The following is a 143,272-nucleotide window of genomic DNA, read 5'->3' as shown; positions in this document are numbered from 1 at the left end:
AAACTTCTTTACTTTCAGCCAATGGCTAATGACAAACTGTAAGAAAGTAAAAAGCCAGCTGATGTTGCGGGCTGACTGTCAGCCCCAGCTGACCAGAGCCTGGCCAAGGATCTGCAAACCAAACAGGAATTCAGTCTCTTAAAGGCCCTTTCCTTCTCACAATCAAGCAAGTATGTGATAGCCGCTATTTTTAGATTGCCCCCCCCCTTGTTTCTCTCTCTTTATATCCCTTTTGTTACCTCCCTCTCCGTCTCTTATCCTCTCCCTCCCTCCTTCTCTCTTTCTGTGCTTCCCCGTTTTGTCAACAAAACCTCCTCGGACCTATGATGTTCTGACAACCAGTGCTTGACTTGCACATCACCCCTACCAACTGTACCGAAGCCCAAAACGCCCCACCAAAATCTCATTCTCCCTGCAGAAACAATGTTACACACAGTCTGGCTTGTAAACTGAGCTGGGAGAACAGGAACATTTCTTGCTCACATTGCCATATATGGATCTTGCATAGACCTTTGTGAGAAGAATGGATTTGCTGTTGATAAATTTACATGCAAAACATCGGGGGGAACCTGATCGTTCCCAGATTGCTGGCGAAATGTGTACTTTATATCATACCGCAGCCAGTCTGGTTTGAATCTTTTGAGGGCAGAACGTTCATAGCACTGCATTCCCTCGTTTGTAACTCATTTGGATTGGGTTCTGATGGCAGTAAAATGAAATGGAAATTTGACAGCGCTGTCAATGTGCTGCAGTTTGAAAGATATGGCCGTGTGGAGGGCTAGGGGGGCAGCAGGTGTTTTTTTGTGGCAGTGGTGCAGAGCAAGTATAGAAAAGAAGGATGAGCAAAATCCGCTTTGACAGATTGTTTGTGAGATCTTCTGTCCAGGGTCCAAGATCCTGATTCCTTTGAAGGTCAAGAAAAGCGGATGGTACAGGAGAGTGCAGGAAAGAAAGAAGGAGGCTGGAAAAACATGGCACCACAGGGGAAAAGATTTCTAATTATTTACTTTAGAAACTGAAGTGATAACCTGATCAGCTTTAGCTATCAGAGCAGCTTGATACAGATAGTAGGTGACTTAATCCCATTGTTGGCTAAATCTTGGGTCATCTATGTTGTGCTTTACAAATTAAGTCTGTTACTAACTAATGAACTTGAGGCATTTGGAAAATATGTCTAAACATCAGCCTGCTTTTATCCAATATGCTCCTGTAACTTGCATTTCTCTAGCACTGTCTTCAAAATCCAGTAATTATGGTATTTGATCTCAACACGGGTTGGTTTCAGTTCTTGGCGAGCCTTTCTTCCATAAATGGAACACACTGCAAAGCATTGTGAATGTGAGAACTGCTTGTACCCATTAATGATTTTTAAAGCAATGATATCACACATTTTCTGTGGTGTTTGGCATTGCTTCTTTTTTGTGGACCATTGGACTGATGATTTCTTTTTTCATCCAAAGATCTTCCAAGAAAACAAATCAGTCACAGTGAGACGGCCCCTGAGATAACCTAACAAAAGAAAGAACATTAACAGAAAGGGAGTGGGGAGAGGGCGAAGAAGGAGGGGCGGAGAGGCGAAGGGAGTTGTGATGGAGGGTGGTGGGGCAGGATGGGGTGGAGTGTCGGAGGGGAGGATGAGGAATGAATTACCCTGGTGGGTGGAGAAGTTGGGGAGTGGAGGGAGGCACTGGGTTTCAACTGGTTCCAGTGGAGGAGGAGGAGGAGGAGAAGGAGGAGGTTAGAGTGGAGAGCAAGGGATGCCTGGGCTATGAATCAGCTGTCTAAATATGGTCCCTGCTCTTCATCGCAACACACCCATCCACTCCCTGCACTCAGTGGATGGAGATCTCCCTCTCCCTCAGTTTATCTTTCCCTCATGCTCTCCCACATAACAGCCTGTCCCACCCTCCTCATCTTGAATCAATCGATCACTTCTTTCACTCACATTTCAGCTCCTCACTTCACCGTGTTCTGTCTTTTTCAGTCCCTCTAGCATGTCAGCAACAACCAAAAACATACATAACAATCCACAGACAATATAACAGTGAAGCGATATGAACTGTTAATGACAATTTCTTGCATTTTCTTGCACTAAACCTTTAGAGCAATGATGCACAACTCGTTTTCCATGGGGGCCAGTAGAAGTTTGAAACATGACTCGGGATCCACAGCATGTATGTTTCAAACAGCTTATTTCACAAATGATCTCTCTTTGCACAAATTTTCATAATATGTAAATATAGCATTGTTATAAAACCTTCAATTATCAATTTGCTGGTAATTATACAGAGGAGCACACTGATCATGTAAATTAATTAGCAATTATTATGTTATTGGGCTGGATTTTATGGCACCGGGTCATATGTTTTGCATGCGTGCATAAGAGCATGCAATATTTGTTAAACTAAACAGATGGCTTCTTGATCTACAAACACATCAGTCATTTCAAAGGTTGAGTTGAATCTCTGTGGGTGAGGGGAAGCTAGCTAACTTCGAATGGCAAAAACTTTGGTCAAAATATATACAAAAAATTTAAAAATGAATGCAATAACTAATGTTTTTTTTTTATTATTATGCTAGCCAATTAGCTTACCAGCTATTAGCTATAGCTAAGTTTGACTTTAGAAGTTCAGCTTGGAAAACTAGCTAACCTAGACGGCTAGACTGTATCCATTTAAATGAACAAAGCAGCCTCTCAAGTGTGTGTGTTTTTTTTATGTAATACTTCAATTTGCTAAATTTCTTATTTACATTCTTTTATGTAACAGTTTATCATCCATATTTTTGCCGTGTTCACCTCATATGGGAAGCAACGTAGAGGTCGGGCAGATTCTCATCAGAACAACTTGCAAGAGTTTCCAGTTTGAACGCACGTGAACCGGAACGTAAGGTAACGTTACAGTCCGGCAAAATGTAACCATCAATTAAACCATTAAACCAACAAAATATTCTCAGATTTATGATCATTAGAGTTCGTTTCGGTAACACTTTACAATAATAGTACAACAATTAACGTTAGTTAATGTTAGTTAATGCCGTAATGGTTAATTAACTGTTAGTTAATGATTATTATGGCATTTAATAATGTTAATAATATCTACAATAACCGTTAAATAACATATAAATTAATACCTTAGCATGAACAGCATTAGTACATGATTCTTAGATACATTAGTTAACGGTTAGTTAACTGTTACTTAATGTTTATCACCTGTTACTTAATGTTTATTACCTGTTACTTAATGTTTATTATGGCATTAACTAACGTTAATTGTTGTACTCTTACTGTAAAGTGTTACCTTCGTTTCTTAGTTAAAAAAAATTAGTTACATTAAATTTGTATTTATTTACGTTTAATGGTAGCCATAATCCAGATACTTTGGTATTATTTATCTCTTATTTGAATATATTGGAGCTTAAATAAAATGCAAAAATCCTAGTTGGATGTGCCATATGAGATTCCGAATGTGGAGTTTGGTTTCAAGCATCGTGACAGAACCCAGCAGACATCGTGTCTGTGCTGTTTTATCTACGAACTTTTGTATTGACACAGTGTCAGTGTGTTTGTGCGAAAATCCTGTTTAACCTTCTGTCTCGTAAACACGTGATCTGCACTGATGCACCAAGTGGAAGCTGTTAGTTTAACACTGTCCTGCTGGCAAGTGAACTGGCTGCAAAAAGCAAACGTCGTCTTCACGTTGAGGTCAGCTGAGCCGACTCCCCCTCAAGCTTGAGAGGACAGGACACTTTCCCATGTCACAAAAACCTAAGTTTGAATACAAATCGACCATATCAGACTTCTCACTTTTATGTCACTGACTGATTGTCACACACATCTTTAGTCTCTTCTTTTATGGTTGTTTTATATTGAGCCATTATTTTTCCATGGCCAATTTAAAGACCTCCACGAAGGCGGCAGACGTGGTTGCTAGGAGATTTGTGATGCAACTGCAACGCCTCTATTCCTGGTTTGTTGTTTTTGCAGGGGACTGTCAAACTACCCAGAGGACTTTTGGAGCCTGAACTATTCACATTCATGCCTTTTGCTCTCCCTCTTATTCTTTCTCTCTCTCTGTCACACACACACACACACACACACACCATGGAGTTGTGACATTCCAGGTTGGATCCACTGTAAGTACAGTCACCCCTGCTCTGTGACTGCAGCATTGCACCATATGGACTCAGCTGTCAAAGATCTGAGCTCAGATCTAAGTAAATCTAAGACCTACTCGACATTTGGGCACACACACACACACATACACACACACACACACACACACACTGGACAGCTGCTTGTGCTAACAGAGAGAGAGTCACTTTCAGCTGATGTGTTGACAGAGTCTCCGCAGATTAGGCTCCACTTACTCCCCTGCCACCTCATATCTCTATCTTAAAATACCTTTATGCATATTGTTAGTAATAGTGCAACACTTGCTCTACTGCAGGAGGAAAGCCTGTTGGTTTTGGGTGAGGTCTGCTCACCATGGGATGGCTTTTTGAATGCCGTTACTGATCATTTTTGACAGATGCTGTGGAGGGCGGATGTTTCTGCTAGGATTTAATATCTTTAAGTTTGATCGTTTTGATGCCAAAAAATATAAAGGGAAGCCTGGAGGGAGTGGAGCAGTGAGTGGCAGGTCTACAGCCAATAAAGCGAAGATGAAACACCCCGTGCCTCACTACAAAGCGCTCAAGCTGTGTCTTCTCCCCGTGCGAGCAACCCCTTTTTGACAGTAAACACCAGTGAGTTACAGTATGTTTGGACTATCAGCGGAGAGCCGGGGCAGGGCTTTTCCTCGGGGCACCAGATAGATTCCCTCCTGTAATCAGGAGTGACTGGATCGAAACCATGCATCTGACACCTCACAAAGCCTGCCTTTGATACACTGTCAGATCAAACAGGATTGAATTTGGAGAAGCTCAATGGAGAAATGTCTGCAAGCAATCGGAAAATATTGCGAGGCCACACGGCTCTAATGCATCGGTTTCAAACATTTTCATGTCACAAACCTCAAAGGACAGACACACGTCACCCAGGGAACTCTGCATGGGAATATATTTTAGTGTTAAATTGTAACCTATAGATTTTACATGGATAACAGCTGTGAGAATGAACCCTGCTATTATTACAATAGTCATTCTTATACATTTTCTAAATGTTTGAATCCTAATTGCACATTTAATTCCACAGTAATGTAGCTTTGATACTTCTGGCTATGAGTTGTTTGTCCTTATAAGAATTTATGCTTGCTCTACTTTTGTAATTCATGCCAGTGATTGCCAAAGTGCCCGAAATGTAATGTCATGGCTTCAGTGTCCTTGGGATGACCGTGGTCTCAGTGAAGCACACAAGGACACACTGGGGCCACAAGCCTTTTGAAACCTAAGAGACAAATTGTTTAAATGTTACAAGAAAACGATTTATGATAATTATAAAAATGTATGTAAAAGTAAATTGCAAGACAATTGCCATAAACTACCACAAAATTCCCACCAAAAAATAAAAAGGAAATGAAGTTGGAACAAAACAAAAAGTGAATTTTGTCAAGAGGGTGAAATAAAACCTTTTAACCGAGACGCCCATCTCAGGGGGCTCCTGGGTTTCAAAAGCTCAAAGATGTCACCAAGGCGTGGAAGTGAACCGATCGCCATGAAACCAAGCACCTCACTGGACGCTCTGCCGGGTCAGGGGTCATTTGTTCAACTTCTCATTCACACCCATTAAACTCAAAGGATTAAAAAAACACAACCTTTGACCCACAGTTTTCATGGTTAGACGATACAAATGTCGCTTTAGGCCTGCTGACCTCTGAAAGAACCAAGAGTGAGTGTGTGGAGCTTCTTCACAGCAGCTACTCTGACATGCACAGCAGCTGAACACAGGCGGCACTAATGACATTCATTTAGTCCTAACAGAGGCAGGGGCCTGCTGTGGTTCATGCTGGCTCACTGGAAAGAAATGGAATTGAGTCATAATTAATGTAATTAGTCACCTGTGTTTACCCTGCTATTTTATTTCAAAATGGCTGCTGTGATAAAGGGCTATTGTGTGAGTGCCACATCATCCTGTTTTACTGTATGTATCGTTTTGCACTCATCCAGCATAGTAGGAGAAAAAAGAAACATAAAACTGCAGTGTGGCTTTCAGTTAGTCGTGACACTAAATTGTATATTCATGCATTCAATAATTACCCTTAATCTACCCAGCATGCTAGTGGCTAGTAGCTAACTAGCTAGCAATGCTGTGCTCAATGCAGAGTGGTGGCCAATTAGCTGATAGCACCTTCCTCAAATTATGAAATGCACCTCCTATCATACATGACATGATATCCTTCTTCAAAGAGGAAAGAAACTTCATTGGATGACATCAAATGTGACCTTTTCTCTGTTTATTCTGACTTCCATGTCACAAAAGTCTCCACGTATGTGTCTACGTCTTGGTATTCTGTTGACTCTGCCATCCAGATGTCGTAATTCTGCATTGAAGACATCCTGGGAACTGGGAGAAATCCCAGGTCCCATTTAGGAAAAGTGTCCTCTCACGCCCTTCCCAATGGGACGTCCCACTGAGAAACTTGGGTATGATTTCTGTATCCTCGGTTCGCCTAGCAACACATGACATCAAAACAAGTTCCTGGCTACAACAAAAACCTGTTGGGTGAAAACTGTCAGCAAACATAAACTGTGATACTTTATTTTATTAGGAGTACCACAGTGTGTCATTTCATTTTGTGCACTAATAGAAAAATACTGGGAATTGCTTTGGGGTATAGCAAGCAATGAACATGCTAAAAATTACGGAGTGAAGTTGTCGAACGTGTCCCGATGGGAACTGGGAGGTTCAAACTGGGCTCTTCCCAGCTGCCACAATGATTCAAATGGAGGATCACAGTTTGCTGGTAGGGGTTCATTGTCTTGCCAACTTGAGCACAAGGCAGTTGACTGACATTTATTAGCTGCTGCAGGAATCAAAGCTGCCATTGTCTGATTAGAAGAAGTCTCGCTAACCAAAGTCCATTTACCTCCACGGTGTTTAGTGGTGTTGAGGTGTTGGTACATGGAGGAATAAGCCGACCATACTAATGAATCCTCACAAAGGTCAAGTATTTATGTGTTGACACACAGTCTCAAGCAGCCAAAATAACAGTGCTACAGTTCACAGGGGGGTGTTGGTGGAGTCTTTCGCTGTACTGTGCTGATTTTGAAAGAATCTGACCTTGAAGGGCAACAGAGGAGCACACAGAAAAATTGAAAACAGAAAAACACATTGTGGTTTGTGCTTTTAATGAAGATGAATCTGACCTTATGTCATAGTTGGCAACCATAAACAAAGCCAGTGTTTTGAGTTAGCGAGGGAGCTAGCGATAGGCATTACAGGGGGAGTTTTCTCTTGCCACAGGGCCCAGGCTGTTGGCTAACGCCAGCAAAATCTCAACCCGTTCTGTTTTTCAGCTCGTCATATTTCAAGCAGACTGTATTGGAAACTTGCAGCACTCAGCGCCTCCATTTTAACAGTTGCTAATTAAAATATTGATTTATGAGGCTTTCGGATTGGGAAATTATTCAGTCATCCAGTTCTCTCAAACGCGATCATGGAAATGAGCTTTTTCTAATTGAGAGCTCTGGCCTCTAAGGATTCATCTGCACATCATTATATATAAAATGCAGTGCTGTTATTCCAAGAGGAGCAAGCCAGGTGTGTTGTGTGTGTGTGTGTGTGTACTGCAACAGGGCAATAAAGTATTTTGTACGCCCACCTCATATTTATGTGTGTTAGAGTACCATTACTGCACAGTCATTTAGAGTCAGACAGTCGGGGTTGCCTAAGACATCACTCTCCTTCCACATCTGCCCGACTCTTGGAAAGAGAGAGGGAGCGAGGGAGAGAGAAATGGAGAGAGTGAGGGCTGTCCAAGCCGTGATGTCTGAGTCAAGGGTGGAAACTCTGAATGTTCTCGCGCCACTGTGCAAAAAGCTGCAAGCGATTACACATCACACTGCGGCCTTGCAGGCTAAAAAAAGAAACGGGGCTCCCCTCAACTCCCAGAAAAAAAAAAAAAAAAAAAATCATGCACACTGTCTTTTTTAGTGAAATATCTAGCAGTTAAACCTCTCCCCTCTGTCCTCTGTCTCTCTCCCTTTCCTGCTCCTCTGCCTTAAACAGGACCTTGAGTGTGCTTGTGGTATTTTCCATCTTTGTTTTTTAGAAAAAAAGAGAAAGAGTGAAATGACTTTCCGAATGGATTCCTTATGACTTGGGCAGCCAGGGATCTGGGCTCACGTGTGAAGGCTTGTATTCTGAGGTCTTAAACATTGTGCACTGGGGGAGAAGAGAGTGATGTCAAACCTACATATAGCGGTGTGTACTGAGGTGGTGCATGGGTGCAGGTTGGGCTCATATGACCCATAGCGTGGAACATCTTGGACCATAATAATTAGAAACACACACGCCTGATCACTGGATAGCTGTAGTAGCAGAACTCATACTGAAGCAATGAGTGTGTATTATATGCATTATTTGTATTTTGAAGAGACCAGAAAGACAATGTGGTTGGGAACAAATCTTTTCGATTGTAGAATCTCTCATTTAGAAAGACAGTGTCGCTTGGATCTTGTTAGCATTCCCATAACATTTCATAAAAGTTTGAAAATGATTTCTCAAAATCGGGGAACATGTCATTGATTTCTTGCTGAAATGTGCGTGTGTTTTGCGGCGAGTGCTCTGATAAATAATTAAAATGCAAATATTGTATCTCGTTATTTTTCTCCAGTTCTGGATGTACATCCTCAGAGGAGGTGCAGTTAGATTTGATGTGTATGTGGCTCACAGTTCCACGCAAAATAATTGGATGGTTGAATCTCACTCGGGTCAAAGTGACAGTACCCAGACTAAAGATGTGATGAATATCTCTGTGTACTTTAGGGAATTAGGCTTGATAAAGTAGTGCTTAACTGGTAGCAATGTAAGAGCAAAGCAGAAAAGAGTTCTTCTCTTAAATATCATCTGTCCTTGGAAAAGTTCACATATTCAAATTCCTGAGTGGTTTGTGATTTTGCCAGGGCGATGATGAGAGATAGTACAGCCTGTCACTTAAGCACATGCCTGCACCGCTGTGAGGTAAGCCCTCGCCACTCCCTAAAATCGTCCGACTGAACCTTTTGCACCTCTACAAATTGAGTAACATCTATGGCAAGCCATCAGGCGGTTCTTAAACCACCACTGAGTCATGTTTACCCACAATTTTAGACAGTGAAGACATTCATTCACATTCAAGAGCCCAAGTTTTGGGAGTTTTTTTTTTTTTTTTTATCTTTGCTCACAAACATGCCACACCCATCTTTGTGTTAGTCAGGTGTCATTCAGAACTTCACACAAACAAACCACACACACACACACACACAGTACACATATACACAAGCACACATAAACATTGTTTCTCACCTGGTAGATCATAACTTTAAAGTTGCGCCTCTTGAGCAGCTCGGCCTCGTTGTTCTCCAGCTTCTTGATCTGGCCGCCCTGCCTCTCCAGGTTGGCGCGCACTGTCTTGACATTGATGCTCACCTTGCGCACCTTCTCCATCATTTTGCTGACACTGTTGGATGTGGTGGTGTGGCTCTTGGCCAGTTTGGTCAGCTCGCCCTGGATGCCCGTCACCGAGCGCTCCATCTCCTGCTGCCTGGCCTCCAGCGTGTTCTGGGTCTGCTGGATCTGGTCCACCGCCCCGATGATCTTGTCTAGCAGAGTCAGCACCATCCCCCCGTTCACCTGAAGGTCCACCTTTGCCGCCTCGTCGTCTTCGGCGGGTTGCCCCTCCGTGCCCGTGGCGGCTGCAGCAAGGGCATCCTCTTCATCGTCTGATGGTGGGAGGTTGACCTCATCATCTGAGACCTCAGTGAGGGTTTGTGGCTCCAGCTGGGCACTGGAGAGCTCTGCTTCCATGGCTGCCATGTCAGGGAGTTTGAGAATGTACAGTCAGATAAGTCAGCCTTAACTCTTCACCAGTGGCGCAGCTTCTTCACTTATGTTCTCTCTGGATTGTTTAATTTCTCACCTGCTCTTCCCTTTCTTCTGCTCTCTAGTCCCTCTGCACTTTTCTCCCCTCCTACTTTCACTTATCTCTTTCAAGCATACGTACGCTCCCTTTCCCTCTCCCTTGCTCTGTCTGCCCTCTCTTCTTCTAATCCCTGGAGTCAGGCCAGTGTACAGGGGAAGCTGAGCAGTGCTGGATGTTACCACATGAGCGCCGGGATGTGAATGCCACACCAGGCAGAGAAACCCTCCAGTCAAGCTGCAGCCAGCGGCGTTTTTCCTCTCCAGCCCCCTATTTTTTTTTTTCGCCCTGGACAATCCCCCTCCCTTAAAACCCTCCCCTGTCTCCTCCCCAACAACACCCACAGATCAAGGGGACTCCACCTACAAACGGCTAATCCAGCCCCCTCAGCGCTCGGACAACACACCCCCTCGGTCTGGCCGTGTCCCATCAGCATGGTTTGAATAGTTAGAGCAGGGCTGTGCTGAGCTCCTCGTATACAAGCTCAGGCACAGCAGAAGGAGGAATGTCAGACAGGATCTATTCGTTTTTTCCACTCCCCCCCTTCTGCAGAGCATGTTCAGCATAGAGCGAGGCTGTGTTGCGTGAGGATCAAGAACTCCTTCAAAGGGGGAAAAGGAGTCTGTACACCAGCCAGTTGCAGAAGAAGCTGCGATTGTCAAAACATGTCATTTTAACTTGGCATGATGCAAAAATATCAAAATGAAGAGGAAGGAAAATGAAAGCAAACCTCTATCACATCAGTGCTCCCTCTGCTGATCTGCGCTTACGAACTGACAGCTCACAAAATAATCACCAGTGCCTTGGTCCGCACGGCCACAGCTGTATACGTTTTCTTTCACAGTTCCTGGAGTGTGGTTTATAGAGATGCTTTATATTTGAACAGGGATTCATAAATGAATAGTAGGGGAGGTGTGCCTGAGAAGGTTGTGCTGCTAAAAGCGAGCAAGTGCCTTTACCACTAGCTGTGTCATTTGGAAAAAAAAACTAATCCCCACTCATGAGGCTTATATAACATCTAATTTGATTAGCTGGAGTTATGGCTTTTTTCTCCAGAGAAATATTTTCCTATATTCCTATATGCTATATATATATAAGTGGATTGTTAGCCAGGGGGATGTCCACCTGAATGGCAGGAGGCTAACAGTTAGCATGTGGAGCATCCAGCCAGTTTCCAGCACTCAGTAACAATGAGAGGAAGAGAGCACCACTACTGTCCTACAGAACAGCTGGGGGGGAAGTGAAATAATATCAGATTTTTCAAAACGGTGAAGTATCCCTTTAAGTGTGTAATACAAACTCAAGGCAGGACATTTTCCTACATGACTGTGCATCGCTGTGGCTGTGGTGTACACTCTGTGGTCATTATATTCTGGGTTCTGGGTTCAAATCCAATCCAATTTTTTTTTAATGTCATTTGCCACACTTTATTTGGTGTGTCAGGTATGTCAGGCAGGTGTGTAAATAGGAACACTGTGTAATTTTCAACATGGCCAAATATTCACATAACATACTAATTTCATTTGACAGAATTTGAGTCAACACTGAGACCTGAGGAAAAAGTCATTCTTTACAATTTGACAACTTGTACCTTTAGACAACACTGAAAGCAAAAAGCACCACAGCTGTTTTGATCAGTCAGCACTTAAATGAGCGGGCAGCTCATCTAGTCGACTGCTAGAATCATGGAATGGACTCAGAAAGTACCAGCTTCCATGGCCTCTTGACACAGGAGCTGTAATCAGTTGTAAGCAAACACACAAAATAAATGCATACAATCTATTTTTACAGCCAACATCCTAGAATCAATGTTCAGCAGCGGGTAACATTAACATAATAATTTGGGGATAATACTTGGAAGAGTGAATATCTTTGGAATCCATGGGAACCCCTTTGAACATCTTTTCAATTTAACCTTTGTTTACACACGTAATCTCAGGGTCTCATTCTCAACAGAGACCTGCCCGAGACAAACACGACCATACAACGCTGAGTTGCAGACAAACTGAACACAAAAGTTTAACACAAAATTTTTAATTCATTTCTATATCATATGCACTGTCTTCTCTGCAATCTTCTGCCAGCCACTTTGAAAAATATTCTAAAGCTTGCGAGTTATGAATAGCACATGGCACCCCTCTTTGAAAAGCTGCTTCTTGTAGAAGTCTCCGGCAGTAATTTATGTACATTATGGGAGTTCCACGCTTCCAAAATTGCTGGCTGGCAGCGGGCCAGTGTCCTGGTTTAAACCCTTGCGCCATGTGGAGCTGTGAAGGGGTGAAACTCGACTGAGCCTGTTTGCAAGAGGAAAATTTCTCGAGGATCTTGTTAGCACTGACTCAACACTTGGCCCGAGCTGTGGGCGAATCCACCACATCTGGTAGACCTTATTTTCAGGACATTTTCAAACGGGTTTTCGGTAACATTTCACCTGAGCTGCTGCTCATAAGAATTTACAAGGTGTCATAAGTGTGTTATAAGCACGTTGTGAGTGGATGATCATCATAATAATCGGTACTTGATATAACAAGCATAATTTGCAAAAATGTAGGGTTTTTATACTTTACTGGGCAATTACAGACATTCTCAACATACTGCTCAATTGAATGAAACTTTGGAAAAATGTAACAACATTATACAACTAAAATCTTGAGTTTGATGTGATATATGAATGTAGTTCTCTGTTGTCTAATGATTTTATTGCAAGATAGGCCTTATCGCTGCTTAAAGTAGGCTTATAAGATGTTAGTCATGTAACATAACACATGTCAAGTTACTAAGCTTAAATTAATGTCACTATATTGCATGCATGTCAAGTATACAGTCCTCATTTAATTAGGTATGCTTTGAGATTGATCTAAAATGTTTTGTATGAGCGTATAATAAACACTTACAGGTACAGTAACAAGCTTTTCTTCCTTTCCCTTCCAAATGATGTTTAAAAGCATATTATATACTTTTATTTCGAAGTTTTAAAAAAAATCTCACTTCCGGTGTTGGTTTCCGATTTTATCCTGGCTAACTGTGTGGAGATTGACACAGCTGCCTGGACCGCAGCATCCCGCATCCGCACACAGGAGGTGTGTGACGGTCGGACAAAATCCCAGGATCCTATTGTAAGTATATGAAGAATTTGACTTTTTGATTTAAAAAATGTATTAGATAATGTTCAGATTTGTTTATACGTCAGTGAAGGATTATTAATGTAGGAGAAGGGCGATCATTTTGCGTATGGACGATGATGCTGTGAAATTGACAGCTGCTCGTTTTTCCTTACATCTCAGCGATGCAAAGGATTTATTTTAAAATGATAATGATATGAAATGCTGTGTTTTGTGCTTGCCATATGAACCCATTTAATTATTAATTAATTCATTTCATTGTCAAATCCTGCCGCATCACGTTATAGGCACTATGACCGAGTCAAACCATAGGCCCGTATCCTGGCCTTATCGTGATGTTCGCCTGGTATCAGAGAAAGTAGATATATAGTTGTAAATCATTTGATATTGTGAATATTGTGAATCATGTGTAAAACGGACAGATGATTGCCTGACATTTAAAATGACAGATGCCCCCGATGGCTGCCGGGCCTAGCTCCAGCATCATGGCGTCCTTGAGAATTGAAGGGCAGCTGCAGCGGAGAGGTTAGGGATGCTGCGACACACCGAGCCTCATCCCTCACCTCCTCTGCACTTTATTAATTTCTTTAAGCCCCACTCTGAGGGAAATATGTAGTTATGCCGTATAGTCATTCGCAATGCATAAGAACTGCGTTTAGCAACATGGTGTTTTAAAGGTCTGAAGGGCTCATCCATTGATGGGCTGTAATCCCCTCAGAGATTATCGACGGAAACTCATTCAGAATTTCCGCTGTTTAATCTTGCTTCGTTTACAGGTAGACCTACATGTATTTATTACAAAAAACCCTATAATTTCTTGGATTTTAGGAGCCGCCCTAGATTTCGGCATAGGCTATATAAATAACCGATATATCTTCCAACCAGCCTCTTAACCAGTAAAGCTTCAAACCCTAGGATTGATTTGGCTGTTAATTTTTTCCATCGTGTTGTACCAAAATTCACAGTGAATCACGGGTTAGAGCAGTGTGGCACGAATGTAAAAAGTGTAAAATGATTGAAATAAAGTGCAGTTTGGTCCATCATCTTCATCCGAATTAATTCGACGGCCTTAATGATTTCTAAAATGTATGTAATCTTATTATATCAGCGTCATACTTCTGCCAGTAGGCAAAGTAATTTTAAACTGTAAGATTTTTGAATGGCGTTTGGTGTGACGTGCTCTAAATATGAGAGAGACAGTGCGGGTGCTTGGGCATTGCGTGGATGGCATTATTATGAGAAAATATAATTAAATAACTGTTTTCAGTAGTATTGGACTTTAAGCAAACACTTGTATCATTATAACATATTTATTATTCAGTCCAAATTTGGAGGTTCTTGTGATACAGCTGCAGGTTACCCAAATGTTGCACAGGAACATTATAGCTTCCAGGCCACTAGAAGAGAGAAAAATATATCTCTGGGGAAAATAATCACAACATGTCCTTTTTTTTCTCCTTTCTACCATTATAATGTTCCTGCAATATTCCAAAAATATTCAAATGGGAATTGAAGTTTTGCTTTTATATGTGTATACAGTAGCCTAATAGCATCCTTGTAAAATGTATTAAACAATTGCTATAGTAATCCTCTAATCCTATGATAATACCATTGAAAGACTTGTGAAATAAGTTAAGCAAAGAGTTAAAGAAAATCCTGAGCCTTGTCATCGTGTCCTCCTGTTTCAGGTGTAGTGCTGTGTGGTGGTCATCATGGGGGAGCTGTTCAGGAGCGAGGAGATGACCCTCGCCCAGCTCTTTCTCCAGTCAGAAGCAGCGTACTGCTGCGTCAGTGAACTGGGAGAACTGGGCATGGTCCAGTTCAGAGATGTAAGTATCAATGATTAAATAAGAAAGCAATTCATTTTTCTTCTTGTAGTACTTTGCAGACATGTGCTGCAGGTAGAGCTGCGTTGGAGGCTGAAATAATCTCATTGGTTGAGTTAAGCCTCTAGTGTTTCTGGCTAAGTAAGGCCCAGTGGAAAAAAAAACAGGATATCCAGTATGGCTCTTTCATTTGATTAAGAGCAGTGTCTTTGAAACATGACGCACGTTGAAGCGCTCTGAGCTTCTACACTTGAAGTCATTGTGAACTTCAGCCAAACAGCAAAAACAAAGCCTGACGCATGTGAACATGTTTTTTCTTTCCCACTTCCAGCTGAATCCAGACGTAAATGTGTTCCAGCGCAAGTTTGTTAATGAAGTGAGGAGATGTGAGGAGATGGACAGGAAACTGCGTAAGTCATGTTCCCAGTGTAGTTTGGCTTTGGGATGTGAACAGAGCCGTAGGGCCCACTGGGCAAATCAGGCACAGCGCTTTGGGCCCCGCATCAATGTGGTGCCTCTACAACAAATACCATTCACAAAAAAAAAAAAAAAAACTCAACTGAGCCTTTGAAACCTGACCAAGTTCACTTGATTTCTTTGAAAAACAAAGGGAAAGACAACAAGCTACTTAGAAAAAAACAACAAAAAACAAACAACAAAAAACTAAAGCAAAAAAAAAAAAAGAAAAAATACAAGAGAAATGGCAAAAGTATATTTATAATGAATAAATCATATATTGGTGATGCTGGATTGATGTCAGATTTTTTTGTGAGTAATGCTTGAGAGAGACGTATCAACCCTTTCACAAACATTTATCTTGTTGAAACCTGGGCAAATTCACCTGATTTCTTTCAAAAACATGAGAAAAAAGGTGATGAGCAAATTAGCATTAAATGACCATAGCAAAAAACAAAAACAAAAACAAAAAAAACAAACAAACAAAAACTACAGACAACTAGACTAGACAATTAGAAGAAAAAAAAACTAGAAAAGTATCAAGGCTAGTAAAAGACATAAAACTGTATTTATTATATTTATGTAGTTAAAATTATATTACAAGAAAAAAAAAATTAAATCACCTAAAACATTTTTGATCCTTTGATCCTCCTATTATAACATTGCCACAAAATCACACAAAAAATGTTTAAAAAAATTTACAAGAAAATCTTCCCCAAAAATTCCCCTAAAAATGATAAACAGAAAGAGTGAATTTTTGGTTCAGAGGGTGAAATAAAACCTCCCAACCCAGATGTCTGTGGATGGCACTGCATGTGACTGAGCATTGCATGGTGTCAGATACACAGCAGCAGGTTTACACGCATGCTCGTGTATTCAATGATTAAATAAAAAATTTCCTCTGCATAGGATTTGTGGAGAAGGAGATCAAGAAAGCCAATATCCCAATGGTGGACACCGGAGAAAATCCAGAAGTCCCGTTCCCCAGGGACATGATTGATCTGGAGGTAATCACCCTCCTGTGTTGATGTGGATAAGCTGAAGTTTCAGTGTGTTTTGTGCTGGGCCAAAAGCATCCACCTGAATGCCTTCACACCTGCTGTTTGTGCCTCACAGGCCACTTTTGAGAAGCTGGAGAACGAGCTGAAGGAGATCAACACCAACCAGGAAGCCCTGAAGAAGAACTTCCTGGAGCTGACGGAGCTCAAGCACATCCTGCGCCGCACACAGCAGTTCTTTGACGAGGTTCCATATTTCTTCCCCCTTGATGCATCGTCAGAACTGTTTCAGCATCCAGAAAGCCGCTCTCGCTCCCTTCTTCTACTCTCTTCATGTCCATCTGTTGCTCTGTTTTAGCCTGTAGCTCTAAAGACCATTATATATTATATATCATATAATGACACCACTGTATCATTATATGTTTGTAAGTGGTTGTGTATCTGTACACAATCAAAAAATCGTAATATTCCTAAATCTTACAAAAGATTCCACAATTTTTTGAGTGTTAAAAGCCCATAATGCAGTGCAGGAAACATTCTGCAAGTGACCAGCACAGTTTATGCATGTGAGTTTAACTAAACTGTGGTTTTCCTCATCTCTTTGACAGATGGAGGATCCAAATCTGCTGGAGGAGTCATCGGCCCTGATGGAGGGCAGCGAGGGGGGCCGCGGGGCCCCGCTCAGACTGGGGTAGAGTATTTCAAAATGTAGCCCATATTGAGATAGTTTTGATGAATATTGGGATTGTGATATGGATTGTAACCCACTTTAAAACTGTGGTTACCAAGGTAATTTCAGTGTTTTTAAAATACATTGTATTTCCCAATGAAACATCACTCCTATTGGTTATTGGCCATTGGTTCCAATCCCACTTGTTAATTGAATCTCTATGGGCAAAGCTCTGATCTCCTAAATCCTAATGTTCTGAAGGTTATACTGCATTTGTTTCTCTTTTCTTTTGATTTATTTGCAGATATGTATCTCTTAGCACATGTGTCCTTTGTGCAGGTTTGTAGCTGGTGTGATCAGCAGGGAGAGGATTCCCACCTTTGAGAGGATGCTGTGGAGGGTGTGTCGCGGCAACGTCTTTCTACGCCAGGCAGAAATCGAGGACCCTCTGGAGGATCCCACCACGGTCAGCACAAGCTAAGATGTCGCTTCACTCAGATAGACTGTAGTCAATAATAGATCATGTAAAAAATTGCAGATAGCTAGTTTAGGCAAGCCTAGTTGAAGTCAGACCACTACTGCAGCTTGAAACAATGAACCTAACCAGTTTTTACTCTGCTATTTCTTGTCCCTAGCTTGTGTGTACATGCACTAGCACAAAATTCAACAAGATAGACCTAAAACAGCAGGTAAACACAGGCGTTACTAAAGGCATTCATGAATCTTTGGTTCCGTTCTGGTCTAACAGAGCCAGGGTCCTGCTGTTGGTCCTGCTCACTCACTGGAAAGGCTCTTGCTGCCTTCAGATGGGGTCGTGTTTGCCATTTTCACGAGATGAGTCATATGAACGCCTCCTATTGCAGTATTCACGACTTAAGAAGTGGAAATTTTTCTGGAAGCTCCATGTCATGAGTCATGTGCATGACTTCTCATGAGCTCAGGAGTTTCATTTGGAGGCAGCATCAACCACACTAAAGTGGAACTGAACCTTCATTAATGTCATTAGTAACACCCGTGTTCACCTGTTATTTCAGATCAAAATGGCTGCTACTAAAAAGTTCTATTGTGAGATGACATGTGCACGTCTGTCGGTCTGATAACTTTAGCCCACCAAGCAAGCTCCCTGTAGGGAAGCACAGCCCATCAGAGTCGTGATGTGCAGTCTGGTCACGGGAGCCGGGAGATGACGGCTTCCAGCTTCGAGAATGCTGCCATGTTGTCTTCTTCAGGTTCCCGGGACTGGAGTTTTATACGTATTTTCCAGTTTGGACTTGAGTTACGCTGCTTTTAACGAGTGTTTGTTTGGCTTGGCTCGGCTTTCAACACACCCCAAGTAGCTAACTAGCTAGCCCAGGTAGCTACAAAATAATGCTAGCTCATGATATGTTATAGAACGGTACTATGGTGGTGGTAAATCCTACTGTGGAGTAAGCTATAAATTCTTTCATCCATAACTGAACACGCCCCTACAGATCCAAACATACAGTCAAGTACACCATAATCTAGATGAATTACTACCTCTTGCATATCCAGTTAGCTAGCCATATACAGTTTTTCAGCAACAGATGGACAGAAGAAGAAGCACGAAAAATCTGCAACTCCAGGAAACTGGCTGATTCACATGTGGACATTTCTCACACAAACACATGATCTTCATAGGTAAATGGTATGTTTACATTCTTTTTAGTTATGTTACGGTTATGTTTGTTTTCCAACAGGGTGACCAAGTCCACAAGTCGGTGTTCATCATCTTCTTCCAAGGTGACCAGCTGAAGAACAGGGTGAAGAAGATCTGTGAGGGGTCAGTGTCATACATGTGCCCACTTATCCTCGCCATCAAAGATCCACAATGGAACATCTCTGTGACAAAAACACTGCCATATTTTCCATCCATCCATCCTTGGATGCTACCTGAGACTTCCTGGTTGGGAATGATTAGTAGCAGGAAGTGTTCTCTCTCCACAGGCAAGGAGAAATAGTGAGAATCTTCATGAGTATCTTGCAAAAAAAAGGAAAGATCAAGGCAGATATTTCCACTTCTTGTGGATGACGTTACATTGCATACCTCTCGTTCCTTTGGAATCCTTTGAAATCCCTTGGAATGCTTTGCTGTTTGGTGTTCTGATCTCACCTTACAGGACTTCAGGGTATTTAAAAAAAACCCATTAAAATAGCACAGTGCTGCTTTTGAGACAGCCCCAAAGATGGGAGAAGGAGACTGTTTGCGATTAGAGGCTCTCAGTTTGATCTGTGTCAAAATGTGTTTTGGTGTGTTTGTCCAGGTTTCGTGCGTCTCTCTACCCCTGTCCAGAGACGCCTCAGGAGAGGAAGGAGATGTTAGCTGGGGTCAACACCCGCATCGACGACCTCCAAATGGTAACGTCATCTTTCACCAAGACAGAGCAAGACCCCTCTATACCGTCATCTTTACCACCTGTTAATTTATCTAGAATAAAAAGAAAAATCCAAAAACTAAGATAACAGAGAAGCACAGCTATACATTAACATTGACTATACCAGAGGTTTTCAAAACTTTTTCATGTTCTGGACCCCAAGCAGACCTCCAGTTCAAGTGATTTGCCCTCAGTATTCAGATATGAAAAGAGATTTTGGTTTCTGATAATTAATTGATGATAACTTGTTTATGATAATACTGGGAAAGTAGCAAAAAAGACCAAAAAATTTGTAAAAAAAAAAAAAAAAAAAAAAAAAAAAGTTTTATTAATTATAAGAAATCTGTGTTCATTATTATTAAAATAATATATTTAAACATCAGATCAGTGAGGCTGGATCGACGTCAGATTTCTTTTGTGCTTAAATGCTTTACGCTGTGTTCAAATACCTTTCAAACACTTTTAATTTGTAGTGAAATCAAACTATTCCTTGTTTTGCTGAGGACCAACTGGGACCAAGGACCTCTGGGGGTCCCCACAGCCCACTTTGAAAACCACTGGACTAAACTGGAGAAAAATAGAGAGTGGGAGATTGCACTTTTTAATGAGATCATTGACCTTGGAGTAAAGCCTGCCTATTGTTTATGCCACATTGCCATTTGTCATGCAGGAGTGTTTTTTTTTTTTTTAATAATTCTTTCAAAATGGCTCTTTGAATTCACTGCTACAATGAACACAAAGACCCAAAACAACCCAAACAACAAAGACATTAATCAGAAATTTGGCACAACAGGATGTCTGTTATTCAGGTTGTATTTTTTTCTTGATAAAATTTATTTACAATTACATGTGGGGGTGGGTGTTTTCTTATTCTTTATTTCTTATCTGTGAAAGACTTTTGTCCACTCCCATAATGTTGTGGTTCCACAAAATGTGTCCTTATCAAGTCTGGGAAAAAAAAGTCTTGGTTCTGCTTGAGAGAAGGTCTAATGCTGCCCTAACCTAACCTGGCCTTCCCTGCCCCCCAAGCTACAGCACCGACAGGTTTTTTCTGAACACAGACTTGAGATTGGCAAAGAAAATGAAAACCAAACTGATGCACTCGAAGCCAGAGCTTTTCATACAGATGTCCAGCATCTACACCCCAAATAAATCCCTCCACCATCCAATGTTGGTCCTTTAGGTGCTGAACCAAACCGAGGACCATCGTCAGCGGGTGCTGCAGGCCGCCTCCAAGACGATGAGGGTGTGGTTCATTAAGGTGAGGAAGATGAAGGCCATCTACCACACGCTCAACCTCTGCAACATCGACGTCACCCAGAAGTGTCTGATCGCCGAGGTGTGGTGCCCCGTCTCCGACCTGGACTCCATCCAGTTTGCCCTGCGCCGAGGGACGGTGAGTTTGCGCCTTTCGTCTTTCCATAGCCAGGAGGCAATTTGAGGGGGGATGAGGGTGGGGGCCTTTCCCCTTGTCAGCAAAAAGACCAAAATACATCCTCCTTGTTAGCCTGCCACCTCCTCTGTATCCCCCTAGCAGCAGAGAGAGTGTTATCAGCAGCCTCACTGTGCTGTGTATTGATAAATTCATGGCACTGTCCATGGTGCTGAAGTGGTAAACAGATTTATCTAGCACTTGCCTTTTTTTTCTCAGTCCAGTCCTTCTGTTAGTTTTGTCTTGGGTCTGTAATATTCTCTACATTATATACTACAAATACTCAATTCTTTATCATTAGCATTATTATTATTATTAAAGGAATGGAATGGATCTTAATTGTCATTATACAAAAATGTACAATGAAACTCCGTTGGCTTCTCTCAATATAAAAACAAACAAATAAAAAACATTTAACATCTAAAAAACACACATTCCACCAGTAAAACAATAAACAAGCACAGCTATGAAATATATATTTATATATTATATATGTTATATTATATTGAAGCCTGTATACTCTGTAGAGCAGTGTTCATGATTAAAGTTACAAGTAGTCGTGGAAGAGCAAGAGGATCATAGTGACACACTGCTGCCAGTAGTATTCCTATAATACTCCTTTAATATTTCTATGATTTCTATGAATATCTCTATGATGGTATTTCTATTGGGCATTAATGCAGAACTACGTTTTGTGGAGATATACATAGGTATTTTGTGGTAGAGTGGGAGCAGGGGCGAGCTCTTATTGGACCATCCCCTGGTTAAAAAATAATAAATCACCTAGTGTTTATAACCATGTATAATCTTTAACAAAAATGCAGTTACAAGGAGTGGGCCAAATGCCCTTATAGTACCTTGAAGTTCCATTATGTTTTCTTTTATTTTTCTGTTAAGAAAAGCAAAAAAGTTCAGTTTCATAGTCACCAAATGTTAACCATCCTTACCCAGGTGTGCTGAATGATGAATCCCACTCATTTGTAAATAGGAGGCAGGTGGCTGAGCATTTGTTGTTAGCATAAGTAACACTTCCCAGACACTATATAAGAGCAGTGTGCAGAAAGCAGTGTCTGCAAAAATGCTAAATACTCAAGTGGGTGCTGTAGAGGCTGTAGGAAAGAAGAACTTATTAGGATGAACTCAAAAAGGCAAATGTCATTTTCCAGACTGTCAGTGTTGGTGTTACAGGAAAACCAAAAAGTCAACAATGACAAAAAAAAAAATCAGTAATGCTGTGAATGTCATCTGAGCAGAGGGACGTATAATCACTAAAATACAGTGGAAATGGTTTGACATTAGAATGCAAATAGACAGCACAGTTTCTGAAGCCCCAATATCAAGAGAGATGCAGCTCTACTTTATGAACACTACAAATCTTTTAGGCATATTTTTTTTGACCTGTGCTCTTGACAGCTCTTAAGATTTTTTCTTACCTCTGAGAAAAGCCTAAATAGGAAAATAGAAATCAGTTGTTCCTAACAAAATAAGAAGGAATCTGTGGAAACAAATAAAAATAAGAGGAAATTTGTTTGATCTGGCCCATTACCAGGGATTCATACCTCCTCCTGGTGATTGCATGATTCCTGTTTGTTAATACTTGCTGTTGAGTCATGACACATTTTGTATTGTACTGAGTGTGCTGCAAACAGTGGGAACAGTGCAATACCACCAAACTCAAACGGCAGTGTGATTTTCACATTCTTTGATGGAAACAAAGACAGAATTGTACCAATCCTGCACAACAGTTCACCTAAAGGTCACTGAGGCACTTTGCCTCACCGCTCTCTTACCCAGTGCTTGCTGAAATAACAGGAATAGGCCCTTACTGGAGAAATATTAACATGAAGCCAAACATAATAAGAATCCCTGCCACTAGCATTGCTTAGCTGTGACAAAACCGACCTGATGTCAGAAGTTTCTGATATTTTTATAACTTCACGGTCCTGTGAAGGTCTCTCTTAGTCATCTGCTCCTTTCACCTTTCATTTAATGTTTGTACATGATGTATTGGATATGTCAGTGCTCAGGACCTGATGTAATACTTATTTTTATTAAAGTAGTGTCTGCATTGAATATTCTGACTGCAAGTATAAATATTTTGATGTATTTGCTCTTTATTTCTTTCCACATTACATGTTTATTCCTTTTTATCTGGCTTTCCTTGCAAAAAATTGCTAGGAACCTGCTTGTTAACCCTTTGAAACCTGAAGAAATTCACCTGATTTCAAAAATTAGCAATAAATTAGTGAAAAGTTACAAGAAATTACCAGAAAATTTGCAAAAAATATACTGGAAAAATGGGGGAATTGGTTAAAAAAGGGAGAAAATAACCACAAAATTTTGTTGAAAATCAATTAGAAAAAAAAAATTGAATATGTTAGAAGTAATGCACAGCTGCGACATGCACGAGAAGAGTGATATTGATAATTGGTGTGTTTATCTGACAGGAGAGGAGCGGCTCCACGGTGCCGTCCATCCTCAACAGGATGCAGACCAAGCAGACTCCGCCCACCTTCAACAAGACCAACAAGTTCACCTCAGGCTTCCAGAACATTGTGGACGCCTACGGCATTGGGAACTACAGGGAAATCAATCCAGGTTATATTGGAGTTCATGATTCAGTAACACTGCCATATTTGAATTAATTGCCCATAATTTTAGGCAATTAACCGTAATTCCAGACCTGAACATCTATAATAATCGTCAGCATTTGAATTTAATATCCATTATAGTAGTCTCTAGTCAGATCTTACTGTAATTTCTTAGTCAACAAAAACTGTTTCTGCAGTATGAAAATATCATATGACTTTGCTTTTCCCATTTAACATTTATTTAAATTTTTGACTGTCATTTTGTCAAACTGAGCACTTGCTAAACAGAGTAGAATATATGGCGCTTAGTGGGACTAAATGCTATAAAATGATTGCTACATTTGTTTCCATTTACCAATAACTGGACTATTACTGTCATTGTTACACGACCCAAAATTTAAAGTGAAGACATGAAGCTGAAATCAGTGGGTTTAAAATTATGTGAGTTTCAGAAGATTTCCACTAGCACTGAGGCTACGTGCTGTTGACTGCTTGTATAATCTAATCTAATCGAATTTAACTATTACAGCTCCATACACCATCATCACCTTCCCCTTCCTGTTTGCGGTCATGTTTGGCGACATGGGTCACGGCGTGCTGATGACCGCTGCCGCTCTCTACCTGGTCATCCGGGAGAGTCGCCTCCTCTCCCAGAAGAGTGACAACGAGGTAAAGTAACATAGCAAGACAACAAGGTAGACCAGGCTGTTGCATGTTCTGCTGTTCCAGTCATGATAGGGACATATACATAGTAGAAACAACAGGTATGACATAGGAAACTGTGGTGGACGGACATTTTGCAGGCATCAATTCACAAATTCAGTTGTTGAACCAGTGTGAAACATTTGTCAGACCGATCATGACAATGGTACATCATTACGTCATCAACAAACATGTTTCCAGCTCTATAGATTGCATAAATTGTCTGCTTTTATCAGGCATAACATCTATTTTTTGGTATTTGGGGAAGGCTTTTTTGTAGAGTAATGGCATTTCTTTTGAGCTTTTCTTATTTTATAAACCATAACTCAGTTACACAATTTGGTTGTTGTAACGATAGATTTGTCAAAGGTTTTAAGTTATTTCCTGTCCCTTAAACAGAGCCATATTCTATGTTAATGAGGCGCTGTTCAGTCCCTAGGCCGGGGTATAACATAAATTGGGGGTTCATCCGGGATTTGAACCCAGAAACTCTCGCACCTGAAGTGAGAATCATTCCCCTAGATCCTCCTTTTTACTCCCAAATGGTTGATATGCCATTTTGGATGATGCTCCTCAGATGATTAACTCTGCAACCTGTGAGCCCACAGACAGGCCTTTTTTTTTAAAATGTTTCATTGAACTCTCTTTTGTTCTTTCAAAAATATCTAGAAAAATATAAATTTGCTACTAGGGCCTATAAACATGCATTTTTTTTGTTTGTTTTTAAGTGTAGGGACTTGTCTTAAAAGAAGGCAATAAAAAATGAATCCTAACCATCACTCGTTTGTTTTACTAAGAAAAAAAGTAAGAAAAAGTCAAAGGGAAGTGTGGTTATTTTAATTTTATAAAGGTTTTTTTTTTTTTAAATGAGAATTTACATTTTCCCAAAAAACCCCAACAGTTTTATTACTGGAGCTGATCCTTATCATTAATAGTAGCATTTGTAGTCGTAGGAGGAGGAATTGTAGTATTGGAGCTACTTATGTCAATCCATTTTAATATCATTTCGCTGTAGATGTTCAACATGGTGTTTGCTGGTCGGTACATCATCCTGCTGATGGGAATGTTCTCTATCTACACTGGCATCATCTACAACGACTGTTTCTCCAAATCACTCAACATGTTTGGCTCTGGATGGAGCGTCCGGCCCATGTTTAACGCCAAAGGAGGCAACTGGACGTAAGTCTGCCATTCCTACTTGGCCAAATATTGTCCTGTCCAAATATTGGATATCAAACACCTCATATATAATGCAGGTTCCTTCTTGACCACAAAGACACAAAATAGTCTTTAACTTATGTTATGGATTTTTTTTTAACATTTCATTTATTTCAAAAATTTCAAAAACCTTATTGGTTGAACATAGTTCACACACTGATTTGGACAGTCTTCAAAAGTATGAAAAAGGAGTTTGATCATTTGCTGGACTATGTATGGGAAAGAAAGAAAAAAACACTGAAATATAACTCTATAGAAAGTACTGGTTCTGTCATTCAAATTATTCAGTTGCTATCCAACCAATCTCAGCATTGTTATCTTATACCATATCACTGTAATTTTCTTTTTCCTACTTGGTCATTCATATTGTGCTTTATCCCCCTTGAGTCCTCAGCACCAGTTAAAGCTCACTGTGTAAGAGTAAGATGTGGCTTTCATCAAGAAATTTACTGTCCTTTGATTTATTCCTGAAAAAATATTTTTTTGCAGAAGCATGTTTTATTTCCCCCAATGGCAGTTCATCTAATAACATGTAAATGATTGATATTTCCTGCTGATTTACTGTAGGACAGAGACGCTGGATGGAAATGCAGTGCTACAGTTAGACCCAGCTGTTCCTGGTGTTTTCAACGGGCCTTATCCTCTTGGAATCGACCCGGTAAAAACCTGCATACTTACTAAAACAAGATGGGTGTATGGGTGCACTCTTGTTTTCTTTGTTTTCTTTGGTCCAAACAACAGTGGAAACGTTTCTCTTGGGACTGAAACTCATACCCAAGTTCTAGTGGTATTGTTCTCACCTGGCCAAATAAACCAGACTAAAGGACAGAAAGACCAAAGAGCACAGCCAGAATGTTTGGGTTGGTCTTGAATATTCGGACCTGTTATGATCTCCCTCCAGATCTGGAACATTGCTACCAACAAGCTGACCTTCCTCAACTCGTTCAAGATGAAGATGTCTGTGATCCTGGGTGTCATCCACATGCTGTTTGGAGTGTCTCTGAGTCTCTTCAACCACCTGTAAGTGCCTCACTAACAGCCACTGTTAGATGGCAACTTTTCTAATAATTTGGGGTGAGAATGTTTGGCTTTACAGTGATTTGGGTGCATTCATGATTCACTAGTGGGTGATTCAATTTGAGAACGATTTTAATTTTTTTGTACGATTTGATTCAAGTCTTTATAAAGGAAATCAACAGTAATCGAAACAGACCCCATTGTTGAACAACTTGTCCACCTATCTTTGTACCATAAATCACATTCTTGAAATTGCCTTATGTATGATAAGTAAAGTTGAACTCAACTGAATTTCCAGTGTAAAGCATTGCTTACAATGTGGAGAGCATTAAGTTCGACTGTCCTCTCCTTCATCTCACTGCAGGTACTTCAAGAAGCCGCTGAACATCTTCCTGGGCTTCATCCCAGAGATCGTCTTCATGGCCAGCCTGTTTGGCTACCTCATCCTGCTGGTCTTCTACAAGTGGACGGCCTATGACGCCAGTACATCCAAGGATGCGCCCAGCCTGCTCATCCACTTTATCAACATGTGTCTCTTCAACTACAACGACCCCACCAACAAGCCCCTGTACCGGGGACAGGTGCTCCCTCAACCTATCCACCCCTCTGTCTATCCTGGCTTCCTGCCCCTCCTTCATGTCCTTAAGAAGAGGAAGATAGCTTATTGATCCCCATGATTCTGTCTTAGCTTGCAAGCAGAGGTCAGGGTTTAGCTTCAGAATAGCACTCCTGAAAACAAGGATTTAGTAGGATGTCAAAGTCTTACAAACCTGTAAATTTTCAATTCAAGTAAAAAAAAAAAAAAAGACCAAGACCAAAATTTGCTGCTATGTGGCTCGTCTGAAGCAGTAGTGACAGGGAGCGGGCAGGAGAATGATTCGGGCCACAGCCAGGAATTGTGCAGAGAATTAGCAGCTTGTGATGAGCGCTCCACACCTCCAACGCCTTGTTAACCTCTCTCTGTTTGAATCTGTAGATGGGGATCCAGGTTTTGTTGGTGCTGATTGCCCTTGCATGTGTACCCTGTATGCTGATTGTGAAAACTATGGTGCTTCGGCGTCAGCACCTGTGGAAAAAGCACCTGGTATGTCGTTCTGACCCCCGCCTATAACCTTATTATTACTTTTGGTTCTATATAATCTATTTTATAACCTTTGATATAACCATTTGTTTTTCTTTCATTCCTATTCTGCCATTCATTTCAATGTACATTGTGTAATGTTGTGGTTGGTTGTGTTGCCATGAAACAATGCTTAAAGCATGCCTTGGAGAAGCTATGATATTTTCATAGGAAATTTGCTCAGCTATAGCTGTAGTACAATCTGAGGGCACCCTAATAGTCACTGATCTGCCACCAGTTCATTTCCAAATGTCCGTATATCCATTTTTTTTTTAAATGAAACATTACCAAGCCCTCCAAAATGTGACACATTGGAGTTTTAGTCTAGGTGACCAAACATCCCTGTTTTCAGGGGACAGTTCCCTGATGTGATGCTTCGTCCCTGGCTGGAGCTGTCCATGGAAATGTCCCCAGATCCCAGCACTCCAGACGGCACTGATATTACCTGGAGATGTCTTGTGATTTGTATTTTTTATCTCAAGACCACAAGAATTATATACTGCTTGTAAATGTGGGTATATCACTCTAGAGGCTTCTCTCAAATAAATTCTTCAAAAGTAGAAGTCGAACATCATATCAGTGATGCTGGCTCAACATCGGATTTCTTTTGTTTAAATGCTTGTGAAAGTTTTGTGTCTTGATTCACGAAAAAAAAAAAAGCCCTGTAGGTGCATTTCATGTGTCTTAGTCACCTGAGCCACCAGGAAATCCCAACCACTTTTATTTTGTTCCATCTTTGTCATTTAAGTTTGCCACTTTCTGAACTTTCTTAAACTCCCACTGACGTTTACCTCAACCAAGTAGCCCTTCAAATTAGCTCTGTCTCCAAAAATGTTTGTAGCCTAAAACTAAAACTCCAGTATGAGAAAACATAGAGGATCCAGTCTGTCAAAGTGTTACTGTTTTGGTAGCTAAGGACTCACTAGCTTACTGTCCTTAGGAAAGTACCATAATTTTTTTTTTTTTTTATTGTTTGCTACCTGTCCTGCTACTTGAGTGGTGGATATATCTCATTTTGAAATGAACCTTTCACTTAGTGGGTGCCCTCTTCCCCTGTAAAGTTGGCAAAAAAAAAAAAAAAAAAAGAAGAACAAAGCATACACCCCAAGGCCTGCTTTAAGCTAGACACAGCTCTTGTGGCTTTTGTATCTAGTCCCAGAAGAGGGAAGAAACCCCTGCAGAGAATCTAGAGCAGTCTTTAGAGCAAACAGGCGTGTCCTCATCATGCACCGGACTCACCCAACAGGGCACGCAGAAGTTTGGAGGGGTGCGGGTGGGCAACGGGCCCACGGAGGACGAGGCTGGCATCATGGACCACGACCAGCTCTCCCAGCACTCAGAGGAGGGTGATGAGGTAAGCCCACAAAACATCGTTTAAATTTGAAAATGCTGCACCTTACTGCCTTACTAACAAAATGCCATGCCTCCTTCTAAAAATGCTGTATCACTAAAAATATGCGAGATAGTAAAACAATATGGGAGCTGAAATGTCTGCTGGTCAAGTGCAAAGTTATGACTGCAAGTTGTCTTTTCTGTTCAAGAGAAGTCTTATTTATATCTTACACGCCAAACTGTCTACAAACCATGCACCTTTATGTCTGAAAACAACCCTATTTCTTTCTCATTCACCCCATTTCTCAAACGAGTCATGTCTTGTCCTTCATGTCTTCTTATCTATTTGACCTGTTGCCTGCCTGGCCTTTTCCTGCTAAAATTAATGTCACTGCATTATATAATCATGCAGTCTCGCACCAAACCTGTCCACCCACTTGTCTGACTTAGTGGAAAATATTGCAAATTCCTCCCTAAATCAGTCTCCCTAGACCCTTTAGTGTTTCTCCTTAATTAGGCAACAAAAAAATACTGTAGGAGAGAGAGCAAGGGAGACCCAGGTTCCAGAAAAGGGCGATCCCCATTAGGGTACTGCTGATAATTGTGAAGGCCAATACCAGTATTTTTGGATTGAAGCAGTTGATATTTTACATCTTTAAATTTGCACATTTTCATCACAAAATTTCCAAAATAGTTTGCAGTGTCATTCCCAGATTTTTATGTTTGGCAGGGAAATGTCTCCGAAGCAGCATTTACATGTTAGTATTGATCAATTATACATGTAAATTCACAAAATGCATCATACCTCTATCAGCATTAGATTATACTAGCAGGCCCATATCTGATTTTAGTTCAGTTTAGTTTCATCACAGCAGTTTCAGCTCCAGCCTGTTAAAAGCTGCAAAACCTGTATCTTTTATCGCTTATTCACTAACACCATGCTTCACTCCTTCTTGGACCTGTGTATGAAAAAGCAGTCTTTTTTATGGGTGTTACCCAGGGATAGAGGTAATGTGGGCACAACTGAGTGGACGAAAGGAGGGAGGGATCGGATGGGATGGAATGAAATAGATAAGAGTTGGATTTTTCCATTTCAGAAACATAAACACTGAGGTGGTTTACATGAGAACCAGCCCCATCAAGCCCTTACGGCAGCGAGTGGAATTTCTGAAAATCCCCCCCTTTTTCCTCTCTCTCTCTCTCTCTCTCTGACTCAGAGCTCTGGTGTCTCCCGTGTCTCCTGCATCGTAAATCTTACAGTGTTTATGTTATGATAGCACGTTGCCCTGCTGTTGTCTTAAAGATTTGCATTATATGATGACCATTTCACAGTTTGGGCACTCACCGAAGAAGCCATGACTTAACAGGCTGTGGAATTTGATATTGCATAATGTTGGGAGTAGCATTTTTTTTTTAAGTACTGCAAGAAGAATACCAGACTGGACAACCTGTCCAGCACTTTGAGCAGAAAGTGTTGGACTTGGGAAGAGAAGAGAGGAAAAAAGTAGTTGCGTCTGTACACTTACTTCATGCTCCCACATAGGTCTAGGTTAAAACCTAGAGTATGGCTGGACTGCAACTAAATTTAAAGAATGGCTGTTTTGACTTCGGTGAACAGCGGGTGTTTTCAAACCCTGATTATTTATACAGTTTAATAACACCAATTTATTTATCATATGAAATAATAATAAGCTTTTCCTCTGCATTGTATGGCTTATCTCATCTTGACACAACTTGCCTGTTTTGGTTTTCCATTGAGCGAAGGTTGTAGATAATAGCTGGTACTTGTTTTGGTATCACCTCCGCTCTGGTTACAAGTGAGCTGAACCCATACTAAAGGGTGAAAGAGGTGAAAACACTGCAGACTATTGCAGCCAAATAGGCTATTTAGTTGTGTATTTCTATTGAAAATGTTTGAAAAATCTACATCTCTGGTGTGTCACTGCACGCACACACCGGCTTGCCCTGCCCCACCTTGTCCCGTCTCTTTCTCTCTGTATGTGTCTGCTCTGTTGATTTTCCTCGTGTTTTATAAACTCGTCCACACAACTCACGTCTTGAAGTTTTTCCACCCACGATTCCATTTACATGACAGCAGGTGAGCTGTGTGTGGCAGCGGGTTGCAGCAGCTCTGTATATAACCAGGAAATGACAAAGCTAATCTAAACTTGTATCATAGTTGATAATCTATGTAATGTATTTTTTTTTTTTACATGCAACGTCACGCCGATTCATTCTGAAATAAATGAATGAAATTCATTCTGACATACTCTACTTTTGCCCTTATTTTAAGTTGCACTGCATAAGATCATCAACTAAATCCCCCAAAATCTAAATGCAGTTTAATCTTGCTCATCCAAATGCTGCCCCTTAATTCTGAAACAACATTCACAGTGGGAGTATGAAATAAGTGAGCTGATTTTGGTTTTTTTTACTGTGACAAAACTGCAAAAATAAACTGGGTTAGCCTTTATTTAGCCTTTTGCATCTCCCTTTGTCTTGCCTCAGCTTTTAAGTTGACAAAACTGATAAAAAAGCAGCGGGCATTCTGCTGGACACATAATTTGTTTTGTTCATCTCACTTTCACCTATGGACTCCTGAGTGGTGCCACTAACCTCTGACCTTTGCTTACTTTCAAGCACTCAGAGGAAGAGCCGGTAAGAGCCCAAGTTTGGTGTTCTCAGCATGTCTGGATGCTGTCTGCCTGCCTGTCTATCTGTGTTTGTATCTAGTCCAGCTCTTTATTTGAGCTCTGGTTGATTTGTCTCAACCTCCTGTACTCCTCTTCTCAACTATCCACCTCCTAGTACAAGGCATGCATATGTGGGTGATAAAAAGTTAAATTGTGTGTGTGTGTGTGTGTGTGTGTGTGTGTGTGTGTGTGTGTGTGTGTGTGTGTGTGTGTGTGTGGGAGAGCGATGGACATTGTGTACAAGCCACATTGCAAAAAAATTGCATCTTAACAAGTAATTCAGCCACGTTTTTATTCTCTGAATTGTATTTTTTTTCTTCAAACTAGTGAAAAAAAGTACCAATGAGAGGAGGCCGCTCCGGTTGTTTCTGATGGAGTCTGATCTCTAGAAGCGAAAGCTGAATAAAGCACATTAGTCCACAATCATCAATGGCACTATTTTAAGGAAAACAAGTTGATTTGAAATGGACACAAGTGAAATTATCGCATGCCAGCAACTATTTTAGAGAAAGGGCTGGTAAACTAAAACATGCATTTTTTCATTAAAATGGTTTTAACGGTCATCACTGGGTGTAGAAATCATCATGAAACTGTTTCACTTGGAATTAAAAAGTTACTTTCACATGTAAGAGTGCGGATGATCCAGTCAAAAATTCTCCAATGAGGAAAGCTATTGTTGAAAATTCTGCCATTTAAACTCAGTTTTGCTGCAGGTAGTGACTCTCAGGAACTCTCAAATCTCAAGAATAATATTAAATAATAAAATCCTTGTTTTAAGTGGTTTTACTGTCCCTTTAAAAAAAATTAAAAACAAGTTCAGACTTCATCGCCCATCGAATGGCTTGTTAAGATGGTTTTTCTGCAGCAGCCTCACAATGGGAGTCCCACTGTGAACACTGACTGGAGATCAACACCTGGGTTTCTTGTGACTCAGATTAGTCAGAGGCAGTTTGCTGATGCTCACAACTCTCTTTTGACTGAACTGTTGATGTAGCCACTCCATCGTGCTCACTTCCTCCATCACGGATCCTGAGTTTTCCTTCTTGTACGTTATAAATTCGCATGACTTCGCTCAGCTGGAATGTTCGGTGACAACATTTATCATCCGAGCCACTCCTTGCATTTTGCCATCACGGCATGTTGGCCGCTGTTGTTTTCATTAGCCACTTGCGTCTGAGATCCTTTGAATGGGAACAATGAGTCCTGGTTCCATGAACTCTTTTGCACGGATCCAAGGACAAAAGAGAAGCATGGAAAGAGGAAGCAGGGCCAGCGCCAAGCCAAACCCAAGTGAGAGCGACGTACAGCCATTGAGTCCCATGTTTCCCCTCCCGGCCCGCTCTGTACAGGAAGGGCTACCCTCGCTCCAGGACGGAGAGAGTGGAGGAACTTTGTCGGCCTTACAATACACAAACAAGGTCCTGCGCTGTGATCCTGCAGAGGGAAGGAGGAAAAAAAAAAAGAAGAAACGAACCCAAACAAACCAGATGTCTTCGCTCTTTGTGTTTTTCCTGATTAGAGCTCAGGCCGTGGCGGGGTCAGAGGTCAAATCAGCCTGCTATGAACAACACTCATTAAGAGGAGAACAGAATTTCCATGCCAAGCCGTTTGCACTGTTACTACCATGCTGGCACTCAGGTTGTTATGATTGGACAGCAGGGTGATAATGATCTGCTGGTGTCAAGTATTCAGTTGAATTTTGTTATAATGGCTCATTTGAGAGGCTGAGATGACCAGGTTCTTAGATGAATGTAATCACACACACCAGCCTGAAGTCACGCTGGAGAACCAGCACCATAAAAGCTTAAGAAAGTAAGCATGAACCATGCAGAGGACAGAAAAATATGTAAATGTAGCCATAGCTTGCCAGTTTGTGTATCAAGCATCTCGTCTCTTCACTCCAGTTTGACTTTGGTGATGTAGCCGTGCACCAAGCCATCCACACCATAGAGTATTGTCTGGGCTGCATCTCCAACACCGCCTCCTACCTGCGCCTCTGGGCCCTCAGTCTGGCTCATGCACGTAAGTATCACATGCACTATATGCAATATAACAGATCAAAAAGGTTATGGGTAAAAGGCTTTTTTGAAAAGTTGGTGCTTGTACACCATCGAAATGATCACTACCCAGTCCCCGAAAAATGCAATTCTTACAGAACTCTCCAAATTTCAAAGGTTTTGGCCGCCATCTTAAAGAATTAATTTGTCAATGGTGTTCCTCAAGGTCTTGGTGTCCTGATGTGGTCATTTGGAGGGATATTTGACCATTTTATTAATTCTCCAGTGGTCAAAAATGGTTAAATTTTGCACCAAATCTGTGTACCAAATGGTACCAGCCCAAAAACTGCTGCAACAACTAATGAGGCATAATTGAACATGGGAATGGCGGCATATACTAACATCATAGTGTTCTAATCCTTAGGCACTCTAAATAAATAAAAAGTTGCATAACCCAAACACATTGTTTATTACACATATATGACTATAAATCTTCAGGTTTACAGCTTTCAGATGATGTTTACCACTTCTATTTGGCATTTACTGTTGACTTTTATTTCCCCCTGAAGATCCCTTGTCCCCTTGCTAAAATGGGTCTAAGACAGGGCTGGAATAAAATGTAAAAAAAACCCAAAACAAAACAAAAAAAAAACAATAGTATGGGCTATTAAGAAATAGCCAATATATTATGCTGATACTCAGTCTGTGGGTTTTCATTTACAAGGATTCAGTGTTTCCCCCCCGAATGTTATTCTTGTTATGGTGGAAAAACCTGAAACAGCACCTAGACCACCACATGACACCAAAACTCTCACTGAGACCTGGACCAATTAAATTCTTTTAAGTGAGTTAGCAGCTCCTTAAGGGATCATACCAGTGAAAAGTACCGGCTGCTTTTGTAAACGGTCTCTCTGCGGGAAGATAGTCCCCGGGGAAACATTTGCTTTACACAGCCAATTATCAGTGGTGACGACTTTGTTCGCTGCAGAAGCAGATCATTATAAGGCGGCTGTTTCAACAAAATATTGAAATTTTGATTAAATGTTGTGAAATCTTTAGTACCGCCTGATTTGCAAAAGGGTTTGTTGCGATGTAAAATGTGGCTAAACTGTACTAAATAAGCCAAATGTTAAAAATCACTGGCATGCTCCTTTAAGGCAGGGTGAGGCACTTTCACTGCAGGTTTTATAAACTGTTGAGTAAAATCCTCCCACACCACATTGGAATGAGTCTTCAGATTGTAATAATAATAATTAAAAAAAAAAAAAAAAAACATTTCCCAGCTGTGGTCACTTAATCATATTATCATATTATCAAACACTGATTTAAGGACTTTATCAGCCCGCATTCTAATTTTTCACCGTCTGTGTTTCCAGAGCTGTCGGAGGTGCTCTGGTCCATGGTGATGCACTTGGGTCTGTCTTCCCGCAGCGGGGGCGGCTTCTTTGGCCTGTCAATCATCTTCTCGGCCTTCGCCACCCTCACTGTCTGCATCCTGCTCATCATGGAGGGCCTGTCAGCCTTCCTGCATGCCCTCCGCCTTCACTGGTGAGACACACACACATACGAAAATGCTTTTACGTGCACAAATTACACCTTAACGCAATATATTTGCATATATATAAATATATATGTAAGACATGTAAAAGTTTACGCTTCTCAGGAGAGCAAAAATGCACATACACACTAGTATCCCACACTAATACAACACACACCAAGCTATGACCTGTCACCTCTTAGTCACAACAACTGCCCTTCAGGCTTTCAGGCATGGGAGGAACGTTAGCATCATTTTTGCTCTAAAATACTTCACCATAATGCATGTGTGTAGGACTCCAGATAACCCAAACACACTCCAGTTCCATCGCCTCCTAGCACCACCTCCGCCCTGCTGGTCCAGCAGACGCTGGTGTGAAACTCACCAGAGCACGGTGAAGTCAAACATTCAGAGCAATTACGAGAATCAGTAATACAATAATAAACTTAGAATTCTGAGATAATTGTCTCATTCAGAAAAACAATGCACTTCCTTACACTCCCCTTATACCTCCCTAAAATAAATACATATTACATGAATAAATACTCAATTACTTGTTAATTTTTTTAAAAGAAAAAGTGTTTGAAGGAAATCGATTGTAGAATGAAAGTGCCACAGCATGAAAGAGAGTTTGATGCCAGTTGAGCATGAGGATGAAGACAGTGTTCAGTTTCCAGCCTGCAGTGTAGATAGTGGAGTTTAGTTTGACAGATGATGCGGTTCAGGGCTCCTCTCGTCTGTCTTCACTGTCTGGCATGGAGCCATTTCTGTCTTTTCTTAATGAATATCCATTCTTTTATTGACTCATTTATCCTCCCACTTGTGTGCGCTCAGGAAAAATGATCATATGGGAAATCAGAGTTTAAAAAAGCAAACATAGTTTTATCTTTGAGATTAACAGGTACGCTCTGCGGCATCCTGCACTTATGCACCGCGGGGCCTTTCCGTTTGAGCGCGGTAACTGAAAGAAGTGCGTTTATTTTCTTTAATCCGTGTCTGGTTCAAGCTATTAGGGCAGTGCCTTACCTCATGGTTTTGAAATGACTTGAGAAAAGGAGGGGGAGAATATCGTGTGTGTTTTTGTTGGAGCGGGGCATGGTGTTAATGCTTTCGAACCGCTACTCTCAGGGCTGATTGGTGTATACAGGTTGAAGTGGAAGCTGCTTCTGTCAAACACCAGCTCATGTCTGTCGCTCTTGAAACCAGTGAAAAGTGAGCCGACCACCTCAGGCTGTGAGAGCTCAAAATGTGTGTGTGTGTGTGTGTGTGTGCATCCCTGCCTGCCAGCCTCCCAGCACATGGCCAGGCAGCGTGGTCGAGTGTTTGCACAGGTTTAATCCCCTTATCAGCCAAAAGCAATCACTGCAGAAATGTTTTATACTAAATGCATGAGCAGTTAAAAAAAATAAATAAATACAGGTGGAGATGCAGATCTAGGCAAAAGTGTATCCTGTGCTGTTGTATTTACATCATAGTGGAAGAAGCGGAAGAACCAAATGAGCACCAGACATGTTCAACTGTCGTTAATGTTCAAATCAACAAAATTGAAGTGCTGCAGAAATCGTTGAGTAGTGTTAATGGTATTCATGTGAATTGATCATTTTGATTTTTAGGATTTTGAAATACTGCCATCAGTGTGCCCCTGAAGAAAAAAAATGTACATGACTACTTTTGCATTCTCCAGCAAAATGTGTGTGTTCTCCTGAGAAACTTTTGCATTCTCTCCCGAAGCTTTTGTGTTCTCTTGAGACTGTTTCTCGTTCCCCCGAGAAACGTTTGAGGAAGGTGTCGGGTCAAATGTCAAAAGTCAAAATGGCTTTATATCTTAAGCTAAGCTCTCAGTAAAACTTTTACAGGTCGGTGCATGGTTTACGTTAAGTGGCCTACGTGCAGTGACCCGGAGGAACTTTGACATTTCTGCCCACGTCTGCAAAAACGTGGGGAAAGAAATCCACACTCTGTGTTTCTCAGGAGAATGCAAAAGTTTTTGTGAGAACATAGCAGTATTTTATTTGTATTTCTTTCCTTTAGGGGCTCCATAGGTGGGAGATATCAGAGCCTACAAAAAAAACCTACTTACAGTCACCACCAGGGGGCATACAAGAGCATTTTTTTATTCTGGTCAACAGCTTGTATTAATCATGTCCAGTTGAGAATGGCATTCTAAATGGCTAAGCATTTCCACGGTCCAAATGTACTAATATAGGAAAGCAGATTTTTTTTTTTTTTTTTTTTTTTTTTACTGCTGATACAAAAATTCTGAATTGTTATAAATTCAGGAAGCACCAAAACAAAAGTTGGCATTTTGCTCATGAGTGACAGAAAGTGATGCCGTCGTCCATTTGCTGTAGCTTTCCGAATCACAAAGAAATGAATTTGCCTACCATGTGTAGCTTAGCTACGCATACAGAGAGAAAATTCAGGTTGTTTTGTTTGTGTGTAGCCCGATAGGTCAATTATGATGTCGCTTTTAAGCTGAATGGGCTGATTTTTTCACTTGGGCTTAATGAAGCTAGCTGGAAAAAAAAAAAAAAAAAAAAAAAAACCTTAACATGGCATCAACTCTCCATGGGCAACATCAAAGGTGCATGCAGGTCTTTATTTACATGGTAAATAAAAAGTCCATCAAAAACAAAAAGCAGTTGTTTTTTTGCCATCGTTGTATGCTCTGATGTCACTTAAATTGAAATCGAAGATGTCGGTGTTCCTCCAGCGCGTGACAAGTGGCAGCCTGTTTTTAATGATCTCTTAGTCAAAACCAGCGCAGCGTGAAACTCAAGTCGATCCGTCATCGGGGGGAGCACGCACAGTAGCATCTGCGCTCAGATCAAAAAACAGCATATTGCAGGCACTCACTTATTATTTGTCATAGAGAACAAAGGAGAGAGCCAGTCAACAAAGCAGGGTTTGGATGCAATCGCTTCTTTTCTTGGCAGTGCCGCTCCAAATTATCCCCAGTTGTTAAGTAAATAAAGCTTGGGGAAAGTTTGGAAGCTCGGGTGGAAAATGATATTAGATGCAGGGGTTTTGCTATAGTTAAGGGTTTAGTGAACTGACGCCTCTGTACTGAACCCCCAACTGCTCTGTGGCACTGCACTGCGAACTCTCAGGTTTCGATGCACATTTCTGCCTGATGGTAAGAAGATAGTCGCTGAACAACAACACCGCTCAACAAGCCTTCCCTCGTTCGATAAAGACTAAAAAGAGTAACGGAGCATTTCTCACGATGGTGAGTGAGTGGAAATAGTTCAAAACAAGCAGCGGTCAACCTGGAATCTCTGCTGTGGAGTCCACTGTTCACACGCAGATGCTGATGAGTTGTCTGTAGAAACCCACACACGTACGCACACACCAGAGTAAGTTAGCTGTGGTGTGTGTTGGTTTACCAGCATTTTTTCCATCCCCGCAGCTGTGTGGAGAAGCAGATGAGCGGATCTCTCATTTCTTCCCTCTCTTTAAGCGTTGCCCTCTCACAGCTTTGGCAGGCCAATATTTGCCACGGCTGGGAGACATTCCTGGGCGCTCCCCTCGCCTGCTGAGGCCAGGAACCAGTGGGAATCGAAAACCCACTCCTTGTGTGTGTGTGTTTTTTGGTGTGTTTTTTTTCCCCTGATAAATGAAGACATCAGAGGTTGTCGAGATTTGAGAATTACAGGATTCTGCTAACCATGTCCCGAGGAAAACATCTTCAGTGGCGGTATACAGCATAACATTCACAGATTAAAATGACTAATCCGGTCAGTTTGGTAATCAGGATATACTGACTTTACTTATTATGGTATGTAGCTTTTATCCAAAATGAATGTTTTGTAATGAAATCTCGAGAGTGAGTGTCATCCATGGTCCAAAGTGTTCCTGTTTGACATCACATGGCCCAGAAACATGACAGAGCTCAATTTCACTGACCGAAATATGAAGAAAAGTTTCACTGACATATTGGTCTGGCTCTGAATGGTCTTTGGTCATCACAGCCATATTTGGCCACATACCAATCTGAGCTTATGCAAACTGCTTTCCTCATAAATGTCCCCTCCACTCACTCTCACAGGTCATTTATACATAGCTCTGGCATCTCTGTTGGGATGCGTGAATGTTTTAAACGCAAACAGCGACATCCTGAATGCAAGATAGTTGTAAGGAGTTGAAAAGGCAACGGTTCCCGCTGGCTGCTGCCAAGCATCTGGCATCATAACTGTGGAGCGTGGGGCTTGTTAAAGGCAGAAATGTGGGCTAATGGGCAGAACGGGTTACTGAATATGGAAATCAAAGAGTTCCACTCGGATTTCCACGCTCCACACTGCAGCTACAGAAGTTTATTTGAGGTTTTTTCAACCCGTGTTCAGGAAGCAGTGGCACGAGAGGTTTGCCTTTTTACCATATATTTATTGAACTTTCCTTATTGCGGATGTACACTAGAAGGCACTGATACAACAACCAAAATGAACTTCCTGGATTGCCAACGCAGCAAGCTGGATCAGAGCCACTTTGCCCTGACAACATAAGGAAATATTTGCGAGAGATAGAAGTGTGCTGCATCATGTAAGTTGGAAAATCAGCTATCAGCCTGTCATTGTGATGGTCAAAAGTTGGTCAAAGTCCCATTACAGCCACTGATCTCTTTCCTCTTGGTCTTTCCTTGTGCAGGGTGGAGTTCCAAAACAAGTTCTATTCTGGCCAGGGCTTCAAGTTTGTCCCGTTCTCTTTCGAGAGCATCCTGGAGGGACGGTTTGATGAGTGATCGGGCCTCAACCCCTCCATCGTGATCAAGCAGAATCCCCGGGCTTCCCTCCTCTCCTCTCTGTGTGTGTGTGCATGATCCCAGCTGCAGCCCTCTGTCACCCTCTAGTGGCAATCTGTGAAGTGTTGTCGTGTATGAGTTGTACTTGTACCCTTGTGAAGAGTTTTTCCATTGCAGACGTGCCATGCTGTATCCATACTGTGTATCAGCGCTGTACTCAGCAGTTGTTCATGTTGACCTTTGTGTTAACATCCTCTGTCCCAACTCTCCTTGAAACTTGGCCATTATCAAATATTACATGCCAGGATTTTATTATTTTGTGTGTAGCTGTACTGAAACAGAACCTAAATGCCACCCTGTGTGTATTCTTTGTCTGAATCATAGCAGAAACATTTATTGAATTTCTCCTGTTCCTGTTTCATACTGTCCACAAAGCAAACCAGGGATTTTAAACAAACATGATAGGACTCAGAAATACATTGTTTATTGCACAGAGTTTTGGCAACCTGTCACCTTGCCAATTTAGAGATTCTGGCAGTGAGAGGGGTCAAAATTGAAAGAAAGAAAGAAAGAAAGGAAAGAAAATCTGATTTCTTGTCTGTGCTCTTTACCTTATCTGGAGAGAGAACCATGACCTTGTACCCATGAAGTCGTTTTACAAGATGTTGATTTCCTGTGGTTGGTGGGGTTATGTTCTCAGTCCAAATGACCTGCACCACACTTCTCTTAGGAGAGGATGGAGACACAATTAAATCAGCAACTCTTAACATTCTGGGTGGAACACTTTTACGTTTACATACCATGTAGTACAATTACGCAGTGAAAAACAAAGATTCATTCTGTGCAAAAAAATAAAGACCAACTGTTTTCTATTGCCTGTGCAATCATGGGATCTACAGATGCAACCACTGTAGAAGTTCCACTATAAATCACTGCTGTTGCAAAGTGGAAATGTTTAATTTTCGGAAAAGTGCAAATAATAATCTGGTGATGACATCGATAGGGAAAGGATTTGAGCTGCAATATGGTGAACTTGTATAAAGAAAGAATAAAGGCTACACAGGCAGTCGGTATTAGTGCATTAAACATGAAAGTAAGGGGTCTTCTGCTATTGTTACCACTGTAGCCATAAACCAGTGTTACATTTAGAAGATTTTCAACTGTAAGGCTAACACATCCTGTCAGTGTTTTCCCAGACTGCCCTCCGTGCTGTGATTTGTGACTCCCCCGCAGCCTTTTTGTGTGTGAACTGTGACATGCTTTTCAAATGTCAAGTCTCTTGGTCAAGTTAAACTGCACTGATGAAAGAAAGTTAAGCACTGAAAGCATATTGTCCATCGTGGATTAGTGAAACTTCCATTTATTTGTCTGCATATCTTGTTAAAACTGTTAACATTATTCGATCATGATAGCATAGCCATAAAAAAAAAATGAATTCACCTCCGATAAATCAATATTGATGGCCTGCTGAAATAGCTCCACAGTGAAACATATCCGTTTAAAGAACATCCAAAGCGAGGCAGAGTAGCTGTCACCTGCTAATCAAAACAATGATTGTGAAGTTGATCTTTATTTATTATTTTATGATAGTTTGTTATTTTATTGCAGTGAAATCATATTTTTATAAGTGGTGAGATGAAATGTGATCAACTTGTGCATGTATTTGGATGTACAAAAGCCTGCAGAACGAGATGCCGTCTAAACTAGAAAATGCAGTTGTCGTTGGTGAGTTACTGATGGTATTAAACATTGAAACTGGTGACATGGACGTCAATGTGTTTGTGATCGATATTAAATGAAGACTTGGGGATTCATTTTGTGTCCTGTCTTATGTTTTTGTTTGATTTTTAACTGCCCTTCTCCCCTTGTATTACATATTGTTGGGTTCTCTACTGCAGTGGTTTTCAAAGTGGGGTGCAGGGACCCCCAGGGGTCTTTGAGAGTCTTCAGGGGGCCCTCAGCAAAATGAGGAATAGTTTAATTTCACTGCAATTTAATTCACTACAAATTGTTACAATGCATGGAATGTATGAGGGATTATATCCTTTCTAGTGTAATCTCACCATTTTTTTCAGTGTTTAAATATCACATTGAAACTATTTAACTGTTTGAAACCTGGGCAAATTTATTTGGTTTCTTCCACAACATGGGAAAAAGGCAATAGTAGATTAGCAATAAGGTAAGGAAAACAGTCAAAAAATTAGCAAGGAAATTAGGGGATGCATGATATTATTGTCATGTCATTGGTTTTGGCTGATATCAGCTTTAAAATGAAATATTGGTATCATCCCAAAATGAAAATTTCTTATGATATGCTGATATTTGAAATAGGCCAAATTTGAAAAAAAATATGCGCATAAATCACAATCAGCATCAGAGCAAATGAGCAAAAAATCCAATACCGTACATCCCTACAATTATCATACAATTATCAGAAAAAAGCTTGAAAATTGATGATTTATTTAAAGGTCAGATCAGCAATGCCAGATCAGACTTCCTGTGTGTAAATGCATATGAAAGGTGTCTGAACCCAATCTGAGCCTATGGTCAGACACCCTCCACAACAGTAATACTGACTACAAACTAAAATATCTCTTGATGTAACGGTCTCCATAGGACACAATCACATCAAGTGGGGGTCCGCAGCTTATTGAAAGTCAATTTGGGGGTCCTGAACATGAAAACGTTTGAAAACCCCTGTTGTACTGTAGTAATTGATTCCTTAGAGGAATTTCAGGATGCTATTGTGTTGTGCAGAGGGAACAGTGTGACCTCTGGAAAACAGGGCAGAAATGAAAGCTGTGCTGCCAAGCCACTCCACCTACTTCCCAATCTCCCCTTCCCATATGGTCGAGTTGGTTGCCGCTGAAAAAACAACAACTGGAAAGACATGTGACATTTGAAGAGATTTGCAGACCACCTCCTGCCTCTTGATGTGCCGTGATGAAAGTATACCTGAGAATTCACTCACTTCAGGGCTCACTGAGCTGTCGTACGCGCCACTTGAAATAAGATCACCGAAATGTGTCTGAAATGTGTCTCTGAAAACATTTGATGCAAGAAATAAACCATGCAGCTGCTGAATCCTTCTTCACTGTAGACCGACGATGGTTAGTTAAAAAGTCTCTCGGGAGTTTCCAGATACTGTGACTCATGCTGGACTAATTTCCATAAAGTAGGCCAGACCTCAACTTAAATCAAATGAGGAAACGCCAATGTGACACCCCAACTCTCAAAATGCCATGCAAATGCTACCAGAGTGCATTGCATTGTCGATCAGTCGCTATATCCTTATGTTCAACACTTTACTCCAAGACAATATGTCTTGAAATCTACTGGGGCCAATTGCCATGAAATTTGGTGAGCACCTTCATGCTCCCCAGAGGATGAAACCTCTCAATTTTGGTGAATCCATTACTCTTCCCTCTAGCACCACCATCTGGTAAAAACTTTGTCTTGCGCACAATCTGCTTGAGAGATTACTTTGAAATTTGCTGAGCGCATTGCTACTCCTCAGAGGATAAAGCCTCTCAATTTTGGTGCCCTTACCTTACCACTCTGCACCACTCTGAAGAAAAAATGTCAAATCTTTGCAAAAGATATCACAAAATTCAATTAGTGGACTGCCATAACATTTGATGAGTGCATTCATAATCCCAAATGAAGATGAAGAAATGTTAAATTGTTATCTCAAAATCTTTTGGGCAGATTGCTATGAAAGCAAAAATGACGTTGGGTCTATCGCTGCCATTACACTTTTTCTTGATTGTTAAGACACATAACATATTAATTCATAATATTGTACATAATATAATGCATGCGGTCCCTTTTTGTACTTATTCATATTGTGACTACATACACATGTATCTGAATAAAATAACCAATGCCAGTGAAAAATAATAAAACAAGTGGAGTAAAAACCCATTTCAAACTAATTAAAGAGTAACTAAATCCAAATCTGTATAAAGCCTGACCTCTAGTGGTGAAAAGTAGGCTGCCTGTTCTTGGGTGGCAGCTGATGCCACCATCCATAGAGTACAACAGGTGGTGACATCACCTGCCACCAGGCACCCGACTCTTCATTCTTACAGTTTCTTCACCTGCGTAGTACAGTTCAGAGTCACTGGGTGCTGGAAGCTTTCCTTGCAGCTATTAATGAAATGTAACTGTTCCTGAAACTAGTTGCATTCATTACATTAGCAGATCAAAAGAGTGAGCGCCTATGTAAAAGCTGGCTTGGATGTTGGACCGAAAAGGATAGGTGAGAGTCGGTATGTCATCTCAGTATGTTTTTTTAAAAGCTGATGCCGACATTTATTGAATCGAACATACTAATAGCTGATATTTTGTGCTGAATATTTAGGAATGTGACCATTTTTATTCCAAAAACACAAAGATGTAGTGTTTCCACAGAATTTGTCTTTGTGTGGCTGGGAAAACCTTGGAAGCATTTAGACCATGAAGGGTCTCTCAAGCTGTTATCTGAAACCCAGTATCATCATCATCATCATCATCATCATCATCATCATGAAGTTTTAGAATATGCATGGAATCCAATAAAGTGGGTCATTCAAATCATCTCAAATTAAGGATTTTCAGTGTAACACTGATGAATTCTGCAGGAAACATGGAACTAAACTGCACTGGACCTGTGGTCAGAGAAGTGGAGCAGCCAGTCTCCATGTTCACCTGAGGAGGTAACTGAGACATTTGGGTTGGCCTTTGTTACATCCACATGGTGGCGCCCTAACTCCATAATATGTAATAAAGCATCCCTCAGCAGATAAGCTGTTATGGATAACAGTAAAGAGACTACATTCATTTTGTCTAGAGTTCAACCCCAACTGTTGTACTCCAATGGCACCCTGCTAATGGGAAATGTTAATAATGTATAACTGTACTGTTGAAAAAAGTGTTATTGTATAATGCATATTGTACAATTCAAATCAAGTTACAGTCACAGCTGTCATGTATTTGTTGTTTATTGTATTGTTATTGTTATTCCATTTGGTTTTGTGCCCCAGCTGTACAGTCATAAATTTAGTGATATTTATTTGAACAGACAATAGAAAGTGGTAGAAACATGGTCAGACATGGCTGAAGTTGTCAGCTACATCAAACTGACCTGACTGGAGAGATGTCTGTCCATTTTTGTTTGCTTTGCTTTACAGATCTCATAGATCAAAACTGATTTTGATTCAAGAATTTCCTTGAGAAACTATTACAACGAATATTGTGTCACTGAAATCAAGAAATTCTGGAAGTAAGTTATGTCTAAGACAAGCAAAAGTGTCTTACAAAGCTGGTGGATTTTATTTAGTTGGTTTATGGAAAAATTCTCTTTTTTTCATTTTTGAAGATTTAAGATAAAATTTCAACATGACCTTATTGTTTATGGTGACTGACATATGTCATATTATACAAACCAAAGAAAATGAAGACATTGTTTACAGGTTTTTCTTCACAGGTTTTTCTTTATATTGTTTGAAGGTATCTCTCTCATCTATTAATTTTGTGTGTGTCTGAAATAGTCTCTAAAAAATGTGACAAAAAAGAGGTTTAATCTAATCATAGTTCTCTTTTAATTTCATTTTTCCATAGTAATTTTCAGGTTTAAAGGTTATGAATATCAGCACAAAATATCAGTTCTATCAGAATCATTATCGACCTTGAAAAAAAAAAAACATATCAGTGGAATCCTCATGTTATGTTTTATGAATGCATGTTTGACTCTTGCTATGTAAAAGGCTCAGGTCGGAGCATGAACACTAGAACACTGAACACTAGAGGGCGCCAGTCTTCACGAGTTGGTGAAGTATAGAGGTTCTCCATGCACTGCACTGCAAATTAGCTCCATGCAAATTAGCGCTGTATGATAACCAGTTAAGTTCAAACAAGTGGCAGCGACTAGGCGCAATAAACATGCTGAGCAATCACATGAGAGCAGGCTGGAAATAGGGCGTATGAGGTGGTTTTTGCGGAGGATTGTGGCGGTGGTATGAGGTGATATGCTTCCAACTAACTACACAGAAACAGGTGGAGAACGTTTCAGAAACACTTCAACACAACTAACTCAGTGCAGTAAGGAAAATATTGATTGGAGGATGCGGGCATCGATCCCGCTACCTCTCGCATGCTAAGCGAGCGCTCTACCATTTGAGCTAATCCCCCTTCACATTGTAAACATCACATCTCAAAACAAATAAAACAAATATAACATGATTACAATACAAATAAACATTTCATGTAGTTGTAATTTTCAGTACATGATTCACGCAAAACATCGAATATGTAACCAAAGTAAACAGGCAACAAACTGCTACATTTACTGAATAACTTTCGATAGGCAGCGTGTCTGTCATGTGTCGTTTCTCCGCCAATTAGAGCCTCCCACCGCGGTTAAACGCCACACTACCAGGAAGTGAATCACCTGACAAAAATGAAACATTGCAACCTTTTTGCATGTAGCTGTCATTTGTAGCTATTTATTTCCGCCTCAATTCCCGACACGATTTTGAGACAAATCTGGCACTTCGGTAGTCATACAGTAATTTGTGTGTTTGCGCCGTCGTTTTGGAGTTTGTACCACGTTGTTTATCCGGAGTCAATGGCCAGTGGAATCCCAGATGTGTCCGAGCTGGTGGCTGAGGCTCGGCGCACGTACGAGGAGGTTTTCGGGGGAGAGGCAGCCAAGGTGGCGGTGTGCGCCCCTGGAAGAGTCAATCTGATAGGCGAGCACACCGACTACAACCATGGATTCGTACTGCCGATGGTAATATTACAGCACTGGGAGTTTGGGTGTCATAGCAAACGCACAGTGTGTCTTGGCTGAAACATGGATTGCTTGGTTATTGCTTATAATTCAAATTGAGATGATAATATACACTGGAAATGTGCGTGAGCGTCTCTCAGGCTCTTTGGTATTCCAGCAAGGAAGCATAGGTACCTGAGAGTGGCTCCCCACTATGAGTGACCCATCATACTAAATCACTTCAATAATCTGCCAGTTTAATGGTCCCCTGCTCAATGACAAATGTATACTCCTCATGTAATATAACCAAGTATCTTTTATAACTCTTAACAATCCACTTATCAAGTTGCCTCTAATGTGCTAAAAAGCAAATAAAAGTAAATAAACATTTTATTGTCTAAGAATAGGTTTTAGTCTCCTTATTAGTCTCCTTGCACCAGACTACACCCTCTTGTGGGCACTGTGAGCAGTTCAAAGACCAAAACTGACATTTTGTTGGAATATAGTGCTGCTGTGGTGGATCTCCTGCTTTTGGCATGCTCAGAAATTGGGTCAGCCACTTAGCTGTATGTTTTGGTCTGCTCTGTGTGCCAGGCGCTGCCCCTGGTGACGGTGGTGGTGGGGAGTCCAGCCTCCGGCCAGAGTGTCACCGTGGTAACAACAGCGAAGGATGTTGAGGAGCCCAGGAGAGTGGACTTCAACCTGCCCAGCTATGGCTCACCTCTGTCTCCAGGGTCACCCGGCTGGGCAAACTATGTGAAGGGCGTTGTGCAGCATTACAGGGGTAAACACATGAGTAATGAAAGACCTGATCTGTTATGTGTAAAACAAATATTACCTGAAGTGAACTGAAGACCTCTACAATGTAGCCGTTTTGTAGAATTTTGTAAAATTTGTCAAAATCAGAAATACTTGATATTGATCCCTGAGGAGAAATTGAGTCAGTTGCAGTTGATCAAATTCTCAAGAGAAGAATATGTTGTAAGCATAAGTGAAGTTATGAGAAATAGAAATAGAAAAAGTAATAAGATATAAAAAAAAAATGCATGCATTAGAAATTTGAAAGAAGTATGTGCATTATGTATAAATATGTGCACAAATCCTACTTGTGCATTAATCCTAGTTGGTAAGAAAGTGTGTGCATTATGTATAAATATTGCATTAATTCTACAAAAATGTTACAACAATAACTACAGAAAAGAAACTGAGCATATGTAAAAAGTCAACCAGTGATTTATTTTAGTATCCATTTAAAAGTCACATTTATTTTTTTAGCTAGGAATCTATTTGTAATCAAAGGTATTGCTTTTGTTGAATGGCTGATGTCTCAGTTGTTCATTGGCTACGTTTTTGGTTACACAGTGAATCGTAACACACTGCTGTAAAAGTGCATGAAAACATACAGCATACATTTGTTGATCTTACTGATGCATAATATGCATTATCTGTCCCTCCGATCCTTGCAGCTCCCCCTGTCCCAGGCTTCAGGGCAGTGATAGCTACCAGTGTCCCGCTGGGAGGAGGTCTGTCCAGCTCAGCCTCTCTCGAGGTGGCTTTCTACACTTCCTGCAGCAGCTCAACCCAGGTCAGAGTCTGATTTGGTTAGACTATTGTGGGTTCACTAGTCCCTAGCTGTGGTACTGGAGGTGGACTACAGCGACTGGAAGATGCAGCATTTTCAGTAAAAGGCCAATATGAAGCTGACGTATTGGCAAACTGATATACTGGTTTAATTGTTACCATTGTCAAACTTCATGTGAAAACTGTTTTCTCTTGAAAGTTATTTCATAGCACTTTATATGAGATCAAACGTGGACCTACCTCTTTGTTACCTTCTTCTACAGATGATGGGGACAATGTGGCAAAGGCATTAGCATGTCAGCTGGCAGAACACACCCATGCAAGTGTGCCCTGTGGCATTATGGACCAGTTTGTGTCTGTTTTGGGCAGGGAGGCTCATGCTTTGCTCATTGACTGCAGGTAATGTAAGTGTCTTTGAGCGATCAGTAAACTAAAGAATGTTCAGTAGCTGTGAGAAGATTGAGTCTCGTGTCAAGTCTTTTTTGTTTGCATGTTGTCCCATGTGAGAGACACCGAAGAAACCCTACAACTTTTGTTTCTACCACTGTCATCATGTACTTCTTTGTTGTTTGCTTAGGTCCCTGGTGGTGACCCCGGTTCCACTGGCAGATCCAGGCCTGGTCATCCTCATTACCAACTCCAACGTCAAACACTCTCTTACTGGCAGTGAATACCCAACCAGACGCAGACAGTGCGAGGAGGCGGCTTCCATCTTGAGGAAAGCCAGCCTTAGGGATGCTACCTTGAAGGATCTGGAGGGTACGAAGTGATCATGTCCCGTCCATTCCATTGCCCTGCCCCGTTGTATCCTATCTTGTCCTGTCCTGTCCATCCCCTCTGTTCTATTCTGTTAAGGGCTGACATAACTAAAAGCAAGCTAACTTTGGTTTTACCTCCTCTGTCCTTTCAGAGGGTAGAAATCAAATGGACGATGTGACGTATCGTAGAGCTCGTCATGTGATTGAGGAGATAGAAAGAACTGTCCAAGCTGCCGAAGCGCTGAAGAGAGGGGCTTACAGAGAGTTTGGCAAACTTATGGTGGAGAGCCATAACTCCCTCAGGTAGGGCTAAAGCAACTGCAGCGAACTTGTTTATTCCGTTGACCCTCTTCAACAAGAAATCCTCTGATGCTGATGGTGTGCAGTAACTGTACAACAACATGGCTTTCTGTCTGTTTGTCAGAGATTTGTATGAGGTGAGCTGCAGGGAGCTGGATGAGCTGGTCTCTGCAGCCATGGAGGTTGAGGGGGTGTTTGGTAGCCGGATGACAGGTGGAGGATTTGGTGGATGCACTGTGACTTTGCTGCAGGCCCATGCCATCGACAGGGCCATACTCCACATACAGGTGAGTATCCACATGTTCACTTGCACATACCATAAATGGAGCATGTTTACATAGCATTTTTGGATGAATTGAATACAGAAAAACTCAGTCCAGATAGTATGAAACCAAAACCTGCTGCCACTAAGCATTTAATGAAGGGTGCACACACAGTCATGGTGTTTTTAGGTGTTTGTGCATTTCTAATACATTGTCAGAAGTGGTAGTCATTTGTTTTTACTGTGCTTGTGATAGTTACTATAGCAAAGTAAAAGTGAAATAGACTATTTTATGGGTTTGGTATAGTTTTCAGCCCTTAAGGCAGTATAGACTAAACAATTTGAAAGGGTGTGTAGGTTTGCGATATCCGTTGTGCACTCATAAAATATTGCTCCAGTCTGAGCTATTCTCATCCTCCTCTGTTGTGGTGGAACATGATACAGCATGTGCAAGAAAGTCTGTTTTGCTGTTATTTAGTCTGGAAATTTTCTGTTTGTATTTTTTTATCGACGGGAAAATATTTGCTGTCTGAGGGGTAATTCGATCGGCCATTGTTCATTTGTTCACTGAGGATAAAAAGCACTTTTCACGGGTATGGCTGTCACTTTAAGGGGGGCATTTCAGACAAATTGCCCAGTCCCCCGTGTCTTGCCCAGACAGCCCCAGAGTGTGTGTGTTTGTGTGTGTGTGAGAGAGAGAGAGAGAGAGCGAGATCAGGGGGTATGAGCTGAGAATAAAAGCGAGCTCCGTAGAGACGGAGCCAGAAGTGTCCCGTTATTAGCATGCTGGTCTGGTCACTGTGGCCCTCGCTGCCTTTCTGCTTTAACACAGTCAGACTGGGCTTACGCAAGAGGCCTTCTGTTGGCTGGCTCCACTGACAACATCCACAATCCTATGGAAGAGCAATCAACAAGGACGTAAATTTAATCACAGAAAATCATGGGAAGCTGCAACTGAAATCCAAAGGAACTGCGAAGATGATGAGTTTGCTTTTACCCAATAGATGGGAGCAAAAGAACAAAGGCCTTTGTAGGTTTGGGACCCAGGTTTTATAAATCTTAAGCTTTGGAAACAGACTTGGCAGATTTCCTTGCATCTTTCCAAACTCAGCCGTATCCCGGCTACTGCTTTGCCTCGCCGACTGTCAAAGGGAAAGAGTCTCTCTTGGAGACAAAAGACACACTTGAAACTTCCACATCCCTCAGTCTGCGGCATTCCGGACCAGAGCAGAAGGATCCTTATTCTCACTTCAACAACATCCACAGCACAGACGAAGTACAAAGGCCAACAAACCCAGAGGTGAAAAAGCATCGTAAAGATCATAAAAATCTCTCTCACCTCCAAGATGCTGAACCTCAACTCGCCGGACAGCAACAGCAACAGTAACTCTCTCCAGGACCCTGTGTCGTTGAATGTAGGGGGAGAAATCTACACCACAACACTAGACACTCTGACGCGTTGCCGTGACTCGATGCTAGGCGCAATGTTTACCGGACAGATCCCCGCGCTCAGGGACAAGCGAGGGAACGTTTTCATAGATCGCGATGGCAAAGTGTTCAGGCACATTTTGAATTACCTGCGTTCCAGCTCCCTGGATTTGCCGGATGGTTTTTCAGAGCTTGCATTGTTGCGGAGAGAGGCGGATTACTTCCAAATACGCCCCCTGCTGGAAGAGATCCGCCGCTGTGAGGCATCTCTGCCCCTTAGCCTAAGAGGAGGGCCGCTAGGAGCTATGCTGATGGTGGACGTTGACTGCAAGGTGTGTGCATTAGGATTACACCAACACATCAGATTAATGATTTTCCAGGCCAATATTAGTCTTTCATTTAAAACCGGATTTTAGCCAGTCATTGTTGTCAACCTCTGATGTGGCTTGTCGGATTACGTAGTTACTATAGAATTCACTAATATCACATTGCTTTTTTCAATTGGAAGAACTTCACCTAAATTGATTCTATTGGGACATTTTGATTGGATTCCTTTTAAGAAAGCATAAATGTGTAATGTTTATCCATATATGCATTATTAGTATCCTGGATTTCAGTAGAGATATTTAGTGTTCCATTTTCTAAATGCTGTTTTAGAGGCTTTTAACCTAACAAGACAACAATTCTTGAATTTTTCTAGACTATTTGAGCTTGATAATATAATACTGATATTGGATATTGAGTATTAACACAAAGTATTTCCTGTTGACATCTTCAGTTTTAATATATCAGCATTGGTATAAGCTTTCAAAAACTTTGTGCATATCATTTGAGATAGTGTTTATGTTAGCAGAAAACAAAGTGTGTGCATTTGTGTGCACGTTCAAGGACATGGAAGGACCAGTTCTTTGTTTGTGTACACTTTGCAGAACATGTCTTCAGCATGTTGTACCATCTCATTCCAGGTCCGCGTTCTCCACTTTAACTTGCGTCGTGGGCCAGAGAATTATGAGCTTCGCACGTGCTCTGTGCGTGTCTTCACTGTTGACCTCTTTTGTACCTGGAGGGCTTTCTTGGCTCTGCTTTGTGAGCGATTCTCCTATCGGACGTCCCAGGGTCTCACCACCCCCCATCCATGCAACCCGAGGCAAAACAGGCTGAAACTAGAGTGGGTGCCCAGGCCTGACGAACTACCTCAGGACCAGTATGACAAGCAGCGCTACCGTGGTCTAACCGTCTCCGACCCCGAGGTCATGCAGGCTCACTGTGATGACCTCATCAGCCCACAGCGGAGCCCCTGCGAAGTCACAGATATGCAGCGTTTTGTGGAAGAGCTGCTGACAGTGTCTCTGGCTGAAGGGTTCAAAGTTGATTTGGTGACTCCTGACCCTGCGGACATTCTTAACTGCACCTCGCTTCGTCTTGTCAAGTGCTGAAGATGGTCAAGAGAACAAAGGAAACCTCTAGAACACAACAAGTTGACAATAACAGAGAGTTGCTAATAGCCACAAGTTAACCTGTTACCCGTAGGACTTGAAGTCTTTAACTCATATCTCATTCTTAACAAAGAACATATTGCTCAATAACTCACTCTGTGATATGGAAATGAAAGGGATTACAGAAGATGACCAGTAAATATCTGAGGCATCTTTTCCAGCCTCAGTCTGATCATCTATCTTAGATTTAGAAAAACTATTACCAATAGTAAACTTGTAATTTAGTAAAGCTATGTGAAGTAATTTTTCTAAGTGCCAACCAGTCTTACAATGGACATTTAGAAGTAACTTTGAAGTTCTTAATCATTCCTTGTCTTGTTTGTCCAAAGTTTCAGAAATAAGTTCAATATCAGATAGACTGGTCCAGTTGGTCCAGTAGCTTCAGTGCCAAATAAATGAATCCTATAAATACCATTCCTTTTTCCACCATCTTTACCCATCTGCCCTTTAAGTGAGATAATCATCCAGGGGAAGTTAGATGAGTTATGGATTGAGTATGTATTTTTAGCAAGGAGGAAGCAGTATTAAAGGAAGTATGCAGGAGGAAAAGATGTGCATCAGTTGGAGAGGAAAGGTGGCTGTTTGGGAAAACGACCCCCGCAACTCTTTCCTCTTGACGGCTCCTCAAACCTCCTTCCTGGGCTGTGAAGAAATTAGATGAGCATGAATGACTCTGCAACATGCATGCATGTATGGCTGTAAAATGGTTGTGCATATAATGCAAAAGAAGCTTCAGTACAGTCAGTAAAAGCTATGAGACTTAGCAACCAGATCATTAAGTATATAAATATTTTATGCATTCATAGTCAAAATCATGTTTATTTTTCATTAACAGGAGCGATACAGCGGAAGCCCAACTTTCTACATCACTGTTCCTTCAGAGGGAGCCCGGGTTCTCAGTCTTTCCTGACCTGAAATACTGTCCCAGTACATCTCTGCTGAATGCCATTCGTTCAAAAGATGCATTCCTCTTGTATCGTTTACAATTTGATGAAGTTGTTTTCTCAGACAGCTTTGATTTAATTATTACTGTTATAATAAGGTAGAATGAGCACAAATGAGCTATGAAGGAGACTTGGCTGCTCAGCTGACATACTGTGTGAAGGGAAAAAGTGCCTTGATAATAAAAACGCTGTGTGAGTGCTGTGTCTGGCAACAAATGAATCAAACTCTACCCCTCCGCCTCCCTTCTATTACTTATATGTGTGCCTGAAGTATCTAATGTTTAATGTCTTAATTATTTATACCAACTATGTGCAATTAAGACGATAATGTAACATGGTAGGCCAAATTCTGTTTATTTGCATTGTGCCTTAAACAAAACTCTTGATTAAATATTTTTATTTTTACGTTTGTAACAAATTCCCTTTGAAGACGAATGATATTTTGCTCAATAAAGCTTTTGTTTAACTTCATTTTGGATTTCAAGTTTGCTATGTTGCACAGAGGATGTTCATCCTGCCAGCGTGCTGCCTTCAATTACTGTAGGAAATGCCGCTATCATAAATTTACCGCCCATGAATTATCAAATAAAGTTATGCACACGGCGTTTGTAGTGGAACGGGATTGTGGTTATAGTATGCAATCCAATTATAAAGTCTGAAATGTATTGAAATGTTGTTATGCTGGATCATATGGATGCAGAGTTTACCAGTGTGTGCGCTCACGACTGTAAACAGTATTATGTTTTACGAGGTGTGTGTGTTTACCAACTCAGCCCACTTTCCCCAGTGTTGAATGGAGTTTGGTGCAATGCTGTCTCTATACAGCATTGCTGTGAAGTACATGATGTTTGTTTCTATTCTCACCGTGTTAACATTCATTTTCTAATCATTATACAGCGGTGGCTGCACAAACTCGCTTTGTCGGTTTGATTTCTAAAATAAAACAACCACTTCTAATGGCATACTTTGCTAATTTCGAGCCAAAATTGCGATTTCTTTTTTTGTTTGTTTTTTGTACTTTTAAGCACATACACATACGTATATCCTTCACAGTCTGTAACCATGTGCACGCATGGATATAATTGGTTAGGTTATTTTCCACTGCTGTTTAACTGTTATTAGTTAGGTTATTTTCCACTGCTGTTTAACTGTTATTCACATTGACCTACCTCTATGCACATTTTATACACCCATGCACACGGTTTTTTCTGTTTTTTTGTTGCACATTGCTTTTTGCACACTGGGTTGTACTTAGGTTATTCTGTTGTTCTGTTGTTAGGTTATTCTTATTCTGTTATACTTAGATCTTATTCTTTATTTCTATTTTTTTTTATTTTTTTTATTTTTTTTATTTACTTAATCTGTAATCTGTGGATACTGCTGAAGAAAATGTGAATTTCCTGCGGGATGAATAAAGTATCTACCTACCTACCTACCTACACGTGAAGGCAACACAAGGGAGGAGTTAACAAAGCAGTCAAGTTTAGCCTAGTAGCAGGAAACAGCGAGCCGCCGCAGCTGAGGATTCAGGAGAACTGCAGACCTACTTTTAGGTTTTAAACCGGTCCTTAGACGGGACATTTGATCGGAAAATACGTGGTGAACGACACCCTGAGACTCTGTGTTTTCTGCTCGGCCTCCTTTTATTTGGGTTTGGAGTAGCAGGGCGTTACTAGCCAAGTAAAACACCGGACACTGACCGGAGGTTTAAACCTAACCAGTGGCTGTAACCGTCGGACATCGGCGAAGCAACGGCCGTTTGGAGTCAGGTGAGTGGGGAGGAGGGCCCACATTTCAAGTTACCGAAAGCTGTCGCCCACAGGTGTTTTGTTGTGAACCAGTTAGCAAACAGCTGAACTAGCAGTTAACGTAGCCTGTTCACCAGAGCCGCCTATGTTGAGAGTGTGTGTGTATGTGTGTGTGTGTGTGTGTGTGTGTTGATCACCCAAACAGTTTGTTGATTAGCCACGAATTCATATACTTGGGAATGCTCCTCGCGGGCTAGCAGCTAACGTCTTTCACCGATGCCATTTAAAATCTGGTAATCTAACGTTTTCAGTCATATCGGCAGACATGCACACTTCAGGCAACGTGACTTAAAACATTAGAAATATGTATGATCTCCTCTTTAACCCGGCGTGAATTTTGTCCGTCAGTAAACATCTATTTCATTAAAATTTCCAACTTCTACAGTGGGCTCGCTTGGTAGCTAAGGTTCTCCACAGTGTTTTCCCCAAGAAAAGCTACATCGTGGTGAGGTGGGAATCTATTGTCAGCAAAAAATTTGATTGGAAGAAATGTTGCCTTGTAGATAACTTGCATGCCGAATCTATCACAACACCCACAACACCCCGGTGATTCATAAACAGTTGTACCCCATGTTGTGCTGTGTGTCCTGTAGCTGATAACGAAATCAACTTGAAAAATCAGCGTTTGTAATAATACGATGTCTGGCGTGATTTTGTCACCAGTAAGGATAGAACCTAACCTAATGCTAGCGAGCCGCTGGTTAGCTTAACCTTTACTAGTATATCATTAGTGAGTAAGGCGCCCAGTGAAATTGAGCTAACCCAAACTAGCTTGAGCTTATCTCGCTTCCTAGTCCTAGCTTGCTTTGGCTAACGTGGAAAATGGTTAATAGCATTCATTTAGACTGAGCTTAAGAGAACAAAAGCTGTAAATAAAGTAATTTGGAATCTAACTGGTGGTTATGCTAACGAAACCATGGCGGCTCCAGTCAACCCAAACCTGCTATTGCATAATTACAGAAGCGTTTTACTTCAGTAAGGTGTGTCTCCTGTGCCCGTGTGTTGGTGAGCCTACTGAGTCACTACGGTCTGGTTTCAGCCGTGAGTAATTGTGTGTTTGGGGAGGGGGCGTGGGTAGGGTATACTTTGTGTGTGTGTGTGTGTGTGTGTGTGTGTGTGTGTGTGTGTGTGTTCTGAAAATCTGTCACACCGGTTTGTCCAGTTCTCAGTGAACCGGATGACAACAGTCTGACCTCTACAACCTTCATCATACAACAATAATATGACGGCGTGTTTCCACTTCTGTTCCACAGCACAGGTTTCTTCTTTCTACCAAAGCTACCTGTTAGTTTACCACTGAACACAGAAGTGAGTCAGCTGATTGTCACCTTCTGTGTAACATATGCTGTTATCGTATCAGCCTGTGCAAATATGAGTTCCTCTCTTTCCTACAGCATAAGCATTGAGAGACAAAACTTTCCCAAGTTGCCAGCAGACTGTTTAGGACAAGCGGAGCAGATTTTCAGAATCTTGACAGAATACTGTTGAAGGACAGGCGGGCAGTGTCCTTCCAGCTCCCACCTGCATCAGAACAAGGCTAGCCAAACAAAAAGCCTTTGTTCTCAGTGCACCTAGTGCTATTCCACCTGCATGGTAAAGTCAAACTGAAACTACTATGCAGGCATAATAAATGCCCCTCCTGATTGTAGGCAAGCCACACAGATTTTACCTGCTGAGTTTACAGTGTGTCTGAGATGTGTACCCTTGAACGAGAGGATAATGTTACTTGTTTGTTTTAGTTGTGCAAATGATGCAACTCTACAGGCAAACTCTCTTTTGAATAAGAGTTTGTTTTCCAAGATTTTGCAATGTGTCTGTGTGTCCAGAAGCTCTAAAGGCTGTCCCGCATGGCGGCTTTCACTTTGAACAGGAAAGTTAATTTATCCAACCTTGCAACATGTGATGTGATGTCCAAGAGGCACGCCTCGCTTGTAAACATTTAAAACAGAACGCTTGTGCTCAGACTGTCATGCTGTTTAGCGCTGTTAACTGTTAACTTGATTCCTGTTTCACCTCTGCCAATGTGGAACATATTATTGAGCTTTGTCTGTGGTTTACTAATGAGGCTAAGTAGGAAGTGGAGGTGCTGTAAAACAACCTCCCTCCCTAAACTCTTCGAGGATTCTGCAGACAGCATATCAGAAGTCAGGACATTACCTAATTTATGTAATTTTGCCAGGGGATCACTCAAAAATTATTTCATAGCAACGTCTGTGCCATCGCACATATTTTCATTTCACATTTTTCAGTGCAGTGTCTGCAGCTGGAAAGTCTTCATGTCACTCTTACTATTTTCCTTATTTACAAAATTTAAATGATATACCTTAACAAGAAATTTATATACATATATATATATATATATATATGTGTGTGTGTGTGTGTATATATATATATGTGTGTGTGCGTGTGTGTGTATATATATATATATATATATATATATATATATATATATACACACACACATACATACATATGTATGTATATGTGTGTGTGTATATATATATATATATATATATATATACACATACATACATATATGTGTGTGTGTGTGTATGTGTGTGTGTATGTATGTATGTGTATATGTATATATACACATACATATATACATACATATATATATGCACAACCATTAATAAGCCACTGTATTTTTATTCAGTAAATGAAATAAAATGAATACAGCAGAAGAATGTAATAAAATTAAGAAGTACAGCTACATGCAAACTTTGCCCAGAATCTGTCCTGCCCTCCAGCATTCAGCAGATTTGTTCTTTTTCAGTTTGCTCATTGCTACATTTTCCCCAAAAATGGTGAAACGGTTTTGTGCCTGCTTCTCCATCTCAGCCATTGTTTTGGTCATGTGTGCATGTTGTGCAAAGGTTCAAAGGTTGTGAGGTTGTGTCCTGGAAGTGATTGTGCTGCACTATCTTGTCATAGCTTCTTTTTGATAGTATTGTCAAGTCTGTAACTAGTGAGGTGGCAATATGACATTTGTCAATAATGATTATAATGGCAATGCCAGTGAAGTGCACTGAGGCTAAGGAAAAACATAGCCCTATTTGAACACTGTCAGTAAGGAGCTGAATTGTAAATGTTGTGCTCCTCGACCTCACCACTTCCAAGCTCTCTCTGGTTCTGATTACAGGAAAGAGGGGCTGAGTTGGTGGGGGACATGACATCCTGCTAGCCACACCCTTAACTGACAAGATCTCATTTCTGTTGTATACAGGACAGTGGAGAAGAAGAGCTGTGGTAGGAGGCATCTCTTTTGTGTTGGTTTTGGTAACAATAAAGACATCCTCCTTCTGGTCTTTCTAATTAGCTGCATTTTTGTATCTGAAAACACATACCCTGCTACTTGGTCTCAGCCAAGTGTCAGCTTTGTTTTAAACAGAACTGGAGTGTTCTGCTTCAGGCTCTCCCTCTCCTCTCAGTGTACTGATATGACACTAGCCACACCACATCATTTGATGCTGAGTGTGAGAGGAGTCATCATCATCACCACCACCAAGAATAACCCAGTGCTGTCCAATTGAGGATCACAGGGAGGTGTCACAGGCTGTACCCATCCCCTTTTTCTTGCTGCCTTGTCAACAACCTGTTCCCAGAGTGTGAAAGGAAACTTTTCTCACGTGATTGTCAGACACTTTCATGGTTAGATGGAAGAACAGTGATATAATGGGTTAAGTGTTTTTTTGATCACCCTAATACAGACCATGTGGGTAAGCCAGCACTCTCAGGCTGCAGTGTCCTATTGTATCCATCAAAGAAGGTCTTCTTGTGAATATGGTGATTTTATTATTTTTTAGTTTAACACTGTGAACATTAACTTTTTTTTTTTCACTGACTAGTTTATCATGATTTTTGCCAGACGTTTATGGGAGGGGCTGATTAGTATTGAGTTTTTTTTTTTTTTTTTTGGCTCTCGCAGCAAGTGCTGACATAGCTGCCGATTGCATAAGTCCATAAGTAAAATATTTTGCATGCCAGGCATTTCCGGGCCACTCATTCTGACTCTAACGGAGTATGTTAGCTATGTTGTTCAGAGACACAATTCTCTTTGCAGCTCTGTTAGTCTAGTTTCCTCCTCCTGTGATTGTTGTTCCCGTGTCCAGGCATGTTTATGCAGATTTTCTTTTCCTCCATTGACTCATTCTCAACTTAGATGGCTTGGTTGATACGCTGGGAATGTGATGACATCAGTGAATTGTGGCAGAAAAGTCAACACATAGCGTCTTGATAGATGGGAGCTCATGATTTCAAATGAGGGAAATTTGGCATTAAATATTGGACAACAGATGCTTCACACAGGGACAGCTCTTAAGTAAGACTTCTTATAGTGGTTGTATGAGTATTGTGAATGAAACTGCTGCATTTGGTATCAAAGGTGAATATATTGCCTTACTTTGCTGGGATGTGAGCTCACTCCTGGCAGTTCAAACAATACCACCAGAGTACTGACAAAGGGCGTGTCAACCGGTCCAGTGTCATTTAGCGTAACCTGTTTCCCAACTCAAGTTCATTGCACTTCTCTGGCCAACTGAAATTCCTGGGAAAATCCATAGCTTTTGTAGTGTACAACTAGGCCATCTACACTTTCAGTTTTTCACTCATCTCTGATATGCTTTTGTTTTGCTTAGCTTTAAAATTTTGAGTTAATTTCTGTAGGGAATTCCCTGTACAGCATCGTCCACAGGCTTGAAAATGCAAATGAAGCTTGCACTGAGACACGCTATCCACATAATTCCCTGCCAAACCTGTCTGTCTGTGGAAATTTTAATCGTTGACAATTTTGCTGTTTTTTCCCTACAATATGGCTAACCTCAAAAATGCCGCTCAGTGACAATATCCATGAATGACTCATCATTTTCTTATTCCAAAATAAGCTATCAAGCATTTCAAAAACTCACACCAGCCAGTAGAAGAGGATTTTTGTCAGGAAAGCAAAGGACAGTATAAGTTATTATTTAAGTCACAAGTCTTCTCATAATTTTGCCTTAGGAGCAGAAAAGGCTATTTTGTGTGTGTGTATAGAAATGTCAGATAGCAAAAAGTTTCTAAAATATGTGTGGCATTTCAGAAAGGAACCCTTCACAGACTGTTTCATATAAGCGGCTTTCCAGTGTGTTTGTGTAGCTTGACATATCAATAGGCCCTTAAAAACAGACCAAACGCTTGATATGGTGGCTGCTCCAGGGTTGTTGTTCAGGTCTCCTCCTGTGCACTGTATGGTGTTAAGAGTGCTCTAAATATCCTCAACTTTCTGAAATTGTTACCCTGTCGTTTGGTTATCTCATTTTTGTTTAACATCCCACCATTTTGTCACCCACAGCTGCAGTTCACCTTGCAGCAACTGGGCGCTTGTGGAGAGAGGGCACAAACAGAGGAGGCTGATCCAGCTGTCACAACTGCCAGCATTTAAACATGACTCCAGTCCAGCTAATTGTGATGTTCACTCGCAGGCAGGCACTTGATAAGTAGCTGGGCTGGGAATACCACTTAAGTGTATTTAATGACTGGTTAAACTATCCGCTAATGTCTGTCAAGTTATTTGAAAGCCTGCGATTAATCTCCTTGGGGAGAAATGGCTGTAGGCTTGGGGTGTCGGAAGACCCCAGAAAGAAACTCGCACCTGACATGAAGCAGTGCCACATGGGCACTAAGAGGTGTTTTGTTGTTGTACTAGATGAAAGCAAGGTTTCCATGCTGGCTGCTGACCTGCATGCGTATGTGTTTGCTATTTCTCACTTTCTATCAGCAGATTTTTCTCGTGGCCCTACGAAGCCATAGAAGCCATTCTGTTTATGAAGCAGACCTCCCACCCTGCCATTGTTAGCAGGGCTTATGGCTTTGAGCACCTCTTTCTGCTCCGCTGGCTGTCGTGGGATACACACAGACACACACACACGTCTACAAGGACTACAAGCGGGGAACCTAATGCAACAACCATGGCAGTTTTGAGAACTCTGAGAGAACTTAATGAGAACTTTGGGGTCCATAACATGAAAAGTTTGAAAACCCTTGTCCTAGACTGTAGCCTGGCCCCTCTGCTCTACTGTTGTTCTTGGTGGAAAGCTGAACTATGTAAATGGGTGCACCAGCCTGGCAGTGAATAAAGGCAGCTCTGCTGATACAAGGGTAATAACAGAACTATGTCTCGATTTGGACTGAGACAAATGACCAGCTTCAGACGGAAAATGGTGACTCATGGCGGAGGGTTTTGTCATCGACTTGTGACATTACGGATCAGATTTCTAACTATAGTAATGATTTATGTGCTTTTCTGCCTGTGTCCCTGTGAAACTTTCCCCTTGTAGCTGTATTTTTTTGATACACATTCTCTGGTGTCACTCAGGAAGGGAGCCAGCTAGCTTTGAGGACCTGCACTGAGCGAGCAGACGGAGAGCAGAGACAATGAAGCTTAGAGGCCTTTCTGTCGCTCTGTGGTTGAACCTTTCCTTCACGTGATAGAGCTTAGCGAGCCCATTTCTCTCAGAGACCGAAAGCCTCTAGCTGTTTGGTATCCTCACACATAGGAGGGTGGTAAATGTTGTCTTTTCAAATTGTCCTTGAATGTTAAGGGTCACAATTTATTTCCTTTTGTTGACTTCCTAGGCCCAATTGATAAACGAAAGAATGCAAGGAAGACATTTTCCTTTTCTATACCCCCCTCCCCTTCCCTCGCCTTTCTTCTTTCCCTCTGAAGTGGCATCTATGGAAACTGCCTTGTTGTGTGACAGGTGTTTTCATCAGCTGGTGTGTGCAGTCCTTGGAGTGTTGACCCTGACTGTGTGTGTGTGTGTGGTAGCAAAACAATGGTCTCTCAGTTGTGCCCTGACTGACCTCTGACCCTGATCTCTTGTCTGAAGGGGGAATGCTGCCCACTCAGAGTGTGTGTGTGTGTGTGTGTGTGTGTGTGTGTGTGTGTGTGTGTGTGTGTGTGTGTGTGTGTGTGTGTGTGCGCATGTGTACGTGCGCGCACATGTTCACAGATAACAAGGGACGAAGGGCCCGACTCCGCCTGTAGAATTCCTTTCTCTCATCATCAGTCTTGTCTGTGAAAACATGCGTGTGCACACACACATGGAGTAAGCTACCTGAGTTGTTTCCATGGATTCTAGGGTTTGATCCTTCTTTCTACTGCAGCTTTTTGGGCCACTTGGCAGATTAGGCACACGTCCCAGGGCCCTACCTTTCTCAATAAAGGGCCCAAATTCAGATTTTTTTTTTTTCCAAAGCTAAATTTACCCTTTGAGACCTGCGAAATTGATCTTGATTTCTTTCAAAAATCAAGAAGATTATAGAACATTAGCCAAGAAACCCCACCACCACCACACACGCACACACACACACACACACGCACACACACACACACACACACACACACACAAAATCCCGGGGGAAAAACAAACTATATTTATATATTTATGATTAATTAGAATGGTGTTTTAAAATCTCCCTCCCAAAAATATTACAAATTACAAGAAATACCTCACCCTCCTCTCTCCCTATCTGAGGGTGAAATAAAAACTGGACATACTGCCCACAGCCTGGTTTTCAAAGCTAGACAAAATGGAATGAGATTTTGTTCATACTGATGCAAAGATACATTAAAATGTTTCAGAAAAAAATGCCACAAAATCTTATGGGCTTGTGTCATCTTTGGACCTACAGTGATTCATGGTAAAATACATGGGCCTCAAAATGATTTTTTTTTTTTTTTTTTTTTGCCTAGGATGCCCCAATGTCAAGGGATGACATTGTCCTACAGATAATTGTTTGACTTTGTAGTAAATTGTTGTTCCAGCAATTTGGTATTTAGGTTTTTGAGTCCCATGGTCTGTCATCCTCTGTTCTTTTCCACTATAAGTTGTAACAGAAAACTAATGAAGAAGGAATGACTATATGTACATTAAAAAAAATGTCTTAATTCCACTTCCTTTACCTCAAGGTAAAAACCAGCAACATCAAACGAATAACTAATGACTGAAACTAAACCCAGTGCATAAAGCTCTTACATTTGTTGTTGTTGTCAGGTAGATTATTTTAAGGGAGAAACAACTGGATAGTTTGCATCAGCAGCCATAGCTGCCATGGCTAAACAAAGACAAGGGTGGAACCGCACAAGCTCAGACCTTCAGCAGAAAAACTCAGGAAAAAGACAACACTGAACCGCCCACATAGTGTAATTGTTTGACAAGTGATCCCTGCAATGCAGAAACACCACAGCAATGAACACACAGCCTCAAAATTTCAAAAATTAGGAAGTAGAGGATTACCACTAAATTTTCTCTTCCCTCCCATTCTTCTCCCCTATTGCCCTGTGTCTTCTCCCTCCGTCTCCTCTCCCCTTTCCTCTTGGCAGTGCGTAGTCTGTGGGCCTGCAGGCTCTAGGAGGGTGGTGAGAGGATGAAAAGGTTCAGGCGACATGGCCAGGAGTCCCAGAGAGACCGACTGAAACAGGAACTTTTCCAGTTCAGCAAGGTAAGGAACACGGAACATGTACACTTACTTCAGGGTCAAATTTCAATAGCTGACAGCAAAGGTAGAGGTGAATGAATATAAAGAGGGGCTAAGCAGAAACCATATAAGGAGACTTTTTCTTCTGTCTCTTCCTACTGACGCATTTCTTGGCCCTGTCTAATTATTTCATTAAAAAGAATGCTTAACCATTAAAATCCTCGCCTCCCAGACTGTTTTTGAACAGTTTAATGTATTTGTACTGCAGACAGGTGCACAGTAACTTTTTCAACTGCGAGAACTATCTGGTTAATATGATCTTATCACCTATTGCTTTGTATTGTTGAGGTTACAGCTGTGGAGCATAATTCCTGCCCTTACATGCCTTTCCATTTCCAGTAGATAAACTACTGCAGTGGTCTCTTCTCATACCCTTCAAAAAAAGCTCTTTGGCAACTACAACTTATTTGAAACACTGCTGCCAGAGTTCTTACAAAAACTAAGAAATATAACCACATTACAGCAGTCCTGAAAACATTTTTGTGCTATATGTCCCAAGGACCCTTAGGTCATCTGGGACTGGCCCTCTATGGCTGTAACAAAAGTCTCACTATTTAAAAAATACAAGCTTTTATGTTTTGCACTGTCTGTTTTGCCTTGTAATGAAAGTTCCATGCCTTTGCACTTTCTAAAAAAATTCAGATCTTTTTAAACTTTACTGTATTCTTCATTATTCTGTAAAGCAATTTGAGTTGCTTCTGTGTATGAAATATGCAATACACTGTAAATAAAGCTCCCTTGCCTCAAATATCTTGTAAGACAGCACTTGAATTATGCTACAGATTTTATTGAAACTCAAAATGACAGACTGAAATAGTGGAGCCAGAAAGTGTGCTTGAGACAATAAGATCCATATTTCTTTATCTATACGCCTTCCCCCATTTCTTGTCGACTTTTATCTGTCTCCGGTTTGGCTCCTATCTCATGTCTCTGTCCTATCCTGTCATTGTCTCTCTTCCCATGGCTTGATGTCACCCACCACCCTGCCATTCAGACAGTGGAGCATGGATTCCCCCATCAGCCCAGCGCTCTGGGCTTCAGTCCCTCCCTGCAGCTCCTGGCCATTGGCACTCGCTCTGGGGCCATCAAACTGTATCCTTAAATGTTCTGCGTGTGTGAGTCCTACGCAGGTTTTAAATAGTATTGAGGCAAGAATTTGAGTGTCATGTTTGAACTTGAGGGGTGCCGCACTAATGAGCGGCTCTGACTCGGCTAAATCCTTGTCTTCAGTTCACATGGGCACCTGGTTAAGGTATTTCATTTTCCCACGCTGTTGCTCAACGCCGCCTGGCACTCTCAGACACTGTAGTCTGTCTGTGTCTCCGTAGCCTTTCACACAATTATGCTCATTGACAGTGCAGCGGAGCCAGTCAGTACACTCTCCCCATTCACACAAGATAACACACACTGGTTTTGATAACCCCACTGCTTTCTCTCCATCGGACTAATCCACTCATACAATGAAGGAGATTGTTCCAGGATAAAACAGCGCAAAGGCCCAAATGAAAGAAAAGTATGAATGAACATAGTATGAGCAAAAATGCAAGATGCTTCAGGCTAAATTAAAAGAATAGACTGGCTTGTGTGCTTTTTATATATAGCAGAGATCACTTGATAATCTGAAGCCTTATAAAATTGTGTGTTCTCTTGACCTTGCCCTTCTTTCCTGACAGTTGAAGTTATAGGATAAATATTTTGTTTAATACAGTGTAGTCAGTGAATACTTTGCTTTCATTTCAGGGAGAGGGAGGCACAGCTACTAGCATCCTAGCAAAGTATGAGCATGTGTGCTTATAGAATGAGTACCAGTTCACCAGGGATGGGATTACGACAATTGGATGCCGACTCAATATGTATTGCGAGTCGATATTACAATATTAAGCGACTTGAATACTTTTTTTTTTTTTTTTTTTTTTTTAAATAACAGAATCATTACTTCCAAAGACAATTATCAACATATTTTCCACCTTGAATAAAATAAAAACCTCCAAAATAAGCATCCAAGATATCTATTATAAGGTTGACTAATTGGCTGTGGCAGCAGTGGGACGGCAGTTGATTATGAATTCATTGTCTTCACCACCAATAATAACATCAGCAATGTGTCCAGTGAAAATTAACACTTAAACTGTCTGTTTGCTGGGCAGTTTCTGAAAAGGTAAATTTTCCCCCAACCCTATAGCCGACATTTGTCTTGTGTTCTTTTCATGTGTGCTGGTCCAATATGAATATGATCCCATCATAAATCCGGTTATTCCTTGACCATCGGTCAGGTATGGAGCTCCAGGTGTGGAGTTCATGGGTCTCCATGAGGAGAATGCTGCTGTGACACAGGTGCACTTCCTCCCACACCAGGTGAGAGAAGACACACACACACACAGACAATAACGTGGCGGAATTGTATTCAGTGGTATCTACTGTCAAATGTTTTTGTGAATGAAGTTCAGGACTTGTCATTGCTTTTTGGACAACACTCATTGGTATTTCCATTAGTAATTCTTTATCACGGTCTCTATCTGATGCTTAGGTTGAACTGGTGACTCTTCTAGATGACAACAGTCTTCACATGTGGACGCTGAGAGCTCACAAGGGACTTTCTGAACTATTAGAGATAGGACGCTTCACACTCACCGGACCACCAGGGTAAAATACAAACTTAAGCTCACACACTTTTTTCACTTTTGGTCAAAGTACAGTGTACTTAACCCCGTTTTGTAAATGCATCACAGCAGAGAGTTAACAAAGTGCAAACAGCAGCTCTGTATCGTTTCCTGTATATGTGGCTGAGTGACCTCCTCCTCCCTCCTGTTGTCCTCGCCAGCGCCCCCCCAAGTGTGACCAGAGTAACCGCAGTGCTGGCCCACTCCTCAGGAGAGCTGCTGCTGCTGGGGACAGAGGGCGGTCATGTCTTTGTAGTCGAGGTCCCTGGCTTCAGAGAGCTGGAGGAGAGAAACATCAGCCTCGATCAAGTCTCCAGCAGGTGGGTATCAAGATGACACTACCATACCGACAATGTTCTTAGCTAGGATTTTGCATCATAAGACAGACAGATAAAAAAATGTAAGGGTTCTGGACTTTAAGAATGATGGCCGGGGGGGGGGAGTCTACCTCAATGGCCGGAGGCTAACAGTTAGCATTTGGAGCATCCAGCCAGTATCCAGCACTCAGTAACAATGAGAGGAAGATAATCCCACCACATAACATTTAGGGAGTAAGTGAAATAACATACATTTTTTTCTAAATTGGTGAACTGTCCCTATTTATTTACATATTCAAAAAAAATGGGGTATTAAATATATAAAAGATGTAAAGGAGATGTATTTCTGTTACCAGTGTTAATATATGAAATGGTCTCAGTGATGAATTAAAAATGTCCATTTAGGAAAATTTACAAAAATATTCAAACACAGTGTCATTGAGGCATCTAAAGCTATGGCCTTATTTCTTTATTAAATATTGCATTCTTTTTGTTCTTGTAATCCTGTGCATTTTTGAAATTGATGTTTAATTTTTTCCATTTTACTACCTGTAAATGTTAAAAAGTGCTGGCGTAATAAGAACAGGCTTCAGCCCATACCTTTTGGTCACTGATGGAAATTTTGTGCTTTATGGTGTCTTATGTTATTTATGTGAATGTGGAGACCAAAATAAAATTGAAATGAATATTGAATAGAATTTCTTTCCTCCATAGTTTGTATTTAGCCAGTGTTACGGTTTGAGTTGAGCAAAAGAGGAAAAAAATGGAAGAGTGGAAGGAAAAAATCTTACACCTCCATGTTCATATTGGTTAAGTGTTGGAGTTGTGTGAGAGCTCATGTTTTTGGAAAGGTGTGGCACGAGAAAACTGGTAATATTTGATCCCTATATCCAACTTGTCAAATGTGTACCTCTAAAGTGCATGACAAAAAAAATCGTTAAATGCAAGTCAGGTGTGTGATATTCAGACATTTCACAGCTGATTCAGTTGTGTTTTACGGCGCTAACCTTTGACATGTGCAAAAATGTGTGAGGCGGTTCACTGGATTTGAAATGGATGGTTCAGGCACATAAATCTATAAAACACCTGTGTATTGACTATTCTCTGAATAAGCCACTTTCCCACTCACAATACATCAGTACGGATCACTAACAAGGTTGATGCTCCTTCTCCACCTTTTCTGTTCTCCCTGGCTCCCTCATGTATTCCCCTGTTGATAGTTTTTCTTGCTCTCACCTCCAGTGTACCAGATGATTATATAGGCCGTAGGAACCTGGAGCATGTGGAGGCTTTACAGGAGAATCCAGTCAACCCAAACCAGGTTGTTATTGGCTACGGCAGAGGCCTCATGGTCATCTGGGATCTAGAAACACAGCGTGCCGTCCAGCACATCCCTGCTACTCAGGTCTGCCTCTCAGCAGTATTATTGACAAGTCTGATATGCAACTTCTACATGACTTACCAACACAAGGGTTTTGTAACTCAAAGACAAGGCTTGTGACTTGGTGGCCAAGTGTGAAAGAACACCAGCCAGTCCTGTATAAACAGGTTGTGTGCCGCTCTGGATACAGCTTGCTTAATCTTGATGTTTATATATTTTCCCTGTGTCCTGATGTTTCCATAGCAACTGGAAAGTGTCTGGTGGACAGAGGATGGCAGCCATATTCTCAGTTCACATAGTGATGGCAGCTACTGTCGATGGTCAGTGGGTGGGGAAGACTCAAAGGATGAGGAGGAGAAATCTGATATTCCTTATGGTGAGGATGAAAAGCTGTATGATGTACATAATCCTTTCCTGTCTGGCTTTATTTTTAAATTTTGTACATGAGGCTGATAATGAATTACCTTTGTTCTTCGCAGGACATTTCCCGTGCAAGGCCATTTCTAAAATTGTTCAGCTACCTACAGCCAATGGGTACATTCTCTTTATTCACCCATCTCTCTCTTTCCTTCTCTCATTTCTCTTACATTGGTTAATTTATTTTGTGACATTGATGTGTTCTACTTGTCTTTTCTCAGTGAAAGTGATAAGTGAGCTTATCTGCTGTGCCACAAAGCTCACCTTTCTAATTTTTAACTGTTTCCCAGACATTCGTGTCCTACTGTTACACATTAATCTCTGAGCAAATACAGCTGAACTTGAACTTCTGTGTGTATGTATGTGCAGGCCTCCGTTCCTGGTGTTCAGTGGTGGTATGCCCAGGGCCAGCTATGGGGACAGACACTGTATCAGTGTGATCCACAGTAAAACACACGTGGCCCTGGACTTTACATCGAGGATCATTGACTTCTTTGTCATTAGAGACGGACCACAGCACACAGGTAGGCACCACATGTCAAACCAAACAGTCAGTCAAACTGCATCATATCCTTTGGGATAAGGCCTCTGGGATAAGGCGGCAACATTACGTTTTCAGGTGGAGTGTCCCTCCCCTTCTGCTCACTGTTTGCTGCTCTTTTCATTTTTGTCTAGGGGGGCTCAGCATTAAATTCTGGTGGCAGCATACTTCAGCAACATGGACTTAAAGGGATAGTTGACCCATTTTGAAAAGTGATATTATTTCACTCAGGGAGGCTTTGAGGACTGTGTGGAGAACCATTGCCCTAATCTGTTCATACTGTATACTGTACCATCCGCTTCCAGGTGATCCCAGTGCACTGGTTGTCCTAGTAGAGGAGGAGCTAGTGGTGATAGATCTTCAGACAGAGGGCTGGCCAGTCATCCAGACACCTTATCTAGTTCCCCTCCACAGCTCGGCCATCACCTGCTCCCACCACGTCTCTTCCATCCCCCTCAAATTGTGGGAGAGGGTCATCGCTGCCGGAGAGCTACAGCTCACACACTACTCCAAAAAGGTAGAACTCTGAACACAGTTTCCCACAACTTTGTAGATGACTGTGACAAGGAAGGGCAGATGACTGTGGGGTCCAAGTCAATTTTTTATTTTTTTATTTTTTTTAATTTTTTTTTAAAGATTATTTTTTCGGCATTTCTGCTTTATTTGACAGTCACAGTGGAGATAGACAGGAAAGGCAGGGGAGAGAGGGGGGATGACATGCAGCAAAGGACCTGAGGTTGGATTCGAACCCCGGTCGCTGCGATCGGGACTGAGGGCAATTTAAAAAATCTACAACTTGAATTTAAAAATCTACTACTTGAATTTCTCAGTGGGGTGGTCCTGTTGGGTCCTGTAGGGGAAACACTGTAATGTTATTTTTTTTCTTGAAGTGTGTTCATGACAAGGTAAAATTTATATTACACTGCCCATATTTCATATGGCAAATAATTCAGTTTTTTCATTCATTATTCCTTAAATGTTGCTAAATGCTAATGAGGTAAGCACTGGCTAACTTAATACTGCAAACTGCCCTTTCCTAGTACTGTCATCTCATTACTAGTCACTTTTTGAGGCAAATATGTAACATTCAGCCTACTATGAATGGATTATCTCCTCAAACTATCAAATGTGTCAAACTTTGCCTCTCTATTCAGCACTATTTGACACCATGATTTTATATTTTACTGACATGCATCTTGTGCTTGACCTTGTTTTTTTGAGAACTAAATCAAGTAGAAACACTGTCTGAGCACAATTGGAGTGCATCACAGCACCTGAAATAAACACAAACCTAGGGGGCCCCCTGACTGTAATCACTATATGGAAAAACTGTTGATCTGTGCACTTGAAATCATATTCTCAGACATCTGCACAGACATTTAAAAACATAAAACAACTTGTACATGACTGCAAGAGTACAAAGTCTTAAGCTGTTCATCATATGTGGTATGTCATATCCTAAACATAGACACATTCTTTTGATTCTTGTCGATCAGATGGCGTTAAGGTGGTATTATTGTTAGACTTTCATTTCCCTTCTGCCCTTCTCTGTCTCCCTGCAGCCATGGCCAATCACAGGAGGCCAGAACCTGGCCCCAGACCCTCCACAGAGAGACCTGCTTCTCACAGGGTCAGTTCAGTTAAACCCTTTGTCATTCCTCACAGGACTTTGTACCGTGAATACAGCATCCACTGCAGCATGTTTCCTCAGTGTCAGCCATTTTACAACATTCTAACTGTTTGTGTCTACAGGCATGAAGATGGCACAGTGCGTTTCTGGGATGCATCGGGAGTATGTCTGTATCCTATGTATAAGCTAAGCACCGCTGGTGTGTTCCACACAGACACCGATCCCAATGACAACATGAACCAAGGCACTGAAGGAGAGTGGCCTCCATTCAGAAAGGTGTGTGTTGCCATACACAGACAACCTTCAGAAAAGGGCATGTTTGCCCAGTAACACAGAAAAGGGCACTGAGGAGGAACACCTTCCTTGAAGCATTGTTGCTCACAACTAAACTGACCTTACTCAGTTATGATAAATATAATGATATGTATTATTATATTCCGCCTGTCCTCCAGGTTGGCTGTTTTGATCCTTACAGTGACGATCCAAGGCTGGGCATTCAGAAGATCCACCTATGTAAATATAGTGGCTATCTGATTGTGGCAGGCACTGCTGGACAGGTGAGATGGTGGTTAAACTTTATTTAACTTTAGCCTCTCTTATCTGATAGCACAATTTACTGTAGTTGAAAGCCCCAATGCCTGCCAGTTTCATTGGGTATGCAAATATTTGCTGTCAAACTATTGTTGGCCATCTGGACAGGTAAGCAAGCGTGAATTGTGGTGTTGATTTGACATTGATGCCTAGCATATTTAGCATGTCAGTGCTGCATTTAGAATTTCAGGCTTTACTTACAATGCGTTTGATCTCTGTAGCGTTTTCTTTATATGTTATTCTGCTTCCTTACTTCTTTCCAAGTGATCTTATTGTTCCATCCCTACAGATCCTGGTGCTTGAGCTGAATGACGAGGAAGCCGAGCAGACAGTGGAGGCTAAAGTCGTTGACTTGCTGCAGGGCCAGGAGGGATTCCGCTGGAAGGTAATGGCCATTGTTGGGCTGGTTACTCACAACAAAAGTTAGATATCACACATTACTTGGTACTGACTTCAAAAAACATATTCATATTTTATTAATTTATTAATTAATATTTAAATTGGAACTCCTTGGGAGTAGTAATTCTTTACTCTTATTATTGCTGTTCCACATAACATTGTCAAAACTGATTGATCTCTTACTCTCTCTCTTAATCAGTTTAAGTCGGTTTAACTGTGTGTTTGTTTCTTGATAAAAATCAAAGCAGTGGGAAGGGTTGGTGTTTCCTGCCATTATACTAGCACACCATGACAGGATGATAACTAATGATGAAATTGAATTAATGGTGGAATCTAGTTTTTGGACAATTCAAATTCAATCTGATATTGGAGAGGGGTTGTAATAAAAGCAGCAGCTTATTTGTAGCGTGGTAACTCATCACTGAAATCAAAATAGTTTTACTCGTTTTACTAACCATTAGTAGAAAAATGTGGCCAAGTAAAGCTGAGACTGACAAAAACAATCCCTGAGCAGATAAATGTTACACTGCTACTTAGGGCCCACTCACATTGGCAAGTTTGAGCCCGTATCGTGCTAAAGCCAAAATCCCCCCCTCCCCAGTCCCCGGCTGGCCTGCACTCACATTACCTAAAGCCCAAACGCGCCCAAGCACGATTGCCCCCGGTGTGCACGTCATCACGTTGAAATACGACAACAGGCATGGCCCGACGTCATTATAAATCAATGTAGTTCAAATACATTCATCATGTCTTCCTTTTAACTAAAAAACGTTTTTGGTCCTTTTAATCAGACATGGGATGTTTATTTACCTTGACAGTTTCGGAGGTAACTTCCTCCTTCTTCAGAAAGGTCCAACTGACAGCCGGAGCGGCACCTGGCAGATCCGGCAGACCGGGTGACCGGGTGGCCGCACCCCGCGCGGTGCCGCGGCCAGTGCCGGCCAGTGCCGGCCGGTGCCGACGCGGTGCCGGCCAGCACCAGGTCTGCCGGATCTCCGCACACAGACTGCTGTACTTTCATTATAAACCCACTTTGGTTTATACGCGGTTGCAGCAGCACAACGGACAATGACACAGACAACATGGTTGATTATTGATTGCGCAACGCGGTCATTCGCCGGTAATCAAGCCGCGCACATTAAACAATATCCACATAGCATGCCATGTGAGCCAGCAGAAAGCCAAATAACTCAAAAAAATTTCAATACAGGCTATCAGTTTAACTGGGTTTGTCTAGACTGACAACAAAGAGATTGGATGTTGTAGCTCTGGGCCCAAATAACATTTGCCTTGTTTCTATTTCAACAATATTATGCTGGAGCATCCTTCCCAGGTCCCGGCTACTGATTGGTGGCTCAGATTTTATCATGGAGATATCTTCAGATATCAAGATAGGTATACAATGCAACATTGCCTTGTATGAATGAGGTGTCAATAATTGCTACGATGTTTTTGCCTGGTCAGGGACACACTCGTCTGGATGTGCGAGAAGAGCCAGTGCTGTTTCCTCCAGGCTTCCAGCCTTTTGCCCTGGTCCAGTGCCAGCCTCCTGCTGTGGTCACTGCCCTCACCCTGCACTCGGAGTGGAAGCTGGTGGCCTTTGGCACCAGCCATGGCTTTGGGCTATATGACTATCAACAGAAGAACAATGTCTTTGTCAAGTAAGAGGATTAATTTGAACAAGAAATTTTACTTAAGATAACTTGTTTTAGAAAAAAAAAATACATTGAGCTTTTGAACTCCTTTCTTGCACAGCTCCATACATCTACACCTAGGAGTTTACCAGTACAGCCATAGTCTTCTGGTCCAGCAGTATCCATATTCACATTTCCCCAGCCAGTCCGTGTTTTCAAGTTCCCACAAGCTTGCTTCTCTAATCTTTGGTTATTGCTTCTGCAAGTTACATTTGAGTCCCTAAGAGAGTGCAGGGTCAAAACCAGATGGTGCTTCACATGGAAAAGGAAACAAGTGAGTAAATGAGGTCAAACTATAATTTGGCCAGACTGACTGTGCACATTGCAGTTGTGCATGAAGCTGTGCACAACCTAAAACTTGGAACCATGTTGGCCAGAGCACCTCAGTTAAGTACCTGGTAGGCAAATAGGAACCAGAACTGAGACTTCTGTTTTTTTCTTGTTTGGGTTTAATTTTCCTGCAGTGCTACAAAATTGCTGAAGTTTTCAGGCACGTGGTCAACATGAAAAGCGCAAGAAACTTGTTTATGAAGATTTGGATTGTCCAGTAAGCCAAACTTGAAAAATCTACAATCTGAAAAGGATGCACTTGGATATTCACTTGGACTTGTCTTCCGTGGTGACTGCTCCATAGTGTTGGTCATCAGAAAGAAAACCGATTCCACCAGCTAACTGAAAAATGTTCCACAGAATCATTTGACACTGGAACAGCTTTGCAATGCTCCACACAGTTTCAGCACACAATTGATAATTCTAATTGGTTTAACAACTAAAAACAAACCAAAACTGCCCCCCTCTTATGTGGTATTGTTTGACCTCAAATTGTAAATTCTTTCTTGTTGTAACTCTCCACAGGAAGGTCAGAGTACAAAACTGTACTCCTGTGGTGGCAGTGATTCAGTGTCTTGCTCAAGGACTACAAGAGGGTGCACACAATTATAGGGGCCTGAATCCAGGCCTTCCAGCTAAATGACTTGATTTCTCTGCATGATGAAGATAACCCTTTAGTTGTAAATGGACCATAAATTCAGTGTATCTATGCATTTGTGATTTTGTACTACTCACTATTACCCCCATCTTTTCCCCTGATCTGTAGATGCACTCTAAACCCCAGTGACCAGCTGGCCATGGAGGGTCCTCTGTCCAGGGTAAAGAGCATTAAGAAATCCCTCCGACAGTCCTTCAGGAGGATTCGACGCAGCCGAGTCTCGCTCAGGAAACATCATGTCAACAATGCTGCCAAGGTAACACACTGACTTAACTATCCTGTCTACAACTTTCAACATTGTTTCTTGCCATCTGTCATTTTTATTACATTACACATTTCATTTTGAGTCAAAAGTAACAGAGTGAATCAGAGGTGTCAAGAAGTGGGTGTCTAAAACTTACTGGCAACAGTAACTCTTTCCCCGTGGGTTGCAACGATGCTGTTACATTGTATTTCCTCTTGTAAAACTTTATTTCCCCTAAACCCCTGTCATTCTCTTCTTCTGTGAGTAGCTCCAGGAGGCAAATGCCCGTCTGGAGGCTGAGCTAGCAGAGATGGAGCTGGCACCTGTCCAGAGGAAGATCGAGGCTCGCTCCTCGGATGACTCCTTCACCGGTCTCGTACGGACACTCTACTTCGCTGACACCTTCCTTTCAGACAGTGAGTTGCATCTTTATATACTCATTTACTAAATAAAAATAGATGTTGCAAATCGAAATATTCTAAACTTAGAGCTCTATTTGTCATGTTTAATTCAATATCAGTTCAGATTTTTAGACTATACACTAGACATGCTCTCTCTCCATTTGTCTTTTAGGTTCCCATAACACACCCTCCCTATGGGCAGGGACTAATGGTGGCTCTGTATTTGCATACATGCTCCGCCTTCCTCCTGTGGAGCACAGAACAGACGAACCCATCACTGCACACCCTGGTGAGGGAGACACAAGTACACATGCAGTTTCATAAGATGTTTTATTAGCTCAGTGTGTATGTTCCCTGACCAAACAATGGACCACTGAAGGAACACATTGACTTCCATATCCTGAATCTTAGTTTCACACCTTTTCCCCTTGCTTCCTGTGCTTTTCTTCTCATTTCCCCTTCTCTCCATCTTTCCCTCCATTTGTCAGCCAAGGAAATCCAGCTCATGCACAGAGCCCCGGTGGTTGGTATAGTGGTGCTGGATGGCCATGGGGCTCCCCTTCCTGAACCCCTGGAGGTGGCTCATGACCTGTCTCGCTCACCTGACATGCAGGGCTCTCACCACCTCCTGGTTGTATCAGAGGAACAGTTCAAGGTCAGCATCACAAAATGAGAATGTTCTCACACCCAACTAATATATCAGTTTTTTGATGTATGGAATCACTATATGAGTAGAATTATGGGGGAAAACAGTAAATACCTGTAATTTTTGGCAGGGATATAGTCGGATAAGACGATCTTAAATATTGGCACAAAATATCATCAATCAGCATCTTAAATTTAAACATATCAGCCTAAAAAAACAGGTTGGTTGTACCCTTCTTGTGCATATATCCTGCAATTTCATATAGTAATATCATAATCTGCAGGTGTGTGTATCACACCAAGATTTTCAAGATTTGTATTTTTGATTTGTTAAAAATTATTATTTATTATTATTTATTTTATTGTATTCAAAGACAATTTTAGGCCTTGAAATCATATCATATTAATTAAGGCTTTTGCAGGATGTGCAGACACCCTGTATTTGAACGTGATCTCAGTTCTCTGGCTCCTTGTTGATTTGCTGCCTTTATCTTGTCAGTGCAGACTAGATTAAACTCAGCCTCGTATTACAGACCTGAATAGAAGCACTTCTTATACAACATTGTGATTTATGTTTAAATGTCAAATGCATGTATGCTGTCTTAAAATGATAAAAAGATTCAGCTATGTAAAAGCAGTAGTAGTAGCAGTGCACAATGCACACTGCAGTGTGTTCATAGCTCGTAAACAAGCCGTATTCCTTTGTGTGTGTGCAGGTGTTCACACTGCCAAAGGTGAGCGCCAAGATGAAGCTGAAGCTGACGGCTATAGACGGTTCCCGGGTACGGCGGGTGGGCGTGGCCTGGTTTGGCAGCAGCCGGTCGGAGGACTACGGCGAGAGTGGCCTGGTGGTTCTGACCAACCAGGGCGACGTCCACGTGGTGTCGCTGCCCTCCGTCAAGATGCAGGTTCAGTACCCCTGTATCCGCCGAGAGGATGTCAGTGGCATTGCTTCCTGTGTCTTCACCAAACATGGGCAGGGTAAGAGTGGCCTCTATGAATACACACACATACACATTTTTTTTTTTTATCTTTTCACATCTGTGCTGTCCACTCCTTATACAGGTGCATTAATTGTAGGTTTTAGAACCAGAAGGAGTAAAGAGTCTTCTTTCTTTCTTAGGGGAATTTTCTGTTGCGTAGTATCTGCTGTACTTGCTTTTGGTATCAGTTACTTTTCTGGATTGCTTTTCTATTGCTTAGTAGTACCTGCTTATGGTGAAGACCAGTTCGAACCAACTGTTTTACTGTTCTGCATGAACAATGTTACTGTAACTAGACATTTGCTGTTTTTTTAAACATGGCTTAATTATCAGCTTAATTATCAGCTCCGCTACCATCTGGGCTTCGCTGTTCTGGCCAGTCAGGGGTCTACAGCGTTTCACGTCATATTTAGTATCTGCTCAGCTCACTTGAAACCTCAGGAGAGGTGGTTCCGAAAAACAATATCCAGCACCAGATACAGTACTATCCCAAAATTTTGCCCAATGGAACACCAAAAACAGCTGGTAGAGCCAAGGCGAGTAGAGTAGATACCATGTAATGGAAAAGGGCCATCAAGCCAGAATGGCTGATATGAGTACCACTCAATTTACATTCATCTTTGTTGCCGAGCATTAGCCTATTATAAAACATATGGACCATAGATCAGTTATATTTAACCGTTTGAAACCCAGGAGCCTTTTATTTATTTATTTATTTTAGGGAATTTGATAGGAATTTCATGGTAATTTTCTTGTAATTTATAACAATAATATATATATATAGATATATATATATATCTATATATATGTATATATATATATATGTATATATCTATATATATATATATATATATATTTAAAATAAATAGTTTTCTTGTAATTTATTTTTTTCTCTAATTTTCTGAGCATTTGTCTGACCGTTTATTTATTTATTTATTTATTTAAACCAAATTTTTGGTATTCTCTTTACTAATTTCTTGCTTGTTTTCGGGTCATTTGCCAAAATAAAAATAAGCAACTTATGTAATAATGGAAAATATAGAAAAGTCTATATGACATAGACTAGAGGATAAAACTTTCATTTTTCACACTGGTCAAGCAGCTGATTGTCAGACTCTGACTGACTTTAAAAAGCTACATATTCAGAACAGACAGTGGAAAGTGTGATATGTTGAGCCTAATTAAACATAATGACCTGCAGAGCCAAGGCTTGTCATAGGTGTCATAGTGATGAAAATGAGAAGTTGATTTTTTTTTCTCCCTAATGTCAGTTAGTTTCCAATATCCGGGCGACACCTTCATTTGCTAATACAAGTACTTGCTAGTTGGATCAGCGCCAGTCCTGACATTACAGATACTGCTGAGGCATCGTCACATCTGTTCCTGTCCTCTTCCCTCAGGCTTCTACCTGATCTCTCCATCTGAATTTGAGCGTTTCTCTCTATCCACCCGCTGCCTGGTGGAGCCTCGGTGTCTAGTGGAGCTTCCTGCTCATTCAGCCTCCCCCACCCAACACAGACCACAGCCTGATGGAGCTACCTCAGCTCACAGGTATACACACTTCACTGTTATTTCTCATATTAACTCTAAGTATTCATGAGCTTCATAAATTCCTGTCTTCCCTGTCCTTCCAGAAATTCCAGAAGAGATAGTGAAGATGCAGGTAAAATATCTTTCCTGAGGCCCTGAAAAGATACTAAAAGCAAAAAATGTCAGCATACTCAGACATGCATGTGCCATTGCCTAATGGAATACTACATTTCCAAATGCTGTGCTTTGTTTTTATGTCACCGAGCTGTGTGCTTGTGCTAATGTGCTGTCTATCTGTTTGTTTATACACGTAAACACACACCTTGTTTGTGCCTGACCGTACTGACGTGTCCTTGCCTGCTGCCTGTGTGTTCCAGAAAGCGCTGCTAGACGTGTTATGGAGCATGCTTTGCTGAATGATGAGAGTGAGTACACGAGGGAGGAGGACAGAGCAGAGTTCATATTAATCTTCCAGTTAAAAAATAATACGCGAGGGCAGCTCATTAACTCAAACCTTGAAAGGCTTACTGGACTTCCAGTATGTCAGCTCTCTGCACCCATTGTTACAGCAGACACACCTACATCAGCTATTGTGCAAGCTGAAAACTTGTCCTGTGTTTGTCACATGGCAGTGTTTACCAAGCAGTCATCCCCTGGCATGATTTTTATAACCTCCATTTGAACTCACTACAAGCTGTTTCATATTGTGATGAAGCTGATGCAATGTGTCATAGGAAATGTGTAGCCTTTTTTAAATAAAGTCAAGCCAATTGCAATCATGTTTTGTTTCCTCAGCGGTACTTCAGGAGATCCAGAAGTCACTAGAAGTAGATCAGACGTAAGTATCACTCACTTTTCTAGAAGCAGATGTTGGCAACAATATTTCAGCTTTAGTTTTAGATATGAAGTGGTGTTAGATGAACATGCTGGTTTGGTAATACAGTACAGTGGGTTGATACCTGCCTTTATATTATATTATGTACATTGACAAATCAATGATGTCAACTTTGGATATATTTGAATCATGTATTTACTCAAGAGTATTAAGAGTGGTGGTTCATAAGAGGCCATTAAAGTTTGTATAAGCAACTTTGGCAAGCCAACTCTCTTTTACCATTGTATTGCTATGGTTAGCTAAGATAAAGTACTGTAACTATGCTAGGCTTAGCTAAGTTTGTTTGGGCAGGGAGGCCAGTGTGCATGGTGTATGTGCACAAGACTTTATTGGATGCACTCCAAAACCCAGCCAGCACAGTGCCCATTTGTGCTCTATGGGTGTGGTTTCCACTCCCATTTCAATCCTGAACCCAGAAACCAGCACACGCTGTTGTGCCAACCTGATGCAACAGCAAAAGTGGCAAATACCACATGCACTGCAGCATAACAAAACAGTGATGACCAAAAGAAACAATTATTTAATGTGAAATCACACTTACACTGATTTGAATATGCTAAAAACTAAATGAAGGTCTGTCATCTTTATGGATGCTTGCAAAATTAATTGGAGGTTTGGCATAAATGATAATTGCATAGGCATAGCTTCATAAACACTGTTTACACAGCCTCTTCAGTGTTTGCCAATTGGGATTCATGTGTAAGACATGCTGCCTACTTTTGAGCAGTTTTCTGCTCCCTTGCCGCTAAGTAATAAGTGACACAACAGCACATTCAAATGGAGTGCAGCCATTAGCCCTGAGGTAGCAGCACTTCTTTGATGTGATTGGTTGGCTGATTTGCACAGAAAGGATTTTAACAAATGTGATTGCAGCCCCAGAATTAGCCTGGAAGATGACCTGTGTGTAACAGTGATTTATCGAAATTATGAGGGGAAAAAAGTTAGCTGCACAACCTTTAATCTTGCATAAATTCTAATCTAAAGCTGAACATGGCATTTAGTTAAGTTGGCTGGTAGCTGTAGCCATGCTGATGCTGGTGTGGTCTGTCTGCCACAGATTGTTCCTGGAGAATAATGTGAAGAGTGCTGTGGCTGGAGAAACGGTGCTGAGCAATGGAGGTGAGGCTGATGGGGCAACAAGTTGCACATATCTCTTCCCGATATCAAAGCACTTTCTATTTCTGCACAGTTCTGAAACCATCAGCATTTTTACACCTTGGTAAATAATAATTAACTGAAATAGTTTTTGTCTCTCCAGACTGAGTTGCTGTCCCATGTGCCTGAGGGCTGCCGCCATCTAGCAGCACACCCACAGACGACGCCAACACTACTACCACTACTGACCCCTGACCCCTTGCCTCAGAGACTGACCTCCTGGTTCAATCCCAGCTCGCCTTGGCTCCCTCCTGGTGAACTACCAAAGGGCTCTCATCAGTAGCTCACTACACCGAGCGAGGAGGCTGTTAAAAGACTTGCCAACCGGCCCAGACAGAGAGGGCAGGGAGGGATCACCGCCTGTGCCTCTGCAGCATGGTCACATGCCATTCAACCCCAAGCCGCTTGGCAAACATTCCTAACACGTGACCTACGCGACAAGTTCATCACACAAAATCTTGGCGCCAATTCCCATCCACACCAGCATCTCCAGTATACCATAGACATCACTTCTTTAAGCTCTGACTAAAATAGCACCCAATTTTCAGTCTTGAAAGCCTTTTTTTTTTTTTTTTTTTTTTTTTTTTTTACCAGCAGCCTTTTCACTTCAGCCTTCAGCCTGCTGAAGTGGTTTGTCTATTCGCCGCTTCCCTCTGCTGCACAGTCTTGCTGGCCTTCAATTCCTTCCACATGGACATAAGTGCAGTAAATAAGGGGAAGGAATACATTTTATTTTTATGTTGATGGATAATGTTTTGTATCTTGATCTCGACATGTGACTTGTGCCTGTTTCTCTATTTTTATATTCAATCAGTCCTTACAAAACCTCAAATCAACACAGAGGACTGTTTAAGGGAAAAGAAATGTTTTCAGAGCAAAAAAAAAAGATTGTATGCTGCACATGATGCAGAATTTGTTTTATATATTTTGGAGCCACATTTTGCCAGCATTTTTTTTTTCTTTTCAGTTGCCACATTCAAAGTTAATGATGGATTAATTTAGCATCACCATGCTGGTACATTACTGTATATTGCTAACACATCCCTCCTCCCCTCCCGTCCACTCTGTCACCTGATGAATAGTTTGTAACCTGCCGTAGGTACTTCTCTGCTACTGTGGAGCACACAATGCTGTACTTTTTAGGGGGACAAGTTTGTATGGGGTTTGGTTTTGAATTTTTTTTTTTTTTTAATGTAAATCTTTTTTTTATGCCAGCAATGAAAAATGTAATTTAGGAATGTAATTTTAAGATAATGTAGTCAAATGTTTTAATATATATGTATATGAATCTGTACCTGTGTTTAACAGTGGGTCTATTTTAACAGGGGTTGGCTGCTATTTAGTCTGATCTTACAAGGAAATATTTTGGTACTGTCTCAAAATGCTGGGTATTTTAGCATTTGTGGCTTAGAATATATTTTTGTAGTTAATGATTTAAATCTGAGAACTCTAATTTTTTTGATTTGTAACTTCACACTAAAGTATAATTATTATTACATGTTTTTCACAAGAATTCATGAGTCTGTCGTCATTTTTTTTTTTTTTTTTTTTAAAGGTATTGACATGTCCATATTGTAACTGGTTTTTAAAAATGCATTGATCGACTGTTGTGGACTATTCCGATCCTTGATACATTGCATGTTATGCTTCAGAGTTCCCTCTAAATAGCCCATTGAAATCTGAAAAAAAGCCATAATATTTAGACTTGCAACCTATCATTTCGGCCTGTCTGATTACATTGTGAAATGCAGCGCTGGCTTTCAATTTGGGGTTTTACTCTACAAGGCCAGCTAGCCTATAATCGTGGTCTGTGTAAGCGGCGACTGGGTCGTCTTCGGTGAAGTGGATAAAAGAGGGATCGGTTGTCATACATGCACAGCCAAGAGTTTTGATCATCCATTATGGAATGAGGCGCTTTGTCCACTAATTGCCTTGGGCCATGGTGGCTTTGCTGCAACCTGAGCTCTCAGGACCTGTGAGGCTCGGCCAGATAACAGTAGTGACTCTGTTAGACAACAACATAGCAAGAAGATTCATTTTCATTCCTGACCTGAAGATAGTGACTCATCTTTGTAATAGTGGCTCGAGTCACTGCTGCTGTCATCATGTATGACAATTGATGCCCAGAAGTTAGGGTGTGCTTGCATACCATTTGAGTATTTAGCTCATTGCTATGCACAGTACTGAATAAAAAAAAAAAAAAAAAAAGAGTGCACACTGCAAATTGATTCAAAAGTGAAACAACTTATTAGCATATCGTTTATACAAGGGTTACTCCCGTTTTACATTGTTTTATGTTTCTTTTATGGTAAAATTTGATTGTCACTTATCATTTCAATTTCAAATACCCCTTTACCCCCTTGTTTACTTCCTCTTTAAAAATGTTCAGTTTTAGTTGAGTTTCTACTTTGATGGTCATTCCTGTGTGGAGTGTGTTTGTGGTGGGTATTTTGGGTGCTTGTGAAAGAAAGTGGGCATCAAGTGGGCATGTATTGATGAAGATACTGATAGGGCCTCTATCATAATGATTGGCCTCTTTGTCCACTTATATGGAAAAAGACAGAAAGAGGAGCCTGTCTCTTTTCTTTTTTAGCTTAATTTTTTCCACATGGTTTAGTTTTGTTTTTTCAAAGATTTCAGTTTACTTTTTTCATGCCTCGGTTTAGTGGAGCAACTTGCTTTGTCTGAGTCTACTTTTGCACTCTTATATACCTCATTAACATGGAGATGTGTGTTTGTGTGTGTGTGTGTCTTTGTATTGCAATGGACATGTATGACATTGTTTGTCAGTTGCATACAATAGAAATGAGAAACTGCTCCAGCATTCCAGCACACACTGATGGAATCTCCCAGTCCTGGAAGAAAAGGCACGGAAATGAGTTCTCTCTCTCAGTCTGTCCCTCCCTCTCTCTCCCTCAGTCCCTCTCTCTCCCTCCTATCAACACCTATTCTCGATCACCCCACACTGCACCTCTCACCTTTCCTCCGCGCATTCACCAGATGGCCATATGAAAGGCTGCAGAGCTGTATGACCTGCCAAATAGAGTTAAATTATTCAAAAGGCACTTTGTGTTTGTGCGCACACGTGTGTATGTGCGTGCAGACTCACCTTTATTGACTTTTGTGTACGCGCATAAACCACAGAAGCCTTTGTTGGGTGGGCATTGTGTGTATCTACCTGTATAAAGTTAGTGGGTGGGATACTAGCGAGCAGCTGCCCCAGTCCTCATCCTAAGCATGTGTCTATGTATGTATCAGTGACACCAGCCCTTGAGGACAAGCAGGAGCACTTTGCAGACCCCCAGCCATGCCTGGGTTTCACCTGAGAAGCCAGGTAAGCTATATTACACTCAATTGAGCTCTCACTGCTTTTCCCCCAGGGTGCACAGGCTATACAACAACATTTAGGTGGACCTAAATATAGCCTTTCACTGCCACTTAGACCTGTAGTCAATTAGTTGCTGTTAAAAAGGAGCAGGAAGAGTCATTGTTTTAAGCCACTTTGACTATTTGAATGTTGCTTCCTAGCATTTCCTGCTTAGTTTAACCATATTGATTCACTGTAAATTTTAACTTGATGGACAGAAACTGCAGCTAGCTGGCGTATTGTGGCATTAAGAGATTGGATTTACAATTGTCGGTGGAAAATTAGGTCAGTAGTGACAAAACTAGGTCTGACCTGGGTGTCCTTAGACTGAGAACACTGATCAGGGTCTTAATGTGTGAAACCTAGTCTGAATGTTGACGGATTAAGCCAAGGACCTGGTTTCACTGGGTTTGACAGGCATGTTATTTGATCTCCTGCCCTTAATTGTTCATTTTATTGAGTGGTAAATGTATCTGTTACAGTGTATAATGCATACATTGAAATGTTATGATGCCTGAGGTCTACACACTTTGTCCTTCCAAGTTGTTAGTCAATATGATCTGAGATCATAAAACCAAAATAATGTATATGTTTTTGTTATTTTATAGGTAATAACACAGTTTGCAGCATATTTTCAGCACTGAAGATCAGCCATGTCACCGGTCAAGTCCCAAGGTAGAACAAGTGACAGAAAGCAGAGGGCAGCAAAAAGAGAAATTAAACTGAAAAATGGATGTAGGAATGGTTCCAGGGCATCTCCGGCTCGCTCCAACACGTCCAATGGTAAACAAAAGCGTAGTGGGAACTCACCAACCTTGGAGAAAGGACAGAAAGATGAGGTGAATAGTAAAGGAAGGAATAAAAAAGATGAACGTAAAAAGCGAAGCGCAGAACAGAAGGAACCACAGAAAGAAAAAGGGAAGAAACTCATAAATGGTCGAACCACCGGTGGTAGATTACAACCTCAAAGTGAGAATGTCAGTGAAAGTAAACTGGGCATAAATAAAGCTGCTAAACTCCAACCAGCCCCCAAGACACCCACGACAAAAACAGGAAGGATCAACAACAAGCCCTCTGCCAAGACTGGAAACAGAAGAAGTGGCAGAGTGACAGAAAGTGAGGAAGAGGAGGAGGATGAAGAGGAGGAGAAATCCGAGAGTGATGCAGGAAGCTCAGTGGAGGACAGGGAAGAGGAAGATGATAAAGATGATACGGAGGAGGAGCTGAGGAGTAATGAAGAGCCAGTTGAGACGCAGGGGAGTGAGGAAAGCAGTGAAGAAGAGGGTGAAGTGTCAGACACTCAGAAAGATACAGAAAAAGCAGCAGCAGACAAGGCATCAGACAAAGATCTCTCAGAGGACACCAAAACCAGAAGTGACCCAGAGAAAGAATCAGTCACCACCAGTGAAGAGGAAGAGGAAAGCCAGAGGGAAGTTGAGGAGTCTGAGGCTATCACCAGTGACGGAGGTGGAGACGAGCTGATAACCCAGGAGGACACGTCTGAAAAGCCAGCGACTGATAAAGCCGGCAGACGGCACAGACAAACGCCACGTCCCTCGGAGCCTGCACGGGTGCAGAAACACAAGATGTTTAAGAAAACAAAGGCAGATAAGCAGGCTGAGAAGGCAGAGAAACAGAAGGCCAAGGCAGAAAAGCAGCGGGCAGAAAAGGAAGCCAAACAAAAAGCCAAGGAAGACAAAAAGAACAAAAAGAAACCACAAAAAGAGGAGAAACCCAGCCCTGCACAGGAGAGTCAACCACTGAAAGGTATTTCACTCAACAAGATTGACACAGCAAAAGGCAAGGCCCAGCTACTTCAGTTAGCCAGCAAAACAAAGAATATCAAAGAGAAAATTGTTCTAGCAGAAACGGATCCGGATGAGGAGGAGGAAGAAGAGGCTGGACCAACATTGTCCAGTGCCATTAAAGGCCAGAATCGGCTAATGCTTCTCAAAGCCAAAGGTAAAGACCTCAAAGCCAGTTTGGATCCTGAGCCAGCAAAAGAGGTGCAACAACAGGCTGGAGGTGATGTCAAAGACCGGCCAAGTGTGCTCTTTGGGAAGGTCAAGATGGCATCCGTTCGACATAGAACCAATAAGATGTTAGCAAAGCCAGATGAGGAAATATCAGAGAATGACGCTGTGGATGGAGGGTCCAGCAAACCCAAAGAATGTTTAATAGCACGAAGAAAAGGTGTGACAACTCTTCGCCGGGTGTCTGGCTGGATTCAGAAGAAAATGCCAAGGGGGATAAATGTGAAAAAAAAAGTTTCTGCTTGGTCTAAAGTCATTGAGGTTTCCCGCTGGCTCTCCCATCGGGCTTTGAAAGCAAAAGAGGGAACCAGAAAGTCTAAGGGAAATTTTCTCAAAAACAGGATGGCCATGAGAGTTGCCACTAAAACCAGTATGGCCAGTAAGAAGAGCAGAAACTCCTCTGAAGAGAAAAGAGCCAAAGAGAAAGCTGGACCCCAGGGAAAGGTAGGGGAGGGAGGGGAAGAGGGAGCTACAGCTGGGGAGAAAGAGGCAGAGGCCAAATACGCTGTGGTGCTCCCTAGGATGAACAAACTGGGCCTGGCGAAGACAGCTCAGGTGCCCCAGGCAGGCTCTGCAGCATCTACCCCAGCGACTAACACTGGACCATCAGGGGGCACTGCCACCTCTGAGCCCAAACCCCCTAAACCAGGCGCCAGGCTCGTCCTGCCCGTCAAACCAGACCTCAGCCTCCTGAAGTCCATCAACAAACACTTGCCAGGCGAATTAACAACAGGTGGAGATACAGCTGATAGAAATGCTGGGTCCAGTGTTGGACCAGCAGCACCAGAGGGAACATCAGACACTGAGGACAGGAACAGAAAAGCTGCCCTGGACAGTCAAGATGGTGTCAGTGTGCTCCAGGCTGCTAAAGGGAAGCTGGGCTCGTCCCCAGTCAACCTGACCAAGATATCCCTCTCAGGAGGAGTGATAGGTGCTGGGCCAGCTCGGGCCAGGGCACTGGATCCAGAGAGGGAGGCAGCATCTGGGATACCCAGGACCACCACTGAGCCCCTTCAGACTGGGGAGGCAGGCAGGGTGGTGCCAGGGGTCGCATCTCTCTATGAGGAGGAGGTAGACAGGGAAGTGGCTCAGCTGATGGACGATGGGGGGCCATATACTGTCAGCCCAGCAGAGGTGCACTGGGTAGGGAACACACGGATGAGTGGAGATCCTCAGGTATGTATCAAACTATGACACTGACTGTTGACAGCTTTAGTACAAAAATATCAATACTAATATCAAATACTGAGATATTACCAGGACAACCTGAAATGTAATGTACTTCATTGACTTTATTTACCCCAGTATTCTTTCTTGTCTGTTGCTCAGGACTGGTTGCGTACAGAGAACTTGCTACCTCATCAGACGGTTGAGAAGCTAACCAAGTGGACTGTCTACGAAGATGAGGGCCAGACCAGGACAGTCCCAGTCCACAATGGCAGGGGCCCCTGGGAGTCAGAAGACCCCACCCAGGAAATGCTTGAGAGTCGACTCAGCTGCACACAGGTACCAATGCTGTATTTCGGTAATGTTTGCCTTACACACTGGCCGTCATCCATGCTGCTATGCCACGGCAGAAGTGCTGTGTCATGACATGGACTGTCCTTGTTGTGCCATCTTATTAAATTTCCTGCAAAGCCATGTCTTGTGCTTTGTATTTGAGGTTGCATTTTCTCTGAGCTATGTTGGATCCAGGCAGGCCTGCTGCAGCTCAGACATCAAAATAAATGTTTGGAGTGTCAGCATATCGGCTCTACCTCACCAGTTTTAGTTTGTGTTTATGGAAGACGAGGACATACAAAACTTGCTGCTGGTTTATTTATTCCCTAGTCTGTGTTGGCTCAATAGAGCATACAACACTCTAGCATACTGCTATGAGATTGCAGTATATCAGCTATCACACTGCTCCACCACTGCAGGTGGATTGGTTACCTGCTGTGGAAGGGGTTATGAGTGGACCGTTAGAATTAATAGGGTTTTAAACGGTGCAGAAACAGCACACATCTTAAACCACAAACAACCTAGAACTCAAGCAAAGCTTCATTTGCATTTTGGAAAGATAATTCAATGTTTGCTTGGCATAAAGATGGCAGTGGAGAGAAGGTAAGGTCATTAAGTCAAAGCTATTTAAAATCCATGGTGTTGAGTGGCAGTGTACTTGAAAGGGGTCTTGTTCATGAACTCATGCCTTCTTGTCTCCTCTCTCTCTCTCTCAGGTGTTGATGCCAGGTAACAAAACAGTTGTAGAGGTCGATGAAGTGGAGGATCTCTCTCAGCTGGAGTGAGTTCACACACACACACACACGCACATACCTACATGCACACAGAGTATCTATAATCATGCATACAGTTAACCTGTTGGTTCAATGATGTGGCCTGTCCTTAGAGAGGTTTGCGAGAGCTCAGTGCTTCTGAATCTGAAGAAGAGGTTTCAGCGGGACTGTATTTACGTATGTTACAGTACTGTCTTCTCCTTTTCTTACATCAAAGTCTCAATGATATCTGGTTATATGTGGAACAGTGCTGGACAAATCTGTGTCTTTCTTTTTACACTTCAAAAAGCGTCCACCATAACAAGTAATCTGTCTATTTTATCAAGTGAATGGCTGTGTTATATTCCCATTTCTCAGACGTACATAGGAAACATGCTACTGTCAGTTAACCCCTTCAAGCCCCTTAATATCTACTCAGAGGACCTGAGGCAACAATACCAGGGCAGAGAGCTGCAGAGGAACCCACCGTGAGCATACATTTCTCAAACCACTACCCGAACAATATAACCCAAGATAAACTTCCAAAAATGGATTCGTTTTTCAGGAACTATTGGAACTAAACTGTTCCTACACTCTCAGGCTTTATTCCATCTTGGGCTGCTGAACTGACATTTCAGCGTCACAAGGCATCTTCCTTAGAGTTGATGAACTCTGAGGAAGACATCACAGGAGGATGCTGTAGATGGAGCAAAGCCTGAGCATGGAAGATCAGTTTGCCCTGTGCACCAGACCATGAGTGCTCCAGTTCTTCCCCCAAGCTGGTCCATTTTTGGATGTTTTTCCTAGATGTTTTGCATGTACTTTATTTTGCACTTCCCCTAACCGGTTGTTTGCTGTTGCATGAAGGCACATTTGAACAGTTCTCAAACCACTATACAATACCGTGCATTCCTCTGTTTTCTATTATAGTTGGCAGTGTGCATCCCAAAAGTTGTTGTCCCCTCTAACTTTGTCTCTTTTCTTTGTGTTTCCACTGTGGGTGGCTGACTGTATGTTGGTGTCTGCTGCAGCCATGTGTATGCCATAGCCGACAGTGCCTTCAGCGAGTCCCAGACCTCTACACAGGAGCAGTGCATCATCATAAGGTACCGAAAGGAACACCTTTTTGCCTATTTCATTATATTTGTCTGAGAAACATGGACCAACCCCAAGATTCTGCTTTTACCAAAAGCCTTGATCTTTTCCTTCATCTGTGATTTGCACTGATGTATTGTGTCTTTGTGAAGTACTATTGTGGGTCTCTAAACTAAGACTGATAAAGAAAATATTTCCCCTGCAGTGGTCAGAGTGGTTCAGGAAAAACCGAAGCCACCAAACTGATAGTCCACTACCTCAGCTCCATGTATCAAGGCAGAAATGACAACCTCCGACAGGTAGGGTATTGTGCAATTCACTGTGAAAGATGTGAGCTAACATCTTGATTACCATATAATTTTATCCACAAGCAGCATGTTTTTAAGCCATTCATGGTTTCCCATGGTTTCATGCATTTAACCCTTTCTTTATCTTCCTCTATCAGCCCATGGAGGTCTTCCCCATCCTGGAGAGCTTTGGGAATGCCAAGACCATCCTCAACAACAACTCCAGCCGCTTCGGCAAGTACCTCCACGTTCACATTCTTCAGTGAGTCCACTTTCTGTATAAAGCTCAATTTCCTTGTTGCTTCCCCTACTGAAACTGGCTATAGCTTCAGTTGTCCTCAAGGACTGAGTGTCTCCTGTTTTGTCATTGGTTGACAGTGGGGTTGTTGTAGGGACCTCATTATCCAAATATCTCCTTGAGAAGTCCAGGGTTGTCTTTCAGGTGAGGACATTGCGTGAGGTGTGCTGTGTGCCCAAAATAATCATTCACAGATTAGCTACAGGTTTGCAAGAGTGGACAACTTAAGGCCATGCTATACTTGCTGCAGAAGCAAATTTTGATAGGTTCATGTGGACACCAGGGGACATTTGAAAAAACCATTGCACTGCATTGGTTTTGGGTGCTGTAAGGCAAATGGGATTGCAAGCAGAACTAGTCTAACTCTTCACACACAAGTCCTCACTGCATGACCATCATCAGCTGGCCCAAAATATGACTTGATTGGTTGTATCTCCATTGTATTTGCCAGTTTCCATTTCTATGTGGATATCTCATGGACAACACCTCAAAATTAATCATTTTGGGGGTCAGTTTGTGGAGCTTGTTAGAGGATTTCTGTATGTCAGTCAATCAAACAACTTCTAGACCTACAGATTATGCTGCTGCTGTTGTAGATAATAGTTACCTGTTTAATCTTCATTCTCCTAAAGTCTAAAGTCCTCTAAAGTCCATTCTCCTAAAGTCTAAAGGAGTCTAAATAAGAGAACAATAAAAAAAACTGTAGCAAGTATGCATAAATATATATGCAGTGATGTGTTTGACTATGTTTCTATTTTGGGCAGGTTTGACTTTGTTGTAAGTATACCGCCGCCTTACTTGTCTATCAAGTGAGGCATACAGTCTGTAATGAATTCAGCTGATGTTGCTGTTTAGACCTTGTTTCTTTTGTTGCCTGTAGGCCAATGAGGAGAGGAACTACCATATATTCTATGAGCTGCTGGCTGGCATGAATGACTGGGACAAACAGCAGCTCTATCTGCAGGGATCTGAGACCTACTACTACCTCAATCAAGTACAGCCCACCTGAGCAGAAACAAGAAATGCACCACTGCCTTGATGGTTGCCTTCCTTCTCCCTTCTCTTTCGCTCATCGTACGTCTTGTGCACCCTCTCTCTCTTTATTTCGTCTATTCTCCATCTCTCTCTCTTTCTCTTTCTCTCTCTCTCTCTCTCTGTCTCTCTCCCTCCTAGGGTGGTGCCTGTGATTTGAAGGGGAAGCAGGACAAGCAGGACTTTCAGCTTTTGGTCCAGTGCTTTGAGACCATCGGTCTTCATGCTGACCAGATCTCCACCATCTGGGCTATCCTCTCCTCTATCCTACAGCTCGGCAACATCTGCTTCAGCTCTTATGAGGTGTGTGTGTGTGTGTGTGTGTGTGTGTGTGTGTGTGTGGTCTAGGTATTGCTAATGTTGTGGGGACATAAATCTGTTTACACAGTCATGTTGTGGGGACTCGCCTCCCTTATGGGGACAAAAAGCAAGTCCCCTTAGTGAAAATCATTAATTTTAGGGTGAAGACTTGATTTAAAGGTAAGATAACTTTAGGGTTAGGTTAAGGTTAAGGTTAGGGTTAGGGTTAGGCAGGTAGTGGTTAGGGTTAAGGTTAGGATAAATCTCCAGGAAATGAATGTAAGTCAATGTAATGTCCGCTGAAGTGATGGAAACATGGCTGTGTATGTGTGTGTGCGCGCACGTGCAAATGCATGCATGTGTGAAGGAGAAAGACTTTCAACTAATATCCCAAAGATGGTTCAAAGTGACCATGTTTATTGTTTTGTTTTTTGGGGGGGTTTTTTGTTTTGTTTTTTTTTATTTAGCTGATTTTGTGCTTGTTGTCCTTGATGCAACTGGTATCAAAATGTATAAAATGAACTACTTATAGTTGTTTTTGTTGATTCAGAGTGAGTCGTTTGAGGTGGCTCGTATCTTCAGCGAGGCGGAGGCCAGGAGAATCGGCTCCCTGCTGCAGGTTTCCTCAGAGGCTCTGCAGACAGTTATCACACACCGAGTCACTGTCAGTACCTTTCTCATGTAGCCACCCTGCTTGCTGAGTTATCTTCTATATTTGTGTATACCTGCACACTGAATGGTGCTCTTATCCTCAGGAGACGACCTATGACAGGATCTACTGCCCTCTGTCTGTGGAAAGTGCCATAGAATCCAGGTAGTAATAACCAGGCAGCACCATTCTAACAGCCATTATTTCCTGATATACTGATGGAGACTAGTTGCAAAGAGACTCTGCGGGTTTTCTATTAAATACAGGTTCAACAAAACATATGTAACTGAACCATTGCTTACTTGGATAAAACCAACTTTCTCTTAGTGCTCACACTCACAAATGGCAGACAAAAGATACTTACTTGTAAAATTTGAACTTTATTCTGTATCCGACAGACAGTGGTATGTTCTCAACTGCTAAAAGCTGTTTCAGCTTCAGTTTACTTTTTTCTCTTCCATTAAGAAAAATTAATGTTTGTTTTTTGATTTTTTTTTCTTTACTGAACCTGTTTTATAACGAAGTAGAACCAACACATTTTTTGGCTTCATATCAACTAGACTAATAAAGATAAAATTAATAAAAAATATTCTAAGCATCTGACTCACATGTCTCACTCACATGACTCACATCTTAATCCAATAGGATAGACATGTTTCATACACTGAAACATGTGAACCACTCAAATGAACCACAATATGGATTCATTTTGTGCTACTCGTCTTCGTCTGTGTTGTAGAGATGCGATTGCCAAGGCCCTGTATTCAGTGCTGTTTGACTGGCTGTTGGAGCAGATCAATGATTGGCTGAGCCCTGCAGAGATGGACAGCACAGTGGGCATAGTGGATATCTATGGGTTTGAGGTCAGTATTTACCCGGCCTGGTTTAATCGGCTGCACAGACACGTGAGCCACTGGATGTGACTGCACAGTTTCTCTGTTGTGCTGCAGGACCTGGGGGTGAACAGTTTTGAGCAGCTGTGTATCAACTTTGCCAATGAGCAGCTGCAGCACTTTGTCAACAAGGCAGTGGTCTCTCAGGAGCAGGTCAGTGGCATGAAGTCAACATGTGAACTGACCAACAGGATTGGAATACACCAAAAACATGAACCCGTTTCTATTAAAAGATCCACTAGTGGTCATGTACTCTGTGTGTGTGTGTGTGTGTGTGTGTGTCGTAGGAGGAGTACAGTGCAGAGCAGATCCAGTGGTACCCAGTACCACTCACTAACTACCACTCCTGTCTGGAGCTGATCTCCTCCAGGCCACATGGCATCCTGCGCATACTGGACGACCAGACCTGCCTCCCCCAGGTACACACACACACACACACACACACACACACACAGAGTTGTGCAGGTCATTCGGTTTATTTTAACTCAAGCTTTAAGTTAATATTTAGTATAGATTGGGGCTATGCAGTGTCAGGAAGTGAACTTTCTTGAACATACTCTAATAAAGGTTTGTGCACACATTAGCAGGTAGCTCATCACATGTCAGTGTTTATATCTTTTGCAAAAGAATTACTTTGCAAATTAACTGGTTCATAAAAAATATCAATTTACCTCCACACGCACCAAGAGTGTTGTACATTAAAGCCATGTGTTAAAATAATTAAATATTAAACCAGGGGCATGGCTTGGCACATAGGCCTTGTGGAAAAACAGCATATCTCAAGAACACAGTTTTGCTAGACTGTAAGAAAGATAATGGGCTCACCAAAATCAGCAGGGATCTTCCTCCAGATGTCATGAATATGCTCAGTGAATTTGAAAAGATTCAAATAAATGATACATGAGTGATTGCATTTAGAGAGCTAATAATATTCACACATGTATAAAAATAGATCTGTATTTATAATGAACATAATTATGTTTTAAAAAGTACAAGAAAAGTACCACAACATTAGGAGAAAAATGTGTGCAAAATTACTAGGACATTACAAACCCCACCCCCACCCCACAAACAAACAAACAAATAAATAAACAAACTGAATTCTGTCCAATGGGTAAATAAAACTTTTCCAAATTAAATTATATTGTTGTACTCTTGGCATCCTATAAACTGTAAACACCTTGATCAATTTCAAGTACAGTGGATGTTCTGAGTTAAATAAAATAAAATAAATTCAACTAAATTTAATTAGATTAAATGAAATGCTGGTGACATTGCAGCATTATACAAAAAAACAAACAAACAAACAAACAAAAAAACATCTCACACAGAAATGTCAGGATGCAAAAATTCCATCATATTTTATATAAAAAAATCCATCTGAATATAATTTTTAATATCGTTCCTGTCTGTGTTTTCTCCTGAGGCCACTGACCACACTTTCCTCCAGAAGTGCCACTATCACCATGGGAACAACCCCTACTATGCCAAGCCTAAGATCCCGCTGCCAGTCTTCACTGTTTATCACTACGCTGGAGCCGTCACCTACCAGGTATCACACCTCAGTGAGTCAGAGCAAAACACCCAAACAGCAGCGAAAGCAACCAGGGTTTTTTTTGTATTCAGCAATATTCCTCTGTCCTTTGTCAGGTCCATAATTTTCTAAATAAGAACCACGATCACTTCCGGACAGAAGTGGTGGAGCTTTTTGCCAGGAGCCGACTGAAGGTGAACAAACACAGATTAGATCAATATATGGGGCCCTTATTGTCCATCATTATGAATATGACACCGGTCATTTATGGGAAGTATCAACAACATTTATTATTATGACTAGTAATAGTAGTAACAGGGAGTATTTTAATATCCCATGATGGTTTCAGTGCTGTATCAAAAGCTTTTCCACCATGACAAGAATAAAATTTTGTGTAAAATGATGAACACTTGGAATTTTTTTTTGCTATGAACACCCATCATTTTTAGAATTAATGTGTATCTGCACAAAGTACTGGTTAATAAAATATCAGAATTAGATTATGAGTAGACCCATATCGGTCAAGCCCTAAAGGACATGCACACACATTCAGAGAGAAATTATTGTCCTTTATTTGACTATCATCATCATCATCATCATCATCATCATCATCATCCTTGGTTTTCAAAGACACTGCACACATATTGTAGAGGCTGTTGGGACTGTTGGTGCCAGTTCTAGCTCCTTGCTTTGGTTGTTACTGAATGAATAAACAAATGAATTAGATTGGACTGTGTTTCCCAGATGGTGTCGGAGCTGTTTTGTAAAGTTCAGGATGGTTACATCCAGCAGAGAGAGCTGGGTTGGAGAGGGAAGGGCCTCCGCCAGCAGCCCTCGACTGTTGCTGCACATTTCCAGCAATCCCTGAGTGAACTCACAACCCGCCTGGAGAGGTACGAGTGAGATCCCTGTACTGTACTGCATGTTGTCATTGCTTTGGAGTTCACCTGGTTGCATTAAAGCTGGAAAGCCAAATATATTCTTGGGGAGATTTGAACTCTCCTTTGAGTGCCGTCCTGTCACCACAATGCTGGATCTTTTTTTCATTCTCACAGCAGGATTAACGTACATACGTGTTTCTTTTTTCTGTTTTTGTCGCCCTAGATGTAAAACCACGTTTATCCGTTGTCTTAAGCCAAACTATGTCAAGGTACATTGTAGCTTTTTTTTCATGTTGAAATCAAACAGTAACATGACATCAGGCAAACAATATAAGATTCATAAATCCAGGACCATAAATGACCTGAAATCCTGTGTGTGTTCCATCAGCTTCCTGGTATCTTTGACGTGGAATATGTGTTGGCCCAGCTGAGGCATGCTGGGATGCTGGAGACAATCCAAATCAGGAAGAGGGGCTTCCCCGTTCGGATCCTGTACTCCTACTTCATGGAGAGGTGCTGACCAACACACAGCATCACATCTCAGTTAGAGCACAGGTTTTGGGCTGGTAGCTGAAGCATCACCACAAACAGTTTTGGCTTGGTTACTGCAAAACATAGCAATATCACAAAGTACTAGATACTCATTTTGGAAGTAATATCATGACTTGATAATTGATTACATTAACCAACATCATACAAAAAATCACTCATTAGATCCCTGTCAGGATCTAACGTAAGAAATGAAGGCTACATTTTGTCATATTTTCCTCACACGCACCTACACTAAGATAACTTAAGTGTTTTTTTTTTTTTTACTAAAGGGAAGGAACATTTCACTAAAAAATGTAATTAGGAGCCGAGTGCACCAAGTGAATGACCCAAAGGACTCGAAAAATGGAAAATTTCTATCAAACTTGCCAGGATGGGGCATGTAGCTGGCAGGCAGTCAGTAGGAAGCCAGTCCTCATGTGATGAACAGTTTTTTCTGGCTAATTAAATGATTTAAAGGACTATACCAGTGATTCTGCATCCTATAAACATCAATTTCTTACCAGATGCCCTTCGTCCTTTCTCTGGCTGCTACACAATGTATCTTGGTTGTTATTTTGTTTTTGTTTTTAGTAAGCCAGAACCAGTAAAAAAAAAATCAACTTTAGTTATAGGCTTCATCTAGTCATTTCTGCACCTGAAGGCAGCGTCGTCTTTGTGTTTGTCAGGTATGGGGTGCTGCTGAACCAGCGGTCTAACCACCTTTCCGACAGGGAGCAGACTGTGGCTCTGCTGGAGATGCTTGATGCAGAGGAGGGGCAGTATCAGCTGGGACTCACCAAGGTGCTCAAATGCACACACAAACACACACACACACACACACAGCATTCATTTTAACTGTGTGCAGTATATTCGGGTTTGTATATGTGTCTGTATGTGTGTGTCCCAGGTGTTCTTGAAGGAGCTTCTGTACCAGCGGGTGGAGGACAAGTGGAGCAGCACCCAGACCTGGGCTGCCATCACCATCCAGAGGAACATCAGGGGTTTCATCTGCAGGAGGAACTTCAGGTTCTTCAAACAGAAAGCCATTGTCATCCAGAGCCACATTCGAGGACACCAGGCCAGGTGGGGAAGTGATGAAATGAGGGCAAAAGGGAGAGATGGAGGGAGGGGAAAAAGACAAAAGCTGTGGTGTCAATTCACAAAACCCTAAACTATGGCAAAATCTCTGCATCTGATGTTATTTGTTACCAAAACTTCCTAACTTTCTGCTGTCCACTACATTTCTGAAGAAAACGTGAGGGAATGACTTTGTCTGACAAGATATTATTATTTGGTCATTAATTACTAGATGCAGATCACCAAACTATCATTTTACAAGGATCCTGCTAATTAACCAAAAGTGCCCAGAAGTACCCTGAAAGTACTAAAAGTGCTCAGTTAACCATATTCACCCAAAAGCACTCCGAAGTGCTCAAACAGTTCCACAGATGTACACAGAATTACCCAAAAGTTACCACAATGTGTCCCAGAGTACCCCAAAATACCCAACAGTTACCCAAATGTACCTAAAAAAGTACTACAGAATACCCACTTTAAGGTACTTTTGGCTAAATGTTTTAGGACTTTTGGGTAACTGGGCACTTTGAGGTACTTTTGGGTAACTGTTTGAAGCCTCTGAGGTACTTTTGGGTAACTGAACACTTTAAGGTACTTTTGTGTACTTTTTGGTAAGTGTTTGAAGCCTCTGAGGCACTTTTGGGTAACTGAATTCAACACTTACCAAAAAGTACACAAAAGTACCTATAAGTTAGGTACTTTTGTGTACTTTTTGGTACGTGTTTGAAGCCTCTGGGTTACTTTTTGGTACTCTGTAAGTGAACATATTGAGGTACTTTTGGGTACTTTTAGGTAACTGTTTGAAGCCTCGAGGGTATCCTTGGGTACTTTGGGTAACGAAGCATTTTGAGGTACTTTTGGGTGACCGTTTGAAGCTGCTGGGGTGCTTTTGTGGTACTTTGTGTACATTTGGGCACTTGAGCTTGAATGCTTCCTGTCTGACTTATTTGTTTTTGTTGATATGGCTTTCAAATAGATTTCTTGGGATTTTTGTGTCTCATATTTAGCCGTCAATATTAAAAACTAGTTCAGATTTGGACTAACTGAGGCTAAGTTATGGCACGTCTCCACATTTTGCCATACCTAATTGAAAACCATGGGAATAACAGAGTTGGATGAAGGAATAAAACTGTACCTGTATTTAAGAGGTGGATTGGAGATGAACGGCAAAGGAATTGGATAAAAATGGAAAGAGAGCTGAACTCATATCAAATCAGATTTCACCTTTAGGCTTTAGTTAGGTCAGCAATAAAGTGTGATGAAATGCACATGTTTGTGAGTGAGTAATCGCTCTCCCCTGTCTTTCCCTAGAAAGTACTACAAGCGTCTTAAGCACTCTTTCACCCAGTTTTGGGCGTTGATGATGATAACTCGGAACACCATCAAAAGACGCCAGTGGAGGAAGGTAAGAAATGGACACACGCATCCACCCCACTTCATAGTCCCTTGCTTGGTTTCCTGGCAACCCTGTGTTTACTGAGTTTATAGCGCTATAAAACCTTATTATGGTCTCTTTTCTTATGTAAAAACAGCAACTCGAGCAAGACCACTGTCTCCATCTCTTCCCATTGACACCACCCCAAAGATCTATGTACTCTCGAATCTCATGTCCCTTTCATTTCTCCTCACTTGCCTTCTCTTATTGTGTTGATTGCATTGTCACTGTGTAACTTTCAATTTCAGATTACTGGCAGTCCTTAATTTATGATGCAGATTGTCATGAGTGAGTTCTGAGTCAAGACCACGTCAGTGCTGTTCCCTTTTATGCCGTACAGACTTTGGACTTTGTTGGCTCTTTGAAGGGATTTAAGTATTCCAGCCTTGGTGGTCAGTTGGTTAAGATACTCTGTGTTAGAATTCATAACCTCTGTTGGTGTGACGGCCACGTATACATTTTTTTCTGTAAATCAGGCGATATATACCCTTCATTTAGAGAGGCAGAAAGGATTCTCTTTTTGAGGTCTGCAGACACGATGCTGCTTTCTGAGCTGCCATTTTCACCCATTCACCAATAATAAACCCTTATGCTATTGATTCTTTTGGCTAAGACAGATGAATGAAACCTGTGTGTGTGAGGTGTATTTTTATATGCTGTGCTCTTAAGTCACAGCAAATGAATGGCCTACACTTGGTGTGTTCATTCTTGTAAATATTTCAGCCAACGCGATATCCTCCTGGATATTATTACCGCCACTTTCTAAATCTCATTCCTTTCCACTAACTATCCTTCTTATCTTGCCTTAATCATGCCACTCAGGCACACACACACACACACACACACTCTCACAGTCACACGCACACACAGATGAACACACCCCTGCGCACACCTCAAGCCACACTCCAGTCTCGGACTTCAACCCCTCTGGCTGAAATTAGAGGCTGCAAGTGCATCTCTCCTTCCGCCTGCTGAAACCTTTCCTCTCCGACTCTGTTCCAGCTCAGGAGCACTAACAGGTTGGCCTGTTGTTTTATCCTAATTCTTTACTCTTTGCATCTAATCAGGGGGAAAAAAAACAATTAGCTTATCTCTGAAGTCTCATTTTACTTGCGATATTGCTGTGCTCGAGCATAACGGAGAACTTGGGGCTTGGAAGAGAGGGAGCTGTCTGTTTAAGGGTCAGGTTTCAAAATAAGCTGAGGGCAGGCTGCTTCTCTCTGCCTTTTCTGTGTGTCATCCTCAATTCCTGTTTTTGCTCTTTGCGTCTTGTACTGGCTGTAAACTGAGCAGCAAATACTGATCTTTTTCTTACTCTTTTTTGTCCACATTGCATGATTGGTTGCTTTATTAGGTTTGGACTATGAACAGTGTAGCTGTCATTTCTGCTCACAGGCTGCCTCTGTCAGCTGTTAAGGCTTAGTAAAACTGCTCACCTCCTTTGCCTTGATTGTTCACTAATAAAAACAGGATTTGGATTAGAGCTAAGCAGATATATTTGTTTGGTATTACATCAGGCTGATACTGGCCCCAAAAAACAGATCTCAGTCAGTGTGATCCATCTCTGATTTGATGGATACGATGCAGTTTGCTTGTTTTAATAATAGCTATAGAACTGATTATTATTAGACTGGTGGTCATTCAGAACTGACTCTAATGTGACATAATGATCTGATTCAGCCAAAGAGTGCATACATATTCTTATTCTGTTCTTATCCTTACTCTTATAGTTTTGTTTCAGTGCAGCCTTTTAGTGTCTCTTGTCTAATTTGTCTGATTCTTCTAATTTGCAGACTTCTTCAGCATTGCTTTGGTCAAAGTTAACAATATTCCACAAAATATCAGCTCTTGAAAAATTCACAGTAATGTACAGTATCAGTCTTCCAAATTGCGTAATAGTGGGACCTTTAGTTGGATGTTTACTTTCATGGGCAAATATCAGGTATGAGGAAAAGGGGTGTGATTTGATTCCTGTCATGGTTTGAGTTTCACTTGTTTGGTTTAGGCACATATTGATAGTGAGGTCACTCATTGTAAATCCTCTTATTTATTGGTAGGGTTGGGCAGCCGGTCCATTTATACAGACCCATTCTCTCATAAGTCATTTGATAGCTGTGTCAGTATCAGGTGAGGCTTTGCTGAAAGAAATAATTGTATGACTATATGAATATATATGAATATAATGCGTGAATATGCTCTCAGTGGCCACTTAAATAGGTCCACCTGTACAATCTAATCCAATCCAATCCAACTGTTGTGCCATAAAGTTTCCTTTTCTGCTGCCTATAATGCTCAGGTTTTCTCTGCAAACTACAACCTCAATAATGAACACAGAATTAAATGTACACATTCTCCACAATGTCAACACAAACTGCACATGATAAACTTTGTTAAAAGGTAGAATTTATGGCAGAGCTGCTGCACTGAACTGCATTAGACTGTGCAGGTGGACCTGATGAAGTGGACTCTGAGTCTATGTGCACACCTAATGTTTGTGTATCCTGCAGGGCACGCGTCACATTTGATTACATTTTCCATTGACATTTTAGGCATTTAGCTGACACCCTTACTTTGAGGGCAACAGCAGAGTGAGTTTTAATCCCTAGGTAATCAGAAATCACAAGCGGGATCTCTTTGCCCTTTTAAATACTCCAGTGACTCTGAAATGTTAATACAAAAATAGATAGGATAATAGCTAAGGAGACACGTGATTACAGCATATCTATCTAACACTGTACTCATGCAATAAGCTAACACCTCTCTGCAAGCTGTAAACCTCCCGATAAAGCTCAGGCTTCCTGGACTTTAGTAATGGCGTGGCCAGATGTAGGAGGTGGGGCGAGGACAAGGTGGGTGTTGCAGGAGTATATAACAGCAGGTGTATCTAAGAATAGCTGTGATTGAGCACATTCCTGCGGGAGAAATGAAGGATAAGGCAAGAGACTACCTCATCTAAAAGGCTATTCAGTGGATTAGCAACAAGCGTCTCTGCTGGGACTTCAGGTGAAGGATGGAAAACCGTGTCCCGTATTGAAATCTGTTTTGCCTCTGTTTGTGAGGCCGTGTTGTTTGTGTTACATTTGCTGAGCTAAACAGCTGCTGGTGAGATTTCTGTTTTGTTAATAGGCAGCAGGAAAATGATGATGATGACGATGATGAACGTGACATTTGAGCACAGTGAGCTACACAGTGGACTGACTGGATTGCTTTTGCATATTTGTATGTGTTCACTTTCAGGAACATAGCGAGAGGAACAAATTAAAAGCAGTCGCCAAGACTAAGTCTGTCTCTCCAGGGATGGTAAGGCTTCCTGATCAATCGGACACTGACTGATCCACCATCATAGAAATAGATTGTGATATTTCCTCAAAGGTGCTCCAATAATTTCATTTGAAGGGGTGACCTTAGTGCTCTCCCTCCTGTAATCCCTCCCTGTGATAACCATGGTCATTGTTTTTTTGCTACACGTGTTTTCCCCTGGTAGGATGTGGGGATGCTGGAGATCCCGGCTGAGCTCTCAGCCAGACTACGCAGTGGAACAGGTGAGCACACACACCTCAAGACAGAAAGTTGGTTTGGATGAGACTGTAGTTGACACACACAGGGCAAACAAGGCCATTTACAGAACACACAGAAATATGCCATCAACTCACCATGGTGTGTCAGCCTGTGATTGTAGCTCCCTGTCTGTCCACCAGGGCGGCAGCACACGTCAGGGGTCACAGAGGTTGCACTTCCACAGGTGAAAGCAGAGCACAACCTCGCCTTGCCTACGGATATAGACAAATACCCATTTTCTCGATATGCCAAGTCAGTGTTACGGGTGAGTAAAGACACACACTCATAATCCAAAGTATGTGGTATAGTGTAAATCTCCCTGAGCAGATGGTTGTCCCCACAGGTTTTTGGGAGATTGGCTTGTTGTTCAGGTTAGCTGTCATGCCAGTAATGAGAACATATAGACCCAAAAATAAAGCATTTGTCCTCTGTAGATGATTAGATTCAGTGCCCTTTGCTATCACTGCAGCAAATGAGAGCTTGTACGTGCTCTAATGCTAAATAGATAAGCAAACTAAATTGGTAAAAGCAGCACAGAAAATATGATACAAAAATATATCATTGTTTTGAACTGGCAGAGGCTATTTTCCTTGTTTCTACAGGAAGTGAACATGTTAATGAGAACTTGAGCTAAAAGTGAAAATCACAAAATAGCTTCACAGATAAGCCTGGCTACATTATCAAGCTGCTGTGTCATTTTTTTTTTTATTTATTTTTTTTTTTGAAAACATGTTCATCTACTGGCCAAATACAAAACACTGACAATTATTTATTACGACAAGGTCAGTCTTCCGTAATGGCCAGTGTCCCAAAAAGTACATCCCTGTGAAACAAGTTCAATATCTGATCCAAAGCAGAAAAACAGATTATTTCACTGGTGTCAAGAAATTGATATTTTCTTTAAAAAATCAAATTTTCCTTTTTGTCCCTCTCTGTTCCATAGGATTCCTGGTGCCAGCCACAGGGATATTCCCTCCAGAGATCCCTAACCGCTCTAGAGCCCGAGGATGCCAGAGTCGCCCTGGAAATTTACAAACTGGTAAAAAGGGCCGCAGCTAACACAGAACAACATATACCTCTTTTGTCCTTGTTTGGCTCTCTGATATAAGATGACTTTGTGGAAATACTAAACAGTATAGATTTACATAATTTTGAGTGATTAGATTAGATTAAATAACTGCAGTCACATGTAATAAGATATGACAGCAGTTGAACATAGAAGATAAAGAGACAAAGACAATGAAGGGAGATTTCGACAAATATGTTCACATGAAAATTTGATCTTATACACAGCATGGAAATATGAAATATGATATAAACAGATAAGCAAATGTTAGAACATGAAAAAATATTAATTCATAAGATTGGTAGCATTTACCAGCCTCTATAATGAAGTTTATATTATACAAAACGGGGCTGAAGTGAAAAGCCAATGGAAAATCACTTCTAACATGTTAGTATTAAAATGATTATAGTTATTATAATTGTTATCATTGTTATTAATCCTTTAGGAAGACACATTGAGGACAGATGCACTCTTTTACAAGTGTGCTGAAAAATATATACCTTTTACAGATAAAGAGCAATAACAATAGAATATATGGATAAAAAAGATAAAATTCAGATTAAAGAAAAAAGATAAAATAATACACATCATATAAATACATGAATAAAAAACAAGAATAAAATAGAAATATTCACTATTAGACATAAATAGATATGAGATAGGGAGTACAAATCATCTCGTCTCATTTGTTTTGGTAAAGAAACTAATGATTTGACATTGATATATTAAATATAGTTAAATATGGTTATATAAAAATATAATCTGTAGCAGCTTTAAAGAATCTTAGTCCATTCCTATTCCTTTATCTCTTTGCTCTTCATGGTTTTTCTCCTCAGATCTTACGGTTTACAGGTGAGTCGGACCTCAGCAGCTGGCAGGAGCAGACGCTGGGGAACTACATCGTGGAGAAGGGCCAGAGTCGGCCAGCCCTGAGGGATGAGATCCTGGTCCAGTTAGTCTACCATATCTGGGGCATGACGGAGGAGCAGGACAGCCTGAGGGGCTGGCTGCTGCTGGCCTGCTGCCTCAGTGCCTTCACGCCCTCCCCGACACTGGACAAACCCCTGCTGAAGTATGTGGTCGCCCCAGTCTGCCCGGGCTCCTCTGGGCTCATTCATGTCCTCATATCATCATGCATGTATTTCTCAGAGTGGAGGTTTTGACTGTGAAACATTCACTTTGAGATGAATGGCTACATTAGTGTTGAGTCACACCTTCATGCATTTCCAGCAGGGATCCAACAGAGAGTAAAGCCAGCTAAAGCCTCAGTTTGCCCACTTTTTATTTTCATTCATTCATTCATTCATTCATTGTTATTTATTCCGTTCATGAAAATGCACAGTAATGAAATTAGTACAAAAAAAATTCACATCACATATTTCAGATTGATGCTTTTCATGATTAGAAAGGAGCAGAGAGAAGAATATAATTCTTATTTTTGTCTGCCCCTTACTTGAACACAAGAAATCCTAGATGGGCCGTCGTCTCCAGTTACCTACCCTTTGCTCATCATAGATTGCACCCTTGATTACAACAACTTAAAGCAAAATAACCCATTAAGTAAAAATGTACAATCTCAAAACAATAAAGATGGACATCCAATTAAATTTCAGAAGCATATTTCCTAATTTGTCTGTCTTTATACATTTTTTTAAACTGCACAATATCTGTACAACCCTTTAAGTCATTCTGTTGAGAGTTCCAAAGTTTTACACCGGCAACGGAAATACACATTTGTTTTAAAGTGGTCCGAGTAGCTTGATGCTTAAAATCAAATCTCCTTCTGTGATTTTCATCTTCTGAGGTAAACACAAAAAGATTTTGCATGTTCTCTGGCAATACTCTGTTTTTGGCTTTAAACATAACTAATAATGTCTGCAGTTCTATTATCTCGTTAAGTTTCAATAACCCTGACTTAGCAAATAATCTATTGGTATGTTCTCTAGATTCAGCTTTGTGAATTGTTCTAACAGCTCTTTTCTGTACTAAAAATAGTGGCATTATATTACTTGTATACGTGTTTCCCCATACTTCTACACAGTAACTAAAATAAGGCAGTATAAGTGCACAATACAGTATTCTCATTGTGTTACAATCCAAAACATACTTAGCTTTGTTCAAAATAAAAATATTCTTAGACACCTTTGATTTAACATATGATATATGAGATTTCCATGTCAACTTTTCATCTATTATGACGCCCAAAAATCTAAACTCAGATACTTTCTCAATATTAACTCCATCAATAGATAATGTGACATCATCCTTTCTTTTATTAGCAAAAACCATAAACTTAGTTTTTTTCAAATTTAATGATAACTTATTTTCATCAAACCAAGATTTAAGCTTAACCATTTCATTTTCAATGTTTTCTGATAAAGTTTTACAGGGTGTACTTTTTTGGCTGTCAATTTTTTGAAATTAGTTCATTAAAGTTAAACGTTAAAGCCAAGGACAGGCAAGGCAAAGTGCACTATAGACTTTAATTTACCTTGGTAATGACAATTTTAAAATTGTGACAAAACCTCTGTTTTGTCGTGTGCTTGCGTCTCCGTCCACGTCCCATCCAGGTATGTGTCTGACCACGGTCCAGGGGAATATCGCTCTCTGTGCCAACACAAGCTGCTGACCTCACTGCAGCTACCAGCCCCTGTCGCCCGCCTCTACCCCCCCACCCAGCTAGAGTGGACCACCAACCAGAGGAGGGGCAAGATGGTGCTAGACGTACACACATTCAACGGTGAGACTGCTGCTGGCTGCAGCTGATCTCCTCTCTCTGAGCTCTGTGCCAGTAAACCAAGTCAAGTCAGCATGCTATTATAATGCGCACTACCATAATATTTTATGGTATTGTGTTTTTTTGTAAATTGATCATTTAAAGATAGAAATGGATCCCAGACTTTCACCTAAAATAACTAATTACATCTTTCTGAAATAGATGTAATTGCTGAGGTACTTTTTAGAAAATCAGAGCATTGTTAGATATGGTCTTTTCCATGTAATCCAAAAAGGAGATGACAAGGCTAGAATTCATTTTTTTACTGGAAAAATGCCTACACAGTTTGCACTTTGAGAGCACTGATGAAAACAATGCAGCTGCAACGTCTGCTCTCCTTTTTGTAAATCTGTAGAAGTTGGACACTTAATAATAAATCAGAATAAATCAGTTTAGTTTCATTTTTTTGTCCTGGCCTTCAATTCTGCCGTTGTGTCTTTTATTATTTTTTTCATTTAAACCGGTCCAGTTTCTAATGCTTATGGAGAGCCAGAAAATCCGTAATGGATTTGATTTAAAATGTGGCAACACCAGCACAATACTTTTGCAGAAAACATACCGAGGTTGAAGTAAAACTGATTCAAAAAAGCACAAGGTACACATTTTCATTAGTCAGTTTCAGTGGAGCTTTTTATTGTCCCATGATGGTCTCAGTGCTGTTTCAGAGTCTGTTCCACCCTGACAAGGAACACTGTGGGAAACACTGACACTGAATATATTGAATGTCAGCTATCAGTTACTGGTGCACTGGCCTTCACAAGCCCATATCAGTCAAACCCTGGTATCCTCTCCTGTTTTCTCTCAGATGAGAAGCTGACAGCTGAAGTGGAGTCTTGGACCACAGGAGAGCAGCTGGCCTCGTGGCTGCTCCTCTTCAGGTAGTGATCCTCTCCCTCACATAGGCATTTGAGGATTTCTAAGTGTAATCACCTCTCTTTTCTGTCTCTGTATTCATTTCACTCAATAATTTTTCATGTGTTGGTATGTGTTTTCTAAAATCCTGTTTTGTTTGGGCGTGTGTGTGTGTGTGTGTGTGTGTGTGTGTGTTACAGAGGCGTTTCGGAGGCTGTGCAGGGCTGGTCAGTGTCTCTTCTGGCCGACGAGGGCTGGTCAGACCTGGCTGGCACCGACTTCGTCATGGATCTGCTGGCCGGGGCCGAAACTGAAGTTCTGCCACCACCAGGGACTCCCTCCTCCACAAACAGCGACTACCTGTTCAGCAGCCACGGCAACGGGTACTGCCGAGTCTCCGCACGCATACACACACAACAACAACAAGGCCACTTAGGCCACCTCACTGATCAATGACTGAAAAAATTCAACATTTTTTTCCACTGTGACTGAGCTCCATGTTCTTTCCAACTGCTACAAATGTATCCAAAGTTTGTCTGTGTACATTAGATCTATTTATAATGTTTAAGTAGTACCTCAAAATTTGTACTCTTTAATGGATGTGTTCCCCTGGGCTGCCCACCTCCAAAATGAACACTTTTAGCACATAAATGAATGTGAACAAAATGGATTCTGCCAACATAAAAATCAACAGGTCCCAGTATCCATTTTTGTGTAAAAGTAGGGTCAGGTCATTTCTTCCTGGTGCAAGGTTACGATACAGAGTTTTCCTGCAGACGCTATCTACCGGATCTACTTTCCAATTCAAATAGGAAAATAACAATAAGAGATGCATTTAATTTCCTAAAAAAAAAAAAAAAAAAAAAAAAAAAAGAAAATTTGGAGAGAGACAAATTCAGTATTGTGGATTCATAGCTATTAGAGCAAGGAGCATCTAATGAGGGTATTTGGAACCTGGGTAATACAGAAGCCAGCACTTTACCAAAGTTCAATTTCACTTTAAGTGTTTTTTTTCTGAAAGCTGGGGTAGACAGAAATATCCTCCCTTCATATCCTCCCTCTCTTTGTTTTTTCTCCAGGACAACTACTGCAGACCTGGACGGCTTCATCCCCCCAGCCCCCTCCATACAGGCTCCTGGGCTGCCTGCTTTTGAAGGAAACCGCTGGGGAAGAGATTATCCACAGGAGGGTAGGGTTCTCACCACGTTCACTCTCAGCTACAGGCCTCTCGGTTGTTCAGTGTTTACTTTCACTCGGTTGTGTTCCAAGCGAATGTGCCCTGAGTGGCTGACCTTCAAGGTCAAGCAGCTGAGACTTGGCTGCTGGTCTTTTGAATTCTGCCACCAACCAACTCACATTTTCCTCAAAAAATCCTGTTTGTTTTCTCTCCTTTTTCATGGCTGCCTGTGTTCTCAGGCCGTGGGCGACAGATAGATGCCTTTGTTGATGACCTGTTCGACCCCGTGCTGGATCAAGGACCTCCCGTCAGTGTTTTTATTTATTTCATTTCAACTCTAATTCGTAAGCTCTAACTATTGCACGGTCTGGGTTGCCTGTTCATCAAAAGTGTTATTTTCAGAGGATGCTGTGTGGCTGCAGGAACTGTCCTTTCATTGTGTATGGGTGCTCAGTCGGCACTGATGGATTGTGTATCTCTGGCTGTATCTTATTACTGAGAGCATGTAGTAACTGGCTTGTGTTTCCTGCCCTCTTTCCAGTAACTGCACTCCTGTTTGTGCTTGTTATGCCACTCACAATGTCATGTATTTCTCACTCACTGTGTTGCTTGCCTCTCTGTGTGTATGTGTATGTGTTTAGGACTTGGAAAGAATAGCCATGTTGAACCGGAGGCTGAGGGGAGGAGGAGGGATTGGACCCATGCAGCCTGGCATGTATGGAGCTGGTAGGAAGACTGGATTTCCTGTTCAAGATCCTTATAATAATCTAGTGGATAGTTGTGGTATTTCAATAAAAAATGTTATGTTATATGGTTATTAATACATTTTTTGCTGATTGTCAAGCATCAGTCAGTATTTGAAAAACTTAAATTACATTCTACATGTGTCAAACATGGTTTTAATCATCATATTTTGTAAATGTTTTATACATCATGTGTGTTAATTTCTTCAACAGTCACTTTGTGAGAGAATGCTTCACCTTTTTTTCAGTGTTATTCTGGAATAAAATGCTTCAGTAATTGTTTGGTTCTACTATCAGACACAGTAATTATATTCTGTATTTCAGGTATGCCTATGACAATGCCAGGCTATGCAATGGGTAAGTGAGAGGAGTCAGGTGGTTTCATCAACATTATTTTTATATATCATATCATATCATTTTTTGGGGCAAATTTTCCAGGCTGTTAATCCTCGTCACATTCACTACAAGGGGACAAAGGGGAGCTGTGCTTTCATTTTTATGATCGTCATGTTCCTGTGTGGCCTTTGTCTAGGAATGCCAGCCGCCCCTGCCATGCCTGCCTACAGTGCCACTCCTATGATGCCAACCATGCCACGTAATTCTTTTTCATAAACCTTATAAAGCACTTAAGGAGTTGTGTTTTATTGGCTCGTGTCAATGGTCAAGCAGATTGGAATTTTAGTGATAAAAACAGCTCATTGGTTGAGTAACACCTCAAAGGGCTGAGCCAGTTTTCCTGGCTATGTAATGGTAGGCTGAGGTTCCTTTTTAACCAGTTAACTAACTCGCGCAGTGGAAAAAATTGAGCTCTTCCTCTCTGCTGATAAGGATTTAACTTTCTGCCCAAGAAACTAAAACTCTTGCAATATGCACTGTTCTTTTCCATCACAGCCATGATGATACCCCAGCCTGCTATGCCTCCTCCGCCTGCTGTTGATCCCATGCAGATGGCTGCAACACAGCAGGCCCTTATCAACCAACAGGCCTTTCTCATGGTGAGGGCGAGTCTCTCAATAAGAAACATGTGAACATGCTAAATCTTTCAGTCTTCAAAGAACCTCAAACCTCAAAGAACTTTAGTCAAAAGCTGCTCAGAGTGCAAAGGCTCCTGCTTATTACAAACTTCATATTCATTTATTGCTAGGTCTTTTGCTGACCTCCTGTATTTCTTCCATCACCTCTTTCTCCCCCCTCTATCCCATCTTAACGATCCTCTTCGTCCCTCTTCCTCCTCTCCAGGCCCAGCAGATGACCCTCCAGGCGATGACTCTGTCCCAGCAGCAGACCCAGGAGCAGCAGAGACAGGAGAGGGAACAGAGACGTCAGTCCGACCGACGCCCCAGGCAACGCACCCGCTCACCCTCCCCGCGAAGCCCCTCACCCCCACCCGCTCGACCCAAAACAACCACACCCGCCCGACCCAAAACACCCACACCCAAACACACCCCCACCTACCAGCACAATGAACCAGAGGTGTGTTTGTGTGTATATTGAATGATGGTCTTTCTGTGATTATTTCCTTCAAATTGTGATATATTCTCCTCAAAGCTCACCATTTACTTCATACTTATGTGTATTTTGTTTGTCTTTGCTATCGCCTGTTACTGTTTTGCTGTTAACAACCCAATGTCCTCACTGCAGTCATTGTGCTTATCTTATCTTCTCTTCTCTTATCCATGTGCTCAGGGTGTATGTTTATTTCACTGTTGTATATTAGTATCACTAAGTTGCCTTTTTTCTGCATTTGTGGTGGCTTATTGTGTACTGATGTCTGTTTCCTTCACAGCCAGAGAGAACAGTGGATATGCCTGATCCCGATCAGCTGGAGTCTTTCAGAGACAAGAGAAACTACTTCCAGAAGATCGGTGAGTGGATCTGAGCAACAGCACGGAGCATTGATCAGTAGTTGCACTGCTTCATTGTGCTTGCCCTTATCGCTATTAATGCACAACTGAACTTTAGGAGAGTGTTGGCTTGTATATTTAACTGGATGTAATTTGAGTCCACATGGTGGTGAAATATCATTAGTTGTTATAAAAGTCCTGCTATCCATTTCTTTTTTTTGTAATTACTGTTTGTAATTGTGAAAGTCTGTCAGATTGTTTCTTCCAGGCATTCATGCTGCCTCTTTACGTTTCTGGTTTCATAAAACAAAAAATAAAAATGCAACCAATTTTGGTTCATGCTTCTTTGCTTATAGCCAAACAAAAAGGTGAGTTGAGTCAATTTTGCTGCAGCAGAATCAAATATCAAATGACTTAAGGTCCACTGGATGAAAATGTAAAATCAAGGAAGGATCTTTTCTTTTTTGCTTTAAAGGTACAATGTATTGCATTTTTAAAAATGAATACGCCATTGTGAAATGAATTATAAAACCTTGGTAGAATCATGGACTTTTTATAGGCCACACTTGAAAAATGTACTTTTCACCTTAAGGTGGAGTCAGCAGTTCTGGACATAAATTGTTGATATTTGAAATCAACATCCACCTTTACTGTCCCGTTACAAATGAGACTGTGGTGGAGTTGATTGGTAGCCTCTACCTCATGCCAGCGATATTCTGTTCATTATGACTGTCACTCTTGTCCACTCATCTCCAGGCTCTCAAACTCAAATTGCACCCAAAGCCCCAAAGCCCCAGCCGTCTCAAAACAGTCCGCCCAGACAGCAGCGCTCCCCTCCCTCAAGGCAAAAATCTCCCCCACCAACAGCTCCAAAACCTGAGGGTAAGAACATAAAGCAAGGTTAAGGAATTAGAGACTATCTAGAACATCGAGTTAATGGACATGACTTGAGCTCCAACTGTAAATGGCAAGGATCCTGTTCTGCATTGGCTCATTACTGAATATTATATCCTTAAAACTGGTAATGCCATCTTCCCCTCCTCTTACAATCTGCATTACTCTGTTTCCTCTTTTGCAAATGATCAGGAAGTTGAACAGATGTGATGTCTAGTCTTCTTGTTTTTGTTTTTTACTGGATAATATGAAAGCAGTCAGAATACTTACACCAAGAAAAAGCCAACCTTTCTACCATTTCTCTTTTGAAGTGGACTAGAGATGGCAATTTTGAAGACAATGAACTGGAGGGTGAGGATGGGATATTGTTTTTAGGTAATCCAATTATATTCTCATATTCAGAGATATTGTATGAGAGTAACTACTTATTTTTTGACTGGTAAGTGCAATGATATTACTGTACCATGTTGCCAAGAAGTGTGTTGCTACCCCACACTGTGAAGGGCAATGTTAGTCGTCACATTTTCTTATTCTTCTCCACCCTCTGTTCTCCTCTGGCCCTGTCTCTGCCTGTCATCTCCCACAGTGAAACGTCCAGCATCCCCCCCTGCTCGACAGGCTGACTCCCCAAAACCAAGACCACTCTCCCACTCCCAGCCTGAACCCTCTTCCAACATCCGGGAAATCATCAAACAGTACAACAGTCGGCCTGCCCCGGAGCCCAAAGCCTTTGAGCCAGTCAGGTCAGTTTCAAAGCTCCTTCCTGTCCGGGCCAGAGTCACATGCCAATAAAGCCTCAAGTTTCATTTAATCCAATCTAATGTTGAATCCTGCTTGCATCTTCTCTCCTACTCTTGTTCCCTCAAAGACCAGCTCTCAGTTTTTTTTTTTTTTTTTTTTAATGAACGGGAGTCAGCATCATGCTGTGGTTATAAGAATATTATAAATAGATTGCATTTCTTACTATTTGTTAAAAAAGCTAATAATAATAGTACTGGGACAGTAGATCCATATTGTGTCCTGGGGATAGTCCTCCTTGAGCCTTAAAAACTAACAGTAAGATCTTAAATTCACTTCTAAATTTAACAGGAGGCCATTGCTGGGAAGCCAGAATGGTGCCAATATGGCTCTGTTCTGTGGTCCTTGTTGTGCAGCAATTGCAGATAGTTGGGGGAATTTTAGACTATGATAGATTGAGTTACTGTTGTCAAGACATAATGGATTAAAGACATAAATTACCTTTGCCAGATCAGCTGAGGAAAGCTCTGATCTGGAATTGCCTTTTTTTTTCTTTGAAGCAATCATGACTGAAGTCAAAACTAAGTCCTGAATTATATACTACTACTTTCTAGCTGTAGGCTGATGGTACCAAGGCTGAACAACATTGAGTTGATGTCTCTTACCTATAGATATGCAGATGGAGAAGGTTTTGGGACATCCAACACTTATAGACTAAATACACTTGATTGTATTTAGCCTATTCAAGTTGCCTGGTTTCTAGGTTTCATTAACTTGTATGTCATCAGCATAGCGTTGAAAATGTTTATCATATTTACAAATGATTCACTAAGACTAAGCATATAAATGGAAAACAGCAAGGGGCCCAGGAGTGATCCTTGGAGAACACCATAACTGAGATGTGTGGGAGCATATTTCTGCTGTATTTGATAGTCACAGTGGAGAGAATTGTGAAAGGCAGGGGAGAGAGAGGGGATGACATGCAGCAAATGGCCTGAGGACGCTGCAATCAGGACTTGAACAAACTCTATGCGCTCTTACTGGTTAGCTACTGGGGCACCCAGTGAGCATTTTTCTATCAGAAAGATAATAATTTAAAGTAGGGCTGCCAAAACTAACGTACTGAACCAAACAGTTAATTTGAGGTCCTTAACATGTTATTAAAATTGACCCACTTTTGACCCTTAACCCCATGTAGTTTTACGCATGCTGCCAGCAGGAAGCTATTGTACAGACAAAAGGAATGACAAGACAACCTGTAACCCACTGCATGACAAGTTTTCTGTCAAGAATCTTGTTCAGTCAGAGTACAACAATTTAGAAATATAATCCAAATGCCAAACATGTTTCTGGTAGTTTTTCCAATGGTAGTAGTCCCATTAGTAAAACAAGCAGCAGTGCTATCAAACCATACTTGTGGAGTGTGGAAGAGGCAACGTTGTTGAAGAAAATAGCCCAAAAAAACACAGATTGTGTCAGGGAATCCATCATATAAACTCACTAACATGTTTCCAAAACACACTATATAGTAGTGAGCAAACAAGTCAATAAATACATTATCAATATGTGATTAATCTATGAATGACCTTGTGATTGACGCCATTTTAAAAATTAACTGTTTGTATTAACGAGCCTGATGCAACTCTACAATTGATGAAAATGCTTTTGTATTAATATAGTAGAGACAGTAAAGCCAGTCCCCCACTTTCAGTATCAAAATGTCTAACTGAATTGGGACAGTTGCCCACATCACTGAGGTCATCTGACACCCATAGTAGAGCAGTCTCCACTGTGATGGAAAAGCCTGGAAACCAGAGAAATTTGCCAACCACTAAAATATGTTATGTCCCTGAGATTCTTATCACAGTGTGATGATGTGGCTCACCTCATTATTGTGTCCATGTGTCTAAGGTATCTCTTTGGCGATTTGAGACATGATGCCGCTGAAAACCTATCAAGGAATTGGAGTGTATTTTATTTTTGCATTATGTTTCTTTGGATAAGATTCTGAGATAAATGCCTAAAATGTAAAAAAAAGAACAAGTTCATGTTCTTTCCTTATTGTTGAGGCTAAATCGTAAAGGGACTACTTTTCCATAACGCTTTTATTGTCTGCTGACCACTCAAGGTGCTTTACAATGTTTGCCTCACACTCACCCATTCACACACTGATGGCAGAGGCTACCTCAGCTGCCTAGCTGCCCAGTGGTTAGCAGGTAGGGGTTCAGTGTCGTGCTCAAGGATGAGCTGGGGATCAAACCAGGAACCATTCAATTACCTGATGACTGCTCTACCTCCTGAGCTGCACCACCCCTATTTTTTCTCAAAATGGCCTAATATATATACTTTGATAAATGGCGTTCACTCACCTATGAGGGGTGGGTTTTGCTATATTATAATTCTGTACTTTATGTGTATATATTTTTTACCTACTTCACAGAGTTCCTGGCAGGCATTTTGTAAAGAAGAGTGACCCCAAAGAGGAAGCTCTAGCCATACTCAAAAGCAAAGGACCAGTCCCACAACAGAAGGTAAGGATTACAGATGCAATGAAATTACATAAGATTACATAAGAATTTGTAAAAGTGGACATAAATATGAACAGGGAGTATTTTTAAAATGTTCAAAAGTTTAAAAATTTTTTTATAAATAAATAAATAAATAAAAAAATACTTTTTGCATAATGTTGAGCTGTCACAAACCATGGATTCTTCAACATGAGTAAATTGCAATCACCAGTATGGTGGACTGGGAATGTCAGGAAAAAGAGCCAGGGTTTTCACAGCCAACAGGTTTCTCCCCTCCTGACATTGTGAAGGTTTTTGGATTGCAGATTGTGATATGATGGGAGAGGTGCAGTGGAAAATAATTCAAAAATATATTATGTTATTATTCTATGTAAGTAAAACTGACATAATTTTTATATTAAAATATTTTTTTTTGTAATTCTTTGGCTTTTTCTTGAATTGGTTTATGTTATGTAATAGATAATTAGTTAATAATGTAAAATCACTTTTTTTATCCACAGTGTCTTTAAAAAAAATCCAGCCTCTAGGTAGTCCTCATCAAAACTCAGACAGCCTACATGCTTATATCTGTATCATGACCCCCACTGAACTTCATTTCATCTCCTCCTGTTCCTCCCCATCCTCATGCTAATAAGAGGTGGGTGCCTCCACCACCAGTGAAGCCTCAGAGAGAGCAGCCTCCTCCTCCCCCTCACCCTCCCCCTAAGGCACCCTCTCCGCAGCGCTCCCCTCCGTCCACCAGGGGTCCTCGCTCCATCTCCAACAGCATGAGGCAGAAGCAGCGCTCCCTGGCCGACCTCTTCGGCTCCCAGCGTTCCCAGCACCCTCCGCCCGTTCCAGCCCCGGACGCCCCACCGCCCCCTCCACCCCCAGAACCCATCTATCAGACCATCCCAGACCCACCGCCCATGGCTGCCCCCACCCTCAGTGAGTGCTCCTCTATTATACAATAGTGCACTATTTTACACATACAAACTTTAACACATCTCATGCATCACTGTAATCTTAAGTTCTTGTCATAGCTAAAAACTGCAAGTGGATAGACTGACTGAATGTTTAAACCAAATGTGGAAAAACTTGTTAATTAATGTGAACAGTATTCACCTCATTCACTTTCTGCTTGCTGACCTGTTGTGTAGATGTGATGCCAGAGGAGGAGAATGCTCGCTCCAAGCTCCACCGATTCTCTGCTAGCATCACTTTCTCATACTCCGCCATGCCAGGAAAACTGTTCCTACGCAAAGAGGTCTCACACACACACACACACACACACACACGCCTGTTCATTCTCCCCTTCAACATATTCCCAACAAATCAGGTAACGTGGTATTATTTATTTGTGTCTGCAGGTGTTTTACCCCAAAGAGATGTTCAACCGGCCATACATCCTCAATCTTTTATGTGAGCAGGTTAGTGTATTTACCAGTACAATCATGAACCCAGTGGCCTTATTCTATTTTTATTTATTTTCTAATGTGGCAATAATGAAGTTAATCTCTTTTCAGCAGCAGTAAACATCAAAATCTTGCAATTGTCATTTTCCGGTGTTGTAGATTATGAGAGACACCTACTCTGATAGCTGTGTCAGGATCAGCAGAGAGGAGAGGAGGAAGATGAAGGATCTCCTAGGTGAGAATTATAGCAAAGTTGATCACATTTCTAATTAATATATAATTAATCACATTTGCCAAATAATATGTAGTCAGTCATCAGAGATTTAGTGAATATCAGTGGGTTTTACATCTTGAAGGTAAATGGATCTGTTACCAAAGACACGCATAATATCTTGTCTCTTTCTGTTTTTTCACCCCTTGTCCTGTGCAGCAAGTTTCCATGTGGGCACGACTATAAGCACCATCCAGGACGACAACATGAAAAAGAGGATTGTCATTGCCGCTCGAGACAACTGGGAGAACTACTTTACTCGCCTGTTCCCTGTGAATGTAAGCTGCTACACACACACACACGCTGACCTATGCAGGGTTTCTCCTGGTTGTTGAGGAATTTCTAGCATATTATGGAAATGGGATTCAGGAGAAGTTAAAGAAAAACCAAGGATTTTATTATTTTGGGGAGGAAGTCATGGAACATCAAGAAATTTGCAGTCGGAGCTCAGGTAACAAGCATGTCAGTTGCTGAAGTACTGTAATAGTTTGAGAGTTTTTAGATGGCTGCATTATGCAAAGTTTTAATGTCAAAACACACTCATTCTATCAACCTAAATACCAAATACCACTGCAATAGATAGTGAGTTGTAGCCAGTATTCATTAAAAACAGAACTGCTCACCCAGTTAGAGCAACTTTCAAACACAATCAATTATCATGATGGCAAAAAACAACCAGAATTATCCTCAAACAAACCAGGGAGGACCTAGTTACTGACCTAGTTACTGAAAGTCAAAGAAAAGTCATGGACTTTTTTTTATATGGGCCACAGTGGAAACTCTGCATGCGTGCACACCAAAACAGTATCTTTCATATGCATCTCCTTGTTGCAGGCCAACAGTGGCGATGCTCAGGTTCTGGGTGTGTCTCACCGCGGCATTCGTCTGCTGAAGGTGGTCAGAGCGTCAGGCATCAACCCCAAACACCTCCGTTTGCTCAAGAGCTACAGGTAGCCTATGGACACACACACATTTAGCCAGTTCCAGTATATATGTATATCAGGGCAGAAACTTAAGCAAAGTCACTTCCCATTTAGGTTGCATACACTACAAAAATACCTATCACCTGTTGTTATACTCAGCGTTACAGACACTGGCCTTCCTTAACCTTTGAACTGCAAAAAATACAGTATACATTTTTCACCTCCTGCATGTTTACTGCAAAGTCACATATTTGTATTCATATTTAGATTTCCTCTCATCCATCATAATTATATATATTTTTATAATTCTCTTTTTTTTTTCCACTTTTGCACTTACTGTCATGCTGTAATGTATTTCAAATTTTCATTTTTTTCCCATGTAACTCAGTTTTTGTATTTGTCTCAGTATGCTCTACTGCTGTTACTTTGCTCATCCTGGACATACACCGTTATTATTATTATTACGTGATTGAAGTTGTGCTTAATACACTATGATAGAAGTAGTGTTTAAAATTTGTATCTAGTGCTGATATTGTTATTTTTTTATGTTTAATCCCTCTCATTAGCTCTATTTTAGCATTTTATTTTTGTTGTATTGTATGCTGTTGCTATTTGCCGCTGTATGACATGCACACAGAGTGTAAACGTGATTTGCTGCGTCTCCAGCTTTGCAGAGCTGCTGTCAGTCGAGCTCCAGGACGCAGACACCGTGAAGGTGGAGCTGAAGAATGAACTGATCGTGCTGCAGTCCTCCAGAGCCCCTCAGATCGCTGCCATGATCCGACTCTTCCTCCGGGAGCTCATTAAGGTAGTTTCCCTCTCCTTCATCATCATCACTCTATTCATAGTGCCTTCCCTTGAGGTTGTACATACTATCTTGAGACCGTGGGATTGCACGCGCGTTGTGAGAGAAGTGCTGTGTTTGTGACTGTCAGCCCCTTTATCATCTGCAGGCCTTGTTCTTCTTGGTCTGGTGGATGTGTTGGTTAGGGTTTCATTCTTCCAGCATCTCAAAGGAAATAAAAACACTTGAAACTGTCCATTTGGTTGTTGGTGTTTTATTTTAACTGGATAAATGTAGCTGTTTGATAGATTTTTTTTTTTTTTTTCAATTACAGCAATCCAAAACATCAGTCGTTATTGTCAACCTAAATGCATCAGTCCCTCTTAGACCCACCACTTTGCACAGTGTTTATCAGTCACACAGAGAGCAAATCATTGTAGAGGAGCAACAGAATGGTAGCCTTAATGGAACAGAATGCCATGCAGCTCGATGTAAAACTCAGATAGATGCAACAAGTCCAGGCAGTTCTCCTCAAGCAAAGTTGAACTTTGGTAGAGTGTTGGGTTGTATAGTTACCAGGGTGTGATATGAGCCCACATGGTGGTGAAATATTATCCCCATTAGTTGCTCTGCTGCTTCCTTGGGCAGCTAATTCACAATACTTAATTAGCAAAACAGCGTCCAAAAATAACAGTTTTAGGGCATAAACATGAACAAAGCGGATTATTCCAAAACTACAAGTCTTTTTACCCATTTTTTGAAGAAATGAAACAGCTCTTTTCTTGTTATTTTCCTATTTGAACTGGAAAGTAGATCCGGCAGTTGCAGGAAACTTGTAAACTTGCGCCAGAAATGACCTGATAGTATTTTTTTAAAAAAGCATTTTAATTACACAGAAAAAATGGGTAAAGGGATTTGTTCTTTTTTATTTTGGCATAATTCACTTTGTTCATATTTCTTTATAAGCTAAAAGTGTGATTTTGGAACTGTTTTGTCATGGAAGTGAATGGAGAGATACAAATACAGCATTCTGGATTAGCATCCCAGGTGGGAATATGAGGATATCTCACCACCATGTGGACTTACATCACAACCAGGGAACTATACCACTCAGTACCCATAATTTTGCTCTCAGGTAGGGAAAAGTCATTCTGGGAAACGCGGGAAATTGCAAAATGAAACAGGAGTAGATGACACAGGCTGAGGGAAAAGGTATTCAACAGTAAATGACAGCATTTCATGACAAAATATGTCCCAGCCTGCACTGGGCATCAGACATTAATGATCTCGAACTGTGTACGATAATGTAGGAATTCACCTTTAAGATATCTGTCCATCTGCTCTCCAGGACTCAGGCCATGTAGTTGCCCTGAAGAGTTACGTGACAGATGACAAGAGCCTGCTCAGCTTCAGCAGGGGTGACGTCATCAGATTGCTGCCAATGGAAGGACTTCAGCCAGGTGAGGTCATCATCACACTCCCAGACTTTGAAGTGTAGATTACAAGATGTGGATTAAAAAAAAAAAAAAAAAGTTTCCACATTTTATTGGAGTCTGATATCTAATGTTACTATTTGATATTTATCTAAACCAGCTTTCCCGAAAATATTTTAACTCAACTCAAGGTACAACATTTGTATTTACCATTATGATTATTATTAGTAGTAGTAATAGTAGTTGTAGTAGTGAAAAATAAAACAAGGCCTTGAAAGCTGCTGAAAGGTCTTGATATAAAGTAGAAGTAGGATTTCCTGGCTTGATAAGATCACAAGTGTGATTTATAATTTTGACAAATACCGTCTTTTATCCAAAAATATACTCATTTCGAGTCGTTGAATTTCACCAAACAAGACCTTGAAAGTAATTAAAAAGTCAATGAATGCTGATGTCTGTGCTGTGGTTTTCACAGATTTCTTTGATGAATGCTCATCTCTTTCCATAGATTATCGTGAATGGCAACCTTGCCACACGCTATACCTCAGTACTGATTTTTAGTGTCTTCCATCAGGCTGGTGTTTTGGCACCATCGGAGGGCGCTCTGGTCTTTTCCCAGATGAGCTCACCCAGCCATCTGCTGCCCCAGACTACCACGGTGTCCACCTTGACCGGAGAGATGAGAGGAGGAAAAGCATGAGGGCCAACAAACCTGCCAGTGCACCCAAGGACCTTCAATCAGACCCCATCACCAGACCCATGAACAGTGTTTCTCCAGGCCAGACCAGCAGGGAGGGCTCAGTCCAGGGCTCAGAGTCAGAGATCCTCCCCAACTCCATGGCTGAGTTTGCCATGAAATACTTCAGGTACGATGTTCGAGCAAGATCGGAAAGAGTGTTGGACTGCGTAAAAAGTCATGTAGCCTGTTACTCATTACTTATAACTCAATTTAGAAGGAATGTTATAACTTGTCCAATTACTTCTGATAGCAGTATTTTTTTTTTTTTTTTACACAACTCATTATATCCATTTTATATCTCCAAATTTGGTGATTGCATCCTCTTTTACCCTCATTTGATAACATAGTTCCCTGTCCTGCGGTAGATCAGGAAACCAAACAGCCTTAAACCTTTACTTGATAAAATTAAAGTTTTCATTTTGGTCCTAGGGGACAAGGCTATGGTAAGTAGTCAGTATCTCCAGTTCTGATGGCATGGTTTTTGCCCATTGAGAAGTAAACAACTTTCCTAAGTACTGTTCGGTCCTTTGGCTTGCAGTAATGTAGGCAGAAAAGCGGATTGTGGTGATGAAAAGAGCTCTAGTTTTAAAAGTCAGTCTTTGTTCTGACCCTGATCTGTTGCCATAAGCTGTATGTTGTGGATACAAGTGGACGGAAAGACGTTCCTCTGAAGGGTGGCTCCTCAAGACAGGGTGAGGAGCTTAGTGATCTACAGGGTCCGTAGAGTTGATTGAGTCAGTTGAGGTGGTCTGGGCACCTGGTAAGGATGCCATCTCAGCATCTTCCCATGGAGATGTACAGAGAGCCTATGAATAGCTAGATGATGGATGGATGGATGGATGGATGGATGGATGGATAATGAGACATTTAGTTTTTGGACAAATCAACTTCAATCTGATATTTAGATGGATTAATTACAAAAGAACTCAGAGCCAAACAGTGTTGATCTTCTTGATGATTCGCTCGAAACTGTTAGGCATTCCTCTAATCAAAGAATGGACGTATTCTTTCCATTTTTCCACTATAGCATACTGACAAGTTTTAATGACCAGGACCTGTCAGAGGATAGGAATACAGTAGGATCAACTTTTTGGATAGTTCAACTTCATTCTGACATTCAGAGGTAGTAATAAAGAAAGTAACACCAGTGTTACTGATGCGGCTGTCCAGTTCTGTAACATGTTACCTAAAACTCATCACCATGGAGGTGATTTTGACTCCAGTATAAGATGCTTGGTTTGTGCGCTCAACATAATTATGTCATTGCTAATTTTATACTGTTTTTGTGCATCAAAGAGTGGAGAGTTCAGGTCTACCGCCAAGTGGAAGGGATTTTTCAAAGAAGGTTCAACACACAGAGGTATGTAAGACAGTAGAAACCTCCTGACACCATAGACCAGGCGTTATTATTCCTCAGAATACATTTACATCTGTGTTGTGTGTTTTATTTCATCTAGGTCCCAATACAGGAGTCTCTCATCCTCTACAGTGACCCTGAAATAAATGATGTGGCGGTCCAGTGCTTTATGAGTAAGTGGTTCACCGCTAACCAAGACCTTCACTGAACCATTGTTTTTCTTTCAGGCTCCGCTTATTTCCTCATGTATTCCCCCTTTGTGCCTCCCATCCCTTTATCCCTCTAGGCTTGATGCAGTATATGGGTGACATGCCAATGAGGAAGAATCACACCCACGGAGACTGCTTGAGCCACATCTTACTGGTCAGTGCCCATTTTAATATAACATCAGTGAGTTGCATAGGCATCAAAAAATGAATTTGATGGGATTTGAAGGATGTTTTGTGTGTCATGTTCAGCTCGGGAAGGAGAAGGAGCTGCTGAGGGATGAGATCTACTGCCAGATCATCAAGCAGACCACCAACAACCCAGTCAAGTGAGTGTGCATCATTTATTTGTGGTTTTGTTTTATAGCTCAAACAATAGGGGTTTTTACAGAGCACCTAAATGGACATGGGAAGAAAAAATTAGATGCGGGAGAAACAAAGAAGAAATTAAATACTTGGTGTTATCTCACAAAACTTTGTGTTCTTCTGACAAATTTTTGCATTCACTTGCACACTTTTGCACTCTCCTAAGAAACGTTTAATGTGGAGAATGCAAAAGTTTAGCGAGACTACGCAAAAGTATTTAAGATTTCAGTTTTTCTTCCATTCATTTTTTTTCATCTCCCAAGAACGCAAAAGTTTTGCAAGAGAATACAAATGTTTCTCAGGAGAGCACGAAACCTTTGCAAGATAATGCTGAAGTATTTAAAATTGTATTTTTTCTTCCATTTATTATGTAATCACCTGTATGATTTTTGTTTTATCTGCAGGTTTTTGAGCCCAAATATAATGTTGATTTTTTTTTATTTAAACTTACAATAGATGAGGTGTTGTGACAATATTACATTTTCTCTTTTACACACAGAGTTGAATCGAGGACAACTGGGCTTGTTTGTAGATTCTTGAGGACATCTCACTTCTCATCCAAAGAACTTCTTGAAGACATTTCACATCATCAAGAATCTACAAACAAGTCCAACTGACCTCGATTCAACTCTATGTGGATAATTTGACCTGGATGACTGAGAATCTCCACAGACATTTTATATTTTCATACCAAACACTAAAAAAATCCATGCATTAGTTTTCGCCAACAACTTGCAGGCTAGAAAAGCCTCTGAACCCACATTTAGACTATTATATGACACTAAAACCCTCAGCTGAAACCCACAGTAATGAAATTCTCTCCGGTTGGTTGAGTAAATTCCTTCCCCATCACACTGGAAAGATTTCTCTGGACATGTAGGTGATAGAGAATTCAACCAAGTCCCTTCCCACATGTAAATGAGTCACGTCTGTGTGTCCTCTACACAGAGACAGCTGCACTCTTGGCTGGCGGCTGCTCAACCTGGTGACCGGGGTCTTCCCCTGCTCCGGGACCCTGCAGCCCTACGTCACTCACTACCTACAGGACATCATTCAGGACCAGGCACACCTATACCAAGGTAGAGGACACACCTGAGTTGCATGAAGACACATTCATGCCACAAAAATGTTGATAGCACTCTCACAGTCTCTGGAAAGATTCTTTCGTTTTGCAGGAATTTTCCAGTGTCATATCTTGAAATAAGGCAGAGTGAGGCAGATCCTTCAATTTCTATTAGGAAAATGACTGATTTTAGACAATTCTTGAAACAAATTGATGTGCACTAACAAGTATAGCTGTTGCAGCCTTTTCAAGTTCAAGTTTAAGTTCAAGTTTATTGTCAGTGTCCCCGTAGGGCAATTGGTTTTGCAAGCAAGCAAACAAAAACACACAGGTATGTACAAACAAGGTCCGAGAGGGGAGGGGGGAACACAGTGTGCCGAAGCAACAGTAGACACTGAGACATAGCCAATAATAAGAGGGGGAAAAAAAGCTGATATGCCCAAGTGCATAGCAAATAGCCTAGTATCTAAAATAGCCTACACAGAGTAGGAAAAGTGCGTAATGTCAGTATGAACATCATCATCATCATCAATAACAATACCATCAATAATAATAGCAGCACCATCATCATATCATTTTTAAAAATAAAGATATGAAAATCATAATCATCATAATCATAGTCAGCAACAAGTGAGCCAAGTGAGGGGCCACAGAATATAAGTCAAGTATGACTCCTCCCCGGATCCGCATTCAAAGGGGAAATGGCTGTAGGGAAGAGTTTTTGGCAGATCTGTTTTCTTCATTTGTTTTAAGAAAGGACAAGATTTTAAGACTAAGATTGCAGACTAAATGTTACGCCCTTTTGGTTTCTTGTAATGTGCGAGATATAGGAATTCAAGCTTATTCCACTGTTGCTGTCACACTGTGAGTCATTTTAAATAGGCAGCTAAATAGGTCACTCGTCACACACTCTTTATCTTGGTCTCACACACACAAATACACAGATGCACATGCTAATATGTGACATATCTGTCCTCAGAGCTTGCTGCTGTGTGTCAGGATAACCTGTGGCGCTCTCTGAGTTATAGCGGTCGTCGTAACATCCCCTCACAAGTAGAGATGGACGCCATTCTGGTAGGCGACCCTACACACTCGTTCAGTCGTAAACACCACTGTCAAGGTCGTATTTACCTGCTGCACTAGATCAACATGATTGTTTTTGTGCTTTCTGCAGGCTGGCAAAACATCTCGACGAATTCCTATTCAGCTCCCAGGAGGGGTGGACTTCCCTGTTAAGATACACAGCTTCATTGTAAGATTTATTTATTATTTATGAGAGTAATTGTTCACTAACCCACCTACACTGAGTGCTCCTATCTTTGCAAACAGTGTACAGGCTGATTGTTTTTTTTAATGAAATACATTTCTAGTAAAAATCATCGTACGTTATTTGTGGAGAGGGACTTTAAAGGGAAATGTGGACTTTTGTTATTGCTGAGGGTTGTTTGGCTGACCCAGAAGACATCATTTACACTCCTTTTTATTTCCCACTACATGACTGATTATATCTATATCCCTTTATCTGTATCTCTCTCTAGGTGGCAGCAGAGGTGGTGACACAGTTCTGTAAAGAGATGGGCATCTCAGATCCTGCAGAACTGAAAGAGTTCTCCCTCCATGCCAACCGACCCCAATGTAAAATAGACTAGATTCTATTTTTTCTTCTACTCATACACAAAACATAGTGAAAATGATACAAGGGTTTGTCTATATGTGCTGCAGTGCTGAAGGTCTACTCAGTCCATCAGTGTTGTGCACCTCTGATTGATGGATCCAATTTGTAGAATGTATTGACACACTGGTTGTTTAGTCACTTTTAACCCTCAGATGCATGAATTATGAAAGCCTGAGTCAAGATTTTTTTTTTGTGTGTGTGTGTGTTTTTACTCTTCTTAGGGCATAAACACTTTTGTGAGTCTCCATACTTCTTTAAGGATGCAGGACTGGTATTACCATGTCATGATACTAGCATTAATATGTTTTCAGCAACAAGATCTGACAGTCTCTGCATAAACCTCGATGGAGGGGAGCAGCAGAAAGCACTCTAACAGCTGATATGCAATTTCACCATAGAAACCATTGCATTTAGGAGAAAATGACTTTTACACAGCTGTCCACTGTAGTGACCGCTATGCGCTAAAGGGTTAAAGAAACTGAATATTGCAAAATGACACTCGTAACAACCAAACCAATATGATCCTTCAAAAACCCGTACGGACCAAACCCTTATGTGGCACAGTGTTTAAACACCGAAACCACAGTACATTTCATCAATCTGCTGCTTTTTCTGCTGAGTCCTCTCTGTCCTCCCTCCCGTCCTCCTCTGCCAGACGGTGTGGTTCGCCCCCTCCATGCTGAGGAGTATCTCTTTGACTTCCTGCTGGACGATGGCTCCGTGTCCCTGTCTCTGAGCCGAGTCATCTGGAGAAACCCTCTCTCCTTCAACAACAACCTCTATGTGGATTTCCACTACCAACAGGTGACAAGAGTACTTTGCATCACTGAGGACTTTGAGAAATTTTTAGCCACTGGTATTAATATGATATTAATGTGTTACTGTGTCCAGTTGCTGGGTGACTATCTGGACGGGAAGTTGAAGCTTCCCTCTGCTGGTGGTTCCTCGTCGATCCAGCAGATGGCAGAGCTGTCGGCCCTGCAGCACCTAGCTCAGGGACTGACCAGCCAGCCTTCACTGTAAGTCACACACATTGGTAATTAAAAGAAAAGAGTGAGTTTTGATGAGGCCTGTTGGTCAACACAGCTGTTAACTGATGAGAATATGCACACAGGAATCATTCACGTGTCCCTGGTAGATCATGTCACCAACTCCAGGAAACACAGGGCCAACATGCAAACTCCATATAGAAAGGAATCAAAAGGTAACAGTGCTAACCACTGTTGCACCGCTCTGAACTGAAACCGGGCTTATTTTTAGAACCCGAGCACTTCAGGTGAGCGATAATGTATTCATACATTATGCAATGATATTCAGCTGTACACAGTGACGGCTCATGATGTGCTCCTCCCGTGGAAACATAACAAGCAACACTCTAAGGCAGGGAAACTCAAGTAGTTCAGGCCAGGAGCCAGTTTTTTGGAAAATGAAAGAGGGCCAGGAGCTGCTGGATAAAACAACCCATTATTGTCTTTTTTTTCAAAATGCATATATCTCAAATTTGTCCTGATGTAACTAACATGCGAAACATAGCATATGTGCCACAATAGCAATAGCTTATTTCCTTTTTATCACACTTAAACCATTTCCAAACTATTTAAAATTAAATTGCAAAAATACTAGAAAATTGTCTGATAATTAGTGGGAAAAAACAACAACAGAAAATAACCAGGAACTTTGTTTCAAAATAAAATAAAAATAAAAATAAAAATAAAAACAGTGACTGTAAAACTAAAAACCAGAAAAAAACCAACATTTGTTATGATTATGATTGTATATCTAAAATTAAATTACCTGAAAATTATCATCAAATTACAAGAAAAATACAAAATAATTCCTCCCCAAAAATGAAAACTAAAAAGGAGAAAATCAGCCCATGTGGGGATTTTTGGCTCCATGTTTTTAAATCCTCACAGAGGCAGCAAGCAAAACTGCAAATTCACTGATGGTGGTCTCTGTCGCTGTGTGTGATCTTTCAGAAGATGGTAACAAATCACACAAAAACCTCGTGATAACAGGAAGGAGCCCAACAACACTTGGCCTCTTTATTGGAATTTTAGATGTGGTCTTTCCAATAACTTATGAATGAACGTATGAATATCTGGTACTGTGTGTCATTGGGGTCTTCCGCCTCTTTTGATATGGGAATACATGAAAATATCATCACTTTGAACTGCATGTGATGCCGGGGCAGTTCCATGTGGCGCATTGAGAGCTCACTCTTGGCTTCTCTCCTCTCCCTGAAAGGCCGGAGGTCAGGGAGTACCTGCCCAGACAGGATGGGATCAGCAGTAAAATTGAGGAGATCCACTCCTTCTGCTTGGGCCAGCTGGCTGCCATGCAGTCCCTCAGCCCTGACGACGCCAAAATCCGATTCATTGGTGGGCAGTAGTTTGTCTTTTACTCAGATTATAAATGTTCTCTCGGTGTGGATTATGAGTAAGCGTCTTCTCTTCCTCCTTCTCTCTGTCCTCTAGAGTTTCTGAGCACCCTGCCTCTGTTTGGCTCCAACATCTTCCTGGCCCAGAAGGTCAGCCAGCGTGGCTGCCCCTCACCCTGCCTGGTCACCATCGGCCAGCAGGGGGTGCTGTTCATTCACCCCAAAACACAGGTACTCAGTCTAGGCAACTGTCTCCAGGATTATTGCTGCTTTGATCTTTGTTTTCTAGCAACAGTCTAATATTAAGGGACAACTATAGCAGAAAACTAACAAGGCAGATTTTTCTGCCTTGCTTTCTGCCTTTATTTTTGTACCCAGGCTATTAGTAGCTCATGTGAAACAGTATATGCCAGTGTGATGTTTTTGAATTTGTCCTTTTTTATGCCAAGGATTGTTCCTGCTAGAAGTGTGTTCCTGTAGGTTGTCTGAAAAGTTAACAAAATGTAAAAACATCAAAACGTCTTAATACATTCTCTAGATGTTATTTATTTTACCATTCAGTGGCTCGCTTCCATGAATGTCCAATCTTGGATTAATACAGGAAGAGGGTAGTACAACATTAATCCACAAAACACAGCTGTACTTTGTGTCCCTCAACAAGTATACTCCTGGTGTCCTTTTGCTAGTTCTACCCATTTATAGTTAGTTCAGTCAATTACAGGCTCATTTTGGCAGCTCATTGTTTTTTGTTTTTTTTGGTTGTCTTTACTTTTGCTCTTAAGTTCAATGCTATTCTTTAAAATTCTTTAATTCTTTATAAAAACATTAATTTGGCTTCATTAATCCTGCAGATACTCTGTGTTGGATGTGTTGGAAGCCTCTGAAACAGCATTTAGACCATAAACAGACACTAAAACTCTTCTTTGATACTGATGAAGGTCATTTCGCTGGGTTAGCAGATCCCCGAGGAAGAGAGAGGCAGGTTTTAACTGCAAGTTTGACAGACTGACACACCCAAAACTGCTGAGGAAAATGGAGTCTGTGTCCATAAATTTCTAATCAATGGCCAATATCGGCGTTCCAGCTGTTGCATGACTCTGTGTTGTGTCTTGTGTTGCAGGAGCGAGTGTTTGTGATCCCTCTGGTGGAGGTGCAGTCCATGCGCACCGTCAGTCCTAAGAAACTAGACAAAGTGCCAGCAGTGGAAATCAGTTATGGCAATCCAGGCCGTCCCAAGAAAATCACTGTTCAACTCAAAGAGGTAAATCCAAAGATGACAGCAGAGGCTGCAGCTTCATCCGGGTGAAATTGCGTAATCGAGGGGTTTCATGCCGAGCAGAAAGCTGGGCTGTGTTCAAGATGTCCTGGGAACTGGGTCCCATCAGGAGAGGTGCTCTCAAATGCCCTTCCCAGCATACATCCCCTTAAAATGTTTACACTCGCTCAACACCGACATTTTCCAAGTTCATTTCCTTGGTTTGGTCTTCAGATAAAAGCATGAAACAGTAACTTGCCTGATGCTAATGAGACTCTTTCCATTTTGCTGGTGATGTTTTTTGGCATTCAGGAGGCTCGTCTGTTCACTTCAGCCCTGCTAATGGAAACCTGACCCCAGTGTTATGTTAATTTAATTTCAAGAGCCTGCATAACATTTCTTCCTTCATTCATTTTCAGAGGGATATGACAGCTTGTACCCGACTCAGTGCTTAATACAGCAGTTCTGATTACATGTTGTATATTCTTGTAAAAGGTGCATGATTGTCAAAATAGCTGAAGTATGACAATGCAGTTGTCATGTGTCAGTTATTATACAAGTCTGGGGGTTTGTGAGTTCAGTTTCCATCACTGCTGTGTTTCATCGCAACTTGGATTTCTGTGTCTCTCTCAGGCCAAGGAGCTGTGCCACATCCTTGCTGTAACTATGGAAGAGTTGGTCCGGCCATCTATCAACAGCTCCATTTCAAGTCGCCAGTAGACACACACACACACACACACACACACACACACACACACACACACAGACACACACACACACACACACACACACACACACAAAGTGTATCAAAAATGGACTACAATTTTTGTTAATCACTGACTTTCATTCATGTCATTTTTTCTATTTGCGTGGTTGATGAAACTCAATAAGGAGTGTACTATGTTCTTTGCAGAGATTACCTACTGTTTTTGAATGCATTTGCATACAGTGCACAAGCATGCAAATATGCACACACACACACACTGATGATATTTTCCCGTGGAGTTATTTGAGACAAAATGCCAGCTGACAAATCATTACCAGTGTTGGGAGTAATTAGTTTACTCTTATTCAGATTATTGTAATTAGATGACTTTTTCCAGTAACAAGGTAAAGTAAGGGATTCCTTTTTATTTTCAGTAATCACAGTACAGTTTCTGCTCTAATAAAATTCTTATTATCTTCCATTACTTGAGCATGGGGCTTTATGGAAAAATATGGATTCTCAGTGCGGAGAATATAGACCTAATATCATGTGAGCTGAGGTGTTGGCCTGGTTTGGTGAAGGTTTGCCCCCACACTCCTGTTTGCTGGTCTAGGATCAGATTTTATATCTTATTTATTATGATTTAATATGCAACTGATCCTAGAACATTACACATATGAGTCATTGTCCAGTCTTGTTGTTTCCTTCTGATAAGGGCTGATCTGGATCTTAGAAAGTAACACAAAAGTAAAATATCAAATTACTTTTACTTTTTGGAGATAGTAATTAGTATGGTAATATGATTACAATTTGTACAAATTAAGGAGTAACTTTACTTGATTACTGTTTTTGAGTAACTTACCCTGCACTGATTATTAACCTCTGATAAGTGGACAGAGGGGAACGTGGGACGAATCTGAGTGAATGAACTGGTCATCGCCAGACCAAATCAATGCTGTAATTGTGTTCCTTTGCTATCAGGCGTCTCCATTGTTGAAGCTGTTTAATGTCCAGTTGTAATAAACCTGATTCTTTGTGCTCTGAAGGTGTCATCCCAGTGCTGAGATCATTTCCCTTTTGCTAATATTATATTGATGTCATGTCATATGAACACTGTGTTGTTCTGCTAAAAAGGAGCCATGGTTCAGTTTGTAAGCATTAAAGAAATATGTTGATTCATTTGATCTCACGTGTTTTTTGTTCCACAGTTTTCTATCAGGGAGACTGCTGTCTGTGTAAGTTCTTTTTTGTTTTTTGTTTTTTTAACAAGAGGGGCAGTTTTAATCTGCTGAAACAGTGGAGCCAAGGGGTATTTTGAAATGTTTCATTGAACATTCTGAACAAAATTTTGCTGACAAAGATTGCTGCTCTGTTCTAGGAATACATGATTTTATGTTGGAAAGCACAGACTCTGGTCTAAAAATGTACAAAAATCTGTCTATCTAAGTTTAATTACTATATTTAGGGTCATTTTTTGGATTCATTCTGTTTAGACTCTGCAATTAAAAAATAAAAAATAAAAAAATGCATCTCCATATGCCAAAGTAGCATTTTGTCAAAGACTTTTTTTTAACCATGGGTTAAAAAACCCCTGAAACAGCCTGTCTGGGGATGGTGGAGGAGGAGATGACCTCTGCATCTTGTAATGCCTATGAAGGTCAGTAAAGGTCATCAATTATTCATTGCTTCTTAAATTATGACCTTAAATATTCTGTCATTTTCTTTTATTTTTTATTTGTTTGTTTGTTTTTCTGTCTTTTTTTCTTTTTTGACAATTTTTTGTGATAATTTTTTCACTTGTGTCCCTCTGACTTTCAGGTCATTTCTTACTAATGTTCAATTCCTTATCCCCCCCATGCTTTTGAAAGCAATTAAGTGAATTTGCTCGGTTTTCAGAGGGTTAAGTTCTGACTATCACATTACATGTCCTTAAGTGCCCGTCTTAATCAAAATTCCTTCCAGTGCCCCCAGGATTTTTGTGGCATGTCACCACTGTCTACATTTTCCCACTGTACTAAAAAAAAAGTTACATAACCTACCATCACACATCACTGTGCATGGCCTGACAGCAGAATCCTGGTGTTTCTATGCAGTTGTGATTTACAAGCCTCTAAATGCAGAAAAGCATGAAGCAGGAGACACATATGATGAAACTCACCTATATGTGCTAATTCACCTTTCATATTTAAAGGGGCAGGAAATCGTGGTTGTGTGCTAATCATGGTTTTCGGTGCTATATCTCAAAAACCAAAGCCCTTTTGAGGATTTACCTCTTCATAAGGTGAATTTTCCAGCTTTGGCTTGAATATGACCGAGCTTGGACAAGAAAACGGCAGGAGCAACCTAGATCAGATTCTATTGTTTTTTTCTGTTCTCTTCTTTACAGCTTCTAATCAGGTCCAAGCTGTGCCACTTTCTGAGTTTTATGCTTTTGTTTGCTCCAGCTTTTTCCAGGCTCAGAAGGCCTGCCTGCACTGGAGCCTGAAGGAAATCCTGTCTGCCACCACACCGACCACCAAGCCAATGTTATCTGCTGTTTCAGGAACGGGCATTTGTGATTCTTTAGATGAGAACATTAAAAGACAAGCAGTAGAGACTGATTATTGCAATCCAGGTTGCTCGATGACTGTTACTCTTCCCCTCAAGCAGGTCAAGTCTGTCTCAAGAAATCATTATGGCAATGGCAGCAGTGACAGCTTACAGTTATTCTGTGATGAGCCTCAACTGCATCTTGATAATGTAACCCCTAGTCTTAGATGAATTCCCACATCCCCTCTCTCTGGACTGTCAGTAATGATGGGTAACACTTTCAGAATTTTCCTTTTTTTTCCATTTTCTGCCAAAACAAGACAGTAACAGGGAGGCATCAAATGCTTGTCACATGTCAAATGGAGTATACACTCCGCCTCCGAACTCCTTCACACATACAACAATTCCCCAAGGTACTAAAATAACTCTGGGGACGACCAACCCAACAATATCTCGGACTAATGAAATAACAAAAATAACTTCAATTAAAAACAGGGGACAGGATCAAGGTTGTTTCTTCAAAAACATAATGCAGGGTTCCCGTAGACAGGTCGAAACGGTCTGCCACACTCCTGAAGGTCTCCTGATTTGCCAGCATCCACACTTGAGCACAGCAGTTTCTTGGTGGTGTCCAAGGTGCTATTTCGTAAGAAAGGACCAACAGTCTCACAGAGGGCCTGAGGAACATCATAAGACAACATGTTAGCCTACAATTTATATCACAGTATAATGATGTCAAGTAAGCACATAGTAAGCACATAGACACATAGTATAGGCTATGGTCGTTCATACTGTCATAATACAGTACACAGTGTTGGGAGTAGGCTAGAGAATGCCCAAATAATGTTAGTATAAGTAAAAAAAAAAATAAAATAAAAATAAATAACAGAAATAATAGGCTACGATAATTGTGTCTGTGCTTTTACAACACCAATCTAAATATCATTATAAGTGTCCTTTTTCTACTGCGGGCTGTTTTGCCTACATAGATCTAACCTAGGGTGAACATTGTTCCTTATAACACAGGCCTCATCTTGTGTGCCCAAAGGTCAGGAATGTTTTAGGGTAGACTTAAGTGTTTTCAACTATAGTCTACATGGATTAGCAGAAGCTTATTCCAGTCCAAGAGAATATTCCTAATTCAAAATTTCATATTCCACTTGTTAAAATGGTCACAGCTTTCTTTCTTTCTTTTAAGTTCATGTGGTCGCACTAACATAGTGTCATAGGACAACATAACATATCGACAGTCTAAGCGACTCGAGTTTGCATCCCTCTTGGTATGTTGTAATTGTTTAAAAGTAGAACAAAGCATCAAAAATAACACCCTTAGGTCTGCAAATATTAAAGGCCCCATGGCATGAAAAATGCAATTTTCGTTGTTGATAGGGAAGGTCTCAGGGCCACATAAATAGTGTCCCATGCATTAAACCTGTGATAAATGGAGAAGTGCACACAGCCCGTTCTTTGAAACTCTCCCTGTAAAACGAGCGCATTGCACTTCTAGCCAGCCCGCCCCCGCTCCCCCCGTAACAAGCTAACAAGCTAGCCACGTGTTGCAGAAACGGTGGTGGTGGTGTTCATTTTTTCCCGGGTCCTGCAGGATTTTAGTCGAAATTTGCTTGTCTGTTCGGCTCAATTCAGCACCGACTGTTTATCAACCCAACACAATACAATGCTGGTTTCGCAAAGAGACTATTTGAAAAGGACACTGCTGTCCCCACACTGTCTGGACCGACATCAACTCTGCAACTGGTACGTGTTTTTTTTTTCTCGGTAACAGACGGTAACATTTTTGGAAGTGGTTAAGTTTTTCATTAGTACCGTTGATAACGTTATAGCTGTTAACTGGATTGCCGAATAGTGAGACTGTCGTTATATCAATGGAGTTTTCACATTCATTTTTGTAAAAACACGTTACCTTTTACCAAACATTTACTCGACAGTCACAGCAGAGATAGACAGGAAAGGCAGGGGACGGATTCGAACCCTGGTTGCTGCAATCGGGACTAAGCCCTGGGGCGTATTCAATGACCTTACAATACGTAACATTGAGTGATGTTGTCTCACTGAATGATGTGTTTGGTCAAAACGTTTTGTAACAGAGAGCAACATTTTTGTAAAAACACGTTACCTTTTACCAGACATTATTATTTTGATTAGCGTTACTCCGTATTGTGACATTTGCATGTTAACGTTACAACATAATTAACAAACATAACTTAACATTCTGAAACATCCTGTAATAAACAGATTTGAGGTGGTTCGGTGTCTCCTGCCACCTGTGGTTCGGGATCTGAGTTGGGCTCAAACACGTACGGTCGTATAACATCACGCTCAGGGCCCCGGTTTCACGGGTCCTGCAGGGTTTTAGTCCAAATTTGCTCGTCTGACACAATACAATGCCGGTTTCGTCTGTGGTTCAGGATCTGAGTCGGGCCCTTAACTGATGAGCTACAGGTGTGCCCGCATTCAATAGACTTAATTAGATTACTATCCAGGGAGGGCTGGTGAAGGTCACTGAAGCGCCAAAGCTTAAAAATCTTCGTCTGCAAGACTAAAACTGCATCGACCTCAAAAAATGTGGACACTCCATATGGTGTTTATCTATGAGGACAATGCAGACAATGTATTGACTTGCACAACTTTGCACCTTTTGTTTATAGTGATTTGCGCATTTCAATTCTTTTGCATCGTTTGTACTTAAAGCGTGCATTTCAATTATTTTGCACCTTGTTTTGCACTATTTGTTTGAGAAAATAAAACAAGTTAGTTTTGTAAAAACATGACTGTTTATTTACAATGCCACAAATAACGTTTTTGAAAAGGCTTGTCAGTGTAGGTAAAAATATGATAATATATTGGCAGGGAATTGCTTAGTGTACTACACCGACAGGAGGCAGAGGCATGAGAGGCAGACACCACCTGCATAGCAACTGCACGCACGTGGTGTTCTGTGTCCGCACAACCACAAGTCAGCCTTTAAAGTGTAACGCCTGAACAGGGACTTGAACCCTGGACCCTCAGATTAAAAGTCTGATGCTCTACCGACTGAGCTATCCAGGCTCTGTGTATAAGAAATGACCACATACTAACTGGTGCTGAAAAATAATATCAAACCTTGTGTAATGTCTAACACATGTCATCAGATGGTATATAAATGTGGCCGTGCTCTCAGGTGTAGGGTTGATGTATTTCATGTCCAGGTGTGTGTACCTTGTCCTCCTTGCTGAAGTCCTCCAGGCCCAGGTATTCTCCCTGAGCGCCTGCCGGGTCAGAAAACAATAAGAGAGCTGACATGTTATGATGTCGGAGCACATACCTACTGCGCTGTAAATTAAAGTGATGAAAGTGGTAAATCTACAAGAAAGGACTCACAGATTTATGAGGAAAAAACTCGAAAATTCTGAGAATATAAAGTGAAAAACTCAGAAAAATTGTTGTTGTTTTTTTTTGTCCGCAGCTCCACATGCGCTGCCTCTGCTGCTGCTCACCGTGTGTCCAGCCTGCAGTTGATGACCTCATCAGATTCTACTTTGCAATGGGATTTAGTTTTCTCATTAATTTATTACTTTAATACCAGATAATTCTGAGTCTTTTTTACAGATTTTTGAAGATACAATCTTCTGGAGCTGCTGGCTGAGAGGAAAATTCATGCCGCTGGGACAGCAAGGGTCTCTCGCTTTGCCAGACCTCCTCTACAGTCTGACACAGAGATGGCCAAAAAGCCTCGAGGAAGCTGTGATGAAGTTGTAAGCTGTGATGGCAAGGTGGCACTGGTCAAATGGTATGACAACAGACCAGCTGTCATGGCCTCCAACTTTGCTGGCGTTGGCAGAAGGGATGAAATGCAGCGGTGGGACAAAAAGAGGGCCCAGTTTGTGATGGTGTCCCGTCCAGAGGTGGTTAAGCTGTACAATGAAGCAATGGGCGGCGTTGACCTGCTTGATCAACTTGTCAGTCTGTACCGTACAGACGTTTGGTCAAAAAAGTGGACCCTGAGAATGATAACACATGCTTTTGACATGGCTGTGGTCAACAGTTGGTTGGAGCCGAGAGGGCCAATATCAAGACCAAAGACATCCAGGATCTTCTCCATTTCAAGATGAATGTGGCCCAGTGTCTGGTGAGAGTCCATAAAACAGTGGCAGCAAAACGTGGAAGACCTAGTATGTCTCCAGAACCAGAGCATCTGGAAAAGTGCAGAGTGGCAGCGAACAATTTGTCTGAAGACCTAGACCTAGAAGTCCTAGCCAGGCATCTCCTTCGTCAGATCAGGAGAGATCCAGCAGAGGTCAGTAGCAGGGAGAGCATCATCCCTGCTTACGCCCGGGAAGGATTGGAGTACAGGCTGGATGCCGAGAGGGCCAATATCAAGACCAAAGACATCCAGGATCTTCTCCATTTCAAGATGAATGTGGCCCAGTGTCTGGTGAGAGTCCATAAAACAGTGGCAGCAAAACGTGGAAGACCCAGTATGTCTCCAGAACCAGAGCATGTCCCCCAGAGACCAGTTTGCAGACCAGTTCAGGATGTAAGGCCTCTACCTGAGGTGCAGTATGACATGGTTGACCACATGCCAAATTATGATGAAAAGAAAGAGGCTACCAGATGCAAGACGCCAAACTGTACAGGAAAAACACACGTCTATTGTGACAACAACATCCACTTGTGCTTTGTGCCACAACGAAACTGCTTCAAGGCTGCTCATCAAAAATGAGAATACAAGTTCAGGTTCCAGTTCCATTCCAAGTTAACGTGTTATCAGTTCATTATCCTACTATAAAAACAACATACATCTACTACAATTATACTCTCTCTCCCTCTCTTCTTGCAGGCTCCGGGTTTTCCTGGTGATGACCTCACTGCTGTTCCCTACCCATGCTGTGATACACCTATCAAGTTCATGTGCATGTTCAGAGCTGTACACAGACTCAAACACATGCAAACATCCAGTTCCAGATGTTTAGGTCATACCTGATTGATTACTATGTGGAAAAACTCAGCCTTATTGTTCTTAGGTTTTTATGACATTTTACACCCATCGTGTCGTGTCGTCCATTGTAATGGTACAAGCAGGATAAGGCCCACCTGGTTCTTGAGATGAAGGAATCTAGGGACCCGATGGTCAAGTGCACAGCAGTGGACATCCGCACAGGGCGCAAGTGGAGTGCCCAAGCAGAGGTGGACCAGGCCATCAGCAGGCTGCAACAGAAAGAGGTCTTGGGAAGCGTCCAAACCAATTGCGCAGGGCTGGGCTGGGGAGAACCGGCGCAACGTTGGTCCAAAGCTTCAAGGAAGCAGAGAAAGACCATGGCTGTTGAGGAGGTCTCTCTCTGTCGCTGGTTTGGGAGTGAGGAGAAGTGCCCCTTGTGCAGCAAGGAAAATGCAGGCCTGCAGCACATCTTGTCAGGGTGCAAAGTTGCGTTAACGCAGGGGCGTATGAGATGGTGGCACAACCAGGTGATCAGGAGGCTGGCGGAGCATCTGGAAAAGTGCAGAGTGGCAGCGAACAATTTGTCACAAGACCGACAGCCAGGCATCTCCTTCGTCAGACCAGGAGAGATCCAGCAGAGGTCAGTAGCAGGGAGAGCATCATCCCTGTTTATGCCGGGGAAGGAGTGAGAGATGCGCGTTGACCTGGGCAAGCAGCTGGTCTTTCCATCTGATGTAGTGGCCACGACGCTAAGACCAGATGTCGTGATGTGGTCCACAGCTGCCAAGGTCCTCATCATAGAGCTGACTGTCCCCTGGGAGGAGGGAGTACCGGCAGCGCAGGAGTTCAAGCGGCTCAAGTGGTTCAAGTATGCAGACCTGGCAGCAGAGTGTAGAGAGGCAGGCTGGCCGGCAACCATCCTCCCGGTAGAGGTAGGGTGCAAGGGCTTTATGGGCAGATTTGCAATCCAGCTTCTCCCTGCGGCTGGACTGGCTGGCAAAAACCTGCAGAGGGCTGTCAAGGAGCTGGCGGAGGAGGCGGAGAAAGCCAGCTATTGGTTGTAGCTACGGAGGAGGGAGCAAATTGAGGGTAAGATTAGGGAGAATGCAAAAAATAATTAAATTAAAAATAAAATAAAATTGATTTAAAAAAAAAAAAAATATATATATATATATATATATATATTATCATTAATACATTATAAAACGATTTATAATAATTTAAAACATCAAAATTGTATTTGCAGTGCCCATCTGCCTGTCAGTCAAAACAACCTTCCTCTGATAAACTATCATTGACCTGGTAACGTCTGCGAACGCCATGAAGCCATTCTGCGCCTCAAATTTAGCTAGCTAGCTAATTCTCTAGCAGTTAGTTAGCTTGTGCTGACTCGCAAAAATGGATACGTTTTTGAAAAGGAAAAAGCCTGAAGAGCAGACCAACAGCCCAGGTGACAATGGAACTGCTGCAAAAAACCCACAGAACTCATGGCCAACTAAAACTCACAAGTATGAAGCAGCATACATTAAGTATGGATTTACCGCCTCAAGTAGGAATGGCCATGACTGTAATAAGTGTGTTCTCTGCCTGGAGACCCTCTCAAACGAGTGTTTAAAACTATCTAAACCGCAGCGTAATTTGAAACAAAAACACTCAGCAGAGGCTGAAAAACCCGTGGACTTTTTCAAACGAAAGGAAGAGCATCTGGCCAAGCAGTCATCTACATTTGTGCAGCAAGCTACTGTCCCCAAACGGGCATTGAAGGCGTCATTTTTGGAGTTCCTCTCATCTGAAAAGCATCGGCTGGCTGACCTTTTTACAAATGCTGCCTGGATTTGCAAACTTGCATACATGTCAGACATTTTCCAGCATCTAAATGTACTGAATCAAAGCATGCAAGGATGTGACATATACATGTTGCATGTGCGAGACAAAGTGCGTGCTTGTACCAAGAAAATCACGCTATGGTCAATCAAGCTCTAGGAGGGAGTTACACAAATGTTCCCACTGCTTCATCAGGAGCTGCTGTCCTCTGGTGAGTTGAGCACCATCTCTCTACTGATCAAGTCACACCAGGAGCACCTTCAGGCATATTTCAGAGACTATTGCCCTGAACTTGAAAACACTCATCTAAACTGGGTTACGGACCCCTTTGCCCCTGGTGTAGGTTCTAGTCTGAACTTAAAGTCACAGGTGGAGCTAATTGAGATGTCAGACTCAGGTGATTTGAAGATGAAATTTGAGGCTGTTTCCCTCCCTGACCACTGGCTGCATGTAAGAAAGGACTATCCCATCTTGGCTGAGAGGGCTCTGAAATGCCTTCTTCCCTTTGCAACCAGCTACTTGTGTGAGTCTGTTTTTTCAACTTTAAAAGTACTTAAGACAAAACACAGAGCACGTCTACATGTGGATAATGACATTTATATATATATACATATATATATATATATATATATATATATATATATATATATAAATAATAACCTGTGGACTCCCCACTAACTTTAGATCATAATCCAGCCAGCTTTACTGACAGCTCCTTCATATTTCTTCATATCTCTTGGATATTTGAATAAACATTTTTTCTGTGTCAGACCCCAAGTTTTACATCCCAGCAAGAATGTACCTCCACATCATCTGCCCAAATACACAGGAAGTCGGCAAAAAAACACAGAAGATGGAAGGGGGACGTAGGAAAGCAGACAAAGAATAAAATGCACAAATGCATCAGTGCAGCAGGCCTTTTGGTGTGGAAAGTGCAGGAGTAAGTGGAGGGTAGGGGGAGCAGGACCAGGTACAACAAGGCACAGGGAGGAGCCAGGCCACTGACCTAATGATGGGAGCCAAATCCATGCTGCGAGACAGACACAGAGCACTCACACTTAGAGGAGAATGAGTTAGTAACACAGAAAACATGACAGTCACAGGAGAATGTGGAGAGGAGAGAAAAGAAGGGCGAGACTGTGAGAGAGATCTAAACTGGCAGAAAGTAAACAAAACTGGCAGGAAAGCCTACAGGCAGAGACTGATGCCTCTCAATGCTCAAATCAAAATTATATTATCCATAAGTTAAAGTTATGTTATCGAACATCTATTAGCACATCCTAGGATTTACAGATGACCTACAAACATGGTAAACAAACATATTACTGCTATGTACAGAGAACAGCGAGGAAGCAAACTCACCACAAAAACGACCAACTCATGGAAAAAGTCAAGTAGCAGACAATAGTGCAATGGAGCAAAGTGCAAAGATGCTGGAATAAATATAGGATATGGATATATACATGGGGTGGATATGGTGTAAAAAGAATATCTACAGTATATACAGAGTGCTTAAAAATGTACTGACAATGATGATCTGTTAAGAAACTGAATTAGAATAAATAAGTATGTGCAGTGGATGTTCAAGGTTATTACACAGGGATGTTCCTGATATTGAGTCTGATTAAGTGTTTATCAGAGTGATGTCCTGTGGGCAGAAACTGTTCCTGTGTCTGGTGGTCTTGGCATACAGTGTGCTGTAGCGCCTCCCAGAGGGGAGAAGTTGAAACAGGCCTTTTTGATGATGCAGTCTATGTTGGGTGTCCACTTTAGGTCCTGGGAGAAAGCTGAAGGTCCCTACAGCAGACACAGTGTTGTTGAGTATGATGAGGGGGGACAGAGTGGCGGGGCGTCTCCTGAACTGAAGTCCACTGTCATCTCCACAGTTTTGAGCGTGAGGGCCACCAGAGGGCCAGCTGTTGAAGCTAACGTCTGTATGCAGACTGGTCACCGTCCTGGATGAGGCCGGTGACAGTTGTGTCGTCTGTAAACTTCAGATTCTTATGGTTGTGTGATGACTGAGCGGATGAGGGGTGTGTTGCAACTCATTCTGTTGTGAGGTTTCAGCACAGTGTGCAGCAGGACTATCTTGTTGCCATCTGCCTGAGCTGACCTGTGCTACACTGGCTCCATCCTGAGTGTCATGGGAGGAGTCTCTGGGAAGGGGTGGAATTGAACACAGCTGGGAGTATTTTGGGACTGATGAGGGAGAAAGGCCTGAAGTCTTAGCTGGAGTCTCCCATACTCAAAAGAAATGTTTTGTCCTCTTTGAAACTAAAATTTTTGTAAATATTGTAAATAAAACAGCAAAAAGAAAATGAACAAGATGCCTTGTCAATGATGAAGAATCCTCACAACAGGGTGTGAAAGTGGGTTTGTCAAACCTGCAGTAAAACTCATTCAGGTCATTGCATAGTTGTTGGCTATCTCTACCAGGAATGAGATTATGAGAATTCAAAAATGATACAAAAAATGGTGAATAAAAAAGCACTAAATTTGGGCCTGTCCGTATGAACTTTAAGGACCTATAACTCCAAAAATAATCATAGTATGAATGTCAAATTTTGCATGGCTTCACTGAATATGCAAAAGATATTGTAGAAAAAATCAGTCAATTTTGAGGGAGTCAGGTGGGAACTTTATTCTGATTTGGATGATTTTATATGGAAATAATCATATACAAATAAGCATCTGATTACTTAAACTGAGATGCACATAATAATGTAATAAACCTTAGAGATTAAGATAATAAAACAAAACTAAACTAACCAAATAGAATGTATTCAGGACAATTACTCAGATATCAATAACTAGACTCATGTTAAACCCAATATGAAAAATGACCTGCTATTTGCAGGTGCAGGGCTGACAGCCATCGATTTATACGCAGTGTGAAATTACACTGTGAAGGCAATCAGAGTGGCTTCCTCTGACTCAGTACTGAGTCAGTGGAAATGGACTCAGTACTGAAGGTTACAGGACAGCAGACAGGACTGGAGTTAAGAGCGCCTTGGTCAAAACCCAGACCAGAGTGAACTGAGATCTCTTAAATCATTGAATTCAGGTGTTTCATTCAGTTCCATTGCTACAGATGTACAAAACCCAGCAGCTAGCCATGCAGTCTGCCTTTACAAACATTAGTGAAAGAATGGCTCATTCTAAAGAGCTCACTGAGTTCCAGTGTGGTGCTGTAATAGTAATGTAATAGGATGCCACCGCTGCAACAAGTCAGCTGGTGAAGTTTCTTCCCTCCTAGATATTCCACCATCAGCTGGAAATGGAATTATTGCAAAGTGGAAGCTTTTAGGAACCGCAGAAACTCAGCCACCAGGAGGCAGCACCATGTAAAGTTACAGAGCATGGTCTCCAAGTGCTGAGGCGCATAGTGTGTAAAAGTCACCAACACTCTGCTGACGCAGTAACTGCAGATCTCCAAACCTCCTCTGGCATCAACATCAGCACAGAACCTGAGCACCAGGAGCTTCATGGCATGGGTTGCCACGTGCAAGCCTTACATCACCAAGCTCAACGCTTGGTGTGCTTGGTGTAACCTTGCACATAATACCAATAGCAATAACAATAACTGCTAATCATAAAGTAATAATAATACTCATCATCATCATCATCACCTTTTTGGAAAAAAATGAGCTCTGGTATTAGATTGGTACTCAAAACCCAGGTATTGCAATTGGATCGAAACCGGGAAAAAACTGGATCGGTGCATCCCTCATTTACTCCAGCTTTGACTATTGCAATGCACATCATCCCAGTGGCAGCAAAATAAATATTCATTGGCTTCAGCCAATTCAGAACGCCGCTGCCAGGCTACTTAACAGTGACCATATTTCCCCTCTCCTCCCTGCCCCTCACTGGTTTTTAGAATTGATTTTAAGATTCTAATCATTGTTTTAAAGCTTTACATGGTCTGGCCTTGCTTAAATGTGACTTGTTTACTCCCTATGAGCCTTATTTCTGCTTGAGATCCTCTGGCAGGGCCATTTTGTCTGTTCTCAAATCCCACCTTGTCGCAAAGGAGTGACTGGGCCCTCGCTGTCTGCGCCCCTAAGCTGTGGAACTCACTGAGGGTCTCAGGCATGCAAAGTGTCCTCTTTGAAATCCCTTCTTAAAACATTGTTTTCTGAGGGCCTTCTCTTAATCATTTGAAACATTTAATTATGATCTTATGCCTTTTTATCTCTTAAGCACTTTGTAACTTTGTTTTGAAAAGTGCTATATAAATGTAGTTATTATTATGATATTCTTCAGTCACCAAACCCCAGTGTGACATTGTGCAGAGTGGCTTGGGGGTGTGAGTGTGTTGCTTGGTGCAACCCTTGCTTCCCCTGTCACTAACACCCCGGCCTGCTCAGAATTCAAGTGTGTTCTTGCTCATCTCGCCTTGTACAGGGTGAGAAAAACTTTATCAGAACACAGTTGAGCAGAACATGGTCCTCAAATAGAAGTCCTCAAAGCAAAGCATGTTATGTAAGAGTCAAATGTCTTTGAATAGTCAAATGTTCTCAAACTCATGAGTCTCAAGGGCATTCCTCTGGCTGCAGAGTTTTTTGGCCCATCCTGGGGATTTATGGCCTTCTGCTTTGCTTTCAAGTCTGCTGTGTGCTCTCTCTCAGGTCAAGGAGTTTTGCCATGTCCTTGCTTTCATTGTGGAGGAACTCGTACAATCACCTGTGGACAGGCCCACTGCCATCCTCCACCATGTAGGCGCTGCTCTCTCTCACACACACACATTAACACACACTGACTTGTACAAAGGGGGGAAAGATAGTTTATTTTCAACTGCTGTGCCCTCTCATAAATTTTAACTGCCGGAGTAATGAGGCTGGTTGAAAAGCAGCGAATCCTCCCCAGTGCTGTGCCTCTGCCTCTGCCTCCCTCACACACATTAACTTAGACACACACACAGAAACTCTCACTTATTCACTCACTGTCAGCTTATTTGTTAGAGGAAACAGTTCTTGGTAGATTAAACCCTCAGCTAAATTCTTTTTTGGGTATTAAAAATATATAGAGAATTTTATGAAAATGTTTGGCTTGCTGCTGCTTTTTGCTGGGGATAGTAGATGCAGGTTTCCCGCTCTCTCCAGCTTTCAGGTGCGGTTTGAGATTCATGAAACACTTTTTATTTTGACCTCCTGGATTCTGAATGTTACCAACAAGGAGATCCCTGCAGTAAAATACAGAAAAAGACATATTTGCTTCAGTTGAAATGAGTACATTTTTCATCACACAAGTAATTTTATGATTACTGGTTAAAACTGTCATGAGTAAAAACAACAGCTTGCTGTTTTTTTCCCCTTTCTTTTGTTGACATTGCTGTGCATGCTGTAAAATAGGAAGTGTAAATGTATCACTTG

General features: G+C 41.5%; 6 protein-coding genes and 2 non-coding genes across 11 annotated transcripts in view; 5 read left to right on the top strand and 3 right to left on the bottom strand.

The window, feature by feature from the left end:
* cavin1b (caveolae associated protein 1b) overlaps positions 1-10,306 on the bottom strand; it is a 28,685-nt gene extending 18,379 nt beyond the window's left edge. The window contains exon 1 of the mRNA XM_030078406.1: positions 9,446-10,306. Coding sequence (XP_029934266.1) covers positions 9,446-9,955 — 510 coding nt within the window. The 5' untranslated portion in view covers positions 9,956-10,306. The remainder of the gene's footprint in view (positions 1-9,445) is intronic.
* Positions 10,307-13,097: 2,791 nt separating this feature from the next.
* On the top strand, positions 13,098-41,714 carry atp6v0a1b (ATPase H+ transporting V0 subunit a1b). 3 transcript variants are annotated; one of them, XM_030078165.1, is made up of 22 exons: positions 13,098-13,174; positions 14,869-15,009; positions 15,338-15,416; positions 16,372-16,469; positions 16,579-16,707; positions 17,069-17,151; positions 17,470-17,596; positions 18,849-18,931; positions 19,413-19,506; positions 20,707-20,919; positions 23,403-23,553; positions 24,076-24,215; positions 25,264-25,427; positions 26,034-26,124; positions 26,368-26,486; positions 26,848-27,064; positions 27,460-27,567; positions 28,757-28,957; positions 31,576-31,593; positions 33,533-33,650; positions 35,002-35,173; positions 39,807-39,900. In XM_030078165.1, the coding sequence occupies exons 2-22, from the start codon at positions 14,893-14,895 to the stop codon at positions 39,898-39,900; spliced, it is 2,616 nt and encodes an 871-aa protein (XP_029934025.1). In that variant the 5' UTR covers positions 13,098-13,174; positions 14,869-14,892. The 3 variants fall into 3 exon arrangements, with proteins under 3 accessions (XP_029934025.1, XP_029934024.1, XP_029934026.1); XM_030078164.1 differs by lacking the exon at positions 13,098-13,174 and having other exon boundaries at positions 14,893-15,009; positions 39,807-41,714; XM_030078166.1 differs by lacking the exon at positions 13,098-13,174 and having other exon boundaries at positions 14,893-15,009; positions 28,850-28,957.
* A 4,284-nt stretch (positions 41,715-45,998) lies between these two features.
* Positions 45,999-46,071, bottom strand: trnaa-agc (transfer RNA alanine (anticodon AGC)). Its single transcript has one exon. It is a non-coding gene; the product is annotated as a tRNA-Ala (tRNA).
* A 234-nt stretch (positions 46,072-46,305) lies between these two features.
* Positions 46,306-53,891, top strand: galk1 (galactokinase 1). Its single transcript, XM_030078638.1, is given in 9 exon segments — positions 46,306-46,672; positions 47,246-47,435; positions 48,118-48,210; positions 48,213-48,236; positions 48,496-48,631; positions 48,810-48,991; positions 49,143-49,293; positions 49,415-49,577; positions 53,312-53,891. Coding segments are annotated over 9 exon segments (1,179 nt in total). The 5' UTR covers positions 46,306-46,507; the 3' UTR covers positions 53,387-53,891.
* LOC115378389 (BTB/POZ domain-containing protein KCTD21-like) lies at positions 49,971-53,250 on the top strand. The gene is made up of 2 exons (XM_030078639.1): positions 49,971-51,312; positions 51,946-53,250. The coding sequence occupies exons 1-2, from the start codon at positions 50,899-50,901 to the stop codon at positions 52,414-52,416; spliced, it is 885 nt and encodes a 294-aa protein (XP_029934499.1). The 5' UTR covers positions 49,971-50,898; the 3' UTR covers positions 52,417-53,250.
* Positions 53,892-54,914: 1,023 nt separating the features above from the next.
* Positions 54,915-81,729, top strand: llgl2 (LLGL scribble cell polarity complex component 2). 2 transcript variants are annotated; one of them, XM_030077750.1, is made up of 27 exons: positions 54,915-55,189; positions 63,591-63,709; positions 64,740-64,837; positions 66,019-66,100; positions 66,273-66,388; positions 66,567-66,725; positions 67,965-68,127; positions 68,347-68,479; positions 68,583-68,637; positions 68,890-69,044; positions 69,367-69,578; positions 70,624-70,691; positions 70,814-70,967; positions 71,144-71,248; positions 71,572-71,667; positions 73,146-73,342; positions 74,472-74,619; positions 74,876-75,023; positions 75,181-75,297; positions 75,497-75,663; positions 76,370-76,634; positions 78,037-78,187; positions 78,271-78,299; positions 78,544-78,591; positions 78,962-79,004; positions 80,119-80,180; positions 80,320-81,729. In XM_030077750.1, the coding sequence occupies exons 2-27, from the start codon at positions 63,635-63,637 to the stop codon at positions 80,322-80,324; spliced, it is 3,051 nt and encodes a 1,016-aa protein (XP_029933610.1). In that variant the 5' UTR covers positions 54,915-55,189; positions 63,591-63,634; the 3' UTR covers positions 80,325-81,729. The 2 variants fall into 2 exon arrangements, with proteins under 2 accessions (XP_029933610.1, XP_029933611.1); XM_030077751.1 differs by lacking the exon at positions 78,544-78,591.
* A 2,507-nt stretch (positions 81,730-84,236) lies between these two features.
* myo15b (myosin XVB) lies at positions 84,237-129,787 on the top strand. Its single transcript, XM_030078424.1, has 66 exons — positions 84,237-86,792; positions 86,946-87,122; positions 87,833-87,897; positions 88,003-88,066; positions 88,247-88,356; positions 88,900-88,974; positions 89,169-89,262; positions 89,409-89,512; positions 89,629-89,692; positions 90,429-90,542; positions 90,722-90,883; positions 91,431-91,544; positions 91,636-91,694; positions 92,269-92,392; positions 92,480-92,575; positions 92,710-92,841; positions 93,849-93,974; positions 94,073-94,150; positions 94,701-94,849; positions 95,061-95,106; positions 95,226-95,350; positions 96,055-96,169; positions 96,276-96,451; positions 97,757-97,850; positions 101,118-101,180; positions 101,365-101,422; positions 101,579-101,703; positions 102,382-102,477; positions 103,341-103,576; positions 105,075-105,244; positions 106,086-106,158; positions 106,333-106,515; positions 107,212-107,321; positions 107,549-107,616; positions 107,951-108,035; positions 108,377-108,409; positions 108,585-108,647; positions 108,944-109,047; positions 109,292-109,525; positions 109,839-109,917; positions 110,653-110,778; positions 111,377-111,533; positions 113,969-114,059; positions 114,725-114,983; positions 115,196-115,302; positions 115,406-115,465; positions 115,610-115,685; positions 115,881-115,999; positions 116,556-116,671; positions 117,311-117,452; positions 118,777-118,888; positions 119,436-119,736; positions 120,891-120,960; positions 121,058-121,130; positions 121,244-121,320; positions 121,416-121,492; positions 122,478-122,608; positions 123,572-123,666; positions 123,767-123,844; positions 124,131-124,227; positions 124,923-125,071; positions 125,159-125,286; positions 126,515-126,648; positions 126,745-126,878; positions 127,768-127,908; positions 128,536-129,787. Exons 1-66 carry the CDS (start codon positions 84,237-84,239, stop codon positions 128,620-128,622), a joined length of 9,936 nt encoding a protein of 3,311 aa, XP_029934284.1. The 3' UTR covers positions 128,623-129,787.
* A 4,343-nt stretch (positions 129,788-134,130) lies between these two features.
* On the bottom strand, positions 134,131-134,203 carry trnak-uuu (transfer RNA lysine (anticodon UUU)). The gene has a single exon. It is a non-coding gene; the product is annotated as a tRNA-Lys (tRNA).
* Positions 134,204-143,272: the final 9,069 nt, after the last annotated feature.

This window comes from Myripristis murdjan, chromosome 19 (assembly GCF_902150065.1).
Source record: "Myripristis murdjan chromosome 19, fMyrMur1.1, whole genome shotgun sequence".
Lineage (NCBI taxonomy): Eukaryota > Metazoa > Chordata > Actinopteri > Holocentriformes > Holocentridae > Myripristis > Myripristis murdjan.
Note: the sequence above shows the minus strand (reverse complement) of the source record. Positions and strands in the feature narration are given on the sequence as shown.

What these genes read in the sequence shown, in the direction of transcription:
- atp6v0a1b (XM_030078164.1), top strand. Translation starts at nt 14,893, where the DNA reads ATGGGGGAGCTGTTCAGGAGCGAGGAGATGACCCTCGCCCAGCTCTTT. An exon ending in CACAGCAGTTCTTTGACGAG is followed by an intron (nt 16,708 to 17,068) that starts GTTCCATATTTC and finishes TCTCTTTGACAG; the next exon opens with ATGGAGGATCCAAATCTGCT. An exon ending in CTCTGGAGGATCCCACCACG is followed by an intron (nt 17,597 to 18,848) that starts GTCAGCACAAGC and finishes GTTTTCCAACAG; the next exon opens with GGTGACCAAGTCCACAAGTC.
- LOC115378389 (XM_030078639.1), top strand. Translation starts at nt 50,899, where the DNA reads ATGCTGAACCTCAACTCGCCGGACAGCAACAGCAACAGTAACTCTCTC. An exon ending in TGGTGGACGTTGACTGCAAG is followed by an intron (nt 51,313 to 51,945) that starts GTGTGTGCATTA and finishes ATCTCATTCCAG; the next exon opens with GTCCGCGTTCTCCACTTTAA.
- llgl2 (XM_030077750.1), top strand. Translation starts at nt 63,635, where the DNA reads ATGAAAAGGTTCAGGCGACATGGCCAGGAGTCCCAGAGAGACCGACTG. An exon ending in ACACTCACCGGACCACCAGG is followed by an intron (nt 66,389 to 66,566) that starts GTAAAATACAAA and finishes TGTCCTCGCCAG; the next exon opens with CGCCCCCCCAAGTGTGACCA. An exon ending in ATGTCAACAATGCTGCCAAG is followed by an intron (nt 74,620 to 74,875) that starts GTAACACACTGA and finishes TTCTGTGAGTAG; the next exon opens with CTCCAGGAGGCAAATGCCCG.
- myo15b (XM_030078424.1), top strand. Translation starts at nt 84,237, where the DNA reads ATGTCACCGGTCAAGTCCCAAGGTAGAACAAGTGACAGAAAGCAGAGG. An exon ending in GAAAGTGCCATAGAATCCAG is followed by an intron (nt 91,695 to 92,268) that starts GTAGTAATAACC and finishes TCTGTGTTGTAG; the next exon opens with AGATGCGATTGCCAAGGCCC. An exon ending in TCGTGGCTGCTCCTCTTCAG is followed by an intron (nt 106,159 to 106,332) that starts GTAGTGATCCTC and finishes TGTGTGTTACAG; the next exon opens with AGGCGTTTCGGAGGCTGTGC.